General features: G+C 41.0%; 6 protein-coding genes and 1 long non-coding RNA gene across 21 annotated transcripts; 5 read left to right on the top strand and 2 right to left on the bottom strand.

Annotated features, from left to right (window-relative positions):
* The first annotated feature begins 8,070 nt into the window (after positions 1-8,070).
* LOC128803580 (taste receptor type 2 member 40-like) lies at positions 8,071-9,006 on the top strand. Its single transcript, XM_053970700.1, has one exon. It carries the CDS (start codon positions 8,071-8,073, stop codon positions 9,004-9,006), a length of 936 nt encoding a protein of 311 aa, XP_053826675.1.
* A 6,047-nt stretch (positions 9,007-15,053) lies between these two features.
* On the top strand, positions 15,054-15,989 carry LOC128803579 (taste receptor type 2 member 40-like). Its single transcript, XM_053970699.1, has one exon. It carries the CDS (start codon positions 15,054-15,056, stop codon positions 15,987-15,989), a length of 936 nt encoding a protein of 311 aa, XP_053826674.1.
* Positions 15,990-18,092: 2,103 nt separating this feature from the next.
* Positions 18,093-19,022, top strand: LOC128803581 (taste receptor type 2 member 40-like). The gene has a single exon (XM_053970701.1). The coding sequence runs from the start codon at positions 18,093-18,095 to the stop codon at positions 19,020-19,022; it is 930 nt and encodes a 309-aa protein (XP_053826676.1).
* An 11,131-nt stretch (positions 19,023-30,153) lies between these two features.
* On the top strand, positions 30,154-48,582 carry LOC128803562 (antigen WC1.1-like). Its single transcript, XM_053970653.1, has 16 exons — positions 30,154-30,223; positions 34,491-34,805; positions 36,330-36,638; positions 38,148-38,462; positions 39,265-39,576; positions 39,873-40,190; positions 40,874-41,188; positions 41,857-42,171; positions 42,922-42,984; positions 43,071-43,385; positions 43,576-43,611; positions 43,912-44,053; positions 44,357-44,455; positions 45,027-45,094; positions 46,170-46,322; positions 47,482-48,582. The coding sequence occupies exons 1-16, from the start codon at positions 30,154-30,156 to the stop codon at positions 47,577-47,579; spliced, it is 3,243 nt and encodes a 1,080-aa protein (XP_053826628.1). The 3' UTR covers positions 47,580-48,582.
* On the bottom strand, positions 36,024-40,126 carry LOC128803589 (uncharacterized). 2 transcript variants are annotated; one of them, XR_008435763.1, is made up of 3 exons: positions 40,043-40,126; positions 36,569-36,691; positions 36,024-36,379 (listed from the first exon to the last, which is right to left on the bottom strand). It is a non-coding gene; the product is annotated as an uncharacterized LOC128803589 (long non-coding RNA). The 2 variants fall into 2 exon arrangements; XR_008435764.1 differs by lacking the exon at positions 36,569-36,691 and having other exon boundaries at positions 40,043-40,122.
* Positions 48,583-49,812: 1,230 nt separating the features above from the next.
* Positions 49,813-57,361, top strand: GSTK1 (glutathione S-transferase kappa 1). The gene is made up of 8 exons (XM_053970707.1): positions 49,813-49,974; positions 50,538-50,619; positions 51,377-51,505; positions 51,850-51,950; positions 52,358-52,393; positions 55,040-55,156; positions 55,653-55,746; positions 57,060-57,361. The coding sequence occupies exons 1-8, from the start codon at positions 49,909-49,911 to the stop codon at positions 57,098-57,100; spliced, it is 666 nt and encodes a 221-aa protein (XP_053826682.1). The 5' UTR covers positions 49,813-49,908; the 3' UTR covers positions 57,101-57,361.
* Positions 57,362-57,480: 119 nt separating this feature from the next.
* On the bottom strand, positions 57,481-101,222 carry LOC128803567 (rap1 GTPase-activating protein 1-like). Of its 14 annotated transcripts, XM_053970667.1 has the most exons (26): positions 101,017-101,077; positions 99,447-99,512; positions 98,733-98,838; positions 92,985-93,078; positions 92,495-92,530; positions 87,281-87,328; positions 86,127-86,165; positions 85,818-86,009; positions 80,751-80,854; positions 79,175-79,253; positions 78,838-78,891; positions 78,665-78,748; positions 78,185-78,285; positions 77,404-77,533; positions 76,993-77,148; positions 74,744-74,815; positions 74,462-74,548; positions 73,643-73,777; positions 72,159-72,305; positions 70,864-70,967; positions 68,470-68,586; positions 63,633-63,759; positions 63,442-63,544; positions 60,357-60,436; positions 60,121-60,191; positions 57,481-57,939 (listed from the first exon to the last, which is right to left on the bottom strand). In XM_053970667.1, the coding sequence occupies exons 1-25, from the start codon at positions 101,033-101,035 to the stop codon at positions 60,168-60,170; spliced, it is 2,304 nt and encodes a 767-aa protein (XP_053826642.1). In that variant the 5' UTR covers positions 101,036-101,077; the 3' UTR covers positions 57,481-57,939; positions 60,121-60,167. The 14 variants fall into 14 exon arrangements, with proteins under 14 accessions (XP_053826642.1, XP_053826652.1, XP_053826641.1 ...); XM_053970677.1 differs by lacking the exon at positions 98,733-98,838 and having other exon boundaries at positions 101,017-101,073; XM_053970666.1 differs by lacking the exon at positions 101,017-101,077 and having other exon boundaries at positions 68,470-68,583; positions 99,447-99,603.
* Positions 101,223-111,921: the final 10,699 nt, after the last annotated feature.

The raw sequence follows: 111,921 nt of genomic DNA, 5'->3' as shown, positions 1-111,921 counted from the left end.
TAATTACAGAAGCAGGAAGAGGGGCTTGACGGAGGGAGAGAGGACAGGGAGGGAGAAGACGTCACAAGTAATCCTTATCAACTCATTCCCTTCTTATCTTTAAAGCACATATGACAGCTCTGCTCCCTTGAGTCCACAAATTAGTAAGAGAACCTCTGGCTTTTTTCTCTGTGACAGAAACTTTCTCTCCTCTATACAGTGCATTATCCTCTTCCAAATCTAAAAATGATCAGCACATTGAAAAAAATATAATGTTCAGCATGCCTTCCAGCTGTCACACATAAAACTGTTTAACAGTAATTATCTTCTAGATACCTCCTAGAATTAAATAAACATATGATTCAAAGAAATATGGATGTATTAAGTGTGTTGGTGTGCATTTGGCAGATGTTTTTTCATGTATTTCTTACAGTAATTTTAAATGGTTAGTATTTCAAATGGTTTGGAATCAAAAGCAGATTTCAGGAAATTATTTCTCTAATATCTGTCCTGAAGTGAAATTGAATTGGGACTTTGTTCTTCTACATCATGTGAATAGTAAATTCCTCTACAACATTTTGGTAGACTGAAGTTTTGCTTCATGGATTGATATTCCATCTTCAACCTTTCAAAATATATATGTATCACAGACTGCACGAAAGATTGCTCTTTTAAAAAGAGCATTAGAAAAACATGGTGAGGCAATGTTAATGACACTGGCCATCTTGAAAACTCTTGTGAAAACGGTATCACTTACAAAGAGACTGCACTTAGGTTTTAAAAAAAAAACTTGTTTAACTCAAGTTCTTCTACCTCTACTACCAGTCCCTGGTGGTACTACTACCGAGCAGTGTGACTTGAGGATTAAAACAACATGAAAGAAAATCTCCTTGATATGAAAGACTGTCTGCTAAAGGTTAAAAGTAATAATTTTGGTAACCATCAAAAGCACAAATTTGGTCTGAAGACATCAGAACACTGTAGCACTTGTTCCTTCACTAAAGAAGTTCAGAAAACTGGAGGCAGGACAGCCTGAGAGCCATAATATTCCATTGCAGATTGGAGGACTGATGACAGGATGAATTCGATTTAAACAGCCCATAATTGGAGCTGTCTGTCAGGGATCTAGCAGAGTGTTCTAACTGCCCTGCAGGTGACAGAGAGAGATCCTTTCTGGGGCAAAAGTGCTCTCAGACACTCTCAAATCACATATACAGATGGCAACTTTTCACTCTCTTATCCACCAAAAACTTGCTCTCTCATCTAGCATCAGTCTACCAGTACACAAACTCAAAGACTCACAGAATGGAATTGGAATAGACCTTTTAAAAATCATCCAGTTCAACCAAGCCACCATGGTCAGGCTGCTTAATCTCTGTCCAGGCCTTGAATACTTCTAGTGAGGGGACATTCACCATTTCCCTGGGCAATCTGTCCTTCCAGCTTTCTGGGACATCTTTATTCAGGAAAAAAAGGACAGAAAAGTCATTGATACTTCTAACCACAACCACCAGTTAATAGACATTAGGTTCAGAGGAGGAAGGAACAAGAGGAGAAACCTAAGTTTGTAACCACAGATTAGCTCAATCTGTAGCAATTGCAGTTACCTGGATGAATTCGTTAAAGACAATGGGGCAAAAAAGAGGAATAGCCTGACGTCTGTGAGTCCTTCAAATTGCAGATTCATCAGTCCACCCATAAGGAAGACTATACTCAAACCTGGGATCCAAGTGGATAGAATGGATACAAGATATGTGAACTGGGATATAGACAGGAAGGGTATCCTTGATGACAGGAAAGGAGTTGGTTTCAGGTACTAGGAAAATAAAGTCTGAGAATGAAGGGTAAGAGGGTAGATTATGCAAGAAAGACAGGAGAAGCAGTGTCACAGGGAATAAAAGAATGGCAAAATAAGAATGGCAAAACCCACTAAAGTTGAAACAAAAAAACAACTTATTTTTCCCTGTCCTACATGAATGTATATGAGTTTCCCTGGTCATAACCCTGTCGTACATGAATGTCTTCTATTATTTTCTGTGTTACTTTAATATCTCATTTGTTGCTTCATTGGGCACAGCCTCTAAGAATAAGTAGCATAATTAGAATATCACCTCAGGCTACTATTAAAGATTTTGTAGGTTTTTTGTAGTCACTGTACTAGTGAGAACTTGATTTTTTTTCTCTGCAACAGGGTGAGGACTGATATTAAAAAAAATATTTTTGCGGTTGTATATCTCTTTATGCATTTCAATATTCACTGTGAAACCATTCCAAAATATCCATGAGGCATAGTTTTCCATTCAGAAAAGCAAGTCCTAGCCTCTGAAGCATTTATTTAACATCAAGGAGAACAAAAAAGAATAAAAGCCTAATCCCTGGATAAGCAGCCACACAGCCTTCTACTGAGGAGGCATGCTAAGGCAAATGAAGTATCTGAGTTCAGCAGATGCCAGAGGACTTCTCTTCCAATAGAGTGTGTATCAACTCTGTTCTTGCTTCTTCACAGTGCACCACCTTCCAAAACACACCCTAGAAAACCATTTTCCATGGCTCTCTAAAGTGCTTGCTATCTGCTTTGTTTTTTACAATTGCTTACAGGCTGATTTAAAGGGATATTTGCTGTAAAACTCCATTCTGATTCTGAAAAATGACCGTAATAAAAATACCCTTTCATATGCAACATAATCAAAAGTGGTGAATTTCATAACATAAAAGCTATGTCCTGTGCTTTACTGTATTAGCCCTACAGATATAATTCAGATTAAAAACAACCTTGTGTCAGATGTGGAGTTGTACCTACTTATGGAGAACTCAGGCTAATTGTTATGCTTGGCGACAGCAAAATAAAACAAAGCCTTATAACCTAAATTATGTGTGCCAAAGTGTGAGGTGAAAACAGCCTTGAATTTCAGAGATTATGGGTCTATCAAGCAGAATTATTTGTATTTCACATGTAGATAATGTTCTTCTGCTGCAAAATCACTTGAATCATAGATGTTAACAATGCAATAGCCACTTGACCACAACTCAGATTTATGTCTGCAAATATGTATTTTAATTGTAATGCTGCAACAAGAAACTAAATGGAAGCATAGTATTTACAGCTAAACTCAAAACTATATGAACTTCATGGCCATTCAAAATACTATAGAAGGTATCAGCATTGATATTATTTTTAAGTATTGTTTTTAAGGCATTGTTTTTAAGTATTTTTTTGTTAGAAGTACATCCATAATATCTACCATTAGTTATATCTGTGAACCAGATAGTGAAGTGTCATCAGTCACAAAAATTCTCTTTGGTTCAGCCCCTAAATCTGCTGTCCTCATTTGTGGTTTAGATCCAACTTAGATACTGAAGTTTTTTCATATACTTTGCAATATCACAAAGTCATGATTGTGAAATAAAAATATTTAAAAAAAAATTACCTCATCTCTTCTGAGCAGAACCCTCAAGTTCTTTCTTCCATATTTCCACCACAATTTCATTTTATGTCTCCTCTTCGTAGCCTTTTCTTCCTCCTCAGTATCTCCAGATCTCCAGCTACTGCACTGTGTTTCAGAAGTTAAGACTTAATCTTAGAATTCTGGAGATTTCAAGTTCCATTCGTATCTTTGATTCTGTTGTAATGTGTGGTTTTGAGTCATCAGGTAACTTGCCAGTGCATCTGTAAAGTGGAGTTGTTTGCATCTGGCCAGCAACATGGCATATTTTGAATTGAACTAAATAATTTCCTGTGTCACTATGAGGTATTATTAAGTACCAAACACTTTGGTTCATGGCCAAATTAATTGGGAAAGATTTTCTCCCAGAGTGATGAAATGGAAACAAGTGAACTTTTAGTAGATTTCTATATAGTTCAATGAATAAGCTTTGCTTTCATTCACTTCTCTTCTCCAAGGCAGGGTCAACTTTCCCTGTGACACTCCAGAAGCTTCTTATTCAAACCCTTTTAAAAGTTTGCAATGAAAATATACATGATTTTTTTCTTTAAGTTTTAACACTAATTGCAAAAAGGATGTCGCTTTGTATTTATGAAACCAGCCACTCCTTGCCCAGTCCACAATGCACTTTAAGAAAAGTTTATTCCTGTATTTTCAGAGTTATTTTTGCATGCTTGTTAGCCTTTTGCAGATTTCTTCTTTCTAAACTAAAAAAGGCTGTTGCTTCCAATTTTTATAGTTCTGCATTACAACTTTATTAGAGCTACAAACAAGAGTACAATGCCTTAATTTATACAACAAACAAAAATTTTTGCTTGCATCTCCCAGCATCGCATTTATTTTTATTACAGCTTTCTTCACAAATTTATATATGCATGTGTTTATTCATATCTGTAGGCATTTTCCCTGTTTTATCAGCCTGCATCTTCAGCTTGCCAAAATGATTTTGAATTCTGAATCTGTCTTCCAGAACTTTGTTGTCAGCCTAAGCCTGGTGTTATGTGTAAATTTAGTAGTGTCCAGTCACCAGAAAAATAGAATTCCCCCAAAATACTGGATGCAATATTCCAGATACCACCTTAAAAAGTGTTGAGGAAGATAATCACTTTCCTTAATCTACTGGCTATGCTCCTGGTAAACCAGATTAGAGTGCTGTACACTCTATACTTATTCTCTAGACATTTACTGCAGTATTTTATATACTTAGCTACCCATCTACTGTGGCAGTTAATTCTGATTTCTTTGTCAAGCTCTTGGAATCTACTTGTGTTGAATACTGTTGATACAATTAATTTTACCACCAGACGATAAAAAGGGGGGACTGGGATGGACTCATTGATAAAGTTCCCAGGTACTTCTATGGTAAATACGGTTAGGGACTCTGCACTGCTTTTGGGGTTTTGGCTGCTGAGTTTCAGAGCCAACTTCCACAACATAGCTGACTGACCTTAAAACAGATTGCTGGGAGATGCCTCAGCAGGGCTCAGCCCCCTCTCATTTCAGGAACTGCTTCTAAGATGGGTGCTCATCCTTGCTCTCTCACTGATCTGTGCTGCAGCTTTGCCAGAGTCTTTCCACCTGCCTAGCTGACATGGATACAGATCCTGGTCTACAAACTGGAATTACTGGCTTGATCTTGGACATGTCATATCACTATGGACACATCTGGCATGACTGGACTGCTGGCTGACCCATCATAGAGCTTCTCTGCTATTCTTGCCCATAGGAGGTGGGACTGCATGCTTGACAGTCCTGTCCTTGTCTGCCTTGTGGTGATGCTGCCTTTTTGGATCTCTTATCCTTATGGAAGAGCTCCTCCTGCTGCTCCTTGACATGACCATTGTAATCTATGCTTCAACCATAATTCTCCCTGTGGACTTACACGATGTTGAGCAGCTTTTGAAATAGTTGACTACTAGGCCTCTAGAGTAGCCTTTCTATAAACTGTGTATGGGTATATATATGTACTTTGCTAGTTGGCTTTATGAGGATGGGATGTTCAGGTTCAGCTAGAGCCCATCTGATCTCTGATGTTGATTTTGACTCATGGGTAGACATTCTGGAAGATGGCCTGAGAGACCTTTGTCTCCATCTGTGTCATGCACTCAGACTGAGTGCCTGACAATCAGCATCGAGGGAGTAAGACTGCAAAATGCAATGGAACACCTTCTTCTCAGGTGTTGGTGACCTGAATGTGATATGGTGACAGTGACAGGCATGAGATCACTACACAGAACCTTAAACTGATCCTTTTCAGGTCAAAATGTGTCACTTCCTGCTGTTCCACCGAAGTGCACAGCACAATATGATCCAAGGAATTGGATGGTCATTTTTCGCAGGGTGAAGGAATTATCTACCCATCAGCAGCTTCATTTGACCCTTCCTGGAGAAAAAGATTGCTCCAATACTTTCTAGATAATTCCTGAACATGAGCATAATCGAGAATACGGGAGCAGAATCAAATCCAGCAGCTGGAACGGCAGCAGTGTCATTCAGATTGTCAGCCTATTGCCAGATAGGGTAGGCTTGGCTTTGCTTTTGAGGTCTGCAGTGAGTAGAGGCACATGAGTCACCCTGGGTCTCTTAGTCATGGAAACAAAGGTCATCCCCTGGTGTGGGTTACCAGGATAATATAAAGTTATATAATGCAAGTTCTGTAGTTTGTTGCATAAGGGATGAATTGCAATTTAGTAATAACCCTAAATTTAGAATTATTTCTGTAAGCAGTTTGTTGACTGCAAACTGTGTCTGATTCTCTAATTGTACAACATTAGGAGGGTTCTGTAGTATGTTAATAACTACAAACAGACATTGTTCCATTGTTCCATAATTTCATTAAATGCCTAACATATCCTATTGAAACATCTCCAGCAGAGATGGTATTTATGCTATTTGTTTATATCTATACTTGCTATTCTACATAATTAAATTCTGTCATGTATGGGCTGTGTTGCTACAAGTGGATGAATCTGTTATCCTGATGATGTGTGGGTGCTACAGCTCTGTTTTCCTGAAGTCAAGCTAAGGAGTGAGGCTGAGCAAATACTCCTTGGGCAGGTATCCCTGCCTGTGGTGGGGAGGTTGGAACTAGATGATATGTAAGGTCCCTTCCAATCCAAACCATTCTACGATTGTATAATCCTGTGATCTATAGAAACACACACAAGCACATACAGTCAGACTATTCAAGCACAGACTTGGCCATGCAGATTACATGGACAGGAAGTACTTGAAAATTTTACTTTGAGAATGCTTTGAAAGTTTAGTTAATGTCACTATGAAGCCATCAGAATTAGCAAGATATTTAAAATCTAAGCATCCAGAGCACAAAGACAAACCTCTACAATTTTTTCAGCCATGTTTCAAGCCGCATGACATTCAATTCAGTACTTAAAAAATTTCATCAAACTTAATGACAAATGTGTAGAGAAGCCTCCTTTAAGATTTCTTCCTTCACAGCAGAAGAAAATATGTCACATAGCACCAGAGAAACACTTATTCTTCCTGCCATAAAAAATAAAAATGGCTGGGATAATACACAGAAAGCAATAGAGCAGCAAACTAAAATGGATTCTTGTTGTCAGCAAACACTGTTAGAAGACACATAGAAAATACTACTGAAGGTTTGAAGAGACAAGTATCAGCATAAATTACATAGTGGAAGAGGATTCCTGAGTGGATGGATGAAAGTACAAATGTTTCTAAAATGCCTCAGATTAAGGTATTTGACAAATTCTGTTTCAATAGTGAAATAAATGAAGAACTACCTTCTGTAAGCCACTGAAGGGAAGAATTACCACAGGAGTTGTATTCTCAACAGTAAATTATTTCTTTAATAAGAATGTTTTCTGGAAAAGCTGTGCAAGTATAAAGACCAGTGGAACAGCTGCTTTGACTGGCATAAAAGAAGGATTGGGTGGTAAGGTTACGAAGTCACCACTACACCTGGAATTTGTTCACTGCAATGTTCATAGATGAGTTATTACAGCAAAGAAACTGGAGCTAGACCTGCAAAAGATGCTACAGGATGTCATCAGTTTGGTTCATTTCATAAAAACAAGGCCTTGAAATATTAGAACCTTTACAATACTGTGCAATGACAGGGAAGAGACGATGAAAATCCTTTATACCTGTGGGAATTTGAACTTGATTTGCTGTCACATGCCCACCAAGCCTATTAGCAGATATTTGAATACATTTGATAAGGACCTGCTTCAGTCTTAGAAGAGGCCACAGAGAAGACATGACAGTGCAAGACAGGGAGAGACTAAGGCATAAGATATATAAAAAAAAACCCCCAAATCTAGGCACGTAAAGCAGGACATCAGATACTGAAGTGGAAAACCACAGTTCTAAAAACCCCAGTTCACCTGCTCCATAACCCTTCCAATGCAAATCCTTTCACAAAATGAAAACTATGTAATTGAATCTTGACCCAATTTGCAAGCTTAGACAAATCAGCTGAGCTAGCAACCCCAAAAACAAGACCTAAAATAGCAGAAATATTAAATGACATTAGGACACTTCTGCCCCTGAGATAAATAGGTGAGCATTGCCCATAACAGCTCCATGGGATTGGCAGTGCCAGATCTGAGGCTTTCAGGAGCCGAGGAGAAGCTGGATAATAATTGCAAGCTCTTGAGTTGCAATGATGACATCTTTTGCTGTCCTTTGTCTATCAATTGCTATAATTGAATCCCTGGCAGGAATTCTAGGAAATGGAATTATCTTGGCTGCCAGTTCATCGAGCTGCATTGGGAGCAAGACATGGCCCCCATATGATATGATTGTGATCTCACTGAGTTCATCTAGATTCATTTTGCAGTCATGGACTACACTGGATTTCTTAATAAGTATATTATATGAGCCCTTCTTTTATAAAGAAAACATGTTAGTAGTTTCTGAGACAATTTCTACATTTCTGATCTACTCCAGCCTCTGGTTTGGAGCCTGGCTTAGTGTCTTCTATTGTATCAAGGTTGCCAGTTTTACACAGTCTTTCTTCATCTGGCTGAAGCTAAGAATTGCCAGGCTGGTGCCCTGGATGCTGCTCACAGCATGGCTCTGCTCCTTCACAACTGCAATTCCCTTTGCCTGGGATCTCTACAGTGCGCACAGCAACTTCACTGCTCCTTTGTCCATGACAAACTCTTCAGCAGGGAGAACCACAAGGAACAACAGTTTGCCTTTATTGATTGATCTCTGGAATGCGAGTACAGCTTTGCCTTTAATGTTGTCTGTTGTTTCAAGTGTTCTGCTGATTGGGTCTCTGTGGGTACACACCAGGGAAATGCAAAATAATGCAAGTGGCTTCAGGGATTCCAGCTTAGAGGCACATATGAAAGCCATCAAGTCAGTCTGTTCCTTCTTTATCTTCTACATTACATATTTTATTTGTTTGGTTCGCCTCTACTCCAGAGTTTTTTCAGTTTTTAGTGATAAGGAATCCATGTGTATAGTTATAATGGCTGCCTGTCCTACAGGACACACAAGGCTTTTAATTTGGAGCAATCCAAAATTTCGAGAGCTGCTTGCTAGGATTTGGCACCACACAAACTGTCCTATCAGAACTATATCCATGTAAAAGATCATTATTTAGCCTGGACTTTCTAATTTAGATCCAAATTAATTAAAATGAAGTTGTCAGAGATATAAAATAATAGGCAATGGAATTAATAGATTACGGCCTTGATCTGGAATCATGAAGAAGAGTGAAAATTTGCTTTACATGGATGTGAGTCTTGTTTAGAAAAATTGTGTAAGTTGTCTCCTATTTGCTACACTTTCCTTGGAAATTGCCATGGTTTTTCTGGGACAAGAAAAAAACAAGGCCAAGACTCAGATTCCAGTATGATTCAGTAAAGAACAAAACCGTCTTTTGACCTTCTTCTGCTCTTCCTGAAGTAATGATTGTTGTCAGTGCTTTATTGTTACATTAGGTCTGGAGTTTTGGGAGCCTTTCCAGCTGCAGTGGAAGTTTATTCACTTTTAAAGTGACTGTCACAGAAACATACTTGACTTGAGCCTTATGTTGACTAAGCCCATCCTGATTCAATGTGTCTGGTTTGGATGTTGTCAATATGTTTGAAGCAATGTACCTGTAATTGACCTGAGTCTGTGCCTGAATTGTTTTATTTTACAAATTAAAAAATGCCAAAGGATAATTTGTGCTGGAGTCTTCCTTCTCCTCATGACATAAACTGTGCCACAGGTGACAGAACTGTCTTGCAGGAATATTTTTTATGCCATTTAACAGGAATGATAGAAATTCAGTATATGGCAATGACACCCTGACATGCCATTGTCATCACCACACATTGTCACCATGCTGGTTCCCAGCCCAGCACCATGAGACACCTGTGTTGGGAAGGTTGGTCCATCCTCTGCCCTTCCCTGCTCTCCCCTCACTGGCCTTCAGGAACAAACCTCAGAGCTCCCAAACCACATCAACAAGCAAAACACGTGGGCTGTGCTCAACCCACAATCCCTGTGTGCTGTCCTCCTCCTGGCTGAGCTCTGAGGCCCATGGCTGCTCAGCAGGGACACCCTGAACAGCTGCTCTCACACAACTTGGTTTATGTTCCATTATTCCACATTCCTCATGAACACAAGAGTCAAAAGCAGCCCCTGTGTATTTTCCAGCCTCTTTAAGTACATCTTCCCTCCAAAGCTTCCTTTCCATAAAATTAAATCAAATAGTTACCAGCTCACTCACATGTATTTGGGGATCTAAGAGGGAACGCTGACAAAGATACTGGAAGGCACCTCATAGAGCCAATCCCCTGCTAGATGTTCCTTTCTGTAATGGAACACCTAACTAATTATTATCACATGAAAAAGAATATTGTTAACATGCATTATATACACCATCTACTAAATCCCTGTGTTTTACTGGATAAGTTAATAAATAAATTTCATAAAAATTTCTTCTGGGAAACAAAAGTAACAGCCTCTGTACTAATAAGAAAATGAGAATTACAGCAGTTGTGATTGTCTGATATCACACATCTTGTTTAAAAGTAGACATTTTTCTCTTTTTGACTGTTTGTCCATAAGATGGAAATTGGTTTGATTCCCATATCTTAACTAACCATATGGCAACCTGAAGAAAATTTAAAAGTCATGGACTCAGACCCTTCCAAAACATATGAACTTTTTGCATACACACCAATGCTACTCAGACCCTCTTGCAGCTCGATTCAAGTCTGGTACAGTGAATCAAATCAGGAAACAAATAAAATTCAAAGCTCCAACACTGCCAGAAGGACATCATGCAAATCATCTTGTCCTATACCTCTTTCCATTGAGCATCCAGGGGAAAAAATCCACAAAATTTTCTAGGGAACTGCTCACATGTAATATAAAACAATGAGGCCAGCATTAAAAACAAAGCCCTTTTCTGTTAAAGGCACTCTTCTGGGTTTCTGTAATTTAATGATGAAAATAATAATCAGTAAGCAAATCAGAGAAAGACAGAAGAATCCATTTATTTTCTAAAGCACAGTCTTTTCCAATAAAAAAACCCAGTAATCTCATTAGAGTCCTTAGCTCAGGTAAAGAAATGCAAATATATCTACATGAGAGATCACTATAGGATGCTTCTCTGGTTTGCATTCCTATAAGCACGCCTCGAATTTTCATCTTTGAAATTCAGAACATGCAATGGAGTCAATTTTCAGCGCCCAATAGAGCAGGATTTTTAAAAAAGCAAAAGCTGTGTGCCAGGCAGTACTGCTTTTCTGTGTATGTGGGGACAGGGGAAGACAAAAAGCTATGAGTGGACTTTCTGGTGAAATTGAGGCCTTACTTTTGGGGGTTTGGCTGCCCTGTTTCAGAGCCAACTTCCACAGTCCACCTGACTGGCCTTTTAGAAAATTGCTGAGTGAGGCCTCAGTGAGGCTTGGACCCCTCTACATTCAGGAGCTGCTTCTAAGCTTGATGGTCAACCTTGGTCTCTCCTTGAGCTGTACTGCAGTTTTGCCTGGGCCTTTCCACCTGCTTAGCTTACTTAGATACTAATCCTGGCCTGCAGATTGGAATTGCTGGCTTGATCCCGGGCATGTCTTATCACTCTGGATATGACTGGCAATCCCTGGACTTGTGGCTGTCCCTAATTGTTCTCATGGAGCTTATCTGTTGTCCTTGCCCACATTGTGGGTGGACTGCAGGCCTGACAGTGGTCTCACTGTCTTTGCCTTGCCTTGTGGGGATTCCTTCAACATGGGCAAAATAACTGAATTTGAATTCCAATCAATAAGAGACTAGGGGAGTGAGAAAGAAAGAACAAAAGCAGAAACCTTTTTCCCCCATCCCTGCCTCTTGACTCTTCCGTTTCCTCCCTCCCTGAGCAGGGCAGGGGATCAGGGAATGGGGACTGAAGAGGGGATTCTCTCCACAAGGTGCAATCTTTCAGGAACAAACTGCTTCAGCATGGGATCCCCACAGGCTGCAGCTCCTGCCACGAGCCTTCTCCATGGTGGGATCTCCCCAGAATGCAGCTACCTTCAGGGCACAACCACCTGCTGTCAGGGGGGCTCTGCTCAGGCTGCAGTGTGGATATCTGCTGCAGTGTGGTATGCCGAGGCCTGCAGGGTCACAGTCTACATCAGCATGGTCCTCTCCAGGGAAAGCATGGCAATGTCTGCTCTGGTGCCCGGAGCATATTGTCCCCTTCCTTCTTCACTGACCTGGCTGTCTGCAAGGCTGTTTCTCTCTGTCCTCTCTCTCTCACACAGCTGCTGTGCACTGGTCTTTACCTGTAGGATATGGGGTTATAATTATTAAAGTTGCTTAGGCTTATGCTCACAAGAAGGCCCCATAGGAAAGGTTCAGCTGCAGGCTGGATAGTTGGAAGTTGGTTGAGAGATGAGAGGTTATGAGTGAGGAGAGAGTCAGTTGGAAGTGAGATTGTGATTGGACACTGTGTGTTCACAATTGGGATTGTGATTGGATACACTGTCCACGATGAAGGAGCACATGGACAGTGTATGAGCAGGAAGCTGATTGGATGGTAGGACACGTGGACAGCAGCATGGCAGCTGAGCCAGCCAATGGGTGCCTTCTTTCTGTTAAGTTCTGTTAAGTTTTGCTTTGTTTTCAGTGATGTCAGGCTAAAATTAAAGGCATAAAAAGGGGGCACTTTTTACAATAAAGCAATCTCCTTCAGATGAATAAAGGGGCCCATGCCACTTTGTTCCCCACTGCTACAAATGGCGCCTGAACAGGGACTGCGACAAATGGCACCAGAACAGGGACTGCTACAAATGGCACCAGAACAGGGACTGCTACATCTACACTTCTTTAAATGAGTTGTCACAGAGATGTCACCAGCATCACTGGTGGGCAGATCCTTGGCCAGTGGTAGGTCCCTTTTGGGGTAGCTGGGACTGGTTCTGTGTAACACAGGGGCAAATCCTGGTCTCTTCTCGCACAAACCACCCCTGCAGCCTCCCCACTACCAACACCTTGCCCATAAACCCCACACATATCATACAGACATGGTTATCTTGTGGCAAGAGGCTCAGGCTCAATGCTGAATGGAGCTTTGAATTGCCTGGTCTACAAGAAGGTGTCCCTGCCTATGGCAGAGGGTTGGAACTGGGGGATGGTCTTTAAGGCCCCTTTCAATCCAAACCATTTTGTGATTCTGTGATTCTATGAGTGAGCTTAAAAGATCTGAATTGAAACAGCAGCTACAGTTTTCTTTTACTAAAAGGGAAGTGATACATATTTGCTCACCTTTTTCTATTGGAAGTGCCTGTCAATAGCATGCTACAAGAGTTCCTGTCAAAAAAACCAAACACATTTTTTATTTCTTCAAGGTGAAAGTGAAATTCTAAAAGTGGATGAGAAAGTAACTGCTTTTCAAAAGATTTTTGTGCCAAAAATTGTATAAGTGTGACAACTTCAAAAATTCTCATACATATACACTTGCAAAATTTGGAAGCAGAATCTTCTACACTGTTTTAAAAACCTCCAAAGGAAGAGCTTCTGTGAGTTTTGAACCCATTTGTTAAACATATAAAACCAGAAGAATACGTAAGTAGTTTGCATGTTTTGAGAAGAGGGAAATTGGCAACTTCAACTGAATTTCAACAAAGAACTGCAGAGGTGATAATGGGAAAGCCATTCAGAGCATGTATCATACGAAATTGAACATAGAGCGAGGCTGCTGAATCACTGTGTCACAAAGTGATAAGCACATATTAAAACAAAAATAATGAAGCATATGCAATCATGTTTCACTCACTAAAAATAATTGTTAATAATATTTTTAATGAGAACAGATAAAGACTATGTACCAATACTAAAGTAAAATAATTTTTAAAATATTTTTTATTTGGACTTTAATTATTTCAATCTTTTTCTTGGTGTATATTTTCAAATAATAAGTATCTGTACCTTAGATGTATATAATACATATAGTAGTACATGTATAAAATATATAAACAAATGTACATAAATTTGAGGTGAATACTCACAAAGTTTTACTCCTATGAGTGCATGATCAAAAAGGCTTGAACACTCTCCTAGGCAATCATAGATTACATTAAGCAATAGGAAATTTCAAAATACTCAAAGAAACAACCTTGAAAACATCTCAAAATTTCTCATTTGATCACTACTGACAGCTTCTTACTGTACTACTGACAGCTACTTGTGTCACTGCACATGTGAAAAGCCGTTGTGTGTTTCCTTCTGTATTCTGGGCTACAGATAAAATGTGAGTTCTGAAGCTTTTCAATGAATCCAAGCCTCTCCACTTATTTAAAGACCTGTATCTTCCTGGATGCAGAAAGTGTTTGAATTCACTTCTTTTAGCACATATAACAGAATTTCAAAAGTGTGCATATTCCATATGGAAACAAAATTGTGCCTCAATTAACACTTGTGCCATTGCTCCGGCATGTAATATTGTATATTTCCAGATCTTAAATTTGTTAGGCAAATTCAACATCTATTCTGGAGGCTGGTGAATAATGGACCAGTGACGCACTCAGTAAAATTATTTTCTTTTTCTCTGTTCTGATTTTCCCACAGAAATTTATTGTTCTCCATTGGGACACACAGAGCAAGCATGCAAGGATAATTATAATGCTTAAAATTTCCATACACAAAAGAAAAACATGATAACACTCTTTGCAGCAGTAGCTTGAAAATATCAGATAAAGAGAAGACCTACACCACTATTAGAAGAGGCCATGGCAAGTATGTCTCAGAAACACTGAAGAGATAACAGTGCAACAAATGGAGACATTAAGGCATCAGATAGAAAAACAAATCTAGTCATGTAAAGCAGGACATCAGACACTGGAGTGGAAATCCACGTTTGTAAACACTACAGTTCACCTGCTCCATAACCCTTCCAATGCAAATCCTTTCACAAAATGAAAACTATGTAATTGAATCTTGACCCAATTTGCAAGCTTAGACAAATCAGCTGAGCTAGCAACCCCAAAAACAAGACCTAAAATAGCAGAAATATTAAATGACATTAGGACACTTCTGCCCCTGAGATAAATAGGTGAGCATTGCCCATAACAGCTCCATGGGATTGCCAATGCCTGGCAGATCTAAGGCTTTCAGGAGCTGAGGAGAAGCTGAATAATAATTGCAAGCTCTTGAGTTGCAATGATGACATCTTTTGCTGTCCTTTGTCTATCAATTGCTATAATTGAATCCCTGGCAGGAATTCTAGGAAATGGAATTATCTTGGCTGCCAGTTCATCGAGCTGCATTGGGAGCAAGACATGGCCCCCATATGATATGATTGTGATCTCACTGAGTTCATCTAAATTAATTTTGCAGTCATGGAATACACTGGATTTCTTAATGAATATATTTTATGAACCCTTCTTTTATAAAGAAAACCTGCTAACAGTCACCAAGATAATTTTTACGTTTCTGAGCTACTCCAGCCTCTGGTTTGGAGCCTGGCTTAGTGTCTTCTATTGTATCAAGGTTGCCAGTTTTACACAGTCTTTCTTCATCTGGCTGAAGCTAAGAATTGCCAGACTGATGCCCTGGATGCTGCTCACAGCATGGCTCTGCTCCTTCACAGCTGCAATTCCCTTTGCCTGGGATGTCTCCAGTGTGCACAAGAACATCACTGTTCCTCTACACATGACAAACTCCTCAGCAAGAAGAACCACACGGAAGGACAGTTTGGGTTTATTAATTCTTCTCTGTAATGCCGCTATAGGTGTGCCTTTAATACTGTCTGTTGTTTCAAATATCCTGCTAATTCGGTCCCTGTGGATACACACTAGACGCATGCAAAATAATGCAAGTGGTTTCAGGGATCCCAGCTTAGAGGCCCATATGAAAGCCATCAAGTCAGTCTTTTCCTTCCTTACCCTTTACATTATATTTTTTATTTGTGTGCTTATAATTGTATTCAACACTTTTTTACCTTTAAGCAATGGAGACTCAATCTTTGTAGTTTTAATGGCTGCCTGTCCTACAGCACACACATTGGTCTTAATTTGGAGCAATCCAAAATTTCAAGAGCTTCCTGCTAGGATTTGGCAACACACTAACTGTCATATCAGAACTGCATCCATGTAAAGACAGTGGCTTAGCCTGGACTTTCTAGTTTAGATCCAAATCAATTAAATTGAAATCATCAGAGGCATAAATAAGAGATGCTGGAATTAGTAGATTAGGGCCTTGATATGTAGACAATAGGGAGGTGGGAATTTGCTTTACTTGGATGTGAGTCTTGTTAAGAAAAGTTCTGTATGTTGTCTACTATCTGCTGTAAATTCCTTGGAAATCACCACAGTTTCCCTAACACAGCAGAAAAACACAGCCAAGACTGACTAGAATGCAATCTCTTGGAATGCTTTACATAACAATTCATGATACAAATAGAATAGACCTGTTTAAGCAAAGGCATGGCCACATTTTATTTGTTAATATAAGGCTTGAATGCTGTTTCTGGTTACTAAAACCTCCTAAGGAGGATTCTGAGGGAGTCCAAATATTTTCAGAATATCACATGGATCATTTTTGACACTGGTTGAACTCTAGTAAAATATTTGGTGATCTAAAGATGCCTATTACATTCCAGCATGGTTGAGGAAAGAATGACGTGGCCTTTTGAGATACCTCCTCTTGCTGAAATAGTGATCTGTGTCACTGCATTATTGTTACATCACAACTGGAGCTTCGTGACCCATTCCAGCTGTAGTGAGAATTTACACACTTTTAAAGCAACTGTCACAGAAATACATATAATTTAAGCCTTATGGTGACTAAGACCATCTTGATTCAATGTGTCTGGTTTGGATGTTGTCAATCTGTTTGAAGCGATGTACCTGTAATTGACCTGAGCCTGTGCCTGTTTTATTTTACAAATTAAAAACTACCAAGTCAAAGGACAACTTGAGATGGAGTATTCCTTTCCCTCATGACAGAAACTGTGCCACAGGTGACCGCACTGGCTTCCATGAACATTGTTATGCCATTTAAGAGACATGCTGAAAGTTCAGCACATGGCAATGACACCCTGACATGCCATTGTCTTCACCACACATTGTCACCATGCTGGTTCCCAGCCCAGCACCATGAGACACCCGTGTTGGGAGGGTTGGTCCATCCTCTGCCCTTCCCTGCTCTCCCCTCACTGGCCTTCAGGAACAAACCTCAGAGCTCCCAAACCACATCAACAAGCAAAACACATGGGCTGTGCTCAACCCACAATCCCTGTGTGCTGTCCTCCTCCTGGCTGAGCTCTGAGGCCCACGGCTGCTCAGCAGGGACACCCTGAACAGCTGCTCTCACACAATTTGGTTTATGTTCCATTATTCCACATTCCTCATGAACACAAGAGTCAAAAGCCGCTCCTGTGCTATTTTCCAGCCTCCATAAGTATATATTCCCCCCAGAGCTTCCTTTCCATAAAATTAAAACCAATAGTTACCAATTTATTACCATATATTTGGAAATCTAAGAGAGAAAGCAGACAGAAATATTGGAAAGCACCTCATAGGTTCAGTCTTCTGGAAGACATTTCTGTCTGTCACTGAACAGCTAACTAACTATTCTCATATTTTTTGTATAATTACTTAAATATGCATTTTATACACACTCTACTAAACCCCTGTGTTCTACTGGAAAATTATAATGCTTAAATAACTCCACACACAAAAGAAAAATGTGATAATCCTCTTTGCAGCAGAAATTTGTAAATATCTGACAAAGAGAAGAGCTACCCCACTATTAGAAGAGGCCATGGCAAGTATGTCTCAGAAACACTGAAGAGATAACAGTGCAACAAATGGAGACATTAAGGCATCACATATAAAAAACCTAATCTAGTCATGTAAAGCAGGACATCAGACACTGGAGTGGAAATCCACGTTTGTAAACACCACAGTTCACCTGCTCCATAACCCTTCCAATGCAAATCCTTTCACAAAATGAAAACTATGTAATTGAATCTTGACCCAATTTGCAAGCTTAGACAAATCAGCTGAGCTAGCAACCCCAAAAACAAGACCTAAAATAGCAGAAATATTAAATGACATTAGGACACTTCTGCCCCTGAGATAAATAGGTGAGCATTGCCCATAACAGCTCCATGGGATTGCCAATGCCTGGCAGATCTAAGGCTTTCAGGAGCCAAGGGGAAGCTGAATAATAATTGCAAGCTCTTGAGTTGCAACAATGACATTTTTTGCTCTCCTTTTTCTGTCAATTGCTATAATTGAATCCCTGGCAGGAGTTCTAGGAAATGGAATTATCTTGGCTGCCAGTTCATCGAGCTGCATTGGGAGCAAGACATGGCCTCCGTATGAGATGATTGTGATCTCACTGAGTTCATCTAGAATTATATTGCAATGCTGGATTATACTGGATTTATTCTTAACTATATTTTGTGATTCATCCCATTTTGAAGAAAATACATTTGGATTTATCAATATAGGCTATATTTTTCTGAACTACTCCAGCCTCTGGTTTGGAGCCTGGCTTAGTGTCTTCTATTGTATCAAGGTTGCCAGTTTTACACAGTCTTTCTTCATCTGGCTGAAGCTAAGAATTGCCAGGCTGGTGCCCTGGATGCTGCTCACAGCATGGCTCTGCTCCTTTGCAGCGTCAATTCCCTTTGCCTGGGATGTCTACAGTGCGCACAACTTCACTGCTCCTTTGTCCATGACAAACTCTTCAGCAGGGAGAACCACAGGGAACGACAGATTGCATTTATTGATTTATCTCTGGAATGCAAGTACAGCTTTGCCTTTAATGTTGTCTGTTGTTTCAAGTGTTCTGCTGATTGGGTCTCTGTGGGTACACACCAGGGAAATGCAAAATAATGCAAGTGGCTTCAGGGATCCCAGCTTAGAGGCACATATGAAAGCCATCAAGTCAGTCTTTTCCTTCCTTATCCTTTACATCACATATTTTATTTCTCTGCTTCTCCTCCTATACAGTGATTTTTTACCCCTGAGCATTGAGGACTCTATCTGTGTAGCTCTATTAGCTGCCTGTCCTACAGCACACACATTGGTCTTAATTTGGAGCAATCCAAAAATTCAAGAGCTGCCTGCTAGGATTTGGCACGACATTAACTGCCATGTTAGAACTGCATTGATGTAAAAGACAGTGGCTTAACCTGGACTTTCTAATTTAGATCCAAATCAATTAAATTGAAATCATCAGAGGCATAAATAAGAGATGGTGGAATGAGTAGATTAGGGCCTTGATGTGGAATCATGAAGAAGTGAAAATTTGCTTTACTTGGTCATTAACCGTGTTATGAAAACTTACATAAATTCGCTACTATCTAATGTACTTTCCTTAGAAGATCACCACAGTTTCGCTAACACATCAGAAAAACACAGCCAAGACTGACTAGAATGTAATCTCTTGGAATGCTTTACATTACAATACTTAATACAAATAGAATAGACATATTTAAGCAGAGGCATGATCAGATTTCATTTGTGAATATAAAGCTTGAGTGTTGTTTCTGGTTACTAAAACCCCCTAATGAGGATTCTAAGGAATTCCCAATATTTTTGGAATACCTCAGTGGTCATTTTTTGCACTGATAGAACTCTAAAAAATCATTTGTTGATTTTAAATGTGGCTATAACATTCCAGCATGGTTGAGGAAAGAATGACATAGCCTTTTGAGATTCCTCCTCTTGCTGAAATAGTGATCTGTGTCACTGCATTATTGTTAACATCACAACTGGAGCTTCATGACCCTTTCCAGCTGCAGGGAGAGTTTATCCACTTTTAAAGCGACTGTCACAGAAACATACTTGACTTGAGCCTTATGTTGACTCAGCCCATCCTGATTCAATGTGCCTGGTTTGGATGTTGTCAATATGTTTGAAGCGATGTACCTGTAACTGATCTGAGTCTGCACCTGAATTGTTTTATTTTTAAATTAAAAATACTAAGTCAAAGGATAATTTGTGCTGGAGTCTCCCTTCCCCTCATGACAGAACCTGTGCCACAGGTGACAGAAGTGTCTTGCATTTATGCCATTTAACAGGAATGATAGAAATTCAGTGTATGGCAATGACACCCTGACATGCCATTGTCATCACCACACATTGTCACCATGCTGGTTCCCAGCCCAGCACCATGAGACACCCGTGTTGGGAAGGTTGGTCCATCCTCTGCCCTTCCCTGCTCTCCCCTCACTGGCCTTCAGGAACAAACCTCAGAGCTCCCAGACCACATCAACAAGCAAAACACATGGGCTGTGCTCAACCCACAATCCCTGTGTGCTGTCCTCCTCCTGGCTGAGCTCTGAGGCCCATGGCTGCTCAGCAGGGACACCCTGAACAGCTGCTCTCACACAATTTGGTTTATGTTCCATTATTCCACATTCCTCATGAACACAAGAGTCAAAAGCAGCCCCTGTGTATTTTCCAGCCTCTTTAAGTACATCATCTCTCCAAAGCTTCCTTTCTATAGAATTAAATCAAATAGTTACCAGTTCATTAATGAACTTGGGTAACTACTTGATTTGGCCATCTTGGATGAATTTGGGCATCTAAGAGGGAAAGCCAACAGAAATTTTGGAAAGCACCTCATAGGGTCAGTCTTCTGGAAGACCTTTCTGTCTGTAACTACTCTCCTAACTAACTATGGCCATATGAATAGAAATATCTTCAACATGCTTTATAAACACTGTCTACTAAATCCCTGTATTCTAGTGGATAAATTCTAAGATAAGTTTGATAGGGATTTGTTCTGGGAAAGAAAATAGCAGCCCCTGTATTAGTAGGAAAATTACAGTTACTGGGAGTAGGATCCTCTGAAGACATGCATCTTGTCTGAGAGCAGCATTCTCTCTTTTTTCTCTACTGTTTGAAATATAAAGGTGATTTGGTTCCCTCTACCTTAAACCTGCCAGTTTGCAACCTGAAGAACGTTTGAAAGTCATGGACTCAGACCCTTCCAAAACATATGAACTACTTCCACACACACTAATCTCACACAACTGCAATGACAACTCAGTTCAAGTCTGGTATGGTGAATCAAATCAGGAAACAAATGGAACTCAAAGCTCATCCTGCTCTAACATTACCAGAAGGACATCATGCAAATCATCTTGTCCTGTACCTCTTTCCATTGAGCATCCAGGAAAAAGCTCATAAGATTTTCTAGGAAACTGCTCATATGTAACACAAAGCAATGAGGCCAGCATTTGAAACGAAGCTCTTTTCTGTTAAAAAAGCACTTTTCTGTATTACTGTAATTTAATGATGAAAAAAGTCATCAGTGAGTAATTCAAAGAAAGAGAGTAGTCCCCATTTCTTTTCTAAAGCACAGTCTTTTCCAAGTGAAAAAACAGTAATTTGTTTAGAATCCTTAGCTCAAGGCAAGAAATGCAAATATCTACATGAGACATCACTACATGATGCTTCTCTGATTTGCGTTCCCATAAACACAGCTGGAATTTTCATAATGGAAATTCTGGACAACATCTGATGGGCTCTGATTTCAATGCCCATCAGAACATGATTTAAGAATTGGTAGCACATATACAATTGGCAGCTGGGCACATTATATGATGGTCCCCTATTAGCTCTGCATGTGCATATTGAACTGGATAGCATCTTACACCAAAATACACATCTATTAAACTGATAGTTTCTTCACCAATATTCCTTCTTTTTTCATCTCAGAGGAGCTTAGTTTGTTGAGATGCGGAAATACAAGTGTTACTCATGCCTTCACGTTGCAAGAGTCTTACACAAGCCAAATTTTGTTGTTTATTCAGGCCAATTCACTGAGCTCTTTTTGCACCTTTTACTTATGCAGTAAAATCTCTTCTTGTATAAAGGGAAATTAAAATTAAGATATCTGCACTTAGCTTTTGAATTATTTTCATCTATCCTATGAAATGGAATGGCACACTACACTAAGCTCAGAGGTGAAAAACAAAAATTCTCTTATCTTCAAGTAGTTGCACGCATATGTAAATATTTGTTGAATTAACCTAAAATGCAGGATGGGCAGAAATTTCAGTTCAGCTATGACAGCATATATGTGTTTGTGAAAGTCCAGGGGCAATTAATGTCAGTTGCTTAAAAAATGAAGGAAATTTCTGCTTAAGGGAGTCAGCAAATCACTGTTTTTAGCACAGCCACTGAAAGGGTATATCTACAAGTACATCTTACACTCATGGATTCCCAGATCACTTATTTTGCGGGGAAAAAGGGAGACCTGAATAGAAAACCTCACTATTCAGCATTATGAAAGTTGAGATTGCTTAAAAAATCACCAGAAAAGGTATCAATAAAAATCAGATTTAATACTAAGCAATAGCATGACAAAGGTTATTGACAAGGTTCACTCTACTAATTACTAGATGGTTAAGGCACACCAAGGGTAAAAAAGCAACAAACAAAATTCACTCAATCAAAACAGAAATTAACTGAGTACTATCTATGTGTGTGTGCGTTTAGCTGTGTGTGATAAAAGGATAGAAAGGGCAAGGACAAAAAGAAATACAGCCTAAAAGCTTAAGAGCGCACAAACTTAATAGTACTTAAGCTTTACTTGTACCTTAAACTTGACAACTTAGTAATGGAACAACACTGTACAGCATTTAACATAACTTAAATTGTACCTTAAACGTAACAATTTAGCGAATAATTAATACTCAACAGCATCTAACTTAGCTTATAACTTAAATAAAAGTTACTTACAGGCCTAACTTACTTAGATACCTAAGGTACTTAAACACCTAAGAAAGCAGCATTACTCCTGTTTTGTCATAGCTATGCACACAGACATAAAGAGTCAGTGCAAGGTACTCGTGAAAAATTCCCCTCAATGTGACACTCAGATTCTCTGGACAGAGAGACATAATTCTGTCTCTCAGGAGAAGCACAGAGAGAAGAAGAGAAAGCAATCTTTATCTCTGCTCCTTTGTTTTCCCCATGTGGAATGTGGCATGGAGATTGTTTATCGGAAGTGATTGCTTGATTGGATTCTGAAGGTTGTTTGGGTTCAATGACCAATCGAATCCAGCTGTGTCTCAGACTCTCAGCAGAGAGTCACAAGTTTGTGAGTTGTTAGATAGGTAAGTAAGAAGTACGTATGTAGAATAGGATAGTCTCTCTTTAAGTAGTATATTAATGTAATATAGTATAGTTTTAATAAACCTAGTCCTTCAACCTTCTGATGTGGAGCCAGACATCATCATTTCTTCCCGCATCTGGGGTTGCCTGATTATTCTGATACCTCAAAGGTAACAAAATACTCACTTTGGATGCCTTTGCATCTCCTCAATGGGCAAAGGGGCCTTGAGGAGTGTGGGTATCAGCCCAGGATCCATTGTTATTTGGTGATCTCCAAGTGCAGCAAAGGAGAGTTTGCTGGCTCAGAGGGAAGTTGCTGGCCACAGCTGCTGTGGCACAGGAGAGCTCCAAGGGTCTCATTTTGGACCGCTGTTTATAGGCCGCAAGTGAGCAGGCCTTAGTCATAACAATGTTCCATCCTGGCCACACTTCAGGCCGGCACCCTTTCTTTGGAAGTGGGAGAATAAGGATGTTATGCCATTCAGGCAAGAAAAACAGATTCCAAAGTGGTTCATAAAAAAATCCAGGACTCATTAGGCAGTGCAAGTTTCTGGGAGCAGACAGTGTTTCTGATAAGCTCAAGAGGAGCTGGGCCCAGGGGCTGCTCATCAAGGCCGAGGCCTAAAGAGCATTTCTCAGATCACAGTGCAGCCTGAAAGGGCAGGGGCTGGTGAATAAACCAGCACAGCCAGTAAACAGCTGAAGTAACAGACAGCAGCCTAAATGGTCTAAGAGGAAAGAGCTACCAAGTCCTTTCCCAGCCTTGTCTGAACAAACGAGAAGATCCCACTGCGTAAGAATAAGGCATGGAATAATTTGCACTCTCAAAAGTGGGAAGAGAGTTGAAAGGGCAAATGAATGTGACACACACTCTTGGTACAGAAGCAAAGAAACAAAAGCGTCAGAAAAAAAATTAAGGGAACAATGTAGACTGTTGTATAACTGGGTACAAGTGCAAAAGACCAGTAGTACAAAGGGAAATAATTAACTAATTAATTGCTGTAGCTTTCCTTAATTATCTGTTGCTGTATCTCATGTTTCTTCATCATTTATGTTGGACACCACCACAATTTTTAACTCCTGGACAGGAAAGATCATCACAGTCTTCAGTGTTTGACACAATCCTTCCAATCAGAGGCAAGAGCATAAGGACACATTATGTATCCCTAAGGGGATCCAACCACTTTGCTTTACCAAATCAGTTTCATAAAACCTCCATAGCCTTAGTTATTGACAATACTTAGGTTGACTCTTCTGTGTGTATGATGCTCAGTTTTTCTTTTGAAATCTCTTCAGACAGCAGTCACAAAACTGATGCAGTTTAATTGACACAGCTTGCACTGAATTAATTAATTTTTTATTGCCTGTTCTTCCTGGGTACAATATGGAATGTAAAGGAGGATGAGACACAGGTTCTATTCATTTAACATAGAAAGAGTTAAATGCAGCAACTAACAAAACATGCAAACAGCTATTCACTGTAGTTTGCATCCCTGTAATTACTGGTTGGGCTTTTAAAATCAAAGAATTCTATCCTCAGCTAAGAGAAATGGAAAATCCTATTGCATTTTTAAGGCTTTCCTGGACATCCACAACTTTGTCTTTTTCTGGGTATATATCTTAAGAGCAATACTATCATCCTGATTTTAGTTTGATTAATGCCTATATGCAGATGGTACTTGTGAAACATAACAAATAACTTTAACATAGCATATTGAAAATATGCCTTATATATTTATGATAATAAAAAAAATTATAAAACCCTCCAAACATTAGTAAAAAGTACTAATCACATCTGATGCTTAAATTTTCAGTTTTGAAATTATTTCCTTGTAAAGATATAGTCATTCTTCTGTTTTCCAAATATGAAAATTTAAAGATTCAATCAGCTGTACATAATAGCAGACCTTGCAACTCTTGGACAGATTTTCTCCTTTATGTACCAAGACATGAGACATAATGTTTACTGCAAATTCCATTTTACTTGATAAAAGATTCTGCCATGCAGAAAGAGCACAAAAAATATTTACTTCTATGTCTTTTATTAATTAAGAGGCTATTTTTTACCACACATTTTAAATTAATAGCTATTCACAAAGCAAATACACTTGCACAGTTCCCTCTTTCTCTTTCTGTCTCACATGCCCACACACACACTCATAGTAACCTGTAATTGAGTTACAAAAGGAAAATAGATTTCAATTATTAGTAATAAATAATCACCAGTGCTGAAAGAAGAAAATAGACGAACATTGCAATCAGCAGTACAATGTTGATTAATGAGTGATTTGTATCCCTCAGATCACATCTGAAATCCCTTTCTTAAGCTAGAACTGTGGTGTTATGCTGGTTTGGTCTGGAGAAATTGTGGGGTTGGAGACCAGCTACCAGAGAGACCTGGTCCACTGTTTTTAACTTGTGCCTTCAAATTCAGGGATGGAAGATTTAAATATTCAGAGGAAAAGTTTAGAAACCTTATCTTACAAAAAGGGATAAACACAGACATGCACGTCACCTGGTCCCTATTGAAACTTGAATCATTTTGATCTTGAGAACTGAGATGCTGGCATTTAATTAAAAACTAGTCCTCACAATTCTCTCAAGCAAAGGTCAGAGCATAATCTGCCATAATTTATGCAAATTTTCAGTGGTCAGTTGTTTCATTGTTAGCTGATTGCACACTGAACATGAAATCCTATACAGCAACCCCAAGGTAATTTTAATATACACAGTTTGAATAAATAGTGATTTCATGATTACTTGGAATTAACAAAACTTGAGGAGAAAAAAGTGACAGAGAATCATATAAAAAGATTTTTTTAATTATTAAGGAAAAATAGTACAGAAAGCGACAATAGTCATAAAAAAGCCTGTATAAATGTATTTATAAATTAAAATGTCTCAGTGGAAGTGCACTGAAGACATATGCCTTAGACCACAATTTAAAGAAATAATTAAAACTTTACTTTCAATTTGTTTAACTCTTCATTCAATGGGTCATAAGATCAAAATACAGTTTATTCCGAAACTGAATAACATCTTATCTTTTCTTACAATAGAAATCATATTGGCTCACTCTTGCAGTCTCCCTGAAACCAAATTTTGTCAAATATTAATATTTCTTTAGAGTCCACTTTCTTCAAGTGATACTTTTACTGAAAAATTTCTGATTGACACTTCTCCAAAAGCATTTGGGCTCACAAGGCAGTAAATATATAACTAGCTTTTGGAAGGTTTTGACAAATACATTAATAAAGATAACACAAAGGTAAATACCACTCCAGATAACTTCATTTCAGATGTCTGTTTAAACCATTGTCAGTTTGAGATACAGAGATTAATCCATCTCAAAGCTCAGGTTTATCTTAACCACAAGATACATCTCATTTCTCTGAAACTCAAAATCCCTCCAGCACAGCCTGAGTAAGGAAGAAAGTGGTTTCCTTCCTAACTGCTTGCTTTCCTTCAGGCAGCCCCATCTTTTCCTTAGTACTCAGTGTATTACCTTCATCTCTTAACTCCATCTATGTTGTGTTTAAAGATAACGGCAATTCAAAGGCACATGTACTTACACAGCCCCAAAACAAGTTTTGAAGCAGCCTGTATTAACTTCAGACCACAAGACATGCATTTGGGTGTGCTTATCTTTCTCACTTGCACAGGTGTATGGGACTGACAGTCGTAAGACCCAGAGGAAGCCTTCAGAAATGTGTACAGCCTTCTGTACAAAAGAGTTCACACTCTGAATTGAAACAATTAGGCAAGTGTGGTTTGTCTCTTAGTTATCTTGCAGTGAGTGATGTACTTTGAAACTCTATTTATAATGTGCAGCAGTAAAGGTATAAATTTCCCACAGGTACAAAAGAACTGTGTTCAGAGGGATTGGAGGTGAAGATTACTGCTGCAAGCTGAAATAATGGGACAGGACAGTGTCCCGTGGGATGCATGATGGCTTTTGGATCAACTTTGGCTCTGCATTTCTGTCATTAAAGCCCACATGGGCTGAATCTGCATGAAAGAGCAGGGCCTGTACCTGTGATACCAGAAAACAGATCAAAGAAAGAATGGGTAGGTGCTGAGAGACAAGTGAAACTCTCCTAAGAATACATAGGGTCGGGAGACTCTCAATCCTGCAGATTCACAAGAACAGAAAAACTCAGAACATCAAGATTCTCAAGTCTCTCAAGGCCACAAGCACATCAGGATATGAGGTAACAATCAGTGAGTGTCTCAGTGTGAGACAATAACTGGGCATAATGTGTGAATTGTTATCCACTATTAATAATAACAGCATGATTCTACTAATAGCCTAACTAGTAAGAAGTGATCTAATAGACATTAATTGTGATCTTTTTCTCTCCTGACTTGAATATCAACCAGGAAAATTTGCAAATTTACTCATGAAACCATCACATCCTTGCTTGACTCTCTAGGACTACTACAGGCTCATTAATGGTTGCCTACCTGAGCCCCATCTGTACCTCACTAACCAATAAGTATTCCACTAATCCTGCTCATTGTCCCTTCACTGACCTACTTACTTTGCACTGTGTCAATCATAGTCTGAGATGTTGCATATCCTCAGGGCAGAGTTGGTTGTCAAGTACCAGATTAAAATGCTATATGGTCACTATGGAGTAAGGCCTTTCTGTCTGCTCTACAGCAATCTTCTCTTGTATTTGTAGCAAAAGGATTATTTATCTAGAGGGTCTGTTGTGGTAATTCCTGAACAATGGAGAAGGGATTTAAGGGGACCATTGGAGTCCCCAAATCGACACTTGTGTTAACGGAATGAAACACGCCCAATAGCTCCTTTCAGTAATTATGACCTTGGTCATCACTGCAGAAGTTTTCTGTCACCATTTTTACTCAGACCTAATTCCAGGGCCTTATTTTTCTTGTTGTTAGAAACTCCCTTGTGATATACTTTATTTTCTTTACATTATATAGTCCATGTTCTAGTTAGTGTTAACCCATCTCAAAATACTTAGAAGTAAAAGTTTGTTTTCTAGGCTGACAACTTTTTGAAGGCTCTTCATTACCCTTTGACTGTAAAATGGACTTTGTATTCCTCTGATCATCCCTGAAGATATTCTCTGTATATCCAACTCTAGCACATCATTTTGGTCAGCAAAGTACTGTGTTCAGTTTCTTAAGCAAAATATCTCAGAGTTATTCTGTTGTTTCCTGCCTGATTTTTCCAGAATCATAGCACCATTTTAGTCAGAAAATATATTAATGTCAAGTCCAACCATTAACCTAGCACTAAACCTAAGGACCTGCATCCCTAAGTGCCTCATCTACATATCTTTGAAATAAATCTGTGAATGGCAACTCAACCACTTTCCTGGGGAGTCTGTCCCAGTGTTTGACAATCCTGTCAGTGAAGAATTTTTTCCCAATATCTCACCTGAGCGTCCTTTAACACAATGCGAGGTAGCTTTCTTTCATGCTGTCTGTTCTAACATCCATGGGCACTGGCACATACCTGGCTACATGGACACCATGCCCATAAAAGAGGCTCTGGTCATCAAGGGCCTGTATGCTGAGAAACAGATCGTACTCTAAGGCTTCCTGGAGTGGGTTTAAAATGTCAGTGAGAATTCAGTTGGTGGACACCTATCAGCAAAGAATAGTGCTAAGTGAAACCACTGAACCTCACTATAGGAAGCGACATGATAATGGGATGCCTTACCTATCTCTCATTAGCACATCTGTAGTGGGATTTTCCCCACCCCAACCACATTTCCAATGGAGTGGCAGTAACTTTCTGGTTTTCAGACATCTGTATCAGGTAGCAGAAACAGGACAGAACAGCCAGGAACTGAAGCTGACAGCAAATTAGGCATGAAGCAAGGTCCTCACAAGAGTTGCAATACCATAGTACCTAAACAAGAAACCTTCAGAATAGGTCAGCAACAGCAGCAAGGTTAAGCCAGCAGTGTAGGCAATCCAGAAAAAACCAAGATCAAGCCATAAAGTCAAGTCAGCAGATCAGAGCCAGGTACCAGCAAAGTTCATGGCCAGACCCCAGCCTGGCTGCCCTGTAGCTTTAGCAGAGACCACAGGCAAGTGTCTGAGGTCCTGAGCAAAGAACAGGCAGCCTCTAGCCAGTCTCATCTTCCAGCCAGCCTCTGCTCTTCCTCTCATTTATTTCTGCATCAGTCTGACCCAAGGCTATCCTGTTGCAAAGTTACACAGAACTTGAACAAGCAAAGCCCAATGAGAAGGGGAAGAGGTGCAAAGATTGGTGCTCTAAGGACCCAACAGCATGGATGTTACTGAACTCGGGATTTTGGATAAAGGGCAGATAGATACCATCAGACAAAAGGAGGATGCTGTCAGTGTCATAAAGGGAAATGTGTGTTTAGATTGCTGCAAACAGCATTCTGCAACTTGTTCCAGTTGTCAGAATGAGTCAAGTAGCCACTGTTTAATTAATAGCATCTTTTATTTCCCTAAAGTTGCCATTCTAGAGTGAATGAGAGGGGTGTAGAACTACCAGCAGTGGTCACCTGAAACAAAAAGAAACTCAGCAGAGGAAACAGGAAAGCCTGTAATTCAAATCCTAAGGAAGATCTTTTTAAGACCTTCTGCCCAAAAAGTTATGACCAAATATGGAAGCCTTAAGCCTACCCCAAAGACAGAGAGGGTAACATTTTTTACTCACCAAACCACTTCTAGCGATAAACACCATTTCTGTTGATTGGAGTACAATTTCTTCCAATATGACAGGTAAGCTACAAATTAAAGGAATTTTCTTTGCCTTCTTTTCTTCTGAAGTGATTCATAAATGACCAGCGTTCTGCACTTTCATAATCCTTTTTCAGGTGAGAAATAACCACTTTGCACAGTGCTCTGCCTGTGCCACCAGTGTTAGTCCCACAGTAAGACAATTCCGATGATGACATCAGATACACAATCATCCTTCATATAAGGTCAAAAGTACACTTTTTGAATTTTATTGGAGGTTTTGCCTCCTTCAGATTGGAGATTAATCTGCTGATAATGTCTAAAAAGGTGAACAATATTTCTATTGGTTCCTTCAGGTAGCTCATGCTAGCACGTGAATCTATATATTTCCTCCTTTGTAGTAATTTGTGAGATACTGGAATGCCCAGCCAGAGTTTTAGCTAGGCTGTGCCTGGAGAGTGAAGTTTCATCCATCTGTGGTCAGGATGGCAATAAAAGGACTTCTTTCTGCTCCAATGCTGTGGTTGATTCTCCTCTCCATTCAGGTCTCCCTGGGTAAGTACATACTTTATTTTGCATAAGGCAGTGAGATAAAAAAAAAAAGTATGCAAATTTAATAGAAATAGGGTGTTCTTCTACCAACCTCTAAAGCAAAGTGACAAAATGGTGTTTAAATATTGAGTGTTCTGTCTTTGAATCAATCTCCTTGGTAATCCTGAGATAAGGAAGGGTAAGCCTTTTCTAAAAGTTTGGTATTTTACTCAGATATCAGTGACTGGCCATTCTCATAAGAATTCAAGTCCAAATTTTGTAAACAGTTTAGCTGTACTAAAAACCAGCTGGATATTCTTATTACTGTCTTATCTCTCCTGTTGAACTCTTTGTAGAGGCAATTAATGATTCCAGGTCTTTGTCAACACCAGTTAAAATGATGTAGCTCTACCCTACAAGTCCAGTGGAGTTTGGGTAACACTATATCTCCTCAGTTGTTCCTGTATATCTGAAGCTTTTCACTATTTGTCTCTCTGCACTTCTGGAGATATGTGTACATGCTTGATGCTGGTGATGAGAGACAGATTTGGGAAACTTCATTTTTTTCTCTCTACACATAGAGATGACATTAAGGCATTGTGGTGGTGGTCACATCCCCATATGATGAGAACAAGACTTCAGGGTTGATATTTTGCTATAGCATGGCCCTAGTCTTGAAGGTTCTCACCAATTGTGTGGATGCAGTCAGAGTTCACATGGCAGGGAACAGGAGGCACTCTTGACTTACATTTTCATAATATGAAATGTTTTTTATTTAGACACCTTTGTAATGACATTTTAGTGTCAACTGAGCAGTTGTTTAGTGTCAACTGAGCAGAAATGAGAGTGACTTTTCTGCCAACTCCTTGTTAACATCAGGGAACAGGAACAGACTCACTGGAAGATGCAGACAAGAGTAGCTTTACAATGACACCATCATCAGCACCCTACCACCCTCATCTCTGATCTGGCAGCACTTGCACTCTCCATGCTGCTATGGGAGTTCTGATGTCACCCAGGCACAGAGCACTGTGCAGAGCAGTGCAGGAGTCATAACTCTCCGTGAGTGAGCTAGAAATCTGTCCCTGACGGAGCCGGCCTGGGCTGGAAACCTCCTCTTAGAGCCTGGGGACAGGAATGCATGGTGCACCCTCATCTTTGCCTACAAGAAGAACTGGGTTTACAGCTGGGGCAAGCAAAAATCTCATGTCTTCTCAGCCAAGCAGAACACCAAACCACTGAATTCAATGAAGGTACTTGTGGGATGTGCTGTGGAATGTGAGGAAATACAAAATTGTACCTGTACGAATCATTAAAAATTCACAGAAGGGTGATTACAGCAAATGATAGCTTTTATTAGGAAATATTTAAATCTGTCAATTGGGTTATGCCTACCTCTGCATCCAGTCTTGCATGCTGTTACATGTTGAAAACAATAGATGTACAATTATTTAAAAATTCAAGTGCACAGAGGTCATACAGTTGAGTGAAGAGCTGTTTGCTTTATTCCTGGATATGGCTAATAGAAATTGGTTATCTGGTTTGTTTAAAAATGTATTAGAAATTCAACTTTTCTTAGAATCCACTACCCTTTTAAATGTATAAATATTATAGCTGAGGAAACTCTTTTTTTTTGGACTGTGTTCTTCAAATACTCTGGGTGTTGTTCTCCCGAATATCTCTCTAGAGACTTACAAGACTTATTACAGAAAGATGATGCCCCCCCGAGACAACATGTTGCAAGCACAAAGTGGTTTTCTAGTTACCTGAGGATTGTACTATGAATATGACTTTCTTACTCAGGAGACTTGAAGAGAGAGGGTATTTTGCAGAAAAAAATGGGTTTTGGAAGTTACCAATTGTCAGTCACTTGAATAACCACCTTTTTATTTTTTTTTTGTTTGTTTCCAAATTTAAATGAAAGGCAAGAAATTGTGAGGAAATCCAGCAGTGTTAGCAAAGAGGTAAAGCCTTTGCCTGTGTATGAGAGGTGATGATGTGTCAAAGCCACATTGTGTGTGATGAAGCAGTTACAGACCACATGAAGATGGAGGCAAAATTGCCTTCCAATTGGCTACTGCTAGCTTTTTACTCTGCAATAAGAAATGAAGCAATGGTTAGTTTTGGAAAGAAATGGATGCATTAGCACCAGCTCTTGGGTTAAGACTGACACACTTGCAGTGACTAAAGAGAAGAATTATATTTGTTTCCAAATGCAAAGAAAAATTAAATAATCTCATGTCACAGCAAGATGTATGATATGTAGAAACCCCTCTCTCTTTTGAGGAAGAGGGGAAGGTGATATTTTACATAAAGGATTGTTTTTAAAAAATCTTATGGGAAAACCCAAGGCTCTTAATGCAAATTATCTTTTGTTGCTTATCAAAAGCCATCATTGATAGGAGATGATCTTCCTGGGCTGTTTGCAAGATTTGCACAGCTGCACTGCTTTCCATCTACATCAGTGCCCAGTGCTGGGTCTGGATGAGTACTACAGGTTTCTCTTGGCACCTGGTCCCTATGACTATGAGTGCAGATCAACAGGGTCCGTGGCCAGGCATGGCTGTGCCAGCGTGGAACACAGATGCACCTCCCACATAGCACAGGCAGTGAGAGAAGGTCCAGGTCTGTGCTTAAATGGATATTGACAATTGGATCAAACCTGTTCTATAAATGTTTGTTTTAATATTCCATGGTGTGTCAGGTCTTGAAACAGTAAAAACTTGTGACCAAAGTTATTAGGTTTCTTATGCGACTGTCCTGTAAACCTCCTTTAGCTATGTCGTCAATCCAAGTAATCCCCCAGGCCCAACAGAAGTTGCCAGCCCTCTTCAGGGATTTATCTGTTCCATAACATGCTGAAATGCAAATCTGATCAAACGGAAGACAAAAGTCAGACGTAGTGGCCAACTTCTTCCTGTTTCCTTTGCATGTTTAGCTTGTAGTCTGTCCTTAACCTGGGAATACAAGAGTCCTGCATGTAGTTTTCTACTATTTGATCTTCTACCCATTTCATAAGTATCCTCTTTCATGCTTCAAACAGCAGTGCCTTTGATCCAGCTGGTAGTGGGGCTTTTAGTCCAAACAGTCACACATATGTAATACCCACATACAAATACATACCCGCACACACCACAGCTGTACCTGGCTGCCCACACAGATGGAAACATGTGATATGTGACACATTTTACACAAACATAAACAGCAAGTGGCCTTACAATTATCTATCTTAACTTCTCTAAGGCCTTTGATGTGGTCCCACACAACAGCCTTGTCATTAAATTGGACATATGTCAGTTTGTTGGATGGACTATTCAATGGATAAGAAATCGGCTGGATGGATGCATCCAAAGAGTTACAGTCAATGGCTCAATGTCCAAACAGAGATCAGTAACAAGTGGTGTCCCTCAGGGGATGGGAACTGTTCAAAATCCTTACTATTGATATTGGTAGTGGGATTGAGTTCACCCTGGGCAAGTTTCCAGAGGACACCAAGCTCAGTGGCGCAGACATCGAGGGAAGGAATGCTATCCAGAGGAATGTTGACAGGCTTGAAAAATGAACCTCACCCCATGAAGTTCAACAAGGCCAAATGCATGGTGCTTAGGACAGCCATCAGGATCAGCACAGACTGGAGGATGCATGGCTTGAGAGCAGCCCCATGGAGAAGGACTTGGGGATACTGCTGGGGACAAACTGGATGTGATCCAGCAATGTACCCTTGCAGCCCAGAAAGCCAACTTTGACCTGAGTCTTCAAGTAGACCCCCTGACCTTATCACCTCTCCAGTAGGTGGCCTGGCCCCTCTGATCCCTCTGGTAGCCAACTCCTCCAGCTACCTCACTCCCAAAGACACACGAAGTTGGCTTTCAGGCCAATTAACTCACAGGATAATGAAGCGTGATCTACTGTAGCAATCACACACTAACAGGCAGTCCCCTCACCCACTCCAGTTGCCAGTGTTTATTGTGGCAGGCTTTGTGAATCACAAAGCAGGGACATTACTTGGCATTTCCCAGCCCTGATAACTCAGTGAAAGAGAAAGTTTGCCTGTCATTAGGAATAATTTACATTTTAGCAGTGCAGTTAGCTCAAACTTGTAAATATTGACATAACTCCTTGCAAAAAAAAAAAAAAAAAAAAAACGCTCTTTTAAGTTGGGCTATTTAGAAAGGTGAACCAAATAAGTCTGATGTAAGAGTAAATTAAGAGCAGTAATGATCTCATTAACATCTGCAATAGACTATCATGATTAAGCTCTGTCCTTTCCATATCCTTGCTCTGTCTGAAGGCACTGATGAACTGAGGCTGTCAAATGGAACTGGCCCCTGCTCTGGGAGAGTGGAAGTAAAACATGAGGAGCAGTGGGGAACCGTGTGTGATGGCGACTGGACCATAAAGGATGCTGAGGTTGTCTGTAAGCAACTGCAGTGTGGATTTGCTGTTAAGGCCCTAAGTCGAGCTCATTTTGGACAAGGAACTGGACCAACGTGGTTGTACCGAGTTGATTGCCGTGGTGACGAATCTGCTCTCTGGAACTGCTCACACACAGGATGGGGTGTTTTTACCTGCCCTCATTACTTTGATACTGGAGTGATCTGCTCAGGTAAGAAGTGATTCAGCCTTGTATAATAGAAAAAAATATGAGCCTGGGATCAAACTTTGTCCTAGTTGGATAAAGCCAAGTACTCCCTCTACTCATCCAAAGCAAGTTGCTCTAGCATTTAGTCTTCTGCTGACTATGAGTGCAAGCCTGGGCACAGCAATGACATCATATGAGCATATTAAATTACATAGAACAAGAAAAAAAAAAAAAAAAAAAAAAAAACAAAAAAAAACACCACTATTTGTTTCTACCACAGCTCTCCCAGGTAACAGGAGAGCAGTACTGAACTTGTCTTTGACCAGGAATGGGGGTTGAAAAAGCAGGTGTAGGTAGAGAAACAAGAAAATGCAATGTTATGTCATATAACTGACATTCTTCTCCAGATCTTCAGGTAGGCTAAGACAGGACAGTCTGCAATGGCAAAAAAAGACCAATATCTGTTTGGCTGCTTCCTATCCAAAATGTGCATGGTTTTACTCTTTGGAAAAAGAACCACTGCAAGAAGTTTTTCCTTCCCAGCTTCAGGACTTTACATTTGTTGTTTTTTGATTTTTGTAAGGTTCCTGTCAGCCCACTAGTCTAGTCTGTCTGGATCTCCCTGAATGGCAGCTCTGCCATTGTGGTGATCTCCCCACCCCTCCAAAATCATAAGAGTGTACTCCATCACTACCTCCAAGAAGATAAGACACTGAGCAGAACAGGCCTCTGGAAAGACCCAACAAGTGATATTCCACTTGCTGACAGTCTTCAGGTAGAGTGCAGCTCACTAATGACTGAGCTGACCATTCAATCAGCTGCTTAACCATGTTGTCCTTCCATCCAGACAGTAACATCCTAGTTGTTGGACATAAGAATATTGTGCAAGATAGTGTTAATGGCAGTGCTAAATGTGAGGTAAATGACATGTGCTGCTGTCCCCTCAGCCATAAATCCATTTTAATCAGAAAAAGCATTACAGTCCCACAGGCATGATACATGCTTGATAAAACCATGCTGACTCTTCCCATTTATCTCCTTGTGCCCACAAATGAGTTTCTGCAAGTCCCACTACATAATTTTTTCGAGTACCAAAGTGAGGCTGGTCAGCCTGTAGATCTCCAGACTTTTTAGCAATTTTAGCAATTTCTGAAACTGGGTGCAGCATTTCCTGTTTCCTCTTCCTGGGGTGCTTCAGCTTCCTATTCATTGAAATAAAGAAGTCTCAAGGACACACACTAGTAAATTACTATTTGTCTGTTTATGTATTTGGGAATTGCTACTTCTCAGTCATTGGCAGATGTTCAAAGCTTCCTTCCTTCTTTCCCAAGGATTTCATATTTTCACATACTGAGAAATAAGCAATCTCATACACCATTTTGTTCTTTATCAGTGTTATACAGGAATTACCCCAGTCACATTTCAAAAGTATCAGTGGTCCTCAGAGAAGTGAAATGTGTCTTGCCTATTAAGGTACAAGATTTATAAAAATATGTCAGTGCAACCAACCCTTGATGCTGGATTTCTTGTTTTTTGGGTTTTTTCCAGGCTTCTCTGATCTGCGTCTGACTGGAGGGGACACTGCCTGCTCAGGACATCTGAAAGTAAAGAAAGAAGAAACTTGGGCCACTGTCTGTTTCTCACACATTGATTTCAAAACTGCCTCTGTTATATGTAATGAGTTAGAGTGTGGCCAGGCTGTGGATACCTTGAGAGGAACTCACTTTGGAGACAGACATGAGCTGATCTGGCAGGAAGAGTTTAACTGTGTAGGGAATGAGACTCACCTTGCAGACTGTCCCAGGAATATACACCATACTAACACGTGCTCTCATGATGCCACTGTTGTGTGTTCAGGTGAGACTTTGGACTGATGGACATTATTCACCAGTGTCCTATATGTCTTCTTCCTGTTAACCCACAGTTCAGAGCATCTGTACACTTCTGTGGTCCTCAGGATCCTTGAATGCTTTGAGCCATTCAAGAGGGACCAGAAAATAACAGAGTAGTTCCACAATGCCTCATTCACTCTACCGAAACTCTGCATCTAACATGGGCTGTTCTAATCGCTACCACACAGAGATCTCAAAAGGGCTGTTATTTCTTTTATGCTATTAGAAATATGCACTCAATGGTCCTAAGAATGTTCTACACATCCTTCTCTTATAAATAAAAGGAAAAATGGCCAGAGCAGAAAAGCAGGAATATTGAGACATTAATTTATTTCCTGTGGTGCCAGTGTGTATGTTAATCCCTGCCACTTCAGTTAATTACAGAACTGGAAGAGGTACCACATCTCCAAAAGGCTGAAGGAGGCACAAGTTACAAATGCAAGTTATTAAAAATAAAAAAAATTGCCAGAGGCCTAGATGACTTTCATTGAGACTGGAAGGTAACCCTTAAGAACTTCACACAGTCATGGCTGCAGGGGGCTCTGAATACAGCTGTGTATTGCCACACACTTGAAAAAGTGAAGATTAGGCCTAATAAACACAACTTTTTTCCTGAGGCCACAGTTCTAAAGGGGCAAACTAAACCTGGGGCAGAGCTGCTGGCAACAGTCTGACACAAAACAAGCCTGGAACAGGGCTGGAGCTCATGTCCGTTTCCCGTCCACAGGGCTTCTTTCAAAGCAGTCTGTTTCAAGACTGCTTTGGACACTGTGACCAGTGGCAGCCAAACACCTCAGTTAAGGCATCTAGCAGGCCTTGGCTCCTGCCTCTACCTTGCAAGAGTCTTAGCTCAGAGCTGAAACCCTGGGCTCATCAGGGGTACAATGCAAGGACAAGGTAAGGGTAGAAGGTAACAATGTGAGAAGACAGAAGGACTGCATGGGGCTGGCAGTAGGACACCACAGTGCCATCCATGCCATCCTTAATTTATTGTCAATATACTGATGGTTATGGCCTGTGGTGTTCAGAGCCTTGCTCTGGGGCATGGATGAAAGCTGAGAATTCCCCACTGCAGTTTCTGTTTACCAGGAAATGTAACATGGCCAGCTACTGGGAGAGAGAGTGATAGCAGTTGCTCCTACCCTGAGTTCCTCACATGCGAGGCAGTGCTGAAACTGCCTCTGCAAGAGAAGATGTTGTAAGGTAGCAGCAGTATTGTGAGGGGAGGAGAGAGCAGAGCAAAGAGGAGACACTGAACTTAAAGACTCAAATTCTTTTAGTCATATAGTGCAGGCTACAACATGGACAATAGTGACTTTTTTTCAGAGCTGGTATCCTGTTCTAAGATGCTTTCCAGTAACCTGAGATGTGTGAGTGCTAGTTTCTGGCAGATAGAGAGAGCTCTCTTACAGTTTTCAGTGCAGTAGCACAAAAACCCAAAAGTAACTGCTAAGTTCCTTTATTCTTTCTTCAGGCTACGGTGGGTACAGGCTGGCAAATGGCAATACCACATGTTCAGGGAGAGTAGAGCTTCTTCACGGAGGCACATGGGGAACCCTGTGTGACTACCTGTGGGATTTACCAGCTGCCAACATCCTCTGCCAGCAGCTAGACTGTGGAGTTGCACTGCTGATACCAAGTGGACAGTCCTGTGGGGAAGGAAATGGATCTGTCTGGAATGCCACATTCAGGTGCCAGAAGAATGGCTCACTCCTGAAAGACTGTCTTGTGCGTGCTCTGGGTCAGGATGAATGCCCTGCTGGAAAAGAGGCTCATGTGGTATGCTCAGGTGAGCAGTGGAAAGGTCTATGAAGAGAACTGAAAAATTTCCTTGAGGAAAAATATGGACTCAAAATTCAGAGGGCATATGTGGAGTCAGGCTCTGTCTTTTGACTGCTGCAGCAGGAGTCAAGGCTGCACTTCAACTATACCACAAGGCTGCTCTCTCTAAAATGCTCCTAGTGTCAGGTAGCAGCAAGAGCAGGGCTGCTGCACAAGCCAGGATGATCTGGGCACAGAGGCTGAGCACAGCACAGGCAGAGTCCTTGCCACCAAGACACAATCCAAAGCATCTGCACAGAGGACAGAGGAAGGTATTGGTAATAAGGTCTATGAGCAGTCCCAGACAAGCTGAAGCAAACAAAGAGATGTAGGGTCTGGCTGGAGAGAACAGCCAGGCATAGCATGAGGCAAGACTGGAGACAGTTACACCTGTCATGTACTTGTGGCAGGGACTGAATTCCTGGTCCAGGTTTAAGTGAGGACTTGGACCAGCAGTTGAAGGATGCAGAGCTGTAGGCCCTCAGTGATATTGGTTTGAAAAATTAAGGTCTATTGGTTAACCCAAAGCCCTAAAACCTAGTGCCCTGATTTTAAAAATTGCAAATCCTGAGTTCTAGCTATTCTTCTCAGTAAAATAGGTTGGACTGAAGTCTAGTTATGAGTATGGAAGTTTCTAGTTATGATATGACCCAGTTAAGTATTTTTTACTACTGAATGATAAGGAAAACTCATTCCTGTTTCCCAGTCACTTCCAGGTCCTGCCCCTGAGCAAATGTAACACTCCAATATTCCCTTTCTCTTACATTCAGGATGTCCAGGGGGCAGGCTGGTGAATGGCACTACGTGCTCTGGCATAGTGGAGATTCGCCATGGAGACACATGGGGAAGACTCTGCCACTCCCACTGGAATTTGCAGGCTGCCAGTGTCCTCTGCCATCAGCTGAACTGTGGCTATGCAAAATCAATCCAGATGGAAGATGGTTTTGTGGATGGAAATGGGCCTGTATGGAGAGATGCTTTTCACTGTAAAGGGACAGAGTCCTGCCTATGGGATTGTGTTCAAGTGACTTTGGGCAATCCAACCTGTTCAGCCAATGAAATAGCCACTGTAACTTGCTCAGGTAAGTCAGGAGTGGCCTTTTATGGGTGGTGCAACTTCAGACCAAAGCAGTGCTGGTGATCTCACTGATAGGATCTAGTCTTTGAGGTGACGAAGCCTTTCTTGCTTCCCCTTGCAGGCCCTTGTGTGCATGAAAGTAAACAAAGTCTTAACAGGGGCAGTCTCCTTAATCAGTGGAGGGAATTAATATTTTGCCAGCAGAGAAATTTGTCTTTCATAGCTTTCCTGCAAGTTATTTCTACTGCAGTGAGATAAGTAGATGTCACTCAATATATTTCCCAACTCTTCTGAGCCCAGGTCTTGCTGAATCACTCAGACTCTCGGGGGGTGAGAGCCGCTGTGGTGGGCGAGTTGAGATCTCCCTCCATGGTGTGTGGAGCAGAGTCCTGGATGATGACTGGGACATTAGGGATGCCCATGTGGTGTGCAGACAGCTCCAGTGTGGAACTGCCGAGAAAGCCTATTACCTTCCAAAGTCTGAGCGAGGCATGGGTCTTGTTGGCCTAAGGAGTGTCCAGTGTACTGGAAACGAGACTCAGCTGATGCTCTGCAACACCTCTGATTATCAAACAGTGCCAACAGGAGTTTCTGAAGACGTTGGTGTGATTTGTTCAGGTGAGTCACTGTGTGAAAGGTACAGAATGTTTCCTAGGATTTCTCCAGCCCGCGTTGTGCTGTGGTGTCACAGATCTTAAGGTGGAATGAGTCTGAGCTTGTTGATAATTAAGGAAGCAAGTGTAATTTATATAATACTTTCTTCATCTGAATTTTTTACAGAATTATCTTCCAGAGTCAAAAAGAACTATTAGAACACAGAAGCCATAAGAACACTAATTTGGCTATGATTGCCAAGCATTCTTACTGCCACTTGAGAATTAAATAGCTTTTATTTTGTGACATTTCTATATTTATACATACTTGCAGCTATTCTACAGAATATTGCAACTGTTTCTACTTTTCTCTGATTTTGTAACCCATCTGTAACAGGAAGAGTATCTGTCTCCAACAAAATTAGTATAGACAGAAAACAGGTTGTCTGGCTTTCTAAGATAAGGCGGTATGATTATACACTTCTTGCTGGCAATATCTCACTGGAATTATTCAAACATTCACCTGGTGCAGGAGTAGACCTTTTCCTTATGCAGTTTTAGCCTCACAGGACTTCTGCCCAAGCAACCATAGCAGAAGAATTGGGATGTAACATGAACATGATGTCTTAAAATTGCTTTAAAAATATTGCCATTATGCTGACCTGTGCATTATAGTTGCATGTTGACAGCTGGATTTTCTTCTTACAGGCAGCAGACAGATGAGGCTGGTGAATGGAACAAACCGCTGCGCTGGGAGAGTAGAGCTTTATCATCATGGCATCTGGGGCACCATCTGTGATGATAGCTGGGATCTATCAGATGCCAATGTTGTTTGCAAACAGCTTGGATGTGGGCATGCCATCGAGGCATTTGTCTCTGCTCATTATGGTGAAGGGTCAGGGCAGATCTGGCTGGATGATGTGAATTGCACTGGGGCTGAATCTGATCTCTGGGCATGTCCCTCTAGGGCGTGGGGCCAGCACAACTGCCAACACAAAGAGGATGCTGGAGTCCTGTGCTCAGGTGTGTTTGGAAAACCCTTTTCTGAGCCTGTGGGTTCAAACAGGAGGGTTGTATAAAAGGGAAGTCAAGAATAGTGGGGACTTGCTTGGACAGCCTCCTCTTGTCTTGATGACAAAGCACGGTTGGTCAGCACATCTTCTTGGTCCTACCAAGATGCAAAGGATCTACAGAAGCCCATATTATACACACAAACAAATACACACACACTACACTGTGGTGTAGTGGGATATTTGGGGGATAAATTTAAGGAGTTTGTAAAGATTTCCACAGCAAGGGGCTGTGTGCTCCTTCCAGTCAGTTACAGCTGGCTCTGAAACCAATGGCAACAGCCCACTGTGCACTACAGCATCAGACCATTCAAGTAGCTTACAGTGAGTCTACTTATGCATATTTAAGACAGAATGGCAGCAGCAAGAGAGAGGAGAAATGAAAGAGAAGTGGAAAAAACCACAGATGACCCTTGAAGGGGGTTAGGGCCTGTTAGGGCCCATGTTGGAGCAAGAACAAAGCCTGAAAGGAGTGCAGCCTCTGGAGCATCCATGCTCCACAATACAGGTAGAACCAATACAGGTAGTTAGCACTGTAAGAAAAGTGTTATTACACAGGCAGGAAAGAAACATCACAAGAAGTCTGTGGCACTAATTTCATTTTTATGCCTTCACTTCCAGATTTCCTGGCTCTGAGGCTGGTGAATGGCAATGACTGTGCTGGGCGTGTAGAAGTTTTCTACAACGGGACGTGGGGAAGCGTTTGTTCCAATCGCATGTCCCTGCGCACCGCAGCAACCATGTGCAAACACCTGGGCTGCGGAGACGGAGGAGGAATAGCAACGGACTTCCAATACGGCAGAGGGTCTGGGCCCACGTGGCTGGACCACATTGAGTGCACTGAGCAGCACAGCTCGCTCTGGCAATGTCAGTCAGACCCCTGGGATCCTCAGTCGTGCAATAACCGAGCTGAAGAGACCCACATTACTTGCACTGGTAATCAGAAATGTATTTGTATATGGCCAGACACGTACATTAACCTATGCATGCACAAATGGACATCAAAGTAATTACTTTGTGTGCACTTGTTATCTGGTGTATATTATTTCTAGTTTCATGAAAATAGCAGCAACATTTTTTTTGTCTAAATGAGTAAATTAAAATTACAAGATTATCAGAGTGCTGTGTCCCAGTGAAATCCTAAGGAATTCCCTAATAGGATGGTGCCATTGCATACTTTTTAATGCAAAAATGTATGATACACAGTCAGTCTGTGAGATCTGAGCTAGGATGAGACTTCCCAAGAGGTCCAGAGCCACGTCTATGTTTCTGCAAGTAAGGAGGTATATCTGTGTGGCTATACACATAGCCATGGACAAGTGTACAAATCAGTTTGGTTCTAAAGGTCCATTTCTAATGCCCGCTCTTAGGACAGTATTTCACACCTACGGGTATCAATGTCTGTATTCATATATATATATTTAATGTAATTAAAATGAATTCTACATGACATTCAGATATCCTGAAAGGGATTGCAGCTGCCTCATGAGAAGAAGGAAAGCATAACCATCAGGAAGATTATTACTCACAGCAACAGCCAAACAGCCATCCACCAAGAACTAAAGAGGCCATACATATATTTCAGGAAATAATTAACCTGATGGTTAATTTTCAGGTATTTTATACTCCCTCATTTTTTTTTCAGAGAATAATTAAATTATTTACTTCATTATTTAAATTCTGCAGGAAGAAAAGAAGCAACATCTCCAGCTGCATTTGCTGAGTGTCCAAATTCCACAAGTTGTTCAGGTACCTCCACCTCTTTGTTTTTCCTTACTGGTCCTTGTAGACCTTCCTGCTGTTTCAGTAAAGCAGAAGGTTTCTGTGTTTTGCAGACAGAGAGAAGTTACGAGTCGTCGGAGGAGAGGATGAATGTTCAGGCAGAGTGGAGATGTGGCACCAAGGTTCCTGGGGAACAATCTGTGATGATGCCTGGGATGTGGCAGATGCCAATGTTGTATGCAGGCAGCTGGGCTGTGGATCTGCTGTGTCTGCTCTGAGTGAGGCTGCCTTTGGGGAAGGAACTGGTCCCATCTGGTTGGAGAAGGTGCACTGTAAAGGAACAGAACTGTCTCTTTGGGACTGTCCTGCCAAGCCTTTGTTTGGCAAAAACTGTGATCATAAGGAAGATGCTGCTGTGAACTGCTCTGGTTAGTGATTGGTCCTTTATTATACAGGTCTGTGAAGGAGGTGGGTAGGGGAGCATTATGTCAGCTGTACTTCCCAGTGACTAGCCCTTTTATAATTTTGACTGCTAAAACATCACAAATTATATGAGGATGTTCTCCTTATATTTCACAATTGCCTCTTCCTTAATCTGGACTCACATTCCTTTTGCAGGTGTGACAGAAACAACAGCATCACCAACGAGAGCAGGTAAATTCTTTCTCTCTCTTTTCTTTCTCCCATCAAATGACAATTTAATGTCCCTAATACTTAACAGATAAAGCAGCAGTTTATTTCAGCTCATCAGAAAGCACTTCCCACAACCTTTTATAAAGGAACACTGAGTGGCACCACCCCCAGCTGCTGAATTTTATCTGCTTGAGCAGGACCCATAGCAGAGCAGCAGGTGCCCTGCCTCAGCCTGCTAGCTGGGGCACAGCAAGGGGCTGCACAGGAGCAGCCCTTTGGGACACGTGGTTCTCTACCTGTTTCCTCTTCGTTTCCACTCAGATCGTCCCCGCCGCCCTGCCACAGGCAGTACGAGACTTTCACTGCCTGTCATCCTCTGCATTATCCTGGGGACCCTCCTCTGCCTGGTCCTTGCCATTCTTGCTGGGCAGATCCGACGTGCCAGGGCACAGCAGAGAGGTGGGTTTCTCAGGACTGGTACAAAATGCCTCCTTTACATGGCCCCAAATGTTTAGCTGGCTGGGGAGGCAGTGGGGATGGGTGACTGAGATGGACTGAATCTGTTGACACACTGAGATTTTTCATTTACTTTCTGGCAGTGAAAGAGCCCAGAGGTGCTTATCCTCAGTCAGCACCTCTTGGTGCCTTTCTAAGGACCAACCAGGCCATGTAGACCCCTGTAAGGCACTTCTCCTTTTCAGGACTCCAGCCTGAATATAAGCAGAGACTGTGAAAGTGATCATTACCTTTTACTTTCAGGCTCCAGACTATCCTATGACCCCTTCTCTGAGGCTGTCTATGAAGAGATCGATTATAACCTGATGAGGGAAAAGCAGAGTGTGACTTTCCTCTCAGGTCTGTGTGTGTGTCTTGCTTTTCTCAAGGGAAAGCTCCTCCTTTCTGATCCCAATCTGATACTTTGCAGCTCCCAAATCTATTGGGAAATTTAAAATTCCTGGATTTGAGGAAAGGAGTTTCCTGCCCAGTGGACTCTGTCAATTTCTTTCCTCAGGACAGTTTGTTTTGTGCAGTGCTCACTGCAGCCACAGACCATAGATCAGTATAGGTTAAACAAACAAACAAACAAACAAAAAAAGCCTTTTGCTGCAATTATTTAAAGCAGGAATAAAAAAGGGAATAATTACATCTCCCTCACAGCAGCTGGGTCCCTGTAGGTTTCCTCCCGTGGATTGCTTTTTTCCCTTTGTGGCTTGCCTCCCACATGATCTATGAGAGGTGTTATGGGGCCCCCTGAGGGATTCTTGGTTATTCCATTGTAAACCTTGCAGAAGTAATACTGACTGTCAAAGAACATGCTGGACTTGGATGCTATTAATGTAGCCTGCTCTTTTTCTCATGGTGCAGTTTTAGCACTTAAGGAGAGTTTAATCTGGTATCATGCTCTTTCTCATTTGCCTAGATTCTTATTCAGAGAGCTCAAAACCAAAGGAGCAGTTTTATAGACCAGACAGTGATGAAGAAAATGGTCCTGGAGCAACTCAAGGTAATGTGAGAAAGGGCTTGAGAAGAAAAAATGAAAAAGATCCCAAATCAGGGTAACTTTTAATATCCAAAGCATTATGAGTGATTAAGACTTTCATTTTATGTCCTAGTGATATTTCCTTGTGATGCAAAATCTTCTGTGTAACTCTTGTGGTGGAAGAGTGTCATACAATCTCATATACAAGTGCTACTTTTCTCTTCTATATGAGACATTCAAAATAAATGTTTGCTGGTAGTTCTGCAGACACTTCACAGGCTCCAGTCACATGAATCCAACAATGTGACAGCTGCTTCTCCCAGACATTGCAATCGTAATAGCTTGTAAACTGTTGCTTCATTTCTGAGACAAACGGGGAGAATTAAAACAGAGGAAAGGCATATTCCAAATACGAACACTGGTGTACAATTTGAGCTGATCAAGGGATCATAATCCAAGTGATCTGAAGAAAATACAGATTCCTAGCTGTGGGGCTTGCCTGGGGGGTACATTTGGGGTTTTTTGTTTGGGTTTTTTTGGGGGTTTTTTTGGGTTTTTTTATAATTTGAAATAGTTGAGGGAGAGGAAGTGTTTGGAGAAGAACTGAATTTTCCTAGAGCTGATCAAAATGCTCTGTTAGCCATTGCCTGGTGTCCAAGAGATAACTGCCAAAGGCACAAGCAGTTTTGGACCTCAGTTGCCCATATCCCAGACCCTGCTGCTGCACCATGTCTTTATTTTCTACTGCTTTTCTTATATTAAAGACTTTTTTTTAAGTTAAAAAACAAATTAAAAGCTTTCCCTTACTTGTTTTGAAGTGCTTATAGAGAAGACAATTATTCTAAATAGTTTCTCTTTCTCTTATTCAGATTGAATATTGATTTCTAGGTAAAAAGTGAAACAGGAGTGCTTTGATTTACTTTTCTGTTTATACATTTATTATTGGTAAGCATATGTATATACAATAAAACTGTGCACACTAATACTTGCTGAGGGATGGATTCCAGTTAAGTACAGACATGTCAGTATTACAGTCCCGTGTTGCTAGATTATCAGCTACTGCTTTCCCTAGTGGAAGTTAATACCTGTACTGTTCCAGAAGACTCTCCACTGCCTGAAAATACCCTGGAAGATGGCTATGATGATGCAACAGAAGCTCCTGGACCTAGAGATGCTTCTCTTTCTGAGCAGAATGAACAGGAAATCATTGGGATCCCTGAAGAAAGTGACAGAAACAAGGATTCCCAGACAGGTGAGGCTAGAAGAACAGTGCTGTTCTGTTACATCCAGCTAATCTATACCTCTGCTCTGGTTTCCTTACAGCCATAAAATTCTTGCCTGTGGCTGACCCAACCTAAGTTTCCACTGCTGCAAATTAAAATTGTTACTTGTCATTGGAATGACCATGGGGACAGAGAGTTGCAGTCGTCTTTGTAACAGTCTTTTAAGTACTTGAAGACTGATAACAGTTTGTTCACATACCTATCCTCAGTTATGTTTTGTATTTTGTTTCTCTACACAACCATAACCTAAATTAGTCAACTTCTTACTTAGGTCTTGAGGATGACACTCTGCCCATGATGTGTCTCCACTCAGTCCATGTCAGTAGGTCCATATCTTTCAAAAATTGCTTCAAACCCAAAACTTTACATTATTTCTTTACAGCATGGTACTGAGATCTTACTAGTGTCAGGTAGAGCAGAAGGACCAGCTCTTACAGCATATCATCCTGTTTATGGATGTTAGTGTGATACTTCCCTTTTTTCCAACGACATGACAGTCTTGAGAGGACTCAATGTCTGATGCAGCTTCAAATTGTGCTCTGTAAACTACTACATATCATTAGACATGGATTTTTCAAATTATGCAATTGACTTTCTCCCTTCATCTGTAGTCTCTTAAGTGTCCTTATTAGATCTCATTCTATATCCATGGAGAATGGATTCAGCTAAGTTTTTAACCTGTCACTAAATTTTGTCAGGCCCATATAATTCAGTGTGAATTAACAACAAATATTTAAGACAGACTTTTCTTTATCAGTGCATGTAATACAACTGTGGAACAGCTGATCTACTACTCTTTGGGGTAGTGATAAATATTTCTGGCCTATTGAAGATGTGAAAAAATAATCAAAATACAGGACTCAAAGTAACTAGAGAGACATTAAAGATTTTTTTTTTTGAGCCCATGAATATATTCCTTTTAACATTGTGTATAAAGCTTGATCCTTGGATATGTATACACACTGCAGAAGGCAGAGTGACATAAGCATTTCTCAGGTCCTTCACAGTCACTCCTATCTGAGGTTCTAATTTCTGAAGGAGACAACCAGCAGCTTCACAGCCACACAGAGGTAATACCTACAGGATGTGCATTTATCTATCTCAGTGTTCTTCCCTTCATGTTTTCAGACTGGATTCCCAGAAACAGGACCTCTGAGGCTGAGAGATCCTCATCCCCTGCTCTTGAAGATACAGGCTATGACGACATTGAAGAGCTGGGGCACTGATAGAGACTTCTGAGCTGTATTGACTTCTTCTGGAAATACACCACTGCTCATAAAATGCTAATCCTGTACTAGCAGAATCAGAAAAACCTGCATTTAAGATTAGTTTGCATAAGTTTAGGTTATTTCCAAAGAGATTACATACATGAAAGATAAATAAGCATGGCTGTTAAGAAAATCTTTCAAATCTCTCTTATAATTTCTTGTTGCTAAGACTTAGTGGGCCTTTTTGATTTTATTTTTAAATACCTTCTTTTTTTTTTCTGAGTTGATTTTAAAATTATGATATTTTCTTATTAGAAACTGTCCAAAGATCACAAATTTATGCTTTTCCTCCCTGATATATGGGGGTAGCTTCTGGGAATTATTTGGAATGGAGACTGAACTGCAAGAAAATCATCAAAATTCTGTTTTGACCAAGTCTTTGAGAAAAGAATTCTTGCTGATTGCTTCCACAGTAACCTCAACAATATCTGACAGGTGTGCTGCAGGCATGCTGTGAGGCACAGAAGGAGGGAAACACATACATCCATGGGATTTAACTGCATCATGCAATCTACTTTTCCTGGCTAACAGGAAAACTGGGAAAGTAGAAAGTTTTTGCAAGGAATAGTAAAAGGCAGCAGAAACCAACAGGGGCAACAAATTCTATGCCAGAAAAAGGTGTAGCAAGCTATTTATCCCTGTCAGAACTATCTGCACAGGACAGAACTTCTCTCCAGGTGTACCAGGCAGTGACCAGGAAGAAGGAATCTCTGGAGACTCATAGATGGCAACAACTGATGTCACAGGCATGATGCAGTTGAGCTGAGTGACTGAGGTATATAATCCTCATTGTGACTAAGTGGACTGATATTGGGAATGTGTTAAAATTTGTAGCCAAACTCTTATAGCATTCTTCCTGCACCTGAATGGCACCTGCACAAGGAAATTTTTAGGATAATTGGAGTAATTGGATTAAAAGTGTATTAACAATAAACAAGATTAATAAAAGATGTAAAATGGCTTAACTGTGGGATCTATCAGGCAAAGTTTCTCTTCTAAGGGATGAAAACAGATGCATACAGGATGAAATCCTAGAGAATCAGGCTACAGCTGAACTCATTACAAATCTATCTTTTAAACTTTTGAAAAAGCAGGTACAAAAGGAAGTTGTTTGTGAGTGGGGTTACAGGCAGCAGTGCTTGTTGCAGTCTGTGTAGCCAGCTGTGTTGGAGTCACCTCTGTGTGTACAAATTTATTTCTCTGGGGCACACAGCCTCACTACTGCCTGGACCAGCACTTGGGAAAGCAGCAGTCACATTCACAGGCTCCAGTGGCCTGAAGAGAGGATCCCACAGACCCCAGAGGATGCCTGAGGCAGAGACTTATTGCAACTCTTTGAAGTCACACTCTGCAGTATTTTTGAGCCCTTGAGAAAAATGTAAGGCAGGGTTCTCCTTTGGAGAAATCCTACCAATTCTTCTAAATGGAATTTTTATTCAGTCCTTTTTTTTTTTTTTTTTTTTTTTTTTTTTTTTTTTTGCTACCAATATGCTTGGTAAAGTCTTCACACTTAAGTTTCCCAGCTCTCTCCCAAATATTTTCCTAACAATTGGCTCGCTGCCCAGTACTCAGGTGTTAAGAAAGACTTCAGGGAGGGGTCACAAACTGTTGTTGGCATTCAGGTTTTTCATTCTTGAGCTAAAGTTACTCATAATTCAGAAAGCCGCTTTGCTAAAAAAATCAAGATTACAGCCAAAGGAGGGATCCAGGAGCACGTTCCAGATAACATCCAAGACTAAAGTGCGTTGCTGCGGTGGAGAAGGAACCGTGGCAGAACTAGAGCGTTTTGCGATTGCAGAGCTTCTGTGGGATGGGCAGGGGAGGAAGTAAAGGTGGAGAAAAGGAAGGGCTTAGGTGAATGGAGGAGGAACAAGTGTGGCGAAAATGGAGGGTAGTGGGATTAAAGGGCCAGTGGCGCGTAAATCGTTTGCTGATCCGGCAAGGACGCCGTGCTCCCGGGAAAACACGCTGGACTACTCCGCCGAATCAGCTCCCGGGTTCCCTCCTCGGGAGCTTGCTCTCCCCCGGCCTCGCCATGGACAGGACACAGGCTCCCTCCCGGCCCCCTGCGATCCCTCCCCTGCTCTTCCTCCCGGGCCGGCATTCTTCGGAGAGCCACCGAAGAATGAGCGGGAGAGGCGGGGAGGCGGAGGCGGAGTCGGAGGGGCGGCGGGGGAGGCTCCGTCCCGCCTTGGCGGAAGGGCCGCCCCGCCGCCGCTCCCTGCCCGGGGCGGTGCTGCGGCCGCGGGACGCTGCGGAGCGGCGCACGGCAGGGCACGGGGCCAGGATGGGCCGGACGCTCGTGGAGCTGTTTTACGATGTGATTTCCCCGTACTCCTGGCTGGCGTTTGAGGTGAGGGGTCGGCAGAGGGAGGGACGCCCTTCCCGGCTCTCTGCGGTGCCGGAGCGGCTCTGGCGCCCGGCCGGTCCCGCCGCCGCCTCCCCCTCGGAAGGGCTGCTCACGGGCACCTCGGCCGGCTGGCTGCAGGCAGCGCTCTTTGCGCTCCGAAGTTAATTTTTCTCTCATCTCTGAGAGGTGCCTGGGCTTCTCCCCCGCGTGTTGAAATCCAGGGACAGCAGGGAAGCGTGTCTGAGCCAGACGGCAGTGCAGGAGTTAATGCTGAACATTTTGCTTCGGGGTTAGGTTTCCTATTTAAAAAGTGCAGGTGTCCTGATCATGACATGAGCCTGACCTTTCCCTTACTTACCCCTGCTTAGACTTAGATAGTCGTGACACGAATAGAGACCCCCTCCGTTTTTCTGAGATCAGAGTTCTCTGGCAGCATCCAGGAAAGGCTTTACGACTAGCCCTAATACAATAGGAAAGGATTTATTTGTAGTATTTACTGCCTTAGCTGCACACAGCTCTACAGACATCTCTAACTGTGAATCCCTCACTACTCTTTCACATTGCAGGCGCTCTGCCGGTACAGGCACATCTGGAATATTGACCTGCGCTTCCGTCCAGCTTTCCTTGGTGGCATAATGCAACAAACTGGTATGGAGTGCAGGGAGATACCTTCTTCACTAGCAGAGCACTTAGTGTGAAAGCCCTGGGTGTGTGCAGAGCCCATGCAGAGCGAGCTCTGAACTAAGCTGTGGCACCAGTAACAGATTAACTATAGGATTGTGGAGCCCCTAAGGGATTGAGAAATTAGTCATAAGGAATTTCACACTGTTGCAACTACACAGTCAGTCAGTGCTAAAATCCATCTGTTCTAAAATACAATAAAATAAACAATAATAATAATAACTTGACATGGAGCGTTTTCCTAGAGTTAGATTTTAAACCAGAATTAATTTGTGGAACACTTGCACTTTGTAATATGCAGGAAAGATACAAGTATGTCCTGAAACAGTACTCATGGTCTTAATTAGATCACCAAGACTTAAACCACATAAATCATGAATTAACAAGTCTTTACATCGGTTTACCCATGCATTAAGAGTTGTCCAGCTTAAAAGTCATCTGTCTGAATCAACATAAATCCCTGCTAGGACATTTGAACCTTGGTTTAAAACTATTCAGCTATCCTAAAGGTTTGATCTGTGCAAAACTGAAATAAACCATGTTTAAATCTTAGCATTATCTTTGGAAGAGCCAAGTATGTTTCAGTAAGCCAACATGAAATTATACTGTGAAATTTTGCTCTTCCTTAGGTATATGTACGTAGGAGGCATAATTTGTCTAGTGTTGGTTTGTTCAGTGTTATTATAATACAGCTGGAAATCTCAACAGAACTTTTTCCTAAAAGGTAACAAGCCACCAGCAATGTTACCAAAGCGAGGGGAATACATGCTGAAGGATATGAAAAGGATGGCAAAATACTACCAGGTGCCTGTACACATGTCCCCAGATGCCTTCCAGCACATCATGGGCACAAGTAAGAGTCTTAGCTGGTGTTTCTTATCCCTAGCACTTCTGGTTCCAGTTCTCCCTACCAGTAAAGGTGAAGATGAATTCCCTGTGTCCAGCCTTTTCCTGAAACTGTGAGCAGCATGAAGTCTGTGCATTCGTAGCCATGAGAGAAATTCCTGGAGAAATATGGCTGTGAATGATACTAGCATGGGAGATAACTGTGGAGCAACATGAGCTTTACTGTACAGACTGTGGGTTTCTCAGGACTGTTACAGGGGAGATCACACTGTTCTTAGCAGTCATGCAGACCACACCTGCTCCTGATGCTGTGCCTTGTCTGAGTGCTCTTCTGTCTCCCCACGAATCCAGGCAGTCTGACGGCCATGCGCTTTATCACAGCCATTGACATGACAAACCCACAGTACCTGGAACCCTTATCTAGGGAGTTCTGGATGCGGTTTTGGTCACAGGTCAGTATTTTATGCAGCCAACTTCTTGACCCTTTCTGTCACCCGTCCTGTCCCACATCATTCAAATGTGGAATTCCAACAAGAGGAAGAAAATGTCTTTTAATGAAAAGTCATAGCAGGAACTTAAGGTCACAGTGGTTCAGAAGCCACAAGCTTATGATCAGCTTAATTTGCCTTCTTTTAGGAATATATGGTGGGTCCAACAGGTTGGAGCAATGGATCAGTGGTTCATATCAGAAAACATTTTAACACATTCCTAGATTAGGTGACTTAAGACCTTTTCTGAGGTAATTTCTCCAGCAACTAGTATTGGGTTTATTTTTGTTTTTTTAGAAAACTTACTTTTAAATCCAGAGCCAAGCTTTTGTTTCTTAAATACTGATTTACTTTTTTTATTCCTTTACCAGCATGAAGACATCAGTCAGCCAGAGAACATATTGGCTGTAAGTGTCTCCTTTTTCTTAGTGCTTCTGCATTTCTGATCAATATTCTTATTGAGGACTTTGAAAAAAAAATGGATTTAAACTCCCTTGCAACTCTGTTTGGATTTTTTTTTTCTTGTCATGTTTTACATAACACTCAGAACCAGAATACACTTTTTTTTTTTTGTTAATTCATGTGGCAAGATACCCAGGCTGGACAATGAGTTACCTGTTGATACTGTTTCATTAACAGTCATTAAAGTATAAATAGTTTCTGCAGAATGCATTGAGGCATTGCTGCTATATGAAATGTTCAGGTGTAATGCAACACTTGGGGAAGGTGACTTTCCTTAGAGTGATGCAGTCAGGTTTTCTATTAAGCTTAATGCTATATTGCCCTTTTATATACCTGGAAATTATACTCTTGATTTATTTTCTTTTGCTGTTTCAATTTTGTTTATTACAGTAAAAGCTGTAATGGCATCTAAGTTAGTATACCAGCAGATCCTCTTAAATCTCTCATTTCTTCACTATTTTATAAGTTCTTGAAATATGAAGAAAAGAGAGGAGTTGTTCATGACTAGTCTCTCCTATGCAACATACCTAGTTGAAATCTGAAGTTTGCAGTCTTGCTGTTCCCCCCCAAGTCTAGTCCTTGCTCTTCAGCTTCATCTTAGTGTAGCTTTTTTACCAAAATTTCAGTAAAGGTTTGCACTTCACCTTTTTAAGAAGCAAGATTTGAAGGATATAATTAAAGTTATATTTATTTAAATATATACTTTAATTAATTAATTATCTATATAGCTAAAGATATAATTAAAGTGGTACTTTTAATCTGGTAGGCAGCCAAGCACCACAAAGGTGCTCACTTGCTTCCTCCCACTGCCCAGGAGGACAGGGGAAGAGGAAAAGAAGAATAAAAGCCAGAAAACTTGTGGTTCAAGATAAAATTACCTAATAAGCAAAAGAGAAGTGGAAGCAGAGTGAAAGAAAACAAAGAACCACCTACATGTAGACTAGACTGATGCTCAGCCAGTTCCCAAGAAAAAGGTTAACCTGCCTAAACCCCCTCTTCATCAATTACTGCTGAGCATGGCATATGGCATGGTCTGTCTCTTGGGTTAGTTCAGATCATCTCCCAGCCTCTGGTGAAGCCCCACTTTATTCACTGTGGGGGGAGAGTAATAACCAGAGAGTGCCTCGACACTGTGCAAACACCATTCATCAATAGCTAAAATAATTAGGATGTTATCAGCGTTGTTTTGGTCACAGATCTGAAACACAAAACCACAGGAGATGCTGTGAAGCAAAGTAGCTCCATTCTAGCTAGACCCTGTACATAAATATATACAGAACGTTGTCACATAGTCTCTGAATCCATCATTATTTAAATAAAGCAAGGACATGGAGAAATTCAGTGCCACAATACTCAGAACAATCTCTAATGTAGTCACAGTTTAGCAGTCAATGAGTATCCCCCGTTTATCAGTGCAGAGAGGGAGGTGTCCCCTTGTTTGCTTGTGTCTGTCTTCATTCACTCCAGCAACAAGTACTAGACTTTTCTGGAAATCTGTCATCCAAAGTTGGCTGAGAGGTCCCAGCCAATCATCTGAGTCTTTACAGGTGGATTTATTTTACACATCAGTCAGAAAAATAGTACTTTTTAAACTTGATAATAATTCCTTAGTATTCTTTAACTTCTTTATTGAATCAAAAGCAGCTTCACATAAATTGCTGTATCAGCAATGTGTGGTCTGAATTCCGCCCCAGTCCACTTAAATCCTCTTTCCGTCCTGAAATTGTGAGGACCAGATACTACATCACGGTGCAAATATTGCAGTCTAAACACTGTGGATACCAAGCATTTTGTTCTAGTCCAGTGCTACACTTGTTTAACCTCCTAACCTCCTGTTCAAGCACAGTCCAAAAGAGCTCCTCATTTCCCATGAAAATGTGGGTGCTAAACAAAAAAAGTAATTGAAAGAGTCATTAACACCTGCATGTGCAGGGTTACTTGTCCATGTGCAATAATGCATTTCTTTCTTTCTTTTTTTTTTTTTTGTGAAATACTTTATTCAAATACTTCTCATTGTTACCAGATAAATATTGAAATATTGGACGTTTAAGTTTGGCTACTTTGTCTCATTTCTGTGTGGCAGAGGCTCAGAGGAGGTGAAAAAGATCCAGCAGCAACACCAGCAACTGTTTCACCTCTGTGATTTAGAGTCTTTCAAGCTGTGTCACTTAGAGATCTCATGTGGCCACATTTGTCACACAAACTGTTTCTGTCTTGGCAGGCTTGTACTGAGAGATTTTATTTTTCATAACACCAGTTTGAAGTTTTTTGTAAGTTATCTGATGAGTCATTGTATCAAAGGTTCCTTCTTTTTTTTCCTTCAGTTTAGGAACTCCTTGTAAAAAAAAAAAACCTGCAGATTTGGGGCTTGGAAGATTTAAAATGTCTCTTCTACTTCGTATCTGAGAGTTGTTAAATGATTGATAGGTTGGAAATACAGCAAGACAGTTGGGCAAGTGTTTCAAGAGTATTTTGAAATTTTTTCATCAATACACCTTAGGTGATAATCCTGAAGATTAAATTGATTAGACTAGGGTAGGAATTAGAATGTTTACTTTTAGAGTATGCTTAATTATATCATCTTTTCACAGGTTGCCCGACAGGCTGGGCTCTCAGCAGAGCTCTCCCAGAAGGCACTTGAAATGATTTCATCCTCTACAGTGAAGGACCGACTGAAAGACACAACAGCTGAAGCGCTGAAATATGGGGTGAGATGCTTCCAATGGCACTGGGCTTCGCAGCTGTGCATTCCTTCCCTCTTAAGAATACAGGGAAGCAGGGAACAATGAGGGTGATGATTAGAAAGCACTATATAGACTCCGTGTTTTCCTGTGTGTGAAAGCCACCTCACTGTTGTTGGTAGTTCATCTCACTGTCATCTGGGAAAATAAGGTTAACCCACTCATTCCAGCTGGACAGCAAGGACAGGAACAGTACTGAGAGACAGTATTCATTGTTACTTGAAATAGAATTGTGGATTAATCAGGTTGTTTTTATGCTCCTTCAAAAGGGGCACACAGGCTCTGGAGAGTCACCTACTTTCAGATGGCTTCATTGGGCTTATCTTTAAGAACAAAGAAGGTAAAAAGAAGGGGAGGAAAAAAAAGTAAAAGTTGTTGGGATTTATTCCTGAAGATTGATGATATGACTGCAAGAAATTCTCCCATTATAACATTCTCTGTTTCATCTCCATGTTGTCAATAGGCATTTGGGATGCCTGCTGTTGTGGCACATTATGATGGGGAACCTCATCTGTTTTTTGGCTCTGATCGTTTAGAGCTGCTAGGGAGCATTATAGGTGAGTCTACCTCATTGCATCACTTTGGTTTCATGCTTTCACCCTCTTGGAACAAAATACGTAATGCAGCTGAGTAAAACACTCTTCAGGGCTTTCAGATGTTAAATAATGTTGGTTATCCTTCTCCTGGAATGAAATTGCTGACTGAAATCTGTCTCAGTACACTTAAAATGACCAAATGATCCTTTTCCAAACCAGAAGTAACTTGAGTACTCCATCCTCTTGTGGTGTGTTTCAAGGCTTTGTGTTCCATGTGCCATTCTCAAAATACTACTGAAACTCTTTAGTTCTCAAAATATTCATATGTAACCTTTTGGTACTGGACAGTAGGCCTTGGCTAAGATTATGACTATGGCTGGTAATGCTTTTTTTGATTTTTTTTTTCTGTCTTTCTAGCATTTTCATTTTATATCTGTTCCTTCTTAGTAAAAGCACATTATTACAGCTCCCCAATCCATAACTTGTGTCTACCTACACAGCTGTTTAAAAGTTGTTCAGATATTGACAATCCTTCTTTTCATTTACCTATTAACAGAATACACACTTTATATTCATTAAGAGATTTAAGTAGGTTGTGATAAATAATAAAACGAAAGTCACCTGTTTTTATTAATTAGAGGGCATCTCAAGATTTGGCACTTTGAGAGAATGTCTCTAGAAAGAGTTATGCACATAATTAGCTCATGCATTTGTGGAAAACAGTCAGCAGAAAGTATTAATTAATGCAAATTAGTATTAGTCATAGGCTTAAGCAGAAGGGAAATTTTTTTAGTTTTTTGTTTTTTTAGTCTTCAGGATGAGTTTCTGATTCTATAAAATATTCTTGACAGACATGAGAGTGAGGAAGAAGAGTACCCAACACCCACTACAGTAGTCACTAAATACTGACTGGAATGTTGTCGCCTGGTTTCTAGTCTCAACTCCAAGGACTTAATCAGATTTTCTTTTTGATTCTCTGACTCTGCAGCCTTGCACCCTTTTTCTGCTTTTTTTAACCCTCAGCCCCCACCCCCCCCAAAAAAAGTCCTAAAGAGAACTGATTTCTCCCTCATGTGGAATACCCCCAACCTGCAGAACATCTCATCTGTAATGGAAGAAAATAATTCTTCTGTACAGTTTCAGTTGTGACTAGACAGTGAAATATTTATGGAGCTGGCTGTAGCACACCAAACAAGATATAAATCTGTATTCCATCATCAGTAGTTACCCTTCACAAGAGTAGGAACAGTAATCCTGCTGCAGAAAAATGACTGGCCAATTACTTGTATGGATTAAATTGTAACATATCTCTTTTGTGATGGTTTGTCTTGCAGGTGAAAAATGGCTGGGACCAGTTCCAAGCCCCAAGCTGTGAAAAGTCCTGGGGAAATATATATAGGAAGGAAAATATATACATCAATCTTCAGTGATTATCTGAATGTATTCAATTTTATGGAGAGATGGCTTTCTCATCCTTAACAGTTAATTTTACTGCTTGGTCTCATCTCTAATTTTGAAAAATACCAAGGTTTGCCAGTATTACCAGCCTGGTGAGGTGTTTACCAATACAAATGTGCTTCCTTTCTTTCAACAGATCAAAGGTTAACATTAAAGATTTAACTTCTTGCAGAGTGAACATTCTTCTTCCCCGGTTGGTTTTCTTTCCTTTACCCTAAAAACATGAGGATTATGCAAGTCTCTTGGTTTCTCATGTCTTCCTGTTTGTCCTTTATAAACACACACACACACAAAACCTAAGAGAAACTGGCCACATTCTCCTTTTATTTTAAGTCCAGTGTACTACACAGACATAAGAAGCACAGGCTAAGATATTAATGCTTCCTTTTACTTTGCATCATGGCAGCTGGGAAGGACACAAAATTACAACCCAAAGAAGAGTCTAGGGAACCAATCAAGTATTTTAAAAGGAATTGTCCCCAACCTGGACAATATTTGATACACCTTGCTCTGCAGTCACTGATATTTGAGGAGACCACCACACACATGCATTCGTGGGCACCAACCCCAAACCTTGCAGGGGTTTTTAACTAATGCAAGTTTTACAGGAATGTCTTTGGAGAACGTTTGTGAACACCACTGTAGGTTCAGCTGGTAACTGAAGTAGATTCTGTTTTGCTTCCTCAAGGATGCCCTAATTTCTGCCTATCCAAAGGTGATTTGGATATGGCTGTGAGGGAATTCCAATCATGTAGTCTGCAGAAGGAAAGGTATGCAAACAATTAAGAAACTTCACACGGAAACACTTTGAGTTCAGACCTGTATTGGCCAAATTAGAATGACACACAGAAATTTTATTTATATAAAGTTTGATTTCTCCATGATTCCACACTCTCTGATGCATCACCGAATGAAACAGCAGCAACTGGAATTCCCTTTTTTGTCTTTTTAAGGTAAAGTATATTCATGTATTTTCACTTGAACAGCAAATCCTAGAACAAAGCATCAGAAAAAAAGTCTGTATCCTTCATGTTCTTACAGCTCTAAGTGTTGTGGGAGTATCATTTGTTCCCTCATCCACAATTTCTACTTCTTTCAGCTCTTCAGGAAATACCCTAGGATTGGAGGAGTCCTTTCTCCTTTTTACCAGTGCACCCATTAGTCTTTGGGCAAATCCAGCCTGGAACTGAAGGAAATCTTTGTGAGAGATAAGAGGTGTTAGAATGACAGAGGTTACCATGGATGTGGGTGCCATAGGTTTCTGTGAGTCCCTTGCAGCCATGTTAGAGAAAATTTTACCATTGCTCCCCTGAAACTTGATAGTCTCCAATCTGTGCTATCAAACTGATTCAGAGGTTGTGATAAAATGGAATTACTAAAACATCACTTTAAGCCAGTAGTACTGTCTCAGGAGTGGATATAATGAACTCTGGTAAGGAGCTTGTGAGAATTCAAAGAACATCCAGAAATAATCTCACAGTGAAAAGCAGGGTCTCATGAAACTTTGTTCTTTGAACCAGATCAACTGAAAAATAACCAGCCTTTGTGGCAGAATGTTGTTGATTTGGCAAATGGACCAAAAGATCCCACGGACATGGATCCTACAAACTGCAATATATTTCACTAAATTATCTTAAATGCTCTTTGACCTATTTCAAATCAGTGGAAATTAAATGCTCAATACCTTAGGTACTAAAATCATACTTAAGTACTACTGAGATACATTGCTTATTGCCTGTAATAGCCACCAGTAAATGCAAAACCACAGCCTTTGCCTTTGTATCAGTGAGTTTGCAGATTGTTGCAATTCTGACTCTGCACCTATTTTGAGCAAAATTTGCCTGTTTGGGAGCAGAACTTTGAGGGAGTTCTGCCCCTCATTTAGATAGCCTTGCTCCTGTGTTACAGAGCCGTGCTGTGAGTACAAGCTCTTGGCAAACACTCTGGGGATGACCCCAGTAAACAGCGGCTGGCAGCTGCACTGTCACGCTCAGTTCTGATCTCTGTTGTAGCACACACTGAAGCTGCCTCAGTGGTCAGTACCAGCTCTGATCTGCTGTGGCACCAGTGGCCACCACTACATGGAGCTGAACTGTTCACCTGGCTGCTCTGAATGCCACAAGGTGGCAGGGCAGCTAAAACTTGAGCACTGAGGATCTGAACAGCAACAATAAGAACTACCAGCTATTTAGGAATATTTAGGAATAGCTGGAAGAATTTTCTCCCATAAAGATGATACCTCTTCTACTCAGTTACTCAATCTAGTTCCTAAGAGCCTCACATCCCCACTACCTTCAAGGCAGCTGTTTAGCTGTCAGGCCAGAGAAGATACTGGGCAAGGAAAGGGACATTGAGCAAAAAGACTCTCAACAACACAGGCAAAACTGTCCAGGGAACAATCCTGAAGTTGTGTTTCCCTTTGTTCTATTACAGACCTCACCAGAAAATCAAGTCCCACTTCCCATGTCTGGAAAAGCTGTGAAACTGACATGGACAAGTAGGTCCCACCAATGCTAGGCTGAAAGCAAATAAACAAGTGTACACATAGGCACAACATCAGAAAATGAGCAACAAATAGGAGTTCTGCAAAGTTATGAAACTATTTTAAAAAGCAGAGGTAGGCACACAGAAAGGTAGGTTGTATCTGAGCAAAGGAAACTGAACAATGAAAGACAAGAGAAAGAAAGTGTGCCTAGATTAGGGCAGAGAACAGAATCTCAATGGGAAATGCTGTTCCCTGAGAGGGAGGAAGCAGCCAAGAAAGGGAGTGCTTAGGTAAATCAGACAGGCCAGAGTTGTTGGCCATGGAAGATCGCTTGGGGAGGAAGGTAAAGGACTAACTCTGTTTCCTGAGAAGCTGTACAGCACTTGCTGCACTGTCTCAGTGAAGCAGGGATGGCCTGGGGCCCGTGGCTCTCCTCCCCCCTTGTCCCTTACCTGTGCTCCTCACCCTGCGTGCGGCAGAGAGTGCTCCAGCGCTGACATCACACACAGCACAAAATGGAGGCCTGCAGAACAAGGCACTGCTTTAACCTCCCCCTGCAAGCACCTTCCTACTGCCCTACTGTCCTTTCGACCCTCAGCAAGCAACGCCTCCTAAATCAAGCCTCTCTCTTTTCGCCCATCCTTATCTCTGTGCAAGCGAGAAGGAAACATTTTATTAAAGCACTTACTGGATTGTGGTGCTGAGCCTCTGCTTTGCTGCCTTTTCCAGTGGAGCCAGCAACACTGCTGGAAGGAAGCAACCTGCTTCCTAGAAGGGAACCAAGCACAGAACAATACAAAAATAATCAAGAGGGTGTCCCAGGAGCTGCACACATAGCTGGTTTTATCCCAAAGCTTTCACAGATCTGTGGCCCATCCACAGGCAAGAGTGAAAGGAGTGTACCTACGCCCAAATTGACTAGTGTTACTTTCACCGGTTACTTATTCCAGATCGAAACGTGAGGAAAGTGACTGCTTTCATTTCATTTAAAAAAATAGTCATCAGCCACTGTTTCCAGACAATCTGAATGCCTTATTCCCAAGGATACACACTTGTGAAGCAGACTCTAATCTTATGCTCTCACAGTGTTTCTCTTCCTTCTCCCTCTGACCCCTCCCTTGAGATTCCCATATCTGACCTCAGGGTTCAAGGAATTTGCCTCTCATCACATATCAACACCATGGCAAAACTAGGGATTAAATGCTTGTAAAATTCACAAATTAAAAGCATTCTTTTGCTTTCTGTCATCAGCTTATATTCACCATACACATTTCACAAAAAATGAGTAAGATATTTTAACATAACAGCCTTCCTAAACTATTCTACATTTACTCTTAGATGATCCTCCATTCTATACATTCTATGGTTAAAATTGCTAAATATGGTAATTTCCAACCAGTACAGTTTGTGGGAGTTTATGCATAGCTGCATCACAAAATAAATCTGTATTATAAAATATTAAATCTTTTCTTTAGATCAGAGGAAAAATGGAAAGAGTTTGAATTAAAGGATTGATATTAGTGTGGAATGTGCTAAGAGGTAGAATGGGCAGGTGAATACCTCTGATGGCATATCTAACCACCATTCAATCAGGAAAGTGAAGAAAGCTAATGAGGGATTCCTGCAGTAAGATGGTAAGCTAAGATGCTTTTCCCAGGAACATTTCTTTCTTTTTATTTTTTTTCACTTAGACATGGTCACACCAGTATTTTCAGGAAACAGATAAGATGCAACTATTTTTTCAGCATTTTTTCCAAGGCAGATTATCCCCTTTCCCAGTGTAATTATGCAATTTAAAACTGAGATTTAAAAGCAAAACTGGTGAATCACTGCCAAGTGCTGCTAAACTGTGGTTTTAAACAACATGAATTTACAATATGAGGGTTCGTCTGTATTTTGTATATATCCCAGTTCCACTATGCTGAAATTTAATTATGATGTATGTTTATTGTAGGAAGTGGACTAATAGGCCTAATAGGCCAAGTAACTAAATAAAAACATATCTAACACAACTGGTAGCGTCTAAGTGTTAAGGAGAGTTATAGCTGAATTTTTATCCTGCCCGTGAGGCTAGGGAGAAAGTCACCTCTGCCTCATGTGACATGCACTGTCACATGAGATATGTTGGTGTTTAAAGCCAACTCAGAAAATATTTTGGCAAAGGCAGTTCTCTATGTCATGATCTGGGAGCATAATGACCACAGACTGCTGACATTTTTTTTTCCTGTAACTTTGCTTTCTCAATCTGAAAGGCAAATTGGAGAAGCCAAGAATGTGTACATGGGTTAGGAATGCTGGATTTATTCAGCATAGGATCTAGACTCACAGTGGGCTTGTCTTAGGTTTCTCCATTAAAAAAAAATCAGTTTGGTCTGATTTTACACAGTGCATTAACTGTGGCTGAATACTTACTGGATAACTCAATAAAGGGCAAAACTAAACCACCAGGATACTGCTCTCTGTCCCCAGGGCAGTAAAACCTAAAAATTACATTGTACTTTATACTGCATTCTCTGTAATGATTATTCTCAGTGATGCATATTAATTATTTATATACTGTAAGACAATAAAGAGTCAGCAGACAGAGAAACTATCTGTGAAGAGCAGCAGGGGCCAATGGAAAGCATCCCTGCCTCCAGCATCCACAACAAAAGAGGAATATCTGACAGAACAGAGATCTCTGCAGAATATCTGACAGTATCACATCTTCAATTCTGTTGCTAAGATACCGACAATTTTATGCATCTAGCGGATGGCCACTCTTGGTATCTCATATACAGCAGCTGTGGAGGATGAGACCTAACTCTATTCTCCAAGTAAGTTGACTCCACTTTCTGACCCTTGTAATCTTTACAAACAATCCTTTTTCACACAATTCCTATAAAGATTTCACGGTTCATTCCAACCAACTCTCTTCCTTGCCATACATATAATCCCTAGTATCTCTTACCATCTCAACATGCTCCTATTCCAGTCTTCCAACAATAAATGTTAAATGTTTTGCCTTTCACAGTTTCTAATGACTTCCCAAACTCAAAAGCTTAGTCTTTTCAATCATACTTTCCCAAAATCTTACACAGCCTCATTCTCAGAAACAGACTGAAATGGATTTAAACTTTCCCTAATTTTAGCTTAAGGCTGATGCTCAACAAGAAGTGCTTCAATCCAAACCAGTTCATTTTAACAAAGTGAAACACAACTGCAAGCAGGGTCTGAGATCAGGGCAGGTGATCCAGCTCCACAGCAGGAAATGCAATAGGTGTCCCTGCTACAGGACTGAAGAGAACTTCCTGAGGATTATAATCACCGCTGCACTGTGAATGGATCCAAGCTGATTTTAATCAACTACGTCAGCTTTAATCAAGTACTAGACTCAGAGCCCAACCTTGGCAAAAAACTCTTCGTGCAGGTTAGCTTCCTGATTACTCACCCTCTCAGGAGCATACTGCTTGGCTCAGGAAGCAGTTCCTATAATCCCATATCCAATCTAGTTTATATGGTGACTGCATTCAGAAATGCAACCACAACTCTCCACAGAAAACACATGAACACTTTAATTCTTTGCAGTCTACTGTAACTCCTTTTGCAGTATGTAGAGTACTATTCTTTCCCAATTAAACTTTGCATGGCAGATTCTCTCCCCATTTTCCTGGCCTATCATCTACCTGTGCTTCTAAAATATTAAGTACAGCATATAAAAGATTTGGCTCAACCTCTCATATGCTTCTAGAAGCATAAGTAGAGGGTTTTCTCTATTTTTCTTTCTTTTTTACCTGGTGAGCTAGAAGTACTGGGTGTGCAGTCACTGTCATCCAGCCACATACTCTGAACCATTGAATCCTGTTTTGGAGGGCCCTTAAGTGAGCACGTCAGCTCCTGGAGAGGGCAAAGAAGACGTGTTTTAATAATGCACCTGGTAAAATCAGGGAGGCTAGCCTCTGCTTGTTAGAGATCATACACCCACCCTGTCATTCTCCTCTTCCTCAGATGTTCCATTTTCCCTCAATCCACTACAACAACTGCTTACACTGGATGATGAACGTGAGAGTGGCTGCATCACACAGTATCCTGAAGTCTGACTCCTGAGCATTCTGTGAAATGCAAGCATTCAACATCATCATGCTTATTGTTACACACAGGCTTAACTTTCTAAGGCGTAGCTTTATTACGTAGCAGTCAGAAACAGTAAGAATGTATTATTCATCCACAGCTAGTTTTTCCACCTAGGAACAGAATTCAGGTGAACTGGCATGCATACCTTAATTTCTAGTTGCTACATAATTTAGGAGAAATACCAATTCTCTGTCTCCATTCTGGACAACTGTATGAAAGGACAAGTCTGAATGAATTTTTAAGTCACAGACCTAAGTGTAATAAAGCAGAGTGACTCAAACCACCTGTATTTAAGTATTAAATACATCTAGACATTCATTAAAATCAACAGATGCCCTATTGTGGGATTTTAAGAGCCTAAATACAGAATGAAGAGGTATTTATTTTGAACTGAGTATAAAGGGTAGGGGCAGTTCAGTCTAGGCCACCCATTCCCACAGCCACTCTCAGGCTATCGTGTTTTGTCTTATGTGAAATTCCAGGCAGAACGAAGGGACAATAAAAAGCATGCTTTTCATGTCATAGAGCTTATAAATTGTTACTGCTGTTTTCTGTACAGGTGTAACAAGAGGAAGCAGGAAAGCAGACACACATTAACCAGTATTACAGAACAGTTAACTAAGAAAGTTTAAGGATGCAATGGGGAGGTAAAAACACATTACTGAGATCTGCATTATTGCAGGATGTCTCATTGTAAAACTATGTAGGATCAAGTGCCAAGCTCTTGCACAGACAAGTTAGAGCCTTTCTCCTGCTTACAGACAGGAACGCACCTAGGTCAGGATTCCCATCCTGGTGATTTTCCATTTGCCCATTTGCCAAAAGACTGACTCCTGTAGGTCTGTCCCACTAAAATTTAGCTCCCAAGGCCATTCAAAGGGGACGTTCAAAGCAAACTCTATTGGATCCCTTTACCACCACTCTATCAAATGGAACAGACATTGAGGTAGCCTGGTGCATGTTTCAGATCTATCAAAGAAGATCCTTAAGGTCAGCTCTTCCCAGCTGAGAATTTGGGATCCACTGCTTAGAGTCGTTCAGGAGACACAGCAGGCCATGAGGCTGACACGCTTACATAGTAGAAGGTGCACTGTGCATTTAAGTACTAAATTTATGGTGAAATACTCATTGTCTGCATAAGAAACCAGCTGGTAAGAGAGAGATGAAGTGCTTAAAAATGTTAAGGAACAAAAAAAAAAAAAAAGTTAAGAGAGGCAAGAAAGATAAGACACCTTTAACATACTAAATATATTTATTCCTTCAGAAACACTGCAAAATGTGGCCAGTCTTGACCTACAAGCAGTTGTGAAACCTAAAGCCCCAGGCATATTACATGCCAGCATGCAACAAGGAGAACAGTAAAGACAGGGCCAATAAAGGCCAAAGATATTTCCTCAAGAGATTAGGAAATACATTTTGGAGGAAATGAAGGCCAACATGCTTCTCCCTTAGCAGAGCAAATCAATAACATGAATCTAAGTGAAGTGGGATCTAGATTTCCACAAAGTATCTCCTTCTCAGCACCCTTCCTCAGCAGGTGTCTCCATCCTTGTTCTCTGCACTGCATTTCTTGACCTGTGTCAAGGCACTAGAGACAGAGGTGCAGTTGTGTTCTTCTGCTCTTGCCTTCTGCAGGCCAAACTATTCTCACTCATCTGAGGGGAGAGGAAGGGAAGAGAAGGGGTTGCACTCAAGGCGGTCTCTGTTCCCCATCACTAGTAGAGGTTGGTTCAGTGGCTGCTGATTTGGCAATGGGAAGGGCACAGAGCCAAAATACTCCATCAGGAGCTATCTGTCCATCTCCCTATCAAAGAATTCCTGCTCCAGGAACTGCCAGTGGAGCGTTACTTGGTGCCACTCGGTCTCTCCACAGTCCTTGGGGTCCTCTAAGTACGTTCATGCTCCTCTTAGCCAGGACTCTGATTTCACCCCAAAAGTCTTGCCAGTGTCTTCAGTGAGGTACCCAATGACTGAGTAGCATCCGGTCCACTCCTGATTGGCTTGATGTCCCCACTCAGATGTGTCTGAGGAGGGAAAACACACACACAAAAAAAACCCATGTACTTTTCCTAGGATATGGACATACACAGTACAGTGCTTGATTTTTCAGATGCAACCCAGAGAGTCGTGTGATCCTCAGGAGTTCTACTACTTGGTTACATAGGCTTGGTTCATTCTTTTGAATCTGTCCCTTGAGAAGAAGGATTATTTGGAAGGCTACCTGGACAGTAAAGCAGAAAAACTAAGGACAATTGTCCCTGTATGTGGGAGAGAAGACACCGTTAGCTCAAGTGAACGAATGCAGTTTCATGGATTGGTGGCTGATCACTGTATAAATGTCTGTTAAACTCAGCAGTGTGTTGCTTTACCTCTACTGTAAATAATTAATCTATTATTTATGTGTTCCCTTTGCATTTATTTCCAGGTTTCTTTTAGTAGAACACAGGTGAAGAGTTTGATCATTCCAAGTTTTGAATCTGAAATGATTATGTAAGACCAGTAGCATCATGCTGGACATTTCTGAGGTAACAGAAATTTCTTGTGACTCTATGGAGAGAACCAGGAATGGACTGATGACATGCTACCAGGGATAGCCCATTCTGTTATCTAATAGGGACTACTTAAATTATTCTAGAACGAGGCAGAACTCTTTTGCATTGGAAGTATGCCTACATCTTGATCCTGGTTTCACAGCTGATGACCAACAGGTAGGCTATTTCAGCAGAACGCCAGTAAACTGTCTCCAAGACAGACTGTACACTCCCAGCCTTCTCCTGCAATATTGTGCTAATACTGTCTTGCTGCAAATGGTGTGCTTTACATGGTGGAATTACATGTTCTTAATTCCCTCTCCCCGATGTCATGCAAAGAGTATGCCTGCTCATGGGCTTGTCCCTAACTCTGAGATCACAACTCTGACTAATCACTAATTGTGCAAAACTCCATGCTGCATCCCACCTTGTAAATGAACTGTCCAGGAATGGGCTAAACCACCACAGATATGAAAATACTTCTTTTTTTCTGGTGATCCTGAGTGGTTTTGAGTCCATGACTGGAAAAAGAATGCTGGGAACAGAACTAGACAGACTGACAAATCATACAGGTCATGCCTAATGTGCATAAACAATATTCATGCAAGTATTGTTAGTAAACTCCCATGCTACGTTTGCTCTCTGAAAGCATGTGGATAACAACTTGAAATAGCCATTGCAGCTGGCTCACCTCCTCAGCTGATGGAGAATGGGGTTTGGGAAGTGGGGGAAGCAGAATTCTTGGTGATTATGCAAGGTAATCAGCTATCTAATCAGAGCAAGAGTCCCTCACACATGCCTGTCAGGAACTTCTAGTTCACTAACAAGGCCTCAGGCAGGATGAGGAAGGGAAGGTGGAATGATGTGGTAATGCTGGAAGATGGGGGGGGTGCTGACTAATCAGCAGTTCCATGTCCTGCAGTCCCTCTAGTTCTTAGCTGCCAGAGCTAGCACCTTAAACGGTCTGTATCTCCTAGATGTGCTCCCATTCTCCTCCACACCAAAATTGTGGGCACTCATCCAACCCAAAAACTAATACATACACAGAAACTAGAACACTGCACCTTGGCTGTGACAAAACTCTGAGCAGTCCTACAGCATACAACTGGGTAGCTGAACTACTGCAGATAGTCACCAGCTTGTAATTCTTAGGGAGCATTGGGTGTAGTTGGAAGGGTGGGCCTTCCTTGTCAAATTTGGTACCTGAAGCAATTATAACCACAGATGCCTGGTCCTAGGGCACCTCCTGAAATTTCTTTAAGAGTCTCCACAGTCCTGAGGAAGGGAAATGCCCTAACACAAAGTACTTGCAACTTTTCTTGCCACAGGTCTCATCCAAGTTCTCTTGAAAAAAATTAGGTGTGGCAAAATGTTCCAGAAAGTCAGCTGCAGCCTTTGATTTAAAGACAGGCTGTTCTGGGGTCTTAGAAATGTAAATAGGTGGTTTCCCTGAAGTCCTCTAGGTAGGATCACATCCCAGTACAATACAGCTTAGCAGCAGCAAAGCTCCACTACCAGGAAATTGCATTTTTCCAGTTTTTGACAACCAGAAACTGGAGAATTAACTTGCAGACTACTGCATGAAGTGTTTTGCACATACCACTGGGTGTGGTATGGCGTGATTTAGCAATGAAATATAGGTGCAACACATGGGACCGTGCTGGAATCCTGCTGTAACACTTTGGGGAGACTGGAGACAGGTTAGTTCACACTGGTTGGGAGCAGCAGCATGAATCCTGCTTAAAGGGGCAGAACTTGAGCACAACCCAACATCCCAACATACCCTTGTCCAAGCTTCTCCATGAAGCTCCAAAATCACTCCAGAGCAAACTACAGAGGAAACATACACATGAGTAAACATAGATAATTGGACAGCTAAGATTTTGTGTATCCTGTTGGATGCAAGCTCACATTACAGTAGAGATACAACCAAAATCAAGTGGTCCCATATTTCATCACGATCTGTTTAAGAAAGCCAAGTTCCTGACAGGCTCTGAATTACTGTGCCACAGCTAGACATCCAACTTGTGAGATGCTACAATGCCTGATGTGGACAATTTCAGTAAAGCCTCCAACAGAGCAAGACATGCACCACACTTAAGCCAGTAGCAGAGACAGTGAGCATCTTTCAAATACTAAAATTTATTTTCAACTCACTTGCTCTTCCTGCTGGGGAACTCTGGAGAGCTGGGACTGGATGATCCATCAGACTTCAGGTCAAAGAAAGCTCCTGGACTGTCCAACACCCTTTGTATCCTCTCTGTGGTGTCTCTGCTGGGAGAAAAAAGAAACCAGCTATACCCCAGGGCCAGAGTTAACTACCATTTAGTCTAACACTCCCTTACAAGACACAGTAGAAAGCTGTATCTCCTGTATACATGTAAAAGGGAAGCAAACACAATTGTGCTAAAAAGGGCACACTCCTTAGATGTGACATGTGACATCTGGAATTGGCCAACTTTAAGCTCCTTTTGAATTGATATAAAGGCCTGAATTAATTTCAGTATTCACCTTTAATTTTTTAACTTTTTCCTCTATCCTCCCCATTCCACTGGTATCAAGAAGCTACAGGATTTAATAGAGAGCGTAAATATGATGGTTACAAAAGTGTCACTGCTACTAGAACTTGTCAAGTTACCTCTGAAGAAGGTTGTCTGTGTGAGTAACTGAAATGAGAGGTACATTTAATTAAAGAAAGGAAAACTAAGGGATTTTGGGAGATTTCTTAGGGCTTCAGTGATGGAGTTCGTCACAAAGTTCTTCCTCTGCTTTCTTCGTCAGTTGACCCTACCTGTGCCCCTAATATCACAGTTTCTGACATCCTCACTTATGCTGATACAATTGTTTGTGAGACTGGAAATTGCCCTGACAAAAAGTAACTCTAAAATTAAAACAACCCTGAAACTCCGACAACAAACTAACAAGCGGGATGGACCACGTCAGCTCTGTCAACAAAGCCTGCATGTCATTAAATTACAGCTTCAGGGTGAAGTCACACATGACACTTTGAGCTCACTGTTCCCAGAAAGAGAGCATGCTCCAGCCTCCTTCATTCTTGCTGAGTGCACTTTCCACCAGTCCTGGTACCCATCAGACTTCTCCACGAGCCAGTTCATGGCAGAACCTGGCAGACAATTAATCCAGTGAAAGAAAGTTGATACTTTTTCTATTTGATTAATGGGCTGAATCAGTTCCATGAAAGGCCCACTAGGGATCTGAGCAATCATCACAAGGAATAATCAGGATTTGGTAGATGAAAAGGACATTGGGGAAGTATCACATCTGCTTTCAATAACAACGAACTGTTACAGCAGTTGCTAGTGAAACTGCACCTTCAAGAATGACCTAAAAAGCCTTTCAGAAAATACAGACTAAGGGTCCCTGTTCCTCACATCTAAGTTTACAAGCAAGTAAAAGGAAGCTAAATAAGCCAATTAGTTCATCAGATCCCTCCAAGCAAAGAGCAGGGAAAAAAAAAAAGAAAATAAATCCAGGGGTTTTCCCTGTAGTAAGAAAGTTTTACAGATCCTTCAAGGGGATAGAAACGGTTGTTATACACAAAATAATGGATTGAAGGACACAGCTGCCTAAGGTACAGAAGTATTTAAATAGTGAGAAGCTGTGGCTACTGTAATAGCTTAGACTGTTACAGGGCAGTTGCCCCTGAAGATTTAATTTTTCTTAAATGAAGTTCTATTTTTATTCAGATTAGGTCATAGGCACCTCATTAAGAAAGAAGGGAAAATGCAGTAATTTCCTCCTAAAATAACTAGTTTCCACTTTAGAGATTACTTTCCCCCTTTTGCACCCAGTCTCTAAGCTGTTTCCTGGAATTCTTGCAACTGGGAAAACTGCATATTAGATGCAGAGCATTCATGTGACTTTTGAGACTCTGTATAATCTTAAAAAGATGTCTCAGCTAGAGCTGAGAGAAATTTATAATTTAACTAAATAATCTCTCGTGACCAGTAGACAACTTTTGAATGGCTATAATTCTGTCATATATGCCAAATCACTCCTTGAATCAGCATATTATCCATTAATTATAATTATTTCTCAGATGATCTAACTTAAACACTAGTCATTTGGACTAAAAGCTTTTTTAAATAAATCCTTTAAGTTACCAGAAGTTTTGCCTATTTGAATATTTTAACATGAATACAAACAAGCAAGCCCTTCCCAAATACCAGCCTTTCAGCTGACTTGCTTCTAAAGTGGTGAGTGAAGGACAGGAAACTCTAGAGTCCTGGATCATACTGCACAATATTTAAGAGTGATCTTATAATGTTCCTCCACCCATTTCCTCCATTCTTACTCAAATATTGATTCTCTCCTATTCCAAATGCCCTCTTTTAATTTTGTCTGTTTCTGTTATTTGTCCATTTCTCCATCAGTTGATAATCAGTCCCTTTTCTTCCCATTCCAACAATTTCCATTTTAGTTCTCATTCCTGATGGTTCCCCTTCTGCCTATATATGCCTTTATATGTTCTTTTTCCCATCTCCTCTTGGTTTTTTTACCCTCTTTGTCTTATCTCCCCACAGCTCATACCTCTTTTCCTCCTGTATGTTTTCAATGCCAATGGCACTACTCCGTCGCCCATGGAAGCGGCTGGCTCGAGTACGTGATGGGCTCCTACCAGGCAAGGCAAAAGACTAGAAAAAAGGAAAGCATGACAGAAAGGAGAGGAACAAGACAGGAAAAACTGTGGAAAGCTGAAAGCATAGGAGAAGAGTTTGCAACATGGATCCAGATCCTCTCCTTTACTGCAATACAAGAGCTCAGCTCCACCTGTGCAAGGAGTACTTTCTGTCAGCAAGCAAGAGCAGCCAGGGCTTATAAAAGGTGGTGGGAGAAAGGAACAGAGTTACAAAGACACAAAGGCAGAACATAGGTTTGGGAAGGGAGGTATCCTATATGGTGAGAGGAGAGGCAGAACCAGAAAGACAAAGAAAACCAAAAGTTAAAGGAGCAAAGGAGGCAGCAAACCCAAGTCATTAGTACGCTGTGACTTCGTTGTATTGACATAAAGAATGCATACAACCAAGTAAACTGTCACCAAGAAATCTTCACACTGAAGGGCACCTTCTTGGCTTACTCAGAGATGGGTTTTTTTGTAGTTTGCCTGTATTGACATCACTAGTGCAGAGACCACAACCAGCTGGATGCACTTTGGCCAAGGTAACCATATTTTCAGTATCAGAAACACGGATCCTTTTCTGGAAAGATTTGTGATAGATTTTTAATTCATTGGTCACATATATTTAGTATCCCTATCAAAGAAAGGCTTTGATAGTGACTAGAAATATTCATTCTTTTTCTCACCCCAAACTTTATTAATTCTGCTGTTTGTTCCCAACATGCAAATTCTATTTACAGCAAAACAGCACCTTGAATATATTGTGCACCTGTTTATATTACAGAAAATAGTCTGATTGGTGAAATCAAAGAAAATTAAACAGTTCTACTCTCCTTATGTTCTCAGGTCTTGCCATATGACAATACAGTACCATTCCAGCCAAACCACAGTGCGTGCATTTTTTAACACATGGCACCGTAAAGGATCTAATCCAGGATATCAGAGATAGATGTCTGATGTAGAGTCATGGCTGGCTTTCTTCTCCCAGTCTGCATCAATCTCAGCTCTAGTTTACACATGAACTGGGGCTAGAGATGGGCACAGACAAAACAGACTCCAACGCATGCTGTCACCACTTGTGAAATGGGATGATACAAGAAAAAGATTCACAGTGGGACAAAAGGACAAACTAATAGGGAAAGGAAATGTATGAGTGGTTACAAAGGTATGCCGGGTTCTCTTCTTACAGCCCACCCGAATACCTTACCGCAGCAATGGCCTTAGGGCCCTCGGCGACACTCTGGCTGAGGGCAAGGCCAGCTGTAGCTGGGCGGCTGGGCAGGGTGGCTGGCTGCTGCTTTCTCATGGATATCCCCATGGTATCCAGGCTCTGGCTGCGGCCTCTGATCACCCGCTGAACAGGAGGGAGGCAGGGAAACAGACAAACACAGATATACACATATAGACATGCACACGGTAGGGTAGTGTGAGAAGCACCACAGACTGAGTGGGAAGTTATGACAGACTGACACCAGAACCACACAGATCCTAACTCCTAGAAGGCAGCACCTTAGATTGGTCCTAGCTGATTCATGGATTCAAATATGTTCTCTAGTTTCACTTCCCTTCTCCTATTGCAATAAATAGAGGTTTCCTACAAGTATCCCAGCACACTGGATTAAACAGCATCACCTGGAGCAGTCCTATCCAGTACAGGTTATAAAACACAAAATCAAACTCCTGTTCAAGGCTGTAAGGTTCAGTCTCATATGAACTTGAATTCTGGTTTCAATGGGAAAGCAGACATATCAAAATCTGCAGCAATTTAAAAAAGCCATTTTCTGACTTAACTCAGCCTTTTACAAATGTCATCTGTGTACATGATGTGCAAATCCCAGCATCTGCCAGAAGTCATAAAAGGACATTTTGGGAGAATTAGTGTAAGACATGAATGGGTTAAAATTCATGGTTAGCAGCAAAAGCAGTTTGTATGTTAAAAAAAAAACCTCACCAAAGCATCCCAGACCTGACCAAAGCTACGGACACAGCTACCAAACCTATTTGTGAACAGGTTAGTTTCACAGACCTTAATAACTCTAATTGACCCACCATATAAAGCCATAAAGTCATCTGAAGAAATGCTATTTATAACACATCTCTCTTTCCAGAGAGATAACTTATTATATAAAAGAAGTGGCAAGAGACTTCCCACGTTAAGTGGGAAAGGGCAAGTAGGTATAGAATAGGAAAGCAATAAAGATTCTCTCTGTATAACCAGTTCAAAACTCAGTATGCCCATTCATACAAAATCTTTGCTTTCTCATATACATTATCTTTATCACTTCTAAAAGAAAGTTCTGTCACCTCATTTATTTAAAAAAATCAACAATAAAAACCCCCTAACATGCCTCTACACTGAAAAAGGTAAATTAACTTTGGCTTTTAGAGCGTAAGTAAAGTATCACAGTTTTTCTAGACAGTACACTCAGAGATAAGTTAGATACTTTTGCAGTAGCTTCTGCAATTCTTTCCGTTATAATGAAAATTAATTGAAAGAGATCTGCTGTAGGAACTGAAAGCACCTTGCTCCTAGCTATTACAACTCCTCTTGCAAACACTGACTTCTTCTTCTGTAAGTCATGGATTAAAACCACATCTGACACTTGACACCAGCACGAAGCATAAAGAGTTTGGCTTCTAAGGGCCAGTATGGAATTCTAGACCACACTGTAGGTTTGTAGAAAGGCTCACCTTGAAGTTCTCGAGGAAGCCCCCACTGCCATTCTCTATCTTGTCATCCTCCCCTACAGGTAATCCCATCATGCTGCGACTGCGAAGCTGCAGCTCCTCAAAAAGGCTCTCCAAGAGGGCACTCCGTGTTCTTTCCTGCATCAACATTGGGAATCAGAACAGCTTTTATTTGGAGTGGAGAGATTTTTTTTCCTGTTTTTTCAATGTCTCACATCCTTCTTAAAAAAAACCCCAACAAACAAACAAAAAACCCCAAAAGGCCAACAATGACAACAACAAAACCCCATGAAAATCACTTTAAACAGTATGAAGTGGTTTTAACTGCATAGTTACAGACTATACTGCAGGAACACCCAGCCCCATCAAACTTTGTCTAAAGCAAGTCATAAAGGACACTTCTTTACAGCTGATGAAACAGAGACTTTTTTTTCTAGGTCAGGCAACAGCAGAGCGTGGAACAGAATTTTGGTACCTTAAACCAAAAATCAGTGATATCAGCATGCATCCTGTAGCATACTACTGAATTTCAGCTAATACAGAATTTCTTCCAAAAAAATATATGCATCATATTCCCATCCTTACTTGAGGATTAGATCTTTATATTAAAGTGTACCTGTTCATATTCTATCACACCTGCTAAGAAATATGAAGGAAATATCCCGTAACTGAGTAAAAAATCACATTTCATCTTCCTTTCTTAAGCAACACAAAACTGGAAGTCAGAAATTTTACTTTATTTTCTTTATCTGACAATAATATATTTATTATATATATATATAATTATTATTTTTAATTGAAGCAGCCAGGTAACAGACCCACCTCTAATTTAGCAAATTTCTCAGCTCGATAGCAGCTGTACTCGGCGTTGATGAGCTTGACCAGAAGGAATTCACGAAACTCTGCACTCTACAAGACAAGATGAAGACTAGACTAAACTGGAGATGAAAACACTAGTAAAAATATCACATTATAAAAGCTCAGCTTACTACTCTTTGGACCTCCAAAGTGCTCTAGCCAGACTGACAATACCAACTCAGAACATAAGTTGTGTGCACCACGTCCCCTGCCAACTAACACTGGACCAGAGAAACAGAAACAAACCTTTTTAAATATGGCTGGATTTGGCAGTGGTGGTCCAAAGAAGGGGACATCATCTCGGGCTGTGACTGAAACCTGAAATAATAGAAGGGGGAAAAAATGAGTATCAGAACACAAGTGAGACCATCAAACTACTATGATAGATCTGATTCCTCCTAAATAATTTACTTATAAAAAAGAGATGTAATATAGTGTCCTGTGCATCCCTCTGTTCCTGAACTCAGTGGATGGATGTGCTCATTTATCTCTCAGAAACTCAGCCAGCTAGATGTGCACACAGTAAGAGCAATGAAAAAAGCTGAACTGATTGCTTTTTTAAAATAATAACTAGTATAACCAGTATATTTAGGAACAAAAAATGCTCCTATTCAGCCTGCAAGATTAACCTCCACTAAAGAACTTCTGTCAGTGTGGTTGTACTCACCTATTTTTTTTTTTACAGAGAATCTTTGGTGGAGATATGCTGCACACTGAGGGGAGTATCGCAGTGCCACTGCCTCTGGGAGTCACAGGTGGTAAACATGCAAATGCATTTCCCAGAAAGAGATAGGTTTCATTTGTTTTATTTTTAGCATGCTCCTACCTGACATACCAATGTCTAAAGAAGTAACTGAAATGCAGTCCAGTTTTTACACAGTCACTTGTTTCTTCACAGCTCTTACCCATAATTATATGTAGCTATCTTACAAAATACATACAGTACTTCACAATATTTCACAGGGTTTTTGTTGTCATGTTTCAGATGAAACAAGACCATTATTTGTCCTTTCATACAAGAGGGAAAAATGTCATAACAACCACAACTGCCTCAAAACAACAGTAAATGTCACAGAGCCATTAAGAGGTGTGAGTTTAATGAGAGGAAGAAGGAAATGGACTCTTGATTTAATTCCGTTTTCTCACATTTTAGGCCACCTCCCCGAATTTCAAAGCCTCCATCTCTCTCCTAATAGATATCTACCGGTTAAAATTCTGCTTTGCATTTTCAGTTTTTTGACTGCAAAAATTGATTCTGTGAAATAAATTCCATTAATATTCCAATTTAACAGGAGGCACTAAAGCTTAAGTAAATGGAACAAGGGATGGCAAAGAAATCTTTCAAATGGCAGTCTTTTGTGTACCACAATGTTCTCAAGGCAGCATCAGTTAAAGTCCCTTTAGAAAAGCCTTTACAGAAAACTCTGCATTGGCTCTAGGGTGATTACTGGGATGGATTTCTTCTTCATGGAATGAAGCAGCCCTATTACACTAACAAAAAAAAAATGGTACTGCAGACAGGCAAAGATGAAAACAATGGCAGGAAGACACACAACAAATAGCAAGCTTTTCCAGCTCTTTCCTTGTCATTAAAAAGTCCAGTGAATTTTGGTGCCCTACAAAACAGAGAGCAGGATGAGAGCTGGAGCTCCATGGTCTGGTCAACACAGGGTTTTCACTACAAACCAGCTGCCCAAAGCATAGGGAACAAGCGAAGGTGGTTGCTCCACCACCAACATGCTCTTGGTGGAAGAGGAGGTGGGGATACTGTCCTAATTTTGATATTCTTGGTGTTCTGTAGACTTCCAAGGCATAAGGACTCATCATCACCACATCAAAATCACTACATAATACAACACATGGCACTTGGGATTAAAATGTTTCTACAATTGAAAATCCATCACAAATCCAAGTTTCTTTATATTTTCTGCTCTCTCAGCATCACTGAAAGTTGAACATAAAGTTATACAGATATCCATACAGACTCATGTCAGAGAGAGGATGAGCTGCGTCCAAAAGCCACAGATAATTAATCTGGGCTCTACAGGGCTTTTTCTGCTGGAAGGCCCTAACAGGTAACACATCCCTGCCAGATGGGCATCAGTTCTGGAATCCCCAGAAGCAGGTATAGCTGGCTTGGATTCTATCTGACCTGCAGCCTCAGCAGTGCAAGCTGCAAGCACTGTGCTGTGCAGCACAGGCAGTGCATACAATGTAAGCAAGACAATCCCCAAAATACGATCAACTGTGGCTCGTGCTCTGCCATGCAAACAAAATTTTTTATCTGAATCCTTTCTGCTTCAATTCCCAAGCTTTAAGCTTCAGAAATTAGTCGCTACTTAGAAAATCATACAACTTAACTCAGCTTTCAGGTGTAGATACTCAAGAAATCAGGATGACATCTGGCTGAAACTGTACCTCTCCCAAAGGCCCAAGAACCTATTTCCACATCAAGGATCAAAATCAGTACAGGTTAATCTATTGATCCTGGTTACCTTGTAGAGAGTGTCCCCAGTGGTGCTATGAGTGAGCTGAACTACCACATAAGCGTGTAGGAAATTAGAAGCAATCATATCAGGGACAAAAGGTGTGCTTTCATCCTGGAAAATGATGGCTACAATATCATTCCCAATGTGACGCTTCCGCTGAAGCTGGAGAGGAAAGAAATAATGAAGAGAGAAGGCGGGTGAAAAAGAGCAGAACAGTATGATGGGACCTCAAACAACAGTCTGCCTAACATCTCACACCCATCTGTTCGCCAAACCCCTCATCACTACATTTGCCATTACTCCAGCCATAATTCCCAACATTATACAGTCAACCATTGTCCCCTCTATGCAGTCCTTCTTCAAATACCCCTCCTCTCCCAGACACACTGTTGTAATGTTTACTGCCCCTCCTGATACCTGCTGGGAATCTCCCTCTGTGAAGGGCAGCTTTGTGGACACATGAAACATGATCTCCTTCCCCCGGAAATTTGTATAGACTGACTCAGTGCCTGTTTGACCTCTGGTAACATCCAAGCCTCCCCGGAACCTGAGCAAATCCACACCACGCCATAGGTCAGGCAGTAGAGGAATGAGAGAGCAGAGAGAAGACAGACAGTATCAGCAACAGTACTACATCAGGACTGTCAAAGGTAATTTTTAGGTAATCAGTGATAGTGAGGCACCAAGTCTCCCCCAACCCAATGCAATGACTGAAGCTGCACTATGTTTGTGCTGGTGAACATACCAGCTTGTTAAAGCTATGAAGTTAAACCAGGGATCCTCAAAGTAGCTACCTTCTTTGGCATTCTTCTGAGAAACACATTCCATACTAGTACATTCATGTAGTTAGAACTACAGAAGGGATGGGATGCCTCACAGAAAGAGCCAGAAACAATACTGCCCCATACCACTATGAAACAAACTTGTATTTGCACTGCCAAGTAGAATTATTCTTTACTGATGCTGCGTGTCAGATTGAGATACCACGAGATCTTTAAATCAAAATACCAGCAGAGACCTAAGCTCCAACTAGTTCCCAGACATGATGGTTGACAAAAGCATTCAGGGATTCTTCACCTGCACTGGGATTCAGAAGACACAGCACTTCTCTGGAAGCTGGGCTGTAACAGAGTCACAGCCTCTGAACACATGATGTTCCCTAAGTTAATCTGGCTTTCCAGCTGCCCTGTGTACGCACCCACGGAAATCCTGCAGCTGAATCTTGTCACCAAGGAAATCCAGGAACTCCAGGAAACCCTGACTCTCTACTGTGTTACTGAAGACTTCTTCTTCAGTTGTCTACAGAAGGAAAGCAGAACTAGTAAGAAGCACAAGGAGTACAAAGCACAGGCAGTAATTTCTATAGACAGTTCAACCAACAAGGTTGAACTGCTTGAATACATTTCTGATCTGAGCCCCCCATGGTGCTGGGGTCCTGTGCCTCAGCCCCAAGCTGCCATGAGAGTTAGAGTTAGGGTTCAGAGATCCACAAAGCCTATACTGCCAGAGAAATTGTGGGTGGAAGAGGCATGCCAAGGGAACCATGGCACTGCACAAACACTGCTGCCTCCATGCCACTGCTTCTGGACAGTGCAGACCTTGCTATTACATCCTTTAAGCTAAGAAAACTGACTCTTTTCATTTTGCCCCAAGTACCATGGGATCTGATGGGTCTTACCTGTCCAGGTTTTTGGTAGATGACCCCAAATTTGAAGTTATTGCTTATGACATGTTCATCAAATGCAACAATAAGCTGTGAGGCCTGAGGTAATAAAAACAGAAATTGTCAACTGGATGTCATTAGCCAGACCTTGATGGAAAGTGATATACAGACATATCAGAATACTGTACCTTGGGATACAGGACAGGAAAGAAGCGTTCAACATTCACATCCTCACACAGTAGCTGTTGAGTGAGAGAGACAGGGAAATAAAAGTGTGATTATCATGTGCCCTGGCTTGTTGCAGGCATGACAGCGTAGGCACTGTATATAATTATCTGAGCCCCTTCAGGCAAAAAATCTGAGGTAAAATTAGAAGACAAAGAAAAGAAGGCAAATGGAAGGGTAAAAGGGAACTATATAACAGTTCTGCTGGTGAATAGTAGAAAAAGAGGGAAATGAGAGGACAGAGGTGAAAATAACTTGAAGAATGAGGCCTTAAGACAAATAGGCAAGCATGAATCTCACCTTGGCCATCTGAACAGCATTGGGAAACTCATTCAGACAGGAAATGGGAATTAGATCATGTTTGGTGCCAGTACGAGTCCTGACATAGAACAAAAAAGGCATTAGAGACTGATGGCTGAAGGGAGACACAAGAAACACTGGATCTTTAAAGAAACAGTAGCCATTCCTTCAGAGTATTGTTAAAGCAGTTAATTCCAGAGGGTTAATTTCAACTATGGTGCATAGAATCACTGGAAAAGCAAGGTATTTTCACTTCTCACTGTTCATCACTTGTTGTGGTGAGCGGAGGACACAAAGCAGGAGCCCTTGGTGTCTCTGCTCCTTTGCACGCTTGTCTGCCTTGATGAAGAATTTTGCTTCCCCTCCACACCATTTTCATTCACAGAAATCTAAATGTCAAAATATAATTCACAGACACAGAATAATAAGGGCTTCCCATAATCAGTGAGGGCTTGAAAGATTGTTAAAAGGTCTGTTAGGAACAGCCTAGGAAAGCAGATCTATGCAAAGTAAAGGAGGTAGCAAAGTAAAGGTGTAGCATTGTTCCAGAAAGCTGACAGAGGAAAGCCGCCTTCCTCTTTGTATGTGTATTTAAGGAGAGATATCTTTCTAAGGAAGAAGAAATATTGTGCTGTCAAAAGCCTCTTCAAACCATTATAAACAAGCTATTGGGCAAAAAAGTACTGCATACAATAAAATATCTTAATAGAGGAATAACTACCCTTTTGTTCTTCCCTGGTCTCTTCCACATAGGAAGATAAACATTCCCAGGCACAGCTCACAAACAAAAGGCTCACAAAACAGCTCACAAACAGGCTCTCTGTTTATTCCCAGATTATTGCTGGCAGTCTGAAGCATTCTCTGGAGACAGTGGAAGAAACTCATCAGTGATTTTCTTGTAGCTAATTCCTATGTAATCATATTTTTCCCCCTCAGTCCTGGATAAATCCTTGTCAGTGGCAACTGTACATCACTTGGTTCCAGTAGCATTGCCTACTGGGAGTGCACTCAGCCCATAGTGTGGTAAAAAGTTTCTCTGCAGTGGCCTCTCACCTACACAAGATCCTTCTCTGTTCTTCTTGTAGTTCATTCAGCAGCTCTCTCTTCATAACATAATGTCTCTCTCCATAACCCTCTCTAAGGATTATGGCTTCATAGACTGCCCTGGGAATCTAGGGAATGTTCTAGATCACCTTCAAATGAGCCTTAGTCTCAAGAACAGAGCCTGGGCTAGGCTGTCCTCCATTAGGGAATCCATATTCTCCTAGAGAGTGCTCACATGTCTCTAAGTAGACAGAATAAACAGAAAAACTTTCTATTTGAGAAAGGAACAGGTGCTTTCCACACAGGTACTAGGAAGATGCACCTGTAAGCACCACACCATCTTCTTTAAGGAAACTGCTGAGAGCAACTCAAGAGCAGAAGGCAAGAAAAAAAGGCTCAAAGGTTTTTTTGCAGTTTCTTTTCTCTCCAGAAGAAAGATACAAAATTCACACCCACATATGTGCAGAGGGAGCGCAAGGTAAGACAAGAGACAAAACACAGTAGCATACATTTCAATAACAGGCACTGTTACCTCAGCAACAGGCGTAGATTTTCCTGTTTCTCAATCTGTTCATACTTCACAGAAAGTACTAGGTAGCCCAAGGACATGTCACTAGAGTAAAAGTTCTGGTGCTCCTGCAAACAGGAAACCAAAATGCATTATCCCCAACACGCTTCCTGGAGAAGCTTTCCAAGTTGGTTTTTTTTTTGCATACAACCTGTCACTCAAGATTAACTAATTTTTAATTTAACTAGGAGTAGCATGCTTCCAGATGTATGCATGTTGTCTTCCAGCCTACTTGATCATCAGTGCCTGAGCTTATCAGCCAAAGTACATCCCATCAGTTCAGTTCCTCCTCACCTGTCCAACATCACAAGGGCTCCTGAGAAGGAATAGTATCAGAACATTCAGTAACACGTTTTGAAGAAATTGAGTTTTTTGTAAATAAAATTGTATCCTTCATGGACTTTCCCTGTATCCATTCAGGTTCTGCTTGACTAAGCAGTGTCTTCCAGACATTCAACTGGATGTGGTTGTGGGAATTTTCTATCTAAAGAGCAACAGCAGGGTTATGGTAAATGGCTGAACTCCAAGAGTGCTCACATGTCAGGAAGAATACAGTCAGTAAGCAAAGAGGTTTTGCAGATGAAGACTGTTCTCAGCAATGCCACTAACACTGCCCAACTTTAGTGGAGTGTGCCTGGAACAGTCATGCAGTCAAACAATGAAAGATACTGCAAACATTTTCACAGTCTCTATATGTAAGTGGCTGTGGCCATACATTTCTCCTGGGTATACAGCCATGTTCCAGTGGCCTAGGTATAGCAATGTATATTTTGTATTGCTATATCATATCTATTGTTATATAATCTCTAACCTCAAAAGGTGAAAGCCTTTTGACACAGGATGTGAATGGAAACCTTCAGCACAAGGAAAATACTATTTAGGTGAAATTGTGCAGAAATGCCTTGATCACTCCCATCATCCTAGTGGAAAAGCATCCTCATGCATGACAGAGAAATGGGACAGCAAGCTGTGTTCAGCTGCACAGCCAAAACTGGCACAACTTGGAATATGATCTGTGAAAGGAATACTCCAGGCACAATAAATTAGTGAAGAATTCAGTGGGAGTAAAGTGTAATTTGATAAAAAATTGTTGCTAGTCTGTCAGTACCTCAGTCTTTTGCCTAGAATATATAGAATATATATATGCCTAGAAGGTCTGCTGCGGCTCTGATGGGTTGCAACCTCTCTCAAAACACTGGTAAGATTGTCTTTTGCCATCTACATCTTTTATATAAGTCATAGTTCTGACTCACTGTCAGAAATAAAGACACATCTAGTGAAATACTCTGATATCTGTGTGGACACAGCCAACTTGAACCTAACAGACATAAACCAATCCTCTCTTTGAAACAAAAAATAGGAATAAGTAAGACTACAGTCACTACCCTAAAACAAAATATGAAGATGTAGCTGTCTAACTTTTTAAAGTATTAAAGATGTCATTGTCCTCACCTCCTCTTTGAGACAGAAAACACCCAACACTCAGAACTGCCCGGAAACTGGGCAAAAGGTTCCATGACTGATCAAACAAGGCAGTCTGAAAAAGGTAAGGTCTAAGAGCAGCCAAGAGGCAAACAGAATAATATGGCCTCTAGCTGCAGTGTTCAAGTCACAGAAGTCCAGTGTGATCTGTCACACTGGTCAGTGACAGTACATGGGAAAAAAAGCTGAAATCAAAGGAAGCCACAAAGGACAGTTAATTCCTCCTGACCATGAGTTTCAGGACACTAATGGATTTTTGGGGTATGAATAAGAATCAGGTGCAGTAAGTCACTGTGACCAAGGGCAGAAAGACAGAGTAGCTGAGGAACTGACAGATTCAAGGAGCAAAGCAAGACCATGTTCCATGGTCAGTTGAAGTCTAGAATCAAAGTCCTTAAACCAAAGAATTCCAATGCCAGGCTGGATGGCCAAGACAGGCTGTTAACGAAAAAGATGGCATAATGCCAACAAAAATCAGAACTAGAAGGCAAAGCAAGGAGGAGCAGCCAAAGCCTGAGGTTAGCTGTGGCTAAAAGTAACACTGAGTTGCAAAGACCAGAAATGAAGATGCCTTTTGATGAGACTTCTAAGCCAGACCCCAGCAGATCCGATACAGGGGGATCTCAACTGCTTTGGAGACTGGGCTATCAGCTCTGCAGCTGACATAGGTAGGCAGAGCTGCACAAATGGGTGCAATCCTCACAGGGGAATGGGTATCAGAATTAGTGGAGATCTTAAAACAACTGAATTTTTGTAAAAGCCACTCTGACTATGTAGCTTGATCCTGAATGTAAGCCTGAGATTTAAACTGAGATCTGAGCAATTGTATGTATGAATAAACCTATAATTTACTCCTTATGATTTTCTTTCTCTGTAAAAACACATAGGCAACATACATCAGACTCATATTCCTTCAGTGGACAGCAGCCTTTATTGTTAGCTGTCCTGAATGAGGACAGGATGAAACATCAAAAGGCTTTGCAGTTGATACTGAAAATTGCAAGTCAATGATGACAAGATACCCTGGAGCTGAGATGACCTATGTATTAAGTACAAATTTGTTCAGCCACAGAAGCAGTTTCTGTAACATTTAATACAGTCTGAAAGGTAGTTCTGGATTTCATATAGATCTCTCTAAAAACAATTAAGTATCTTCTATGGGCCAAGGGAAACGACTAACAGAAAACACAAGGAATGCTGACAGTTTGCCTAAGAAGTTATAAAGCTACTAAGACATCTGCCATCTGCAGCAACTTTAACCAGCACAAAGAAAGGTTAGCAGGAAGGAGAAATACATGATCACATATGAATGCATAGCAAGAAAGCTTCTCCCTCAGCACTGAGAGCTTCAAGTGCTTGAGAAACTAGACCCTAAGTTTATTTGACTGGCAGTTACAATGTATACCTTTATTAAATCCTTCCCTGCTTCAGGCTACTTCTCTTCATTACAGCCTTGAAAAACAACATAGACATTGAATAATTCCTACAGTACAAGACATAAGGTTTTACAGCCTTCTTCCTAAAGGCTAAATAAATCTTACTGTGTAATTGTCATATAAAATACAGATCATGAGGCAAGGAAAAGGAACTAAGCTATGGCTTAAATGTTCTAGTACTTTTTTTGGTGGTTGTTTTATAGGGTGTTACCTTTATAGGTAAGATGTTCTGTAAAAAGTATCACAGAATTGTTCGAGTTTGAGCAATCTACATACACACATCCACAACACAGACATGCACATTAAGTTGGTAGTACCACACAATACTTTGATCTCCTGTCTTGCTTAAAGGATATTCCCTAAAGCACTGGCTATGCCTCTCCCACCGTGTGATGCTTTCAGACTCTTCAGCTAAGAACTGTTTGCTGTTATTCAAAGCATGAAAGAGACCTTTCCTGACATTGCTGAAATAACCTTCCCATGTTACCAAAAAGATACAACACAGCATCAAAATCACTGCTAACTTTGCACCGAAGAAATACTCTTCTAGTGAGTGGAAAAGCTCTGAGCTCTCTCCTTAACTAAGCTTTTAAACCATGGGGAAAGTTTTCTAGCCATGGGTGGAGCTTTCTGTGACACAAGAGTCCTGTTCACCTTGTTCTTTTCTGACACTGGCTTGCTCAAAAACGTGCATGTTTAACTGAACATGGACACACATTCATGTCAGTTAAGGCAAAGAATAAAACACCAACACCAGAAAAGGAAGAATATAGGAGAGAGCTTTTCGGTAGTACTGAGGCACTAATGGTTGGGCACTTCGCAAATGCGAAGCTCCACAATAGAGGAAGTCTGGGATCTTACTTGGAAGGAGCAATGATGATATGAGCAGGAGTATGGACAAGATGAGCCCCAGAGGTCCCTTCCAAACTCAACTGTTTTGTGATATCAGGTCAGCAGTGAATCCAACAATTGGACTGAAAAAATCATATCCAAATTTGCCTCTTGTCCTATCTGGCTCTGGAAGCCTTCAAGCACAACCCTAAATTTACCATGACAGAAAAACAATTGCAGTTGGCATACTGAAAGCTTCAGAAGGTTATAAGATAAATGTCCATTAACACAGATTGCACAGCAGATCTGTTAGTCTTGAGGGGAAGCCTCCAGGAAGGCTCCCTTTTTTTTTTTTACCTAATTATTTATAAATCATATTAATATAACTCTCCAGTGTTGTGGAACAAGATTCACTACAGAAGATCACTCTGACAAGCATAACTACTGCAGAACAGGTCCCCAGCACTGTGCAAAACACCACCTATTCCTGGTTTTGAACTTGTTCAGTAGTTGCTGAGGGAGATCACTGAATAAGATGCAGTGTGAGCATACTTGTCAAGCTTTCTTATCTCCTTATGCCATGAACCAAATCTCAGAAAAGATCATGGGTTTTTCTCACTAGTTCTTTATGGCTAATATCATTGTGATATTCAGTCTGGTAATAAGCCAATTCCCTAAACAGGCCCACCCAGATGGACCTTCATGGCTGGCCAGCAAACATTCACTTTATGAGGCCCAGCTCTGTTTCCCTATGTGTCAAACTGGAATTTTAAAATTCACAGAACATTTAGCACCAAACTTACTTAAATCAACAACTATAAACATGGCCCAGTTTCATCATATACATTCTGTAATGACCATACACTGAGGGAAATGGATTCTTCTCATTCCTACTGAGGAGCTTGCACTGTTAGTGCTGAACTCCCTGTTAAAAATAATGCCATTTCCACTTCCTATTCTATTACACTTTTGTCCACTTGTTATCCCAAGGTTGGTATCTGTATAGGAGACTCAAAAGACCTTCTTAACTAAATAAAAGCTCTTCCCGTACAAATCTTTCTCTTAATGCACAGGATGATGCACATTTCACAAGGGGACATGATCAATTGAAAACACTACAGACCATATCTTAGTATGTACCTCACTTACATCAGTTGAAGGCATCATAAGGAACTGAAATGCAGCAGCAGTGCAGACATTTTTAAGCCCACCAGAAAAAGCCTGAGAGACATTTCAGCCTTGTGGCTGGGTGGGCAAAGAAGGCTCTGAAGGTCACCCTTACCTTTCCCAGAAAATGTTTGCGGTACAGCTTGGCTGTAGGGTCACTTTCCAGTTTCACTTTACCACTCCAGGAAAAGGGTACATCAGACAGAGTTGGACTCAAGCTGGAGAGGTTGTGGCTGGTCCCTTCAATCCAGTAGCCCCCAAACTGGGGTAGGATAATGAGAGGATATGGCCACCCTTTCTGTAATACCTATTCAGAAGGATGGAAAGCATTAAAGTTGACAGGTCTGTAAGCTCAAAGGCTAGTAAGCTGAAAAACCAATCAAGTCCAAGGACATACAGAGAGGAGAAAGCAATACTAACTCACCTCATGGATGCTGGGATAAGGAATATACTCCTCTTCTGTCTGAAATCAGAATAGGCCATTAGCAAAAACGTGACATTTTTTAAAGTATTATGCTCTCATGACTGTGCAAGCTGCACCCTCAGCTTCTATTCTGCCCTAGGTCATCCTTAGAGTTTTACTTCAGGACTTAAGGTTAGACTCCATTTCCAAGGTCTCAGCATTATAATAAAGAACTCTGAGAAAATAAACTTAGGAGTCAGATTCTACCCACCCTCCTCCTCCAAATTACAGGGAAGGTAGGCATGCAAAATGAGGAAGTAGCCAAACTATAGGCAAACTTGATATGTTTAGGAGAGGCAGCCTCTCTCTTTTCCTTCCACACTGTGTTAGACAGCTGCTGTCCTGCTGACAGGGATGACAGTAGGAATGGTAGAAAAAGTGCTTTTATTTACAGTGAGATTGAGGCTGTGTCATCTCCATGGCTGCTCTGTGGTATGCATCTGAGCAATGCCGAGGTGTGACTCAGAGAACAGAAGCAGTATCTGAGCCAGTTTATGCCAGTTGGATGCCCCCTCCATCACCACAAAGAGCACTGAGTATCTCTGTCAGAAGAAAGCTGTGTCAATTCTCGATGTGGCTTTTTTATAGGTCATCCCAAGATAAACGTCAAGATCAGGTTTGATGTTAAGGTTAGTAGGCCTGAGCTGAGACTGAAGAAGTGGAGTTTAATCCTTAACTTGCGGAAATAAAGATAGGAATCTGTTCTTACTGCCTTAATATTGGCAGAACAGATCAACTTTCTAGTAGCATCCCTATGAGTCATCAAGCAGACTACTGAAATAGTATTTATGTGGTTTCATAAATATTATTACAGCTCTTAAATTGAATAAATTTAAGAAATTACTTAGTCAAAACTAACACTTTTAATAACAATAACTCTTATTGGAGCCACTTAAATTAGAAAAAGGGAAAAGTTAATTCTATTTCAGCTACATAGTTTCACCCCCTTTTGCAGCAACTAGGAAAAAAAAGAAAAGAAAAAAGGCAAGCATGTAAGTGTTTCTGGGATGTTTGCAGACTCCCTGTTCATTCCAGTATGAAAGTACACTGCAAGCCAGGTCAGTAATTATCTGCCATTCTCAGCAATTTAGGAGGCAACAACAACTTGGCCTGACCTTGAGAGGAGCTGGAAGGGAACATCTTTGTTCATCCAGACGACTCCCCTGGAAACATAAAGTCACAGACAGTGAATCCTGTATTTCAGCATGTCTGTTTCACTTACCCTCTGTGTCCTTCTCCATATCCTCAATATGCATATTTTGTCCCTCTATAAAATCTTCCATTTTAAGCAAGTTTGGAAGATTCGAATAAAAGGAAAAGTGAAGCTAGAACTTGGCCAGTCCCCTAATCTGGCATTAAAATTGAAAAGCTATACTCAAGTTTATACCTCTTAAAAAGCAGACAGCCGGCAGATATTAAAAACAGTCTCCCAAACTGATGCTCTTACTCGATTCTCTAATCTCTTCTAGCTACGTTCCTTCCTATCCTAAGCAATAAAATGAAACAATGGAATGACTACGAGGTGGGTTGAAATAACAGGGCAAAAGGCTACTGGCTGCCTAGTTTCTTCCCAAATCAGGAACTGGCATTCAGACTTGAATCTCCTCCTTAAGGTTATTCCATTCTCTGCCTCCTCACCATGGCAAAGTAGCTCTCTTCCACCCCACCTCAGCAGCAGAAGCACATGAGAATAGGACAATTTTAGTGAGGAGAGCCCCAACACAGACTGAGCAGAGGCCCAGAGCAGAAGATATGAGGGTCAACAGGCCATACTCCAAGTGGGCATCACAGACAGAAGAGTAAGAAACAGAATTTGCATCATCAGATAGGAAGGTGAGGACCAGGATTTAAAACGTAGGTTTCTCTTACACACAGTACATGAGTATTCAACTACTGTCACCTAAATCTTGTAACTCTCATGATGGGAGATGGTGCTGAGACTACATTTTTATATACCATCAGTGACTGCCATGGCTAATCAGGGATTCCGGACAGGATAAGCAGCTCTTGACTTTGTTATGAAAATAAGCAGGATTGGATTTATAATAGCCATGCCTATGCACATATGCTACAGTGGAACAAGTTTGTCAACTAGATTCTGGTAGAAACAGGTAAATCTCAGAGGAGCTCTACAGTGGAGACTTAGGAGGCTCAGGAACAAAAGTTTTGGACAACACTCCAGCTGTACAGAGTGCAAAACCTGCTAGCATACTACCACTAAAACTGAGCAACAGCAACCTTACTACTGAGGATTCATAATAATCAGAATGCTCTTTGCAGGAGCAACAAAAGAAAAAAAAAGAAAGAAAAAAACCCCAACACATCTACTTCACATCAAAACAAGGTTTTAGGAAAATGAGAAAGTTTATTAAAAGAACCTAAGAAGGAGCCATAAAAAAACCTAAACCTTCATGAAATCATGAGGAGCCAGACCTTGAGTACACAACAAATGCTTAAAACCTTTAAAATACTCTTAGAAACATCAGAAGTAAACCACACTCCAGAGTAAGGGAGACCAGTAATAGATGCATGAGGTCATTCTTCAGAAGTCTGAAGTTGAGTTCAATCACAAAAAGTAGCAATAAGAACAAATTTTAATTAGTTAAATACAGAAACACAGCAAAGTAAGCGAGGAACAATGAGCAGATAACAAAAAACAAATTATTTTCCTTAGCTCTACTAGGAAAAAGAAGCTTCACATGTTATCTAAAGGGTAGCACAAGATCAAACTACAAAAGCTGAGTTTCAAGACAGTTATATACCCTCCCCCAAAAAATTGTTTTCCTTTTCTATTTTCAACAATGGAGACTAAACAAATACTAGGCTGAAAACATTCTTCATAGGAAAACTTAAGAATGTATGTTTTGAATTGTGATGTCAGTAGACAGCATTGACAAAATGAATAACCAATTACCAGGATGTGGTGAGTTGTGAAATTAAGATGGAACACAGGTTGACAAGTGATCTTTATCTTTTGCAGAAATACTTAGTAACCATTTTGCATTTAGGGAAGTTGTAAAGGTGAAAAAGTTGAGTTAATGGAATGTAAGTGCTAAAAAGCGTTTTGTTGATGTGGTCTCGAGTTTCAGTTCTCAACCTACTGAGCTGAGGTTCACAAGGAAGACCAGGTTGTGAAACAGGGATTTGGAAAAGGGACAGAAAGTCCTGTCACTACCAGAAAGTCCTGTGCACTGTCAAAACAGGACTGATCCAGGACGGACACATAGGTACAAAACAGCCACAGACTTCCACAACAAACTGTGGGAAGTACTAGGACAGAAATGGAGATTGGGAAACTGCAATCTTCTAATATTTCTCTCTCCTTCCTTCGCATTTTTGGCAGATCTGATAACTGCAAGAATTTTCCAGTTTCAAAGGAGGTCCAAGTAGGAGACCAGTATCTCAGCAAGCCTGAGGGAAAACTTTCTGGGCTGCTGTAATGGAGCTCTGTATCAGAGCCTCTACAGAGAGCAAAGGAATGTACCAGCACATTCCATGACTCTGCACTGTTAAGGAAACTCCTGGTAGCCTGGAAGCAGAAGACAAGTTTAAATCTACCAACCTCTCCTCTAGAGTGAAGCTTAAGGTAAGAATAATGAAACCCTAGGCTGTACAGTCCAAAGCTTTATTTTAAAGGGTAACCAGGACCACAGGAAACACGCAGCCTAAGTTGTTGAAGCGTCAAAGCATGGGCAGAACAACGGCTTGATGATCACTGTCATTCCTCAAAAGGGAGAGGAATAAACTGCAGCAGTCTCAGCCACCCCTTGAGACATCCTTTTGGTTTGATCTGGTTTGGCTTGCAGCACTGCCAGTTTCCCTGGATAGCTTACTGGAGGCTGGGAATCTTATATCAGTCTGGGAATCTCATATTCCCAAGGTCTTGCACAGGGGAAACACCTGGCCTGAGCAGGATGAAAGAATGAATGACAGAGAAAAAGGTGTCCAGACCCAGAGTCAGGGTCCAACATGGCATAACAATGCTATGATAATACACATATTTTATGGGGAAAGAGCAGTACCTTGAGGGGACTAGTTCAAAACAGACAACTTGGATACAAAAGGGGACACAGGGAAAAAAAAACCATGAAAGTACTTATGAGAAAACAAAACTGAATATGCAGAAATTGTAAGAATGCAGAACAGAGGGAGTGAAAAAAGCAGTCAGGTGAAGAGGGACTGGCTATGCAAACATATGAAGACCTGAAATATTTGAGCTTATTGGATGAAATAAAATTTCCCTGTTTTTCAATTGCCTGCACTGCAAAGCAATCTAGGAACAACACATTACTAAGTGTCCTTAACAGAGGGTATACTGTGACTTCACTAGATCTGTAAGCACAGAATGAAATTGCCAGTAGCCCACTTATTTCCAAGAAATGATTAATAAAATTGAAGAGAAAAATAAAAAGAAAACGAGAAAGAAAAAAAAAGGTAAACTTCTTTCCCAGATCTTGGGATTTGTTTCAGTGTAAAAAAAGAGTACAACTTTACCTGTTAATTTATCACAAAGAATGTGAAATGGCTATCCTAATTTTCAGTCCAATTATATTCCCATCCAATTGTTAAAGTACTCAATAATCAATTCTATCCTGAGGCTTTTTTGTTTTTATTTTACAGGAGAAATGTTCAAGTCTCCTGCTTTGGTTTTCACTCACTTTGATTGCTAACAAAAATCCCAGATTTCATTTTCAAGAATGATTCAACAAGTCTAAAGGATAGCCACAGTCAAATGGAAGGAAAGGGAAAGCAAAAACATAAGAGAATAAAAAATTAGTAAAAATCTAAACAAATATCACAACAAGTATTAGAATTTTTTTTCTTTTGGAAAACACTTAACTTTCAAAAAAAATCTGTTAAACAGCAATTATTGATTCTCCTAGTGCATGTTAGGTGACAAAACAAGCTTAAATAGAAAAAAAATGCAATAAAATCTTTATAATGAGCAGCTAAGAAAACACCATAGATGCAAAATTAGGCAGTCTGCATGCCTTGGAAATTCCCATCAGCTCCCTGTTATCTCTCTAACTAAAGAGGTGCAAATCCAGTCAGATTTTCCATATGGTAAACTGGGAGCTGAGAAACACTGACAATCTTAAGCACCAGTCTTCCACTGAGGAACACCTGGTAATGACTCTTCCTTATCCATATTTCAAAAGGCCTAGGAAGGACTGTCACAATCTTTGAATACGTGCTTGATTTAAAGTAGCACTGCTTGCTCAAGCTTACTTTCCTGCAGTTAAATGAGCCTGGCACACTTACAGAGCTTGCTATTCCAAAGCACGGAGAACACATCCCAAACATAGTTTGGATGTCAGTACAGTGGTTGCAAGGTCTCTGTCTGTCTGCACATGAATACATGGCAGATACACCTTCAGCCCCTCTCTCCCACACTCCTCCTCTCCAGTCTGCCAAAAAGTACTTCAGCCTCACAACTCTAAACTCAGCATTTTGCTGCTACCTTCCACCTCCTCATCTTTGTAGTCTCACTAAATTCTGGCAGTTTCCTCATATTCATAATTTGATCACCCAAATTCCAGAAAATAAGTTAAATGGTTTTGATAAGTTTAATTCCGGCACATAATAAAAGGCAGGGATTATGTGCCATGCTATGTATTATGTTAGGTCAAGGTTAATCACAGCACTTTAAAGAAGGTGCACCACTCAGAGAAAATACTGGTAACCTGCAAGGATGCTCTGAGAATACATAAACTGAAAAATCTGAAGACTTCGTTGTTAGATATTTTACACATATAACATATTACTGTTTCTTTCTCTGATACGGTAAAAGGGGAAAAACTTCAACTCCGCCCTGTTTAAAGTTTATAACACAATATATGCAGCTAAATGCATGTATTTCTGTGTAAGAATTAAGTCAGAGTCTTTCTTTCTTGCACAAGTTAAAGACAGGGCCTACAGTAGTTATTTATTAAACTGTCTGACCTTGCTAAATGCAGTTAGGTTAACATCCAATTAATCACCTGTCATTATATCTGCTACCCAGCAGAAGAGAGTTGCCTGAAGAAGATGCCAGAGATAACTTATTGCAACTTTGATTTTCTCTCAGAATCACTCTTCTGCAAAGAACAGACAGAATTGTAATAACCTGTGTCTATTGCTTCCATCATGCTGACTGGAAAAACGAACACAGAAAAATGCTTTTGAAATCCCATTGAAGAATAAGAGATTGAGCATAGAAGACTTAAACATTCTGTAAGCCCACAATAAATGACATTGTGAGTGAAGCAATAGGACAAATAGTAGCTGATTATTTGTTTGCTACAAAAAATTAAGAGACCTCAAAGGTTGACAGAATTACTTCTCCTTACCTGCATTTTTTCAATCATCTCAAACAAGTCCACAGTCTGTGAAAAGGAAAAGACAACAGAGAAAAATAATTTGACATTTGCAGAAGCTAACATTATCTTCTGTGGTAACCCAGATATTGAAGGAGCCAACAGATTCCTTCCATATTTTGTCAAAGAAACTACTTGTTTGCTGAAGACACGATGGAATTGTTCTTCCTTAATTGGTAGCATGGACAAAACAACTGGCCAAATTGTCTTCTGCTTGTGTTGCAAAAGCTTGACCAGAAACCTGGTCAGTCAGGTATCAGGAATTTCTCTCTTTCAATGGGTCAGATTGACTTGAGATAGAATGGCATAAGAACTGGTCAAATTAGCAAGTTTAGGATTCTCACAGAACGAGGCAATTATAGCTGTAAGACATACATGCCCACAAGCTTGATTTCAGACAATTCTTCTGCATACATAACTCAAAGCATACACCAGCCCTGAGCCAAACATGGACTGTTTTTACCTTGTTGGGGACAGCAGGAGTGAGGACACATGGAAAGCCTTCAGTGGGAGAGTCTATAACATCACTAAAACCCTGCACCGCCTCCTCAGACCTCCTGCAACAGACAGAGGCAGAAGAGGAAAAAAAAAAAAAAAAGAAAGAAAAAATTAACTTTGAAGAGAATTCAAGATGTCAGTGCTTGCCGGCAGTGCCTTCTTTGCCCTCTGCATACTATTCCTCTCCTCAGGCCATTTCTTGCCTATAAGGAAGCTGTCATTACCTGTGAGAATCCTTGAAGTGGCTGAATTTACCACTTGCCACTTTCAAACATTCTGGATGTAACAGCAAAAATTTTCTGGCTTCTGACTGCTCTGTCTCTGCTCACATACAATATTTTCCTCACAACTGTCATAGAAGTGCTGAATGATTTTTCTTTGCCAAGCTCCTCTTCTTCCATCATGGATTTGGAGCAGAATTAAGACATGTCTCGCGAGAAGCTTTGCAACCAGATCTCAAAACAGAACTGTATTAAAAAGGATGAAAGTAGTTCTGAACCACCGCTGAAATCAGCACCAAAAGGACAGCCCCAGCTGCCACAGCCTGGGTATTAATCTCAAAGACAGGAGCATAACAGAGATGGCACTAGAACAGAACCGATAACACCCCGCAGAGATGCAGGCACCGTTTTGTGTTACCACTGCTGGTACAGCCAGCAGGGAGATTAGGTGAGCTTTTGTCTGCACATCTGCTATGGAAAATATATTATTACTATGGTCCCTGCTGGAGCAGTAGTGTGTACAAACAGCGGCAGGACTTTATTTGATTTCATAGAAAAGAAAATAAAAAGAAACACAAACACTGCACTGTAGAAGACATATTTAGCATTGCCCACAGCACTACAGTCAGTCTCACTGCCAGCTGCACCTCTCCTACTGTTACTTTATAAACATTCCACACCTCTCACAGTTTTTACTAGCAGTCACAACTGGGGCTAAGTCATGGTGAAAGACACATAGGTAGAGCTGGGAACTAAGCACAAGTTTACAGGAGACAGGACTCACCCACTTTGTAATGAAATCATGAATATGATTGTTAGGTGGTCACAGAATCACAGAAGGGTTTGGGTTGGAAGTGACCTTAAAGATCGTCTAGTCCCAACCCCTCTGCCAGATGTCACCTACTACATCAAATTGATTGCTCAGGGCCCCATCCAACCTGGCCTTGAACACTTCCAGGGGTGGGCTATCCACAGCTCTGGGCAGCCTGGTCCAGTGCCTCTGAGTAAAGAATTTCTTCCTAACATGTAATATAAATCTCTTCTCCTGTAGTTTAAAACTGTTCCCCATCATCCTGTTACTACATGCCCTGTAAAAAATCACTCCCCCTTTCTAATAAGCCCCTTCTAAGTATTAGATGTTCTTCTTTATGCTGAACAACCCGAGCTCTCTCAGCCTGTATTTGTAGGAAAGCAGCCCCAGCCCTCAGAACACCTCTGTAGCCTCCTCTAGACCTACTCTATCAGGTTCACATCTCTCTTGTGCTGGGGACCCCAGAGCTGGATGCAATATTCCACATGCGGTATCACAAGAGCAGAGTAGAGAGTGCTGGCCACTCCTCTTGTGATGCAGCCCAGGGAATGTTTGGCTTTCTGGGCTGTAAGTGCACACTGCAGGCTCACGTCCAGCTTTTCCTCTACCAGAACCCCCAAGTCCTTCTCCACAGGGCTGCTCTCAATGAGCTCATTTCCCAGTCTGTGCCCATGTCTGGGATTGCCCCAAACCAGGTGCAGCACATTGCACTTGGACTTGTTGAACTTCACACGGGACCACCACTTGTCAGGCTTGTCCAGGTCTCTCTGGATGGTCCCTTCTTCTGTTTTGTCAACCACACCCCTCATCTCTGTGTCATCTGCAAACCTGCTGAGGGTGCACTCAGTCCCACAAGGCTGATAATAATCCTAAAAGGCAATCAAGAATTGCTGTCCTGTAACTATTAGATGCATGACTGCTGCTGCTTCCATGCTGATAGTGGCCATGCAGACCCTTGCTTTGAAAGCAGTGGCTACATTCCCTCTCGTATATTTCTGTAATCTTGAAACTACTCTGTCACAAGCTCCAAGAATCCTAATGCTCACCAGTTCTCTGAGAATTCACAATTCATTTTAGTGGCTCAATGGCATAATGTAACTTGCATATAGGCTCATCTACATAAAATAGCACAATGCTTCCATCCCACAAATTTCTCCTGAAATTCAAATGAGAGAGATCTGTATAATGCATCTAGAAATTAATGCCATAACATGTCTGGGAGGGAAGACGTAGGAGTTAGTCTTGACAACCTCAAATAAATATTGAAATAGTTCGATGGCAAATGTATTTTAAATTAATATTAATACTATACTAATACATGCTTTATTTATCATCTTATTCATTTACTTGAAGAATGTTTGAGATGAGCAAAATTTCTGCCCAAGGCAGTACCTGAAACATTTTCCCTGTCTCTTAAAAATCTGAAGTTTCTGTTCTGTAAGCCCTAAAAAGGCACAGGTTTAATTTGATAAATTCTCATTTTCAAAAAGAAGTGTAACAATAGAACCTTTTTTGCAACTAGATGTCTTGGGGCCTTGATGCATGCTAGTGTTTTCTTTGGCATGCCACTGAGGTGAATGCTGAATCATTCAGAGGAGTTAAATACACACTTGCATCATGGAAATCTGGCAGCTCCTACATGGTCAGTGTGGCCAATCCTGCCCCTGTCTTCTCACATAAATTCATCTCAACACTCTGGACTGACTGGAAAACTTTGGGCAGAAACTGTTCTTTACCATTGAATCCTAGCACAGTTCTATTGCCCAAATGAGTCCAGTAGATGACAAAATCACCAGTCTTACTGTAGATTCAGAGATGTTCACAGTTCTGTAATTATCCCAAATTAGGAACACTCCGTGGGCCTTTGAAAATCCAAGAGAATGCCTTAGATTTTACATTATCCTTTATAAAATATCACAAAAATTTGGGGCTATTATAATTATCTCTTTAAAGTCCATATTCAATTTCTGGAACTTTGAACTTCTGGAATGAAAAGCACTAGACTGTATTACAAAAAGTATTACATACTTCTTTTCAAATTGGAACTTCAAACTCTGTGACCACAGAAAAGAACAACATCATCCTTCTGAAAAAGGAAAGCAATTCTGAAGATTGGGAGAGAAATATTTATGTGCAAATGTATACTTGCTGAAGTATATTTTATTATTCCTTTATTCCTAGGAAATTACAATAAGGGGAAGCATAGGGCCTAGAAAATGCTGAAGGCTAAACCAGGATTTTGCTAGTGACTGTAACCAGTGCATTAATTTCAAGCAATCAAACTAAATGTAGGTACTGCTGATCCACTGATAAATTCCACTGTCAATTCTGAAATGGAACAAGAACCGTTGAAGATCTCTAAGCCACTACAACTCTGCTCATGCCTTGTATTCCTGTCTTGCAGCATCCTCTGCTATTTCAGCCATAAGATCTCTCTACCCAGCTTTCAAAATCATTGCTATCTGCTGTAGCCGAGCCAGTTCAATAACCAAGTCAATGCAAGTATTTGCTCTAAGAAAAACACAAATTGGACAGAATTTCATACACACTTTCATAAATATTCCAGAGCAAATGGGGATTTGTTGCACTCTAAAAGGCAAGTGCCCCAAATCCTCAGATAACTGTTTTCCTGAAAGTTCACAGGGAAGCAGGTGTATAGCTGTTGTAAATATTCTGCTAATCTGGAAGCCTTCCACTAGGAGAAAGACCACAGCATGATTTGTAGCTATCTATGGAACAACAGTCAGTATAGCAACTGGTGTCCCAGCCTGATAAGAGTTTCTTGCAGGGAGACACTAATATGTTTTTTAAATCCCTCACTAGAAGGGACAGGCAATTTGAAAGAACTAAAGGTAATGTGAGACAAGAACAGACCTGAAATACTCATATGGAAACCACTTCTCTTGAGCAACAGCTTCTGATGTTTCAGTCCCTTGTTTCGGCCTTAGAGACATGCATTTGCTTTAACGCATACAATTGTTAGCTACTTGGTGGAAACATGACACGAATAGCCCTACTCTCAGAACACCTGTACAGTATGAAATTTGCTTACACATGGATTCCTAGAGCTCAAGAGAAGGAATTACTGAAGCTAGGAAAAGGAAGCTATCATTACAGATGAGAGGCAGTTTGTTCTTAGCTGGCCACAAACTTTCTGCCCAGAGACTCTGACTTCCAGTAAGGAACCTCTCTCCCACCCACGCTCCCCTCTGGCTGCTGAGCAGCTCCCGTGGAAGCCATCGCTCCCTCTCATAGGCAGCCTGTGCTCAGGACTTCGTGCACCCACAAAGAGGTGGGCAGGGCAGCGGGAGGGCCCGGAGAACCTCGCCAGATCTCCTTGCAGGGCAGGAGAAAGGAGAACTCCAGGGGGAAATTAATCTTGCCATCCAACCCGCACTCCCACCTCCTGAGAAGTCCCAGTAGGAGAGGTCCCACGCTCCCAGGACGGCAGGAGAAAGCCTACCGGCCCTCCCTCCCTTTTTCCTTCCAGGGAGAGGCGCACCCGCGGCCGCCCCACGGCCCGCCTCCCCCGGCCGGAGCGGGGCCGGGAAGGATCGAGGGAGGGAGCGAGGGCCGGGCCCACAGCCAGACCCGGACCTGCCGGGCTGGGCACGGCCATCGCCTTCCCCCTCCCCGGTTCTCCGCCTTTCCAGCCAACCCGCGAGGGCTCTTCCTGCTGCTCCAGCACTGCGATCCTAACGCCGGCAGCCGCTGCCCTGCCCCGTCCCCGGGTTGCCCGGGAAAGGCAGGGCCCCAGGCCCCACTGCCGCCGGCAGCGGTGCCGGTACCTACCCTCCGCTGGCTCCGGCAAGGACGCCGTGCTCCCGGGAAAACATGCTGGACTGCTCCGCTGAGTCAGCTCCCGGGTTCCCTCCTCGGGAGCTTGCTCTCCCCCGGCCTCGCCATGAAGAAGGGCACAGGCTCCCTCCCGGCCCCCTGCGAAGCCGCGGCTCCCGCCCCCACCCCTCCTCTTCCTCTCGGGCCAGGATTCACTGGATAGAAAGGGAAGGGACCCGCACGGCCGGGACCGGGCCCGGCGGGCAGCGGCCCCGGAGAGCACGGAGGGAAGGAGGAGGAGGAGGGATGGAGGACGAGGAGACAAGGGGGGATGGGGTGATGGCTTCTGCCCCTCCTCCGCTGTGGCAGAGCGGTTCCCCCCGGAGCCCCCCGTTGTGGGAGCCCATGGATTGAGCACAGCGTGCAGGAGCAGCTGCTGGGACAGCCGAGCCGGGGACGCTGCTCTCCAGGTTATCCGTGAGGGTAACACAAGCACAGGGACAACAGAGGGGTTTCACTTATTCAACTCTGCTGTGGAACAAGATCACGTCTTCAGGCTCTCAGTATCCAGTAAGGAAAGTGAGCATCAAAGCAGTTCTCCACAAATCCCATTTTTTTAAAGGGAAGGCTAGGAAGATACTAAATCCACTAAATCCAAATCTGTGTCATTTGGACCTGACATACATCAAGTACAGCAAAGATTTGTCTCTGCACCCCTTATGAAATAGTTTAGCATTGATGCAATGTTAAACTAGGGAAGCTCAATTTTTCAGGGGTCACAAATGCCTTAACTGCGTGTATTTCCATTCACTCATCAACAGTTTCACTCATCAACAGATTGTCATTCCTGATAAAAAAAATGAGCATGAGAACATGGTCTGCTATAGAAAGAATATTAATATACCTGTGCTTAAATGAGAACACAGAGTTCTTCTGGACATGTATTTTTTTCTTGTGCTTCTCAGTTTCATTCCACAGGATGATGTCATGTATTCTCTTTACATCAAGACCTATAAAAACAGCAGCTACAACCTTATGCCAAATGTCAGCCTCACACTGGGTTTTTTCTAACTAGTGAAGGGGACATAAGGAAACACAGAACAAGAGACAGAATTTGCCAGAGAGCTAGGAAAAGATGTAAAGGAAGAGTGCAAACAGTATGCAGGCAGACCAGACAGAAAATATGAACTAGCAGATAGAGATGGAGGAAAAAAGAAAAATGCAGAGAGCAAGCAGTTACTTCAAAGTTTTGGGGATGAATGTATCATTTTCATCCTAATGCTTCCTATAAATTCTACTCTTGAAATACCTGGATAGAAATGATTATGGGGTCTTCAATGATCTGTGGGTGGGTATAGAGACTGTAAGGAGTAAGGAATCAAGATAGGTAACGACTTTGAATGGACAAAGAAAAGGTCCACTTGCTGTTTTTAATAACTTGCATGGAGCCAAGATGACTCAATTTCCTTTTGTCGACCTCTTGTAATTCCCCAGAAGATCTGATGCTGGAGCATGGGCCAATTCATACATCCTCACTCCAATTCAAAAACTTCCTAAATGGACCCAGGGCACTGAATAGAGCAGCTGCTCTCTGCACAAGCAGGTCTTACTCATTCACCTGAATCTCTGAGTAGAGATGTGACTGGACCAAGGCAAAAAGCCAAGCTTGCCATTTCTGCTGCATCTAGGAAGGAGGAAGAGACATTATTTTTTGCTGTTAGAGAGGGCTGCCAGCAGTAACTACTGCCCTCCCCCATCTCAGGGTCATTATCAGCAGTGCTATCAAGCCTGGCCATGGTGAAAGCAAAGCATACAGAGAGGCTCAGGTCTTTCTGCTATTCTTGTTCTTCGGCAGCTTGCCACTACAGACAAGAGACAACTTTGTTCACATACAAAACCACACTGAGCTCAGCTTTCATTTAGCTGCCTCACAGCTTTACCTAACCTTCAATGCAACTCCAGTTGTGTACAAAGCCCTCAACATGCTTAAGCAAAACAGCAAACAATTATTAAATACCCTAATTACTGTTCTAATTAGCTTCCTTTAGCAATAGCAATATGAATAAATCACATGTAAGCAAATCATAGGACAACTTTCTGTTCCTCAACTTACAATCAAGCTAACGATTGTTACTATTTACCCTGCTGATGCAAAAATATTACCTATTATAAGCCTTCTGTTGTAGTAAGTAGATTCAGCTCCTATTAATACTTGTGTCCTTATATGACTAATTCAGTGTACTTACAGTCTCAGATTTTAATCCCTATATGTGTCCATACTTGCACATTATGCATTTTATAGTTACGGTGTGGTTTAGAGACTGGCATATAAGTTTTTGTTCTTTCAGGTATCCTTGTAGGCACATTAATATATGTATTACAGTAATTGGTGTCCATGGCTTTTGCTATGTATTTTCCCAGTTTTTGTTAGCAGATTTTTTCAATGTGTTTCATTTCATTAGCATTTTATCTTGCTCACATAGGAGAAGCCTGTATTAGCTGTAACACAGAAACTGGTCCCTGCAATTCTGTTAATTGAGTCATTGTAAGAACATCAGCAGCTCCACAGAAGCTGCGCAGTACCACATAAACACAGCAGTATATCCTTCAAGGGTAAACTCTTCAGGGCAGAATCCGTATTTTTTAAAGTTTTACTTCAATATGACACAAACTCAAAGCTGCATCCATAGAAAGAAACACACATGTTTTCACATCAGCTGTTTCCACAGATCTATGCACAGAGCTTCTAAATATAGCACCGGGTGTGCACAGACAGCACCTCCCGCAGCGCACTTGGACTCCTCATTTTATGTCCACGACTGACATAATCAGGGTGGGATTTCTTTGAGTCTGGGCAGACCTTCTCTCATGCCCCTCCATGCCTTTAGTTTGTTTCATTTCCTACGCAGACATCCTCTCTCCCCACCTCCACTCTCCCTTTCTCTCTCTGCAACTGCTTCTCTACACAATGCAGAATAGCATAATGTCTTTTAAAAAGCATACACTTTCCCTGATGAGGCTGAAACTGCCCCAAACTCTATCCATTACACAATGCCACACAAGCAGCAGAGATCTGGATCAACCCTCCCCCGCCTATCTTTGCTCCCATTCCTTTTAGATGCAAAATATTTTTAATTGGCATTGCAAGCAAGATGAGAATAAAAGCAGCTAAGCTGTTCATCCCCTACCTGAGCAAGGATCTCTCATCCCCAGCTGGTGAGCAGATGGAGACAGAGAACCCAGCTGCTCTCCTTTCCTTGCACTATCAATTATTCACGTAGGTTGCAGTGTCCTCCCTCTCCCTCCCTCCCTTTCTCTTCCGCTGCCCCCACCTGCAGCTGAATGGAGATCGAGCAGGTCGGTGCTGTCACACTTGAAACTAGAGATCATTGTCGATTGAACAGCCAGCCTGTGGAGCAGCTGTGCTCTTAACAGAGAAGATTTGCCCTGGCAGAAGGGTACAGACTGGCAGCTCCAGAGGTGGAAGGCAGGCAGCTCTGTACATCCACATCCTGCTCTCTGCGCTTCTAATCTCAGACCTGCAGGGATGACCTTTAAAAATGAAAGAGGGTTTTTTGGTTTTGTTTTTATTTTGGTTTTTTTGTTTTCTTGGGTTTTTTTTTACCACAGAAAACACATCTTTCTAGTCCTCTCAAGTATAATGACAGCTATTTGGTGACAGCAAACTGGGTCATGCCAATTCATGTATATAGATCAGAGTAGGAAGGGAAAGTAGAAGAATAGAAAAAGCTGAAACATGATTACATAGTACTGATTTAGACCCATAGCAAAGGCACTGGGAGAGGATCATTTAAGGGGACAGGATGACATGGTACTTTCTGTAAATGCTTTTGGTAATCATGAGTCATGAGATTGACCTGTGGGTTGGAATGATTTTTCAGTCACAATTTTTGTAGATAATTAAAGGATTCTTACATGGTACCAGTCTTAGACAAAGGTAAAAAGAGTTCTGGCAGACCTAGGTCAAGGCATTTAAAGCATTTTGCCTTTGTAGAGGGCTACTGCCCACAACTGGGTGAGTCTTCTAGATCTGTCTCACAGCAAAATTAGGTTGAAATCCCAGGACAAATTAACTGCTCCATTTTGCACTGGAGTAGCTCACCCTGAACAATCCCATCAGTTTGCTGGGAACCCTCCTGATGTGTCATCTCAAATATCACAGTAATTTGTTCTGTTAATTCTTCCCATGACCATAGTTGTGCCAGAGTCACCACAGAGACAAATAAAAAAACCAACAGTCCAGAGTGCTCAAACAGTAGGTCATCATGGCTTTTCTGCCCTATTTGACTTTTCCCATCTTTTGAAAAAAATGTCTGCAGAAATTTTACCAAGCAGTGAAGAGTTTCCTGAAATTACATTAAAAATAAAGTGCCTAATAGAAAATGTTGGTATGGCAACTACAGTTATGAGTGAAACTCCTGAAAACCAGCAACTCTTTTTAAGAGGGTACTGTGATTGCTTTTAATTATCTTATTGTTTTCAAAACTTTACAGATCAAGCTTTGTCAAGCATTTCTCCACAATTCTGCAGGCTGGAAATGTTTTAATTTAAATTAAGAAAAAGTCATCACTGTTTGGTTTTCATGTGAGCATTGGAACCACCAAGTTCTATGCATGGAATAACAACAAATTTCCCAAAGATTTGCTTTGTGCACTTGTTCCAGGTCCAAGAACTCTAATTGAGCCTGCTGGAGCACTTACAAGACCCTTCTCTTGTGCTGGATCTTTGATGAGGCTCACTTTGGAACTTTCCTCTCCTTTGGATCTTTTTTCCTGGTTGACCATTTTAATTAAATTTAAAGGAGCCTTTTCTCTGAGATAACAAAAAAAAAAAAAAAAAGGCTCATTGAGATAATTATCAAAGCGATAAATATCAAATTATCAGAACATAATTTAAAGAAAATTATCAAATAAAAAAATTTTCCTTGAGACCTTGATATCCTAATTTTGGTAAAAGAGATCTGTTTCTGAGGTTAAAAAGGAACAATGGTATACAGGCACAGACAGACTGTTAAAAGTAAGTTTTATATCCAGAAAAGTAGACTAAGAACAAGACATGGTAAAACTCAATAAAAGTAAGAAAATCAGCATTGCAAATATTAGAAAAGCAGTCATTTTTTGGTTTTTCAGTTAGCAGCAAATATTAATACTTGTGCATCTACGTACAGATACAGAAGCATAGATTTATGCATTTTTTGCAGAATATTAGACTCTTACTGGACTAATTGTATAACTATTTTGATATCTTACTATTTAGTATTATTCATATTATATACTATATATACAATTTATATACTGCACACAATTTAGTATTATATACTAAAAATTAGTATTATTCAAAACTTGATCAATAACATCCTGCTCTTTATACAAGTCTTTAAGTCACCCTTAGATTAAAAACTGACTGGGTCTTCCCATATGTCTGTAAAGATTGTAGAAGAAATTGTTTCCATATAAATACGAACACTTCCCACTTCCTTGCCACCTTTATTTGCATATCTCACAATGCATCACTGATACTGGTTCCCATTATTACCACTGCTCCACATAAGGATAAACTGGCACAGAGATACTAACACTCACTGTCACCCAGGGCCACAGAAAGGAAACAGAGCTCTGAGTCCATCTGTACAGTTGTACAAAGAGCTTGAGATGCCTCCATACCACAGGAGAGCCCCACTTGGATCAGCCAGTGGGTCCAGGTGATGTCCTGAATGCCAGTGCTGATGCAATGAAGGGGACAGGAACAAGTGGCTGATGGAAAACGGATATGGCAGGACTCCTTTGCAAGCAACTAAATTTTAAACTGGCCCATGACATCAGTGCAGCATCAATCTCTCAGCAAGGCCCTTAGAGGATAACTCAGTTTACTTCCAAGCTTTAAGCAAAATTGCCTGCTAGTAAAACTTAATTATATGAGAAATATTTATCAATTTATCTGTCTGTCAGTACTGTATGAATTGGAGAAATGGAGGGATTTTGATAGTACAACTTTGGATATTTGTCAACAGGGAAAATTCATTAGGAAGGAAATTATGAGATTGCTTGCTAATTTCTGAGATGACTGGAATGGTCATGATTCAGAAAAGATTAAGCAGCTCCTCCACAGAAGTAACATCTAGGTTGATCACAATAGGCACAGCAAAAGGACAAGTGACAACATTCAGGTTGCATCAAGGAAAATTTCAGCTATATTCAAGGAAAAATCTGTTCTTTCTATGACGGTAATTCAGTACTAAGAAGTGCCAAGAGAGACTGAGTAATATTCTTGGAGATCTTCAGAAGATATATATACAAGGCCCTTCTAGCTTTGAAGTTGACCATTTAGTGCACAGTAGTTGACCTAAATGAGACCTTTTTATACTAATTTATTCTATGGTTTTATTCACTGCATGTTAGAAAATCCATGGCATGAAATGTTCAAAAGGTCAAAGTTCATAATTTCAGCATAATATATAAGAGCTTCAAGTTCTGCAGTGTATCAGATCATAACCAAGTCATAACTCTTCACTGATGGTTTCCACCCAAAAATCAAGTTCTGTAATCATTCAGCAGGTAAAAATTTTCTTGGCATATTTGAAAGTACTTGAAAAATCAGAGTTTGTATCATCTGGCAAAGTCCAGGGCAGGACTTGCCCTGGCCATATATCACAGGGGCTCAACAAGAGGATAACTCAGAGAGATGGAAAACACAAGATGTGAGAACGGCTCTAGCAGAGGAAGACCCTCTAATTAATTCCATATTTTTCAAACAGTACTGCATTACCTATATAATAATAAAGCTTAAGAGAAAAGACTTAGTTTCTAGGCTTTACTACACCATGAACTTCATAATGGTCCTTAACAAATTATTTTAACAACAGAAAACTCTCTACACTCTCAGTAAGCATAATCCTTTAAAAGCAGTGTATGTGAAACAAGGCAGGGAAATGAAAGGATTGCCAGGGTCGTGTGAAGACGGATGATGGATAGCAGAGAGGCAAGTCATTAGACTGAGAAAAGGCTGAAAATCACAAGGGTGAAGATATGGGCCTTGCCTAGTTTGGATCAACAAGTTTAACAGTTTGCAGTAATGAAATGGTATTCAAACAAGGGGAATAATAGCTGCTCAATCCAAACAAAAGAACAGGAAACACAGGCAAGGATTTTTTGTGGCAGTGGCTGCTAGAAAGATACATGGGATGAGAAGGAAGGGAGGTCAGAACTAGATGCCATGCAGAAAAGGACAACGTGTGGATGAAAAGGCAATCGGACAAGTAAATTTCTTTTGCAGAATTAGGGATAAAGGTGCTTGCAATTTCCTTCTGTCCAGATAATCTGGACCGGCTGGGATTATTCCCCACAAACCTCTGCTGCAGCTCTGAAGGGCGCAGAAGGGGTTAAAGCAGCCTGCAGCACAAAGGCGGCCCCTGTCAGACTGTGTCGAGCTTCGGAATCTCGGGGCTCCTTCCTCTGGGAAATGGGAAGGGTGCGGCGGCCCCTTTAATAACGGGAGCGGTGCTGATTAGTGTGGACGGCACGATCCACTGCGGAGTGGGAGCGGGAGCCGGGAGCGGGAGAAGGGAGCGGGAGCGCGGCGCCCGCCCGTCTGCCCGCCTACAGGCTGCGGTGCCCGGAGCGTGTTAGGGACGCTCAACAGGGCTTACACCCCTGGCGCATTAATACAGGTGGGGGGTCGTGCTGACAATTTCTTAGGCATGATCAACACCCGAAATACTGTGAAACTATCTGTTTCAGTGAAACATTTGTATTTCAGTGAAATATTGCTATTTTTTTTTTTCTTTTCATTGAAGGAGGATGCGAGCTAACTCAGGAAAATCTCAGCGCTGTTTCCAAGGCACAAAATAAGAGTCGGTCCCCATTCTAAAAGAGTACATTCTCTGAGAGACCTGCAGTTAACGAAAGGATTTGGTTAAAGTCACAGCTGAAGGCTTTGTAGTAACTGGAATTTGATCTGAGATGACCTGAATCAGAAGTCAGTGCCAGTTACAGGAACAGTGTCCTCGTTTCCCTCTTCCTTCCCACCTTCAATACAGCAGTGCCTTTCTCCAGTCAGGGCAAGACAAGGACATTGTTATTTACAGGAATCAGGACAGTAAACAAACAACATTCAGACTGTTCACAATTAATTACTCAACAGAATCTCATTGGAAAGCACCTAGCAATTATTCCACATCAACATTTTCCACATGAAAAGCGGTAAAGATGGTTTATGCAGAGCATTAGGAGACAAAATAGTGGATCATTTGTTGATTATTGATTTATTGATTTGTTGATCAATAAGGACACATAGAGAAAAAAGAGGGTTCTGTAGTGTAAGCAGGTACAACAGCAGAGAACAGCTGATACTTGCTTTGACAAAGTATTTGGCATACATAAAAACTTCAAAAGAATCACTTCATGACATTTGGTAAGAAGGTGTCTACCACTTAGGAATCATACACTAACCCTAAATACCTAGAAAATCTGTTAATGAAGAATGTGGAGAACATTTTGTTTCTGTGAATGACTAAGTATGTGTCCTGATGTGTTTGCACATTGCACACTACATACAGTTCTACGTGGCATGTGTGGGCTGTGCATTATAGGTACACATACTATCAAATACATATATTCTGTGTATCAGACACGCAGTAAAAATAGAATCTATGGCTTCAAGTTTACATGTTACAGAGACGTGCCCCCTAAACGTTTTTGAGTACTATCAAACAATATGTCTCACAAAATAGTGTTTCCACATCAAACTTAAATCACAAAAATAATAATAAAAAATTATTTTATGGCCAGTTTGTTAAGCACCTCAGGGGCCTAGATAGCACTAAGAGGACAAGCACCACTGGAAAATCAGCCTGCATAGAGCACCTTGGTTAGTAACAATCCAGTATCATTCCCAGGCTGCAGGGAGTTGAACTGCTACAGTAAAAGAAAAAAATTCTATTTGATTGCAGTGAAATTGGCTCACTTACTTCCCTGTGGTAGGATGGAGGAGAGAATCAAAAGGGTAAGAGTGAGAAAACACATGGGTTCTGATAAAGATAGTTAATAGGTAAAGAAGAGTCTGTATACACAAGCAAAGCAAAACAAGGAATCATTCACCACTTTCCAGGGGCAAGCAGGTGTTCAACCATTCCCAGGACAGCAGGGCTCCATCATGTGTCACGGTTACTTTGAAGAAAATTAATGCTACCACAGCCAAAACCAGCACAGTATGGGATAAAAAGTATCCAGGCATTCTCAGGAAGCACGTGGCCTTAAATAAATTATAGACCTGAAATAAAGAATGCCAGCAATACTTTGGTGACATAAAACTGGAAACAGGGAAAATCCAGCAATCTTTTAACAGCAAGTAGAGCTGCACAAACTAAAATGTAATGAAAGGAGGGCAAAATGTTTACTTCCTTCTCAAAGAATATTAAGAATTGATAAATGTATTTATATAAGTGATGTAAATATATTTGCAGAATGAAAGGCAGAGCTGTAATCAGTCATGGGACTCTACCAAAATGAGAGAAGTTAGATTTGTTAGGCAGTAAATATTTAGACTTTGTTGGTGCTCAACTAACCAGCCCAGCTGGCTTGGTGTGAATGTTATGGAGATAACCCAGAAGGGTCAACAGTTAAACCAGAGAGTTTAGGATCAGCAACAACAACTCTCTCATCCTGAAGAGTTTTGCATAGGCATGTCAAATGTGGGGAATCACCTAACCACAGCCTTGTTATTTGTAATACCAGTATCTCATCTATGACCCCAAAACAGTAATTTCTTTTCGCTTTGACTCATTCAAGAGCATACATCCAGTATTAATCTGGAGGATGTCAGGTTTGATTTTTTCACCACTTTGTGTATGTACTTCAAGCTGTACCACTTCCATTGTCTCTTACTGACCTACCACAAAAACCCCTTACTATGGCAATTTCTAGCCAAAACTTCTCCATTTAGAGAGCCGCAGTTCACAAGAAGCCTTGATTTTGTCTGTTTTCTGTTTGGAAAAATATTTACAACCAAATTCCACGTTGCTTGTTTGACCTATCAGTTTCAACACAACTTGTAAGAAAAAATATTCAGCCTCCAAATTATCAAAATATAAAATAGGAGCATAAAAATAATCTCTGAAACAAGCCTTTGCATGAAGATGAACATATCTCTGCCTTCTCCAATGAAGTGTGTTGACATGGTAGATACTGTATTGCCTGTTTTGTGTACTTGAGGTTCAGAATTTTAGAAATTGCGAGACAGGCTCAACAAAGTTCACCATAGCTGGGCCGCCATGGAACTACACTTCAGGGTAGGATTGCAAGAGGAAAGCAGCAAGCAGAAGCAGGACATGCAGAAAGCTATAGTCCTCAGTACAAGCAAACAATTGTCAAGGATTTTGCATAAATAAAAATAATCTGACCTTTACAGTGGTCATAGGAAATGGAAAATCAGTTCACCTTCATACAGTTCTCATTCTGCCCTGACCCCTATTTTGCAAATATAATTTTAAAACAGCAGATGAACATAATATTGCTAAGGAAGCAGAGGAGTCAGCTCTCATCATGGAGGCCCTTTATCTTTTCTTCAGATGGCCAAATGTTCATGCCGTAACAGTGCCTGAAGTACAAATTTAGGAAATCTTGGTGATGATCAAAGTTGTTGCTGAGCAGCTTAGTAAGCAGGAGAATCTGGCTAAAAGGACCACCACCATATATCAGAGACTTGGAAACTTCATCAAGCTTAATGGAACCCAGGGATTTTGTCAGTGTCAATGGATCTCAAGCAGGAAACTTGTGAGAGACCTGGGTGTCACATACTGCCACACACTCAGGTGTGAGAAGTAGAGGTCATATAATGGCGATTCTGATAAAAGACTATTCTCTCTTTTTTTTAACCAAGCAAGACAATATTTGGAGGAAGCAGGGAAGAACAGAGGAGACAGTGGATAAGAATATATACCTCACCAGTACTTCCAATATAGTCAAAGAAATCTCTTCAACCAAGACTATGATCTCTCATGCCCCAAACGTCAGTGAGAGCTTTTCAAATAGTTAACACCTTCTCATGAATCACTCTGACATCTTCCGTCATCTCCAAGGGATTTCACAGAACAAGTCAATGAATCAGAGGTTGCCAATAGCCAGTAAACTTAAAACCTCTTCTCAAGAAACAGAAGCACTATCACAAGAATCATCTCCGGCATCAAATATGACTTCACTTAACACAAGTGTCCACAAACTATGACCACTCTACCCTGACAGTCTCCCTTCAATGCCAATCTTCTAATTTTCACAGAAAGACCCTTTGCAACCATTCAACACTTCCTCATGAAACAGGTACAATGTATAATAAGCAAACTTGCACAGTCATCACCATTAATAAATTCTCAAAGCCGTCAGTTCAACCAGATATACAGTTAATTCCACATATTCAGAGTCCTGGTTTTTTGTTGCCTACAATGAACAAAAAAGCTATCTCTCTGCAACAGAAGCCCTGATAATGCAGACTACCCCTTCACAAACAATAGCAGTTGCAGTATCACTACTGCTGCCGCCTCAGGAGAAAGCAGAAGGTGGTGTATTGCTTTCACACTGCCAATTTACAAAGAGCAGGCTGGGCTGGCAGTGATGTGGTGTGGTGCTTTTATGAGACTTTCCCTGCAGCTGGTGGCTGACCTTGGAAGAAGCCATTTGCCCCCACAGGAACAAACATCCGAAACATCATCACAATGACATTCTAGAATGTACCAGAATGACAATGCAGATGCCATACAAACTGCAACACTAAGAGGCATGACAATGGCACATACCAGAAATGCATTATGATGTGCTCTTGCTAATTTGGCAGTGTCCATTAGGAATGCAAATCCATGCCAGAACAGGACAAAACCTGTCCGTATCATTAAATAAACTGACATCTCAGACTGAGGAACCATGCCAAGATAAAAACTACGTTCTTTTCAGCTCATGTGACTATTATGCCAAGATAAAAACTACGTTCATTTCAGCTCATGTGACTATTTGCTTTCATAAAATAACATATTTGCTCTTTCTCTGATCCCTGTGAATGCCTATTTGCAGGGATGCAACTGAAATATAATACCCATTTTTCCTGAGGCAGAAAAAGGAACCATATTGAGTTTCCTCCCTCCGAGGTGTGCTGCCTTTATGGCACGTGGCTGGAGCAAAAACTAGTGGTAAAATTAGGCTGAAGCAGTGTTGTCTTTAAGTGGAGAATATCTAACGAAGAAAAAAAGAGGATCCCAGTTACAGATCTAGTTTTCAGGCAAAACGTATCTTTACTGAAATAGATTTTACTCATTTTTCTCTTTTCTTTTCTTTTCTTTTCTTTTCTTTTCTTTTCTTTTCTTTTCTTTTCTTTTCTTTTCTTTTCTTTTCTTTTCTTTTCTTTTCTTTTCTTTTCTTTTCTTTTCTTTTCTTTTCTTTTCTTTTCTTTTCTTTTCTTTTCTTTTCTTTCCTTTCCTTTCCTTTCCTTTCCTTTCCTTTCCTTTCCTTTCCTTTCCTTTCCTTTCCTTTCCTTTCCTTTCCTTTCCTTTCCTTTCCTTTCCTTTCCTTTCCTTTCCTTTCCTTTCCTTTCCTTTTCTTTCCTTTTCTTTCAGTTTCATTTCATACTAAGTTACCTATCTCTGGTCTTCCATAGCTAAATTATTCTGTGGCTTTGTGACACTTGCTTTAGACTTATGAGCACCTTAGGCTGAGAACAGGCATCAAGGAGCATGTGGGATTCTGTGCTTTGCTTGCTACAAAGCACAGCACTCAGAGAGGGACCAGTACCAATAACAGCAGTGTCCTCTTCTTCTCCAACTCATCAATAAAATGATTGAGTGATTTCTCTGTCTGGCAACACTTTCCTCATTCTCCCACCCCTCTATTTACTGAAAGAATTTGAAGAAAGTGCAATGTTATACAGTAGGAATGTAGGAGCACCTTATGGAGAAACACTGTGGGTCCCACCAGTGACAAGAAACTATGCCAAATTCCTGCTCAGGAATCTATATTCTGCAACAGGCACTTCAACCTCCTTCTCGTCTTCTCACATCTATTACATTTTAGTCCACAGTGAATTGCACAGTTGCTGAATTCCAACCCAAGTAGGCTGTATTTTACTGTTGGGTGGTAATTCCCAACTATATCAGGTGTGATTCCCTAGCAAAATCATCTAGTGCTGTTGAAAGGAAAAGGGCATCCCCCTTTCTTCAACACAGAAATAGGCTGTGAGGTCCTTTCTCCTCTCCTGTGGCCATACGAGAGCTTCCTGCATGGTTCTGTGACTGTTAGTGTATTAACACTAGAGAAAATAGCACTTTTTTCCTTTTTACTTGTTTATGCCCTGTTAACCATTCAGAACATGTCAGGGAGGGCTCCAGTATATAACAGGTTTGGCAACATAAGCAGCAAGAATATATCACTAGAACCAGGGAGGAAGATAAGGAACAGAAACTCTGTGGCAATTACACATTAACTTTTCTCACTGCATTTCATGTCCTTTGGCTGAAAAGTTTCCTATTTTAGAATGCTGAAATTATGTCTGGAGAAAAGGAATGTTCCATAGTAAAGCTGCTCAGCATACACAGGTCTGATTTTCTCTTTTTATCAGAGACACCTAGTACAGTCTAGAATGACAGCAAATTATCTTCCTGTGTTCTTTTAACTAGCCTCAGTTGAGTCCTTTGTTTCATCTTGTAACTATTTCTTTCTGCTCATTTGCTCTTTCCACACTATGGAAATTTCCACAATATTCCACATGATTCTTTTCCCATATTCTGGCAGTAGGATTTTAACTGCCCTGCTTCTTCATATTTAGTCATGTCTGTCTCCTCCTCTGTCTAATCCACATTAGAAGCTCTAAATTAGCAAAAGAGGAGAGGTTACTGTAGTGTCCCATTTAGTAGCATTTCAGTCACCAAAGTGGATTCCTTCAGAGAAGTGCATACTGCTAATTTACATCCCACACTGACTAACAACTCGGTAGAAGTACTGCAGTGTGCAGAGATTCTACACAAGTGAAGAAAGTCTTCCAGCAAAAAGTAAATAATTTAGACCAAGCTGGGCTCTATCATTAAACTGAATCAGCTG

The sequence above is a fragment of the Vidua macroura genome, chromosome 2, assembly GCF_024509145.1.
Source record: "Vidua macroura isolate BioBank_ID:100142 chromosome 2, ASM2450914v1, whole genome shotgun sequence".
NCBI classification, from domain to species: Eukaryota; Metazoa; Chordata; class Aves; order Passeriformes; family Viduidae; genus Vidua; species Vidua macroura.
The sequence above is the reverse complement of the archived record's forward strand: the minus strand, read 5'-3'. Positions and strand labels throughout refer to the sequence as shown.

Coding starts and splice junctions, on each gene's coding strand:
- LOC128803580 (XM_053970700.1), top strand. CDS start 8,071: ATGATGACATCTTTTGCTGTCCTTTGTCTATCAATTGCTATAATTGAA.
- LOC128803579 (XM_053970699.1), top strand. CDS start 15,054: ATGATGACATCTTTTGCTGTCCTTTGTCTATCAATTGCTATAATTGAA.
- LOC128803581 (XM_053970701.1), top strand. CDS start 18,093: ATGACATTTTTTGCTCTCCTTTTTCTGTCAATTGCTATAATTGAATCC.
- LOC128803562 (XM_053970653.1), top strand. CDS start 30,154: ATGGCAATAAAAGGACTTCTTTCTGCTCCAATGCTGTGGTTGATTCTC. Junction 36,639..38,147: donor TGCCACTGTTGTGTGTTCAG/GTGAGACTTTGG, acceptor TTCTTTCTTCAG/GCTACGGTGGGTACAGGCTG. Junction 41,189..41,856: donor TGCTGGAGTCCTGTGCTCAG/GTGTGTTTGGAA, acceptor CTTCACTTCCAG/ATTTCCTGGCTCTGAGGCTG.
- GSTK1 (XM_053970707.1), top strand. CDS start 49,909: ATGGGCCGGACGCTCGTGGAGCTGTTTTACGATGTGATTTCCCCGTAC. Junction 51,506..51,849: donor CCAGCACATCATGGGCACAA/GTAAGAGTCTTA, acceptor CCACGAATCCAG/GCAGTCTGACGGCCATGCGC. Junction 52,394..55,039: donor AGCCAGAGAACATATTGGCT/GTAAGTGTCTCC, acceptor ATCTTTTCACAG/GTTGCCCGACAGGCTGGGCT.
- LOC128803567 (XM_053970664.1), bottom strand. CDS start 99,585: ATGGGGGAGGGCAGTAGTTACTGCTGGCAGCCCTCTCTAACAGCAAAA. Junction 78,892..79,174: donor ATGCTGTTCAGATGGCCAAG/GTGAGATTCATG, acceptor CTCACTCAACAG/CTACTGTGTGAGGATGTGAA. Junction 73,778..74,461: donor AGAAATTTGCTAAATTAGAG/GTGGGTCTGTTA, acceptor ATGTTGATGCAG/GAAAGAACACGGAGTGCCCT.